Raw genomic sequence first — 144,179 nt, forward strand, 5'->3', positions numbered from 1 at the left:
ATTTATATACATATACATATATATACATATCTACATATACACATATCTACATATATATACACACATACATAAACACACACATAAGACTTATTGACTGAAACGGGCTTTCACGAAAAAACTTAGGGCTTTGCTACAGGATACACCCTCCACAAGTTAACCAAGTAAAAATAAAATATATATTTCTGTTTTATTTAAACCTTTTAAGTTCATATGCATAGCCCCATTTGGCTGTTTAATTTTTTTTTTCTTTCTTCAGTAATATTTAATCTCCTTAAAGAAAAAGAACATATCCATTTTACTTTTTTTGTATCTGTGTAGTAATATTTTAGTGTAAAAGAATAACCAGTATTTAAACCTTTTATGTTACTTTATACATTTATTTTACACAATGTTGAAAAATTAATAAGAAAGCTACATATTTTGGCAGCTGCTGCTTTCATTTTCAATGAAATGAAAAAAGCTCTCCAAGAGAAAACGTCAATGAAGAAGAAACAGTTTGCACTATCTAAAAAGGAGAAACCCTCATTTATAAAAGTTTGCTGCAGATGACTTAACTGAAAATAAATGAATAGTTCCTATGTGTATAATACATATTTATCTATTTGACTTATGCCTTTATTCCACCAACTTACCACATCTGAAGTACAATTTGTTACATTACTTTTGTTTTTTGCAGCACAGGCAGGTGAAGTGACTTCCTCAGGGTCACACAGTGGTGTCAGTACCAGGATTTGAACTGACAAGCTCCGGGTTTGCTGAAATATTACTGAAGAAAGAAAAAAAAACGAAAATGGGCAAATAGGGCTATGCATACAAATGTCCATCCATCCATTATCCAACCTGCCATATCCTAAATACAGGAGCCAATAAGTAGATATGTATATATACAGTATATATATAGATATATATATATATATATATATATATATATATATATATATATATATATATATATATATGTGAATGTATGTATGTGTATATACGTATGTATATGTAGATATGTGTATATGTAGATATGTATATATATATGTTTATGTATATATATGTTTATGTGTGTGTGTGTGCATATTATATATATAAAAGACAGCAACACTCATAACAATGACAACACAATTACATTGACAATCATGTTACGTTATTTTTAAAATGTTTCCTTTTTTTTTTCATAACCTCTTTAACACATTACTTCTCCGCTGCGAAGCGCGGGTATTTTGCTAGTCTATACTAATAAAAGGCAAAGCCCTCTCTGACTCACTCACTCACTCACTGACTGACTGACTCACTCATCACTAATTCTCCAACTTCCCGTCTAGGTGGAAGGCTGAAATTTGGCAGGCTCATTCCTTACAGCTTACTTACAAAAGTTAGGCAGGTTTCATTTCGAAATTCTATGCATAATGGTCATAACTGGAACCTCTTTTTTTTCCATATACTGTAATAGACTGCAGCTCGATGGCCGTGGGAGGCGGAGTTGCATATTGCATCATCACGCCTCCCACGTAATCACATGAACTGACTGTGAACGCAGTAGGTAGAAAACAAGGAAGAGCCCCAAAGAGCGCTGAAGAAAACATTCATTACACAATTGAGAAGGCAGCGACTCACTCACTCACTGACTGACTGACTCACTCATCACTAATTCTCCAACTTCCCGTGTAGGTGGAAGGCTGAAATTTGGCAGGCTCATTCCTTACAGCTTACTTACAAAAGTTAGGCAGGTTTCATTTTGAAATTCTACGCGTAATGGTCATAACTGGAACCTCTTTTTTGTCTATATACTGTAATAGACTGCAGCTCGATGGCCGTGGGAGGCGGAGTTGCGTATCGCGTCATCACGCCTCCCACGTAATCACATGAACTGACTGTGAACGCAGTACGTAGAAAACAAGGAAGAGCCCCAAAGAGCGCTGAAGAAAACATTCATTACACAATTGAGAAGGCAGCGAAACAATAAGAAGCGAGCGAGTGACGCACACAAGCATATTCATAAGTGCAGCTACTGCGGAAACAAAGCACGGTGTAAACCGTAAGTTTAAATTAAGTTTATAGAAACGCTCCCACTGCCGTTTGCAATATCATATTCGCGACATACAAGTTTAATGAGAAGACACGAGGTATAAACGAGACTTTGGATCACTTTGTAACAGAGTTAAAATTGCTGTGGCGAGAAACTTTTAAGTGCCGGGTCTTAGCTAACATTAAATAAAGCCGTGGACATTGCAACATCACACAAGAGAGCGGCTCACGTGAACTGACTGAACGCAGCACGAGTGATCACTCATTACACAATTGAGAAGGCAGCGAAACAATAATATGAATATGCTTGTATGCGTCACTCGCTTTCTTAAGTGCAACTACTGCGGAAACAAAGCACGGTGTAAACCGTAAGTTTAAATTAAGTTTATAGAAACGCTCCCGCTGCCGTTTGCAATACCATATTCGCGACATACAAGTTTAATGAGAAGACACGAGGTATAAACGAGACTTTGGATCACTTTGTAACAGAGTTAAAATTGCTGTAGCGAGAAACTTTTAAGTGCCGGGTCTTAGCTAACATTAAATAAAGCCGTAGACATCGCAACATCACACAAGAGAGCGGCTCACGTGAACTGACTGAACGCAGCACTTGTGATCACTTCGATGAATCAAACCTGTTCAAAAAACACATTACACAATTGATATGTAGGAAAAGAATATGAAGTGACTGACGCATACAGACATATTCATGAGTGCAGGTACTTTGGAAACAAAGCACCGTGTAAACCTAAAGTTTAAATTAAGTTCATACACCTACAAAAGGTTGCCATTGATTTGAGGCAAGATTGCTTTTCTCCTGTACAACTATACTTTGCATTCTCAACAGTAAGCTTGCACGGCTTGGTCATATTACAACCGGAGTGCTGAACTGACAACGTGGTATACAAAGAGAACTATAACAATCGTAATAAACGAACAATAAAACAGCGGAGAACCCGTGGATTAAATAAAAAGGCTGCTTCCTTGGCGAAGCAAGGAAAAAGGATGGCCTTATATGGCGTTCGTTTATAAAACAGCGGAGAAGCTGTGTAAAGACTGCTTCACAAAAAAACAGCAGAGCGCCTTATATGAGCAGGCAGTCAGCTAAAGAACGGAATCAATAAATAACTATAATCGTAATAAACGAACAAAAAATAGCGGAGAATCCGCGGATTACATAAAGGAAATGGGTACCTGAACAGAAAAGTGAGTCTCAAATACCTACACAATAACTATAACAATCGTAATATACGAACAATAAAACAATACAGAACCGCTAAGCAAGGAGAAAGGACGTATATATGTATATGTGAATGTATGTATGTATGTATATATGTATGTCTATATATGTATGTCTATATATATATATATATATATATGTAGATATGTATATACAGTAATCCCTCCTCCATCGCAGGGGTTGCGTTCCAGAGCCACCCGCGAAATAAGAAAATCCGCGAAGTAGAAACCATATGTTTATATGGTTATTTTTATATTGTCATGCTTGGGTCACAGATTTGCGCAGAAACACAGGAGGTTGTAGAGAGACAGGAACGTTATTCAAACACTGCAAACAAACATTTGTCTCTTTTTCAAAAGTTTAAACTGTGCTCCATGACAAGACAGAGATGACAGTTCTGTCTCACAATTAAAAGAATGCAAACATATCTTCCTCTTCAAAGGAGTGCGTGTCAGGAGCACAGAATGTCACATAGATAGAGAAAATGATCTCTAGCAAACAAATCAATAGGGCTGTTTGGCTTTTAAGTATGCGAAGCACCGCGGCACAAAGCTGTTGAAGGCAGCAGCTCACACCCCCTCCGTCAGGAGCAGGGAGAGAGAGAGAGAGAGACAGAGTTTGTTTTTCAGTCAAAAATTAATACGTGCCCTTCAAGCTTTTAAGTATGCGAAGCACTGTGCAGCATGTCGTTTCAGGAAGCAGCTGCACAAAAGATAGCAACGTGAAGATAATCTTTCAGCATTTTTAGACGAGCATCCGTATCGGCTAGATGTGCGAACAGCCCCCCTGCTCAATCCCCATACGTCAGGATCACAGATAGTCAGCGCAAGAGAGAGAGAAAAGTAAGCAATCTAGCTTCTCAGCCATCTGCCAATAGCGTCCCTTGTATGAAATCAACTGGGCAAACCAACTGAGGAAGCATGTACCAGAAATTAAAAGACCCATTGTCCGCAGAAATCCGCGAACCAGCAAAAAATCCGCGATATATATTTAAATATGCTTACATATAAAATCCGTGATGGAGTGAAGCCGCGAAAGGCGAAGCGCGATATAGCGAGGGATCACTGTATATGTGTATATATATGTAGATATGTATATATATATATATATATATATATATATGTGTATATATATATATGTAGATATGTATATATATATGTAGATATGTAAATTTGTATATGTGTATATATATATATATATATATATATATATATATATATATATATATATATATATATATATATAGATATGTGGATGTGTATATGTATATATATATATATATAATGTATTAGGGGTGGGCGGTATGACCAAAATTCTATATCACGGTATTTTTCTAAATTATCACGGTTTCACGGTATTCAACGGTATTTTTTTCCCCATGCATGAGTGGATGTTAACCACATTTTCCACTGCAATTACTGGCTAAGAATAACCTATTCCACTGTCAAGAGTATTGTACATTGTACAAAAAAAAACATTTTAATGTGCACACAAGTATTAATACAGTTTTGCATTGCCCCATAAAGTGATAGTTTTCAAGGGGGTGGCACTAATGGAGAAGGTATCACATTGTATGACAGATGCAGTCAAAATATAGAACCTTTTTATTGAACAAATTTTGCAAAAACAAACTATAATTTTGACAACATATTTTCAACCATACAAAGAGGCATTTAGACTTAGTAAAATATCCAGAAGTGCTTGTCAAAAATTGTATTGCACCGAATATGTCTTAGAAAAGGAATAAATAGTAAATATTTTTTGTAAACCAACTACACTTTCTGTTAATGTTAACAATCTCTGTCCACTGACACGTTAAAGTGACTTTTTAAACAACTTTATCATCATTAAACTGCATAATATTTAAACTAATAAATAATAACAATAAAATAAATAATAGCATTATTACTGATAGTTGCACTATTACTTCAAGACTTCAAGCCCAGGTGCATTACACAGTATTCACCAAGTTAAAATAAAATACAACAAGTGCAACTTGGTGATGACATCTTTACCAGCTGAACCATCATTTAGGCAAACTGCATTAATATGGACCTTGCTTCAAGCTAAGCTATACTGGGAAGAAAGAAACAAACTATATGTCGAGAACAAAGTCAACATTTCCACTTTATTCTCGCCGTTTATGTTGAGATTAAAGTCGACATTTCCACTTTATTCTCATAGTTTACTTCATAATTAAAGTAGAATGTCGTAAACTAAACTTCTTCCTAAAATCAATGTTTAATCAATTACTTAATTTACCCCGTCATAAATTAATGCAGCACATTAAATGCTTTGTGTTACGTTCCCCGACCCAGTGGTTAATCACTACGCTTCTTAAACTGACTTCCTCCGCACTAACAGAAGACAGCGATCACCATACAGAATCCATTCACTTCATGATATTCCTGCTTTCTGAAAATTTAGAATGCTAAGATAAATACTTTTGGTGCTGAAAGTAGGTCAGCTGATGTGGTAGAAATCAAACATATTAATTAAATAAAGAACCTTACCCTCTACTAGGAAATGTCTAGTAAACCTTTTTGAGTCAGTAATCAAGTAGGTGAAAAGCTGTGCATTGCATCTTTTATTACTCCTCAGCAAATGCCTTAGAGAGAGAGCATCCATCACAGCAGTTGATTACAGCATGGTCAGAATGATCAGAGAAACAAAGGATAGAGGTTCATTTTATAAACTATTGTACATACAGTTTCAATCAATGCATACATTTTACTCTGATTGGTTCATTGATTTACACCCAAATTACTTAGTACAAAATAAAAGTATATTTTATTATATTTTGGTTCTTCTTACACCCTTTGGGCTGAGCGACCACCCTTGAAATTTCTGTGTATGTAACAACTGTCCATTCTGGTTGTTTACAGGACATCTGCTGATTTCTTAAGTCATCTCTTAGTCATCTTTCAGTACATTTTATGTATTACATCTTTTGTCTTTGTTGTTCACTTGACCTTAATCTGGTTTCCTGATATGTCTGTTTATGCTTTTCATTTATGATGTATGGTATATTTTAATATGGAAAGCATGTCAAAACACTTTATCCTGAATGACCATGTGACCCCCTAAGTCTAAATTAAAGGAACACTCTTTAATCAGAGTATAGCATCATGTCAATGAAACCTCTGGGATATTGATCTGGTCAGTTAAGTAACAGAGGGGGCTGTTAATCAGTTTCAGCAGCTTTTGTGTTAATGAAATTAACAACATGTGCACTAGAGGGGCAACAATGAGACGACCCCCAAAATAGGAATGGTTTAACAGGTGAAGGCCACTGACATTTTACTCTGCTCATCTTTTCTGACTGTTTTTTCAGTAGTTTTGCATTTGGCTACGGTCAGTGTCACTACTGGTAGCATGAGGTGATACCTGGACCCTACATAGGTTGCACAGGTAGTCCAGCTTCTCCAGGATGGAACATCAAAACGTGCCATTGCCAGAAGGTTTGCTGTGTCTCCCAGCACAGTCTCAAGGGCATGGAGGAGATTCCAGGAGACAGACAATTACTCTAGGAGAGCTGGACATGGCTGTAGAAGGTCCTTAACCCATCAGCAAGATCAATATCTGCTCCTTTGGGCAAGGAGGAACAGGATGAGCACTGCCAGAGCCTTACAAAATGACCTCCAGCAGGCCACTGGTGTGAATATCTCTAACCAAACAATCAGAAACAGACTTTATGAGGGTGGCCGGAGGGCCCGACGTCCTCTAGTAGACCCTGTGCTCACTGCCCAGCACCGTGGAGCTCGATTGGCAATGAAAGTTCGGCAAAATGGACTAGCCTGCCGCATCATTTTTTTCACTTTGATTTTTGGGGTGTTTTTGAATTCAGCCCTCTTTAGATTGATAATTTTCATTTCCATCAAACGATGTGGCATCCTTTCGTTCCTAACACATTACCCAGTCCATATCAGTATAGATATCCAGCATGATTTTTTTTTACCATTGAGATCTGATATGTTTTCAAAGTGTTCCTTTAATTTTTTTGAGCAGTTTAGAATTCAAACATAATCTCAGTTAAGGAATGGTGCCATCATATTGTAATATTTCCACGTTTTGGTACTGATATTTTTAGGCACCTCAATATACTTTATGCTTAAATGTAAGAAGACAGGTCTAGAAAATGAGAGATGGTGCAATATTGAAACTGTTATGTGCTTGGTTTAAAGTAAATGGTTTACTGATATGAAGTGCCTTTTGAAATATGTAATATATTTAAGCATGTTAAAATAATTTTTAACAAATTGTTGTGGTAATATTATCACAATGGGCAGCTTTAACCGAGGCCTTTCTATGATGGACCAGGAGCATTATTAGATTAGGCCTTGTTAGTAACTCCTACACTATATCAGTGGATCTTGAAATACTAGTATTACTACTACTACTACTACTAATAATAATAATAAAGGTGTCAGAAATAATTGATGTTACTATCTTGTCTTTTTTTTTTTTTACTTGGGCTGTGAAGAATCTGCATGCAAATAACTTGAAATATTACCCTTTTAGAACATTGTTATTATCATGGGGCCAGGCAAACTATTAGGCAGCCAAATAAGTAGAGTTTCAGCCTTGTGGAGATTCGGGTTACTAGTACCTAATATGTTCTTCAGCATAATTTTGGGGGTCATTGTTGGGTGTCTATAAATAAATAAATAAATAAATTTTAAATTAAGTTTGCTTTAGTGGAACAGGTCTAGGCACTGAAAAAAGGGAGTTATATAAAAATTTTCTTTGTCAACTGGGAAAAAGAGAAAAATTGCAAAATTGCAATTGTGTATTTCTGGTTAGCACCTATCTTGGAAAATTGTAGGGATCTCCCAGCATCTCCTTTGCATATCACCAAATAAGGTTCAGAAATCTGAGGATGTAGCCATTTTTAGGAGCAATGTTTCTTCTGTATCAGTTTTTCCAACTCTACTTGCTTCTTCTTGATATGAATGTGTTTATCAGCTTCTTACATCCTACCCCTATCACACCTCTGTTCATTCAGCCATCCAACAAAAAGCCTCTACCACTTCAAAACACAAAAAACAGATTTAAGCAACACTTTAGAGACGGGCATCACTGAACCAGCAGATGTTTTGCAGTGTGTCTAATACTGAGTAGATACAACATGCATGTATTTTCCATACTCAGAGTTTTTTAAGTGTAGATTTGGAACTTAAAATCTTCCAACTACACTTTAAATATTGCTAAAGCTCATTAGTGCTAGAAGGTGGCCAAGGGGCATATTTAGCTCATTTACTGTATAACCTAAAGTATGTTTGATTGTACCACAGAAAAACAATGGATTGTGATCTTGCACATATATATTTTGTACAGCATATTTAAACAAATTATATGGAAGGCCTCCTCCTTTAACCGCCACCTTATCGTGGTGGAGGGGTTTGCGTGTCCCAATGATCCTAGGAGCTCTGTTGTCCGGGGCTTTATGCCCCTGGTAGGGCCACCCAAGGCAAACTAGTCCTAGGTGAGGGATGAGACAAAGAGCGGTTAAACAAACCTCCTATGATGGAAAACAATTTTGGACGGCGTTTTCCCTTGCCCGGACGCGGGTCACCGGGGCCCCACTCTGGAGCCAGGCCTGGAGGTGGGGCTCGATGGCGAGCGCCTGGTGGCCGGGCCTGCACCCATGGGGCTCGGCCGGGCACAGCCCGAAGAGGCAACGTGGGTCCCCCTTCCCATGGGCTCACCACCTATGGGAGGGGCCAAGGAGGTCGGGTGCAGTGTGAGTTGGGTGGTGGCCGAAGGCGGGGACCTTGGCGGTCCGATCCTCGGCTACAGAAGCTGGCTCTTGGGACGTGGAATGTCACCTCTCTGAAAGGGAAGGAGCCTGAGATAGTGCGCGAAGTTGAGAGGTTCCGGCTAGATATAGTCGGACTCACCTCGACGCACAGCTTGGACTCTGGAACCAATCTCCTTGAGAGGGGCTGAACTCTGTACCACTCTGGAGTTGCCCCCGGTGAGAGGCGCCGAGCGGGTGTGGGTATACTTATTGCCCCCCGACTTGGAGCCTGTACATTGGGGTTTACCCCGGTGGACGAGAGGGTAGCCTCCCTTCGCCTTCGGGTGGGGGGACGGGTCCTAACTGTTGTTTGTGCGTATGCACCGAACAGCAGTTCGGAGTACCCACCCTTTTTGGAGTCCCTGGAGGGGGTGCTGGAGGGCATACCTTCTGGGGACTCCCTCGTTCTGCTGGGAGACTTCAATGCTCACGTGGGCAATGACAGTGAGACCTGGAAGGGCGTGATTGGGAGGAATGGCCCCCCCGATCTGAACCCGAGCGGTGTTTTGTTATTGGACTTCTGTGCTCGTCACGGATTGTCCATAACGAACACCATGTTCAAGCATAGGGGTGTTCATATGTGCACTTGGCACCAGGACACCCTAGGCCTCAGTTCGATGATCGACTTTGTGGTCGTGTCGTCGGACTTGTGGCCACATGTCTTGGACACTCGGGTGAAGAGAGGGGCGGAGCTGTCAACTGATCACCACCTGGTGGTGAGTTGGCTTCGATGGTGGGGGAGAATGCCGGTCAGGCGTGGTAGGCCCAAACGTGTTGTGAGGGTCTGCTGGGAACGTCTGGCAGAGCCCCCTGTCACAAGTAGCTTCAACTCCCACCTCCGGCAGAACTTCGACCACATCCCAAAGGAGGTGGGGGGACATTGAGTCCGAATGGGCCATGTTCCGTGCCTCTATTGTTGAGGCAGCTGACCGGAGCTGTGGCCGTAAGGTGGTCGGTGCCTGTCGTGGCGGCAATCCCCGAACCCGTTGGTGGACACCGGCGGTGAAGGATGCCGTCAAGCTGAAGAAGGAGTCCTACAGGACCCTTTTGTCCTGTGGGACCCTGGAGGCAGCTGATAGGTACCGGCAGGCCAAGCGGAATGCGGCTTTGGTGGTTGCTGAGGCAAAAACTCGGGCGTGGGAGGAGTTTGGGGAGGCCATGGAGAACGACTTTTGGACGGCTTCGAGGAGATTCTGGTCCACCATCCGGCGTCTCAGGAGGGGGAAGCAGTGCAGTGTCAACACTGTACATGGTGGGGATGGTGCGCTGCTGACCTCGACTTGGGACGTTGTGGGTCGGTGGGGGGGAGTACTTCGAAGACCTCTTCAATCCCATTAACATGCCTTCCAATGAGGAAGCAGAGCCTGGGGACTCAGAGGTGGGCTCCCCCATCTCTGGGACTGAGGTCACCGAGGTGGTCAAAAAACTCCTTGGTGGCAGGGCCCCGGGGGTGGATGAGATACGCCCGGAGTTCCTCAAGGCTCTGGATGTTGTAGGACTGTCTTGGCTGACACGCCTCTGCAACATCGCATGGACATCAGGGACAGTGCCTCTGGATTGGCAGACCGGGGTGGTGGTCCCCCTCTTTAAGAAGGGGGATCGGAGGGTGTGTTCCAACTATAGAGGGATCACACTCCTCAGCCTCCCTGGAAAAGTCTATGCAGGGGTCCTGGAGAGGAGGGTCCGTCGGATAGTCGAGCCTTGGATTCAGGAGGAACAGTGTGGTTTTCGTCCTGGTCGCGGAACAGTGGACCAGCTCTATACCCTTAGCAGGGTCCTGGAGGGTGCATGGGAGTTTGCCCAACCAGTCTACATGTGTTTTGTGGACTTGGAAAAGGCATTCGACCGTGTCCCTCGGGGAATCCTGTGGGGGTACTCCGAGAGTATGGGGTACCGGCCCCCCTGATAAGGGCTGTTCGGTCCCTGTACGATCGGTGCCAGAGCTTGGTCCGCATTGCCAGCAGTAAGTCGAACCCGTTTCCAGTGAGAGTTGGACTCCGCCAGGGCTGCCCTTTGTCACCGATTCTGTTCATAACTTTTATGGACAGAATTTCTAGGCGCAGCCAGGGCGTTGAGGGGGTCCGGTTTGGTGGGCTCAGGATTGGGTCACTGCTTTTTGCAGATGATGCTATCCTGTTTGCTTCATCAGGCCGTGATCTTCAGCTCTCTCTGGATCGGTTCGCAGCGAGTGTGAAGCGGCTGGGATGAGAATCAGCACCTCCAAATCCGAGACCATGGTCCTCAGCCGGAAAAGGGTGGAGTGCCCTCTCAGGGTTGGTAGCGAGATCCTGCCCCAAGTGGAGGAGTTCAAGTATCTCGGGGTCTTGTTCACGAGTGAGGGAAGAATGGAGCGTGAGATTGACAGGCGGATCGGTGCGGCATCTGCAGTAATGCGGGCGCTGCATCGGTCTGTCGTGGTGAAAAAGGAGCTGAGCCGCAAGGCGAAGCTCTCAATTTACCAGTCGATCTATGTTCCTACCCTCACCTATGGTCATGAGCTATGGGTAGTGACCGAAAGAACAAGATCGTGAATACAAGAGGCTGAAATGAGTTTCCTCCGCAGGGTGTCTGGGCTCTCCCTTAAAGATAGGGTGAGAAGCTCAGTCATCCGGGAGGGGCTCAGAGTAGAGCCGCTGCTCCTCCGCATCGAGAGGAGTCAGATGAGGTGGCTCGGGCATCTGATCAGGATGCCTCCTGGACGCCTCCCTGGTGAGGTGTTCCGGGCACGTCTAACCGGGAGGAGGCCCCGGGGAAGACCCAGGACACGCTGGAGGGACTATGTCTCTCGACTGGCCTGGGAACGCCTTGGGATTCTCCCGGAAGAGCTAGAAGAAGTGGCCGGGGAGAGGGAAGTCTGGGCATCTCTGCTCAATTGTCAAAAAAAGCAGACACAACAGTTATAAAAAGATTTGGGGCAGTCACCCATATAATATTTCTTGGCTGCACATGTTTAAATTGCTGGCACTGATGTGCTCGGAACAGAGTCCAAAACAGAACTGACAATGTTAGTCAAATATGGTGGCTTTAAAGGCCAGAAAAGGAAGTGAAGTCATCAAGGGCAGAAGCAGAAGGGTCTTCTTCCATAGGTTCAAACTGGGACATGATGTCATCAAAAGGGGTGGAACAAGAAGTCTCTTCAGTCATGGGTTCTTCACTGGAAGTGACGTCACTAGGGCCAGGCGGAATTTCCCGTGAACGGTCTGCAGGAAAGTGAGAAAAAAGCTCAGTGCACTCCGCCACCCCCTGGTCTAGTGTGGAATTACTCTCATTTAGACCCTTTAGCTGCCTCCCATGTGCACATGTGTGACAATATATATAATATACAGTATAATAACCCTAACCCTATATAAGTGCTATGTGCACTTTAATCACGTCTGAATTGGTTGATTTGTAATTTTAAATTGTGGAACAAATCAAGGAAAAATGTGTCTTTGTCGCAAACATTATGATATATATTTTATAATAAACACGGAACCACCCAAATACACAAAAGAACCTCTGGCTTGGATAACGAATAGCTGTTGTCAGTAGTCTTAACATCTCCACCACACCATGTAGTAGTAGTAATATTAACAAGAATTTGGAGATTTGCCATCAGCAAAAGCTTTCAGACAACTCTGGAATCATGATGTGTATAAATTATGAGCAGTTGGAGAAATACAGAGTCCTAGTAAATATCTTTATTGAATCATGTGAGTTGAGCAACCTTCAGCTTTGCATTAGCAAAACTAAGTAAGAGAAAGTAAAGGCAGGGTTTTTTAACAATAATAATAAAAACGTGATAGGGAGCATATAATATACATGTCTAACAGGCATTGAACAATAGTTCGTCCTTAATTCCACATATAATTCCTTCTTGTCTCACACCATGGCTCATAACTCCAGACTGCCCTAGGCAAAAATGAAGCCCTCTTTTAAGGAACGGCCCACAGAATCTTTTGGTACCACTCTAATATAAATTGACCAAGCCCACAGATCATCCTGCAAGATCTCAACAAGCTGTCTTGGCACAGTTGTCTGTCTACACTAAAATCCACAGACAGTCCTGTTATCATCTACTACCCTAGAGGAGTGGCTCATTTCTAAAGCCAGTGTCCCAACCTCCATTCCCTACAATATTATCTGAGGAATAAAGACATGCATGTGTTCAACTGACAGTACCTCCTCTACATTTAAACATGCAGTGCCATACTTTATGTTATGACTGATAAAACTTCTGTAAAGATTTTTATTTTTCTTGAAATGGTGATCTGTGTTTAGCTTTGATCATGTAATGACATTTGTCATCTATTTATCTACTGATTGGGTGCAGAAGGATTAAATTTGATAGGTTAGCAAGAATATGTGAGAAATTAAAGTAGGTAGACCCTTGGTCCTTTGTCTCAGCACGTGTAGAGGCAAACCTTTAGCACAATAATAAACTGTATAGTTGCATAGGTGGAATGATTTTCATGCTGCTATGTTAAATGACAGTCTGTATAACAATAACATAAAAGTTATTGTAAAATGTTTGTCTGATGCATATTTTTATTTGACAGCAAAGAGCTTTGAACCTTCACAAATTTATTTTCTTACTTCAGAATTTAAAAAGCTACGAGTTGATCTTGAAAAGGTGTTGAACAACTGTTCATTTTCAAAAGGACGTAGTGGAGTTATGACATACCGTACATAGTATATAAAGCTATCAGTAAGGGCTACACCTCACCATATGTCACTTCCTGGAAACTAAAAAGGAATGCATGGGGAGTGCTCAGAGTCTAAAGATGCAAGAAGGCAGGTGCCTTGTGGATTTCAAGCATGTGTGACTTTCTAACTAAAGAGGCAGTGAGGTAGAGAGAGAGAGAGAGAGAGAGAGAGAGACTTGGTAGGGGTGACAAATGGTCCCTTGCTAAAAAAAACTGAGGCCAAACTGTCCATTTAAAAGCAAGGTTAGTGAGTACCAGAGGGGAGCCAATTCTAACCCAATGAGCTGGCAGAGTAGCACATGGCCCCTGATTTTAAAAGAATAAGAAGCATGAACAATGCCTTGAAGTTTTACCCCTTAAATGTTTGGAGTGCGAGGTCACCATGGGCCACTATAAGGAGGTCTAGCCTGGAATCCCTTTAGACACAGAAGGACTGCCTATAATACTGTGTGTATTTCTGAGAGGAGTGTAAAGCATTCTTAGTGGGAACTCTTCTCAGAGAGAAGATAACTTAGGCAGAGGGGCACAAATGGGAGGATGAAGCCAAGGTCAAAAGGGAGAGATGAGAAGAAAGAATTGACTGCCTTAGCACGTATACAAAGGATGGAAGATGTGAGTGAACCTCTGCACGTATTAGACAAGTATTATCTATACAGAAAAGATCATAACATAAATAGAGGCTTGCTTTTGTTTTTCCTTAACACTTAGTGTAACTCTACTTTTGTGTAGTATATGTTTTATACCCCTCCTTTAACCGTCACCTTATCGTGGTGGAGGGGTTTGCGTGTCCCAATGATCCTAGGAGCTCTGTTGTCCGGGGCTTTATGCCCCTGGTAGGGCCACCCAAGGCAAACTGGTCCTAGGTGAGGGATGAGACAAAGAGCGGTTAAACAAACCTCCTATGAAGAAAAACAATTTTGGACGGCGTTTTCCCTTGCCCGGACGCGGGTCACCGGGGCCCCACTCTGGAGCCAGGCCTGGAGGTGGGGCTCGATGGCGAGCGCCTGGTGGCCGGGCCTGCACCCATGGGGCTCGGCCGGGCACAGCCCCAAGAGGCAACGTGGGTCCCCCTTCCCATGGGCTCACCACCTATGGGAGGGGCCAAGGAGGTCGGGTGCAGTGTGAGTTGGGTGGTGGCCGAAGGCGGGGACCTTGGCGATCCGATCCTCGGCTACAGAAACTGGCTCTTGGGACGTGGAATGTCACCTCTCTGAAGGGGAAGGAGCCTGAGCTAGTGCGCGAAGTTGAGAGGTTCCGGCTAGATATAGTTGGACTCACCTCGACGCACAGCTTGGACTCTGGAACCAATCTCCTTGAGAGGGGCTGGACTCTCTACCACTCTGGAGTTGCCCCCGGTGAGAGGCGCTGAGCAGGTGTGGGTATACTTATTGCCCCCCAACTTGGAGCCTGTACATTGGGGTTTACCCCGGTGGACGAGAGGGTAGCCTCCCTTCGCCTTCGGGTGGGGGGACGGGTCCTAACTGTTGTTTGTGCGTATGCACCGAACAGCAGTTCGGAGTACCCACCCTTTTTGGAGTCCCTGGAGGGGGTGCTAGAGGGCATACCTTCTGGGGACTCCCTCGTTCTGCTGGGAGACTTCAATGCTCACGTGGGCAATGACAGTGAGACCTGGAAGGGCGTGATTGGGAGGAATGGCCCCCCTGATCTGAACCCGAGCGGTGTTTTGTTATTGGACTTCTGTGCTCGTCACGGATTGTCCATAACGAACACCATGTTCAAGCATAGGGGTGTTCATATGTGCACTTGGCACCAGGACACCCTAGGCCTCAGTTCGATGATCGACTTTGTGGTCGTGTCGTCGGACTTGCGGCCACATGTCTTGGACACTCGGGTGAAGAGAGGGGCGGAGCTGTCAACTGATCACCACCTGGTGGTGAGTTGGCTTCGATGGTGGGGGAGGATGCCGGTCAGGCGTGGTAGGCCCAAACGTGTTGTGAGGGTCTGCTGGGAACGTCTGGCAGAGCCCCCTGTCAGAAGTAGCTTCAACTCCCACCTCCGGCAGAACTTCGACCACATCCCGAGGGAGGTGGGGGACATTGAGTCCGAATGGGCCATGTTCCGTGCCTCTATTGTTGAGGCAGCTGACCGGAGCTGTGGCCGTAAGGTGGTCGGTGCCTGTCGTGGCGGCAATCCCCGAACCCGCTGGTGGACACCGGCGGTGAAGGATGCCGTCAAGCTGAAGAAGGAGTCCTACAGGACCCTTTTGTCCTGTGGGACCCCGGAGGCAGCTGATAGGTACCGGCAGGCCAAGCGGAATGCGGCTTTGGTGGTTGCTGAGGCAAAAACTCGGGCGTGGGAGGAGTTTGGGGAGGCCATGGAGAATGACTTTCGGGCGGCTTCGAGGAGATTCTGGTCCACCATCCGGCGTCTCAGGAAGGGGAAGCAGTGCAGTGTCAACACTGTATATGGTGGGGATGGTGCGCTGCTGACCTCGACTCGGGATGTTGTGGGTCGGTGGGGGGAATACTTCGAAGACCTCCTCAATCCCATTATCATGCCTTCCAATGAGGAAGCAGAGCCTGGGGACTCAGAGGTGGGCTCCCCCATCTCTGGGACTGAGGTCACCGAGGTGGTCAAAAAACTCCTTGGTGGTAGGGCCCCGGGGGTGGATGAGATACACCCGGAGTTCCTCAAGGCTCTGGATGTTGTAGGACTGTCTTGGCTGACATGCCTCTGCAACATCGCATGGACATCAGGGACAGTGCCTCTGGATTGGCAGACCGGGGTGGTGGTCCCCCTCTTTAAGAAGGGGGATCGGAGGGTGTGTTCCAACTACAGAGGGATCACACTCCTCAGCCTCCCTGGAAAAGTCTATTCAGGGGTCCTGGAGAGGAGGGTCCGTCGGATAGTCGAGCCTCGGATTCAGGAGGAACAGTGTGGTTTTCGTCCTGGTCGCGGAACAGTGGACCAGCTCTATACCCTTAGCAGGGTCCTGGAGGGTGCATGGGAGTTTGCCCAACCAGTCTACATGTGTTTTGTGGACTTAGAAAAGGCATTCGACCGTGTCCCTCGGGGAATCCTGTGGGGGGTACTCCGAGAGTATGGGGTACCGGCCCCCCTGATAAGGGCTGTTCAGTCCCTGTACGATCGGTGCCAGAGCTTGGTCCGCATTGCCGGCAGTAAGTCGAACCCGTTTCCAGTGAGAGTTGGACTCCGCCAGGGCTGCCCTTTGTCACCGATTCTGTTCATATCTTTTATGGACAGAATTTCTAGGCGCAGCCAGGGTGTTGAGAGGGTCCAGTTTGGTGGGCTCAGGATTGGGTCACTGCTTTTTGCAGATGATGTTGTCCTGTTTGCTTCATCAGGCCGTGATCTTCAGCTCTCTCTGGATCGGTTCGCAGCCGAGTGTGAAGCGGCTGGGATGAGAATCAGCACCTCCAAATCCGAGACCATGGTCCTCAGCCGGAAAAGGGTGGAGTGCCCTCTCAGGGTTGGTAGCGAGAACCTGCCCCAAGTGGAGGAGTTCAAGTATCTCGGGGTCTTGTTCACGAGTGAGGGAAGAATGGAGCGTGAGATCGACAGGCGGATCGGTGCGGCATCCGCAGTAATGCGGGCATTGCATCGGTCTGTCGTGGTGAAAAAGGAGCTGAGCCGCAAGGCGAAGCCTCAATTTACCAGTCGATCTATGTTCCTACCCTCACCTATGGTCATGAGCTATGGGTAGTGACCGAAAGAACGAGATCGCGAATACAAGCGGCTGAAATGAGTTTCCTCCGCAGGGTGTCTGGGCTTTCCCTTAAAGATAGGGTGAGAAGCTCAGTCATCCGGGAGGGGCTCAGAGTAGAGCCGCTGCTCCTCCGCATCGAGAGGAGTCAGATGAGGTGGCTCGGGCATCTGATCAGGATGCCTCCTGGACGCCTCCCTGGTGAGGTGTTCTGGGCACGTCCAACCGGGAGGAGGCCCCGGGGAAGACCCAGGACACGCTGGAGGGACTATGTCTCTCGACTGGCCTGGGAACGCCTTGGGATTCTCCCGGAAGAGCTAGAAGAAGTGGCCGGGGAGAGGGAAGTCTGGGCATCTCTGCTCGAGCTGCTGCCCCCGCGACCCGACCTCGGATAAGCGGGAGACAATGGATGGATGGATGGATATGTTTTATAATAAATGCACTATTTTGTATAGCTTTGTCTTCTTCCCAGTGCAAAGTAATACAAAAACAGGCTCCCGTTACTTAAGCAAACAAGTAACTCTACTATTCTCCACCCTACTCAAATTTCACCAATCTGATTGCTCAAAGATGAAATCAGACAGCAAATAAAAGGAGCCTTTTTGTCTTGAGCAGAGTAGGAGCCAAGAATAAAGACACAGAGTATTGCTAAATAACTGTGAGTCAGTCACAGAAAAAAAGAAACAGTAAGAATGAGAGAGAAAGAGAGCAAGAACGAGTGAGAGGAAAAAGTCAGACAAGTAAGGACAGAAAAACTTTAAAAGTAGGATGTTCTATGCTGTTGCTCTTTTTAACAGATTTCAAGGGCTTAACAGTAGGAAAGGAGGAACTATTGCAGGGTAATCGGGATTGATTTGAGGGATACCTCGGTCCTACCTGATGGATCAGGAATCACATTCTTCAATTATTCCGGTGTATATGGTAACACCTCTCTGTGTGACATTCATGCTAAAAATGAAACTGCTCAGAAATGTTTTTTTATCAAAAACAACTGGTTTATTATCTATATAAAGAGCAGTTAGTGTTTGCTTGTACGAATGTGTGTTTCAACATCATGCAAAAACGGTTGCACAGACTTTCATGACATTTGCAGGATAACTCAAAGACAATCCAATTTATAATATATTAAATATTATATATTTATAATATATGGCATCTTAATGCCCTCTCCTGAGTATCATGAAATTCTACAGTATGTTCTGCTGACAAAGAAACTGTGCTAGGCAAGATATAATGTTGGTGTAATAGAGCACTTGCCTTCAAACCAGTTGGTATGAGTTTGATTCTTGCTCATCTCACGTAACTTCTTCTTTATGCAAAAATTTCTCTCTCTTTTTTGTTATGGCTCCACATCATGGGACCTTGATGGCAGGACCTTATTGTCTCCAGTGTTATTAAAATTTTGGGGCTACATATGTAATCTCTCATCATTACAAAGCAATTGCAACTTGCAATCTGTTCTCTTCTAATCACTTTAGCAGTAATATGTTCACAGCTGAATCCAGTCTCATAACAAATTGAGCCTAAGCACAATAAATTGTTCTCACTTTAAAGTAAAGTTAAAATAATACCATAACAATGCCAGGTAACACAGTTGCTACATAATAAACACAGGGAAGGGATAAACAATGGGAGAATGCAAACAAACAAATAATAAACAAAACGTGTTTAACAAGGTCTTGCTAAGCATTTTTTCCTTTTCTTTTATGTGGGGTGGATAGTCTATAAACCCACACCAGCAAGCAACTCTGCCCAAGTAAACACAAAACACTGTCAACTTACATCTCTAAGATTCTCCTAACTATCTGGACACACTAGCAACTAGCAGGATCTATTTTTTAAACTCCATTTGGAAACTGTTTTAGGGGCAGATCCCAGAACCACTGCATCTACAGCTGCTCTTTCATATATGATATAGGATTACTCTTAAGAATGCTATGTCCTGCCCTCTGATGATATGGGAAGATTTTTTTATTCTCTGGCTTATCTCCAAAGCTTCACTTATAGACTAATGCCCTTAGAGCAGTTACTTTGGGATATTTCTGAGGTACAGTCTACTCTAGCAAATGATTCAATACTATAAATTGCATACGAGTTTCTCTAATAATATTCCTGGGAGTCAGATCAACTTTGACCAGTCTTGCTGCAAATACAGGTTCTTCTCATAAATACAGACTACCAGAATGCCTGCACACTCTGGCAACTGCTTATCTATACTGTTATTAATGTGGGAATTTCCGATATCAAAGTACAAACGTTAGGTCCTACTTTTATTAACCCCCCTACCTTATGCTCCCTTTATCCTAAGCTGCATATAAACAAAAATATAAAAGGCAAACATGACTTAAAAAATTAACTACAAAAGAAGCAAGTAACAAAGCATGTGAAAAAGAACGGAGTAAAAGATGAGAAAAGCTGCCCTTTGGGGATAATTGAAAAGTTAGTTGGTAGTTTTGTGCTGGAAAATGAGTGATCCAAACCTAAAAATGAGCTAACTTGCTTTCATCCATTTTTCTCTAAAAATAGCAACAACAGAAAATGTCTGGTGGGGAAAGTGGTTCTGTTTTGTGAAGTGAGCTGCCTACAATAAATGTGCATACATTTGGTAGATTGATAGGAGGAAATCTTAAATAAATTAGGAAAAAAGTTATTTTTGAAAGGATCCATCTGTAAAATGGAAGAAATCTGTTTAGTGTCATTAAGAATCCTTAAAACACAGGTCTTGTAACCATTTTCAGCACTGCAAATTGGTCCTACTCTTCCCAGTCAGGCAGTGGTTCTTGGCATCTAATTTCCTATATAAAAATTAAAAACCTCCTGACTGTCATATTTAAAAGCATAACAGGGTGCAGGTTTTTTTTGCAAGGGACCATATGCTGTTCTTCATGGGCCCTTGGTGGTTCTTCTATGGTCAAACATGCTATAACATGTCCATATAGAAATTACTCTGGGACACCTGCTGTGACTACCAGTCCCTTGTAGTGCCGACCATTACACAGTGGCTTGCTGAGCTGTACTTTTTTGGCCTGTCTTGAACTCCCACCCTTTCTTTCTATCCCTTGCCTTACCTTTCTGTCCTGAGTCATAACGCTTGCAACTCTCTTGACTAAACAACATATGGAGATAGTGAAAGGCCTTAAAAAGAAAAATGTTAAAGGTCATTTCCAAAAGAAAAGAAGTTTAGAGTTATAAAACATTGCCTGTGTAGTGTAAGGACACAGCATTTTAACTGTGTAACATCAGGATCTACAGCAAAACCTTTAACCATTTTACTGAATGTATATCAGAAAATCAATAACCTTTAGTATTTTCTCATATGTGTGTGTGTGTTATAGAATATCTGTCAAATAATACAAAGAATTCACAATGCATGTATTGTCCTAATTTAGGTTCCTCAGGTGTACACATATTTGCTTCCCCTTGCGGTGATCGAACCTTGGACATCATCGCCTTAGGCGATGCCTAACACATTACGCCACGGTGGCTGGTTCGCTTACGTCAGGGGTCCTCAATCACAGTCCTGGAGGGCCGCAGTAGCTGCTGGTTTTTGTTCTAACCTGGTTGCTTAATTAGAAAGCAATTCTTGCCAATAATTTAATTTCATGGCCAGTTAGTGCTTTAACTCTGCTATGTCAGGTAATTCTCATATCCTAGATTTTCTTCCCATAAGGATACCATCCAAATAATTTGAAGACTAAAATAGATGAGTAATTCTCAGTCCTTCACTTTCCTTCCAAGTATTAAAGTAAAGCCAATAATGCATGATAAATACACACAGGTGTAAATGGTAACAAGCTAAATGGAGAAATGCTGGTCTCTTTTGTCTTTTGCAAATTATTGCTTTTTAGGAGCAATTAAAAACCAAGAACACAGCTGCTTAAGACTAAAATAATCAACAAGGGTTCAAAATCTTAACGACCGAGACAACTAAAGTGAAGCAGAAGTGTTACTTGAGCAATAAGTGCTTCTTATTAAGCAATTGGGTTGGAGCAAAAACCTGAAGCCCTCCAGGACCATAGAACCCCTGGCTTACGTGATAGGGTGTATATCGGAGTATTATATCCATATGTCTGAATCGCAATCTGATTATGTTGGTGGTCCCCTACCAGGTAACACTTGTGGTTGGTCAGCCAGTCAGCAAATATCCACCACACCCTCTCAGTTTCAAGAAGCAGATCATGGGCATGTTATCGAGTACCTGTCAACCACAAGCATTACTAAACTCTCCTTTTATAAAGCAACTAAAATACAATGAGAAAATTCTTTCAGGGGAAAAAGGATGATGTGAACCCAGGAATCTAGATTGATGATGTAGTAGTACTAACCACTGTGTTATACTGAAAAAAAATAACAATCAAACAAGGCCACACACACACAGAAATAAGATAGAAGTGATCATAAACAATCCGATTTTAAACCCAGTTTTTCTACTGCAAAGTTGTAGGGAAACAGAACCCATCCCAACAACGTCTTGTACAAGACAGGAACCAATATTATAGAGAAAGTCCAAGGGAGGGCACTGTCATGTCATACACTCTCTCCCATTAGCCGAGATGAGCATTGCCAATTAACCAAGCATGCCCATTTGTTATCAATTTTGGAGAACACCACAATGAGAGAATGTGCCAATACTGTGCATATGATGTCTACGGAGCAGTGAAGCAGCAGCATTAACCAAAACTTCCCTGAAGGAATGAATAAAGTATCTTATCTATCAATCAATCAATCAATCAAAAACCACACAAATACCTACAATAAAATCAATATTTTGTGATAAGCAATAATTCAAACATAAAACATTTTAAATGGCAGTTTCTAAAATTACTCTTATTGTGAAGGGCATTTTTAACCCGTGTAATTTATAACTTCTTTTGAGTTGCTCGTTTCTTATTTATTCGCTCCTAAATCACGCCTAGGACGCCAGTCTGTGTTTACAGTATGTCCAAAAAAAAAAAAAAAAGAATTCCTGTTAAAATGATGGTTTAGCTTCATTTCGTTCTATGGCTTAAAGGCAAGAAGGGAGTGACGCGGTGGTATTGCTACAGATATTAGCATGAAAGGGTACATAACTCAACGTCTTACACAGAAAAATCATTTACAAATACAAATATGTACTGTTGGGATGATTAAATAAGTACGCCAATCATGTAGATGGCAGTAGAGTACTAAAGCAGGAACAAACTACATACAATATGCGACCTTGCTCTATGCAAGTCCGTTTGGAAATGGATGGACAGATAGAAAAAGTGCGTTAGCAGTGGCAGTTGCGGCCAGTACTGACGGAGTACTATATTGCTCAAGAATGTACTATTGTTGTATAAATGTAATTAGGTTTACTTAAGTAAACAAATATCACACATAGCATAATGCATTTTTTTAAAAAATAACAAAAAAGAAAACAAACTGAGACCTCGGTATCTTTGCATGCGGAAATGCAGGTTCCAACGACGCGGATGTAAAAAGCGATCCCGGACATAATATCTGATAACAAGCCCGCTCCGGCCTCGTCCCTCCCATCCCCTCAACCATACCACCGGTGTGCCAAGCCCACCTTCTACAACCGTCAGTGATCCCGGAAGTTCCGGCGAGCAATGAAACGGAAGTTGGTACGTGGCTGCTGCTCCGGCAGAGACACTAAACATCATGGCGATGGAGTTGCACAGCTCTGAACCAAACAGTAGTAACTCCAGTCGACTAGAGGTCTCTATAGACGGACTAACGCTTAGTCCTGATCCAGAGGGCGAGGAAGAACACAACCAGCGACCGAGAGAGTCACATGTTGATCTCGGAAAAGAAGTCCAGAACCAGCTAGAAGGAGATGGGGAGGGCGAGACATCTAAAACCATGGAAAGGAAATGGGGCTTTCCTTTGCCAGAGCTGTATAGCCTGGCTCTTAAATTCTTCAAAGGTAAATGATTTCTTTTTTCTGGACGGCGTTGTCATGTCTGGCAAGTGCACAGGTGACGGTCGTGTCACCTACGCGGTCTGTCGTCACAGTATCTTGCCTCTGGACGCTTGATAGACACGGCATTCTTTTTAATCATATATGTCACTCTAAGCGTGCATTCATGTGCTTGCTTAAATGTGCTTTAACGTTTGTTTTAGTCATGCTCAGAAGAAACGTGACTAGAGAATACTAAAGTTCTCTTCTAGAAGCAAGGTTTACACGTTTATTCTGGAGCTTCATTTTTTCCAAGTACAGTATACTAATTCACAGTTTCGCTCTTGCTCTTTCAGTTGTTTCAAGTAGTACACCCACTAGCATTTCGAATTGTTACATTCCTCTGCGTTAACTCCCGTATTAAAAATGGCAGATAGTAAGCTAAAACTTTTTTCCCCCCATGCTGACGGGGGAAAGGCGTCACAAAATAACAACACATAAGTAACAGACACACAGGAGAGTCGTGGCCTGTACTATAAAAAAAGATTCCTAATGTGTTCAAATCTTAATCTTTGAGCTTACATGCATAAACCGTATTTGTTTGTCCGATTATGCGACTGTCATGCCTGATAATTTGCCTGTATATTGTTGTCTTCAAGGTCTTCACCAGGAAACCCATATTCAGTAATGATTTGGTAGTTAACGTTGACACATGACAGGTTTAAACTACAGTACTGGTCAATGCAGAAATTCGTTTTGGACAAGTATTTCTCAGCGACACTTATTTATTTTAAATAATAGGCGACAAGTAGAAGAGCAAGTTATGATTTCAAAAAAAGTTTTGATTTCATATACTCGAGGAAAACTTGCTTACATATAGGATTCTTTTCTTGTTGCAGAAGAATCTCCTGTTTTGTATACATATACCCTTGAATTTGGAAACCTTTGTGAAATCACTACATACAGTAATTAAGCTAAGACTGTCTCGGAAAATACAAGCTGCTTTCCAGTTTTACGATGTTTATAAGTTTCACTATTGAGATGATAATTTTCGAGTATAACTACCAGACTAGCAGGAAGTTCAGGGCATTGCAAATACGTTTTCACACAAGTAGATTGAACAACATGTGCAACCGTCATTTTTATACATTTCTATAGAGAGAGATTTTTATCAGTTTGTTGTCAGATGAAGTACCTCCTTTTTACCAAAATCTGTACATAATCCCTTTTTTCCTGTAAAGTATTTATTAAGCTAAAACTCCTTCAATGTTTCAAGATATAAATGATAATTCTAAAAATAGTATAACATGTAAACACCTCTTAACTTGAATATTACCACACAGTAATTACTACAGTTTAGGCATTAAAAGCATTTTTCCTTTTATTTTTAATTACACTTAGAGTACTTCTCTCCCTAACCACTTTTGTTGTTTTCTCAATTTAAGCATTGGCAACTATTTTTGCATGACTTTGTGGGCATTTCATTTTATTGCATTATCTGTCCCCCTTACTCACACATAATCAGTTTTTATGAAAATTTCACTGTCTTTATTTTCATACGTTTAACCGAGTAACTCCTTTTATTTGGAGTTAGGAGACTATAGCTTCATGATATACATTACATATACAACCCAATTGTGGCAGAAGACTGATCTCAATTTAAACTTAAAACATTATACTTTTTTGGGTACATACACTTTTACAAGGTAATAAATGATTAAGTAATTTTGCAGTACTATTTCTCACTGTGTTGGACTTTATTTTATAGGTATATTAGGTGTTGGTTTAGTCCTTTGTCAATACTATGACAATTTTGTATTACAAAAAGTATTTTTCTACATCATTGCAGGTTTTTTATTTGGCTGTAATGCTTTGCAGTTTCTCTTCCAAAGTTTTGTTTGAATGTGCCTTTTGGAAAATATGGTACTTGACTGTTTCTGCTTGCCTGCATTTTTCTTTTAGATACACAGTTGTGATGCTGATGGTTGCAGACTTTTTTTACACAGTGTTTCGGATTGCTTCATAATACCTCAGATGGTTATATGTAAATGTTATCATTTTGGGTAATTAAGTGATCACTCATGGATAAGTGTTTATGATTAGATCAAATAAAAAATGAATGGAGTGGGCTCAAATGTAAACTTACTGTGGTTGTCTGTTTAGAAACCATTACTGATGAACTATGTAATTTTAAACAAATTTACATATGTTTGCTTTATGGGTTTATGTTAACAATTGCAATATAGAGTTCTCTGTGTAGTACATATTCCTTGTTCAACATCTCTATTTGAAACAAAGAATGTATGTGTGCTATAACATTCCATAAAGCAAAATACCAAATTGGATTGGAATAGAGTTAGACCTCCTTATTGCTAACTCACTTGTGCATATCTGATAACATATGTATGTAACAGGTGTGTAGGCTGCAGGTATTTTATGTTCTTTGCTTCTGTTTGTCCGTTATAGTGGAGTTTATTAATGACTAGCAAAATACCTGCGCTTCGCAGCGGAGAAGTAATGTGTTAAAGAGGTTATGTAAACATATATATACATATACATATATACACATATCTATACACATATCTACATATACATATATATACATATATATGTGGATGTGTATATGTGTGTGTGTGTATATATATATATATATATATATATATATATATATATATATATATATATATAATACACACATATCAACATATATATACACATACATATACACACATACATACATACACACACATATATACATATACACATACATACATAGTGCGTTGTAACACGGGCTGTGATTGTTACATGGGAGGGAGACGACAAATCACAGCTTCCCGCTTTCTAATCGGGCCTGTGATTGGTGCTTTGACAGATGCCCAGATCCCACAGTATCTCCCCTTAGGAGAGACGTTAGGCAAGTGTAATTGAATAGCGGTGCTGCAAGTTTAGCTTTACACCTGTTTTTAAGGCTTATTGACTGAAAGGGGCTTTCATGAAAAAAGTTAGGGCTTTGCTACAGGATACACCCTCCACAAGTTAAGGAAGTAAAAATAAAGGTATATATTTCTGTTTTATTTAAACCTTTTAAGTTTGTATGCGGGCGGTATGGTGGCACAGTGAAAGGTGCCAGTTAGGAGACCCGGGTTCGCTTCCCTGCGTGGAGTTTGAATGTTCTCCCCGTGTCTGTCTGGGTTTCCTCCGGGTAGTCCGGTTTCCTCCCACAGTCCAAAGACATGCAGGTTAGGTGCATTGGCGATTCTAAATTGTCCGTGGTGTGTGTGCGCCCTGCGGTGGGCTGGCACCTTGCCCGGGGTTTGTTTCCTGCCTTGTGCCCTGTGTTGGCAGGGATTGCTTCCTGTATTTAGGATATAGCGGGTTGGATAATGGATGGATAGACATTTGTATGCATAGCCCCATTTGCCCGTTTTCGTTTTTTTTCTTTCTTCAGTAATATTTCAGCAAACCCGGAGCTTGTCAGTTCAAATCCTGGTACTGACACCACTGTGTGACCCTGAGGAAGTCACTTCACCTGCCTGTGCTGCAAAAAACAAAAGTAATGTAACAAATTGTACCTCAGATGTGCAAGTTGCTGGAATAAATGCATAAGTCAAATAGATAAATATGTATTATACACATAGGAACTATTCATTTATTTTCAGTTAAGTCATCTGCAGCAAACCTTTATAAATGAGGGTTCTCCTTTTTAGATAGTGCAAACTGTTTCTTCTTCATTGAGGTTTTCTCTTGGAGAGCTTTTTTCATTTCATTGAAAATTAAAGCAGCAGTTGCCAAAATATGTAGCTTTCTTATTAATTTTTCAACATTGTGTAAAATAAATTTATAAAGTAACATAAAAGGTTTAAATACTGGTTATCCTTTTACACTAAAATATTACTAAAGAGATACAAAAAAAGTAAAATGCATATGTTGTTTTTCTTTAAGGAGATTAAATATTACTGAAGAAAGAAAAAAAAAACTAAAACAGCCAAATGGGGCTATGCATACGAACTTAAAAGGTTTAAATAAAACAGAAATATATACCTTTATTTTTTACTTCCTTAACTTGTGGAGGGTGTATCCTGTAGCAAAGCCCTAAGTTTTTTCGTGAAAGCCAGTTTCAGTCAATAAGTCTTAAAAACAGGTGTAAAGATATTGACAATAAGCTACGCAAACCCACCAAGACATGGAATCGTTTAAATCAAGGCGCGAGTCGAAAAACACCATCCCATACTATTAGTTAACAATTAACACATCTATATGTATTGTAAGCATACAATACAACTGAAGGCGAGCTTTTAAGCCTGAGAAATCACCCCGTAAATGCACACGTTTATTTGCACATGTGTTAATATGTATGCTTGCACAGTATTAAAAGACACTCAACAATTAACGTCATTTACCTTCGTTCCCGCGTTTGAGTCGTGCTGTAAATCTCTTCCTTGTTTCCAGTTCACATGATTACGTAGGAGGCGTGATGACGCGATATGTGACTCCGCCTCCTCCATTACAGTATATGAACAAAAAAGAGGTTCCAGTTATGACCATTACGCGTAGAATTTCGAAATGAAACCTGCCTAACTTTCATAAGTAAGCTGTAAGGAATGAGCCTGCCAAATTTCAGCCTTCCACCTACACGGGAAGTTGGACAATTAGTGATAAGTGAGTGAGTGAGTCAGTGAGGGCTTTGCCTTTTATTAGTATAGATATATTAAAAGGTTAGTTGTATATACTTTAAAGATCATTTGTGCCAAAATGAAGTGCCCTATTTGCATATGGATTACATTTCAATGTAGTTAATAGTTTGGATTGCATTTAATTGGCATGGCTTCATCATGTCAAAATTAACAATATATCAACCAAATGATGGGTTGTTTTTCACAACAGTTTTCATGTCATTTTTGAAATGCAATACAAAAGCGTATTTATTGCATTTGAATTCTTGTCCCTAGATTGCATGTCATAACTAAAAGCAAAGCAAAGCAGGTGTTATAAATTTCTCTTGGCGGCATCTCCATGTGTTTTTTGTTTTGATTCAAGACCACTCTTTAATCGTACCAACACTAAATATAATCAAAAGATCAGTCCGTGACGAGAGGTGTGGGGCAAGGGGCATCAACAGTTCTGGAAAATGGCATTCCACTTTACTTCTGTGTTATGGCAGCAAGCATAATTTCCGATAATGTGGAGTGATTAACCAAAATGGCAAAAAGGTATGTTTATAGCCTCGCTGAAAAAGTTTACTTTTAGTTTATCTAAAGTTGTTTTCTTTTTATACATGTTAGCATCCACCAAGCTTGATTTCTTTGTAACTTTTTATTCATACTATCTGTGAAAACAAGGTATGGTCTTTCTCTTCTGTTGATATGCAAGAGAATGAAATCGTAATTTAGAAAATGCAATATGCTTTTTTTTATGCGAAAAATCCAATTGGGTACTGAGACGCGGAGACCAGCTTCCCCAAAGAGGTGGGATTAGTGTTTGTTGTTGTGCAAGTGTTCACTCTGAGGATGTCAGATTTGCGATTAACAAACTTGGCCCAGTAAAGTGTTTTCCTAAATACAGTGATCCCTCGCTATATCGCGCTTCGCCTTTCGCGGCTTCACTCCATCGCGGATTTTATATGTAAGCATATTTAAATATATATCGCGGATTTTTTGCTGGTTCGCGGATTTCTGCGGACAATGGGTCTTTTAATTTCTGGTACATGCTTCCTCAGTTGGTTTGCCCAGTTCATTTCATACAAGGGACGCTATTGGCAGATGGCTGAGAAGCTAGATTGCTTACTTTTCTCTATCTCTCTCTTGCGCAGACTTTCTCTGATCCTGACGTATGGGGATTGAGCAGGGGGGCTGTTCGCACACCTAGACGATACGGACGCTCGTCTAAAAATGCTGAAAGATTATCTTCACGTTGGTATCTTTTGTGCAGCTGCTTCCTGAAACGACATGCTGCACAGTGCTTCGCATACTTAAAAGCTCGAAGGGCACGTATTGATTTTTGACTGAAAAACAAACTCTCTCTCTCTCTCTCTCTCTCTCTCTCTCTCTCTCTCTCTCTCTCTCTCTCTCTCTCTCTCTCCCCCTCTCCCTGCTCCTGACGGAGGGGGTTTGAGCTGCCGCCTTCAACAGCTTTGTGCCGCGGTGCTTCGCATACTTAAAAGCAAACAGCCCTATTGATTTGTTTGCTAGAGATTGTTTTCTCTATCTATGTGACATTCTGTGCTCCAGACACGCACTCCTTTGAAGAGGAAGATATGTTTGCATTCTTTTAATTGTGACACAGAACTGTCATCTCTGTCTTGTCATGGAGCACAGTTTAAACTTTTGAAAAAGAGATAAATGTTTGTTTGCAGTGTTTGAATAACGTTCCTGTCTCTCTACAACCTCCTGTGTTTCTGCACAAATCTGTGACCCAAGCATGACAATATAAAAATAACCATATAAGCATATGGTTTCTACTTCGCGGATTTTCTTATTTCGCGGGTGGCTCTGGAACGCAACCCCCGCAATGGAGGAGGGATTACTGTATACGAATTTTCATGATATTACAATAGGAAGACTTTTAAAAGTAGATTTATTTTCGCGCACATAAAATCCATTGTTGGGGAGACGCCATACATACAATAATCAGCTGCACGCCAGCACAGATTAAAATACTTGCTGGAGAGACGTATTAGTGTGAGAGAAAATTAAAGGCACACAATACAGTGACGCATATTACAGCCACATACAAGCCAGTATTACTGTAACAGAAAATGGACGGTCCTGTGCCATTTAATATAGACTGTTCCTACTAATGTTTATGCACTACTATTCTAGTGCCCGTTATTGTAACAGGCTTAATGTCTAGTATATTTATATTCTATTAATAAAGTGACTCTGAGAATGAGGAAGTGCACTCTTTCCATCTAAATCACAATTCTTGTTAAACTGGGTACTAGGCTTAGAATTATGAGGCTTTTTTAAAATTAATTTAGACAAGAGCATTACAAGATGTTTAGGAGTTAATTAATCTAAATACATATAATTGGTTTATTTGTATAATTTAGGTCCTGTTTAACCTTATAATAGAAAAACGTAAAGCATAATAATGGAAAGCAAAAAATAACCATAATACAAAGTTTAGTGCTATTGAGCTTTTATTAGCTGTTAATAGAGTTTTTGTAAAGACTACATCATAAAGGACTGCCAAAAATAAATTAGTTTTTGAGTAGTTCCTTGCAGAGTAAATTTGATACATACACACTAGCTAGCTGAGTTATGTTTGAAGTCAGTGGGCCTCTGTTATACTGCCATTGGTTAATCAGATGTATCAGAAATACTGTACAACTAAGTACTTTTCTGTATACATATTTTTTTTCTCTTGAGCTGTGAACTGTTTAAAATGCTACATATGGTGGTGTTGGTGTGAAAGAGAGTACAGCACAACTCTCTATTTGATAATGTTTAAAAGGAGATTAAAAGCTGATTTATTCAAAGCTAAAAACTGCTAAAAATGTTGACTCTCCATTAATATCAAAGCCTAACATTGCTACTGCCTCAGTATACAGGGGTTCGAGTAGATGTATATTAACAAAAAAAACAAAACGAGTTACTAATTACTTTTACTCACTCAAAAGCACCATCCTATTCAGCATTTCCATCAGCTGCAGAAAAAAAAATCATACTTCATTCTGTTCAATCATGTCTTTTAACAGTTAATTTGCAATTTTTTTTACCCTCTTTGTTGTGATGTGATACATCTCTGGTCGGCTGAAGTGATCAACAATGCGGCGCGGTATTTTTTCCCACTCCTTACTACACTTGTTTAACCAAGAGGACGCGCCCTTACCCCATGCTTCTAATCACGTTCAATTCAGGTTCTGTTTGTGGGTCGTCAATGAACTTAAAGCGAGAAAACTGGGCTCCAAAGTTGCAAAGGTTGAGAAACTGTGCTCTAAGATAAATGCTGTAATCCACTGAGAAAATAAAAATCATTAATCTCAAAGTGGTTGAAGAAAAATAATGCAGAAGTTGCTACCTTTGATTATATGGCCCATGGTCTTATTTAAACTACTGATAAAATCTTTTGGATGTCACACTAGCTGATGGGGACTACATTTGTTACTGGACATTTTGTATAAGGTTGCAGATAAGATGAAGGTGGGGTAGGAATAGATTTCTTACTGGATCAGTTGCTATATTCATCTGTTTTTGAGCTACACTGACCTTTGCTCCTTTAACATTTCTTTAGCAGGTGAACGTCATTTGAATAAACATGCACACCCCATTTCTCTGTTAGATCGCTGTCAGTGCTGTGGTGAAATGGGAGACCCTAATTATAGTGTGTGTGTTTTCTTAATTTTAAGTAATACATCACTCCCTGTTCAGATTGTACTTGGCACCAAGCGCTTACAGCACATTGTTGTTACATTTGATTATACCTGAAGAGAGCTATTAAAGGGTGAGAGATTACAATAAATCCAAAAGTTTTTAGTGCATGTTTGAAAGTTGTAATAATAGTTTCATGTGGTGCAACACTCAAGTCATGATAATTGTCATGTTACAGAATAGAAATCACAAATCAGTAGTAATTCTCCAAGTTATTTTTAGGACCATTATTGATTCTTGTTAATAGAATTGGCTAATTGATTTATTTTGTTTCCTTCTTTCTTTCCTTTCTTCTTGAAAGAAAGTATATATTTTTCAGCATTATTATATTTAAAAAAATAAAAATATTTGTCAACTCCCAACCGTGGATTTGCTGAAAAATAAAATTATTAAGATCTTGTTTGTTGCCTCTTACCTTCTGTTCATGTTGCTTCCATCTTATAAACAGTGCTGCCAGATTTAATTATAGCACTTACCTGCAAGCTGTGAGATGTAAGAAATTAAATCCTTGACATTAAGAGTCTTCTAGAGTAATTTTGATTTTTGTGTGTGTGCTTATTTTAAATTGGTTGTTTCTGAGCTGTTGGGGAATGATAATTACACTCGTTATCACGTTGTGTATATATACTACTGGTCAAAAGTTTCAAAATACCTAAATTTTTCCAATTTTTATGGAAATGCATGCAGTTTAATATCTTTAATGTTTCATGAAATTAAGGAATAGAACAAATAAATGATGGCTAATTAAAAAAATAAAGTCAAAGAATAATAAATGTCTACAAAATTTTATTCAGATTTTTGGTTTATCAAAGTAGCCACTTTTTACTGATATAAAAAACAAACTGTGGTAACCCTTTCAAATTCAGAATGGAAGTCACCAACTCTGCCTCCAGCACAAGAACCCTAGACCATCCCACTTCACAGTAGAAACTGAGACTTGCTTTTTTTTTTTTTTTACCACAGTTAAGCTGTGCTTGAAGCTATTGTTCTTGAGGTTCTATCATGTAACCTGGTGACTCTTGAAAACTTGTCTTCCAATTGGGTTGTGACTTTGGGTCTGCCAAATCTCTTCCTGTCAGAGTTTCGGCTTTTGGATTGTTTTAGGACACTGAATTTTTTTTTTTTGGCAAATTCTCTAAATGAAAGTACTACACTCCAGCCACTCCTGAAATGGTAGGCCTATTTCAAAGTAAAAGTACTAGAATTAAAAGTTTACCATGTTAATAGATCTTGATAGACTTGGTGGAAATGAAATGATATCACAAGTGATGACACATGATTATAATTCAGAAGAAATTAATTTGCATGGGATTGAAATGATGAGTGGTCATCCCTCGACAGTTTCAGTTCAGTCACATCTTGCTTTCACAGCTTTTTATTTAATTTAGCAAGCTTTTAAAATAGAAATTAATGATAACTGTGAAAACTGAAACAAAATAAATTAGATATATAGGGATGAGAGGAGTGATAAATTGACATGTAACATATATATATATATATAATATATATATATATATATTTTTTTTTTTTTTTTTTTGGGCTGGAGGTCCACATCACTATCATTTGTTTCCCTATTTATAGCTATTTGGTGATGTTATAATTTCTACAAAGCAGAAATATAAAGTCTGAGGATGATGCCTCACAGTTTCAAGAGATTGGCTTCAATATATCATTGTCTGTGTTTGGACTTTGTTTCCTTGTATACTTGCGGATCTGTCTGTGGTTTTGTGTGTAAATCTAAAATATGTTAATGTGCATAACGCTATTTGGCAATTCAGAATTAACCTGTTGTTTGTGTGCCTTGCAGCTGACAGGCACCCTTCCAGTTGGGCTCTTGCCTTACAGTGCTCTCTTTTGGCTTTATGTTGTAATAATTCAAGAATGAGCATTGCTGAAAAAGTTGCAAGATGCTGAATTACATAAAAAGGTAAATTTCAAAAGTGTAAAACATTTGTAATCCTAAATTGGAAAGAACGGATTAAACCACTATCTCTATTGCATTAAAAACAAAATAAAAAGTAGTACACGAGACTGATTAAAAACTACTTCTTCTTTTGGTTTCTCCTGTTAGGGGTTGCCACAGCAGATCATTTTTTTCCATATCTTCCTGTCCTCAGTATCTTGCTCTGTTTACACCACCACATTCATGTCCTCCCTCACCACATCCATAAACCTTCTCTTCGGCCTTCCTCTTTTCCTTTTACTTGGCAGCTCCATCCCTAACATCCTTCTCCCAATATACCTAGCATCTCTCCTCAGCACATATCCAAACCAACGCAATCTCACCTCTGTGATTTTTGTCTCTCAGCTGTCCAACCTGCACTGACCCTCAAATGTACTCATTTCTAATCCTGTCCATCCTCGTCATACCTAATGCATATCTTAACATCTTTAACTCTGCCACCTCCAGCTCGGTCTCCTGTTTTTTGGACTCAATACCATCTTGCAAACCACTTCTTTCACTCTTGTTGATACCCATCTGTCACAAATCATTCCTGACACTCTTCTCCACCCACTCTACCCTGCCTTCACTCTGTTCTTCACCTCTTTTCCACACCCCCATTACTCTGTACGTTGATCCCAAGTATTTAAACTTCTCCACTTTTGCCAACTCTGCTCCTCTGACCTACTTCTCATTCACACACATGTATTCTGTTTACAGACCTTCATTCCTCTCCTCTCTAGAGCATTTCTCCCCCATTCCATGGTCTCTTCGACCTGCTTCCCTGCTCTCACTGCAAATCAGTGTCATCCAAAAATATCATAGTACACTGTGATTACTGTGTAATCTTGTCTGTCATCCTGTCCATCACCATTGCAAATAAGAAGGTCTCTGAGCTGATCTCTGATGTAATCTCACTCTACCTTGAATGCATCCGTCACTCCTAATGCAGACCCTCACCATTGTCACACTTCCCTCGTGTATATATATCCTGTACCACTCTTACATACTTCTCTGCCACACTTGACTTCCTCATACAGTACCACAACTCCTCTCTTAGCACCCTTTGTTATGCTTTTTCTAAGTCCACAAAGACACAATGCAGCTCCTCCTGCTCTTCTTTGTAATTCTCCATAAATACCCACAGAGCAAACATCGCATCTGTAGTGTTCTTTCCCAGTATGAAACCATATTGCTGCTCATTAATCATTACTTCCCTTCTTAACCTAGCTTACACTACTCTTTCCCATAACTTAATGTTGTGGCTAAGTAATTTTAATAATAATTCATTTTATTTATAAGGCACTTTACATTTGTAGTAAATCTCAAAGTGCTACATAAAAGAAATGGAATGGGGAAGTACAGGAGAGTATACAGAGGAAGAGGTAGGCGAAGAAGTGGGCTATTCAGAGATGCAGAAAGTAGACAGGAGTAGAAGGACATAAGGCGTAAGGTGAAGAGTGAGGTGGCGAAGGCTAAAGAAAAGGTATATGAGGAGTTGTGCGAGAGGCTGGACAACAACTAGGACCTGTATCCTCTCCTGTACTTCCCCATTCCACCACCAGGTTTCCCTATCCTCCTTCTGCTGTCCAGGTGTCACACCAAGTGCCATTCTAGCTGTCACCCTTACTACTTCTGCTGTAGTTGCCCAGCTATCTGGTAACTCGTTCCTGTCTTACCTCCTCCCTAAACTTAACCTTACAGTCTTCCTTTTACAACTTCCAACATTTGATCCTTGGCACTGTCCTTGCTCTTCTCCTCTTCTTGATATCCAATGTCATCCAACAGACCATCATCTTATTCTGTCTGTCTATGCTTTCTCCTTCCACCACTTTGCAGTCTCAAATATCCAAAGTATCTCCCTATTCTTAAAATATATATTCACCACAGCCATGTCCATCCTTTTCGCAAAATCTACTACCATCTGACCTTCTGCATTCATTTCCTTTACACCTTTTTTTTATGCATCCCCTGTGTCTGGGTTATAAGTCTGATAAAAACATTAAGTATAAAGAAACAGTTTTCAGCCTCTTTTTAAACAATAGTTTGGTTTTGCTACTTCTTAATTGTCTGCAACCCCATTATGTGACTTGATGAAAATCACGTATCAATTCAAATTCTTAAACTAAATTTTTGATATTAATGCAAAGTTTCATTGGATTACATACATTTCCAGTACTTAAATGTACAGAATTTTATGGAAGTTTAGTGATACCCAGCGTAAAATGCTGGCCTCAGTGCTATTCACATTTTTTACCTCTTTTAATGTTTCTACTTTTAAAACTTGTCAAAGTTTTATATAAAATAGACTTTATATATTCTAGGTTCTGACAGCACATAGAAGCATTGCTGCAATTTGTATGTATTGTTGTTTGTGGGTCTGCCTCCCTTTTCATTTTTGGCCAGTTGTTTTCCATTATATGAACAGTTAGTATGTTTGCATGGAGTGGATTTGCACTTCAGCTTCAGTGGTATTATTATGTCTGACTGTAGCAAGTTAGGTTTGTGAACATAAATTAAAGTTTAAAGTTAAATTTAAATATTCGTAATCTGCTCCAATCACTGATTCAGTTTGTTTCACGTGAAACTGCATGCAGAATAATTGTAAACAGAATAAATGCAAAACATTTGTAAACTAAATTTAAATTGAACATTGCTACTTTTTCATCTGATCTTCATATTCCAAACATTTTACATCAACTTTGCAAGCACAGACTTTGTATTTCATCTATGTCATTGCTTTCAGTAACTTTTTTTTTCTTAAAGTGTGCATTCAATAAATACATGTCAGTCCAATATGTAGTGTCAGTTGAGCAAAATATGTTGGTTTTACATTGCCAGATGATTGTGGAGGTAGACCGAAATGTATGCGTGTGAATATGGTAGACAACTGGTACTTTGATACTAGTACTGCAGAGAAGTGTTCAAAGGATGACTGCTCAGAGTATAATTGTTGTTTTAGTACTGGATTGCATTGACTCTTTTGTGAATTTAATTCAACTGAATTTCCTGAGCTCCTTTAAAATTGTCATGAACATCTACAAGTTTAGTACAGAACATTTGGCCGTCTTAAATCTTGTGTCCTTTCTTTCGCTGGTTTGAATACCAGTCCAAAGATTTCAGTTATGGTTGGTGGAATTCTTTCCATTCTGTTTGAAAAAATAAAAGAAAATGTATTTATTATTCAATACTGGTATGCCTGGTAATCCCAGTTAGAGGTTTTGTGTTCCCAGCTATGATTACCATTTTGGTGGTCAAGTTCAATGTCTTTAAGGATGAAGGTTATTTCTTACTTATAATATATTGGCACTTGCACAGTAGAGTTTCGTGATATACTAGTGCTGAAAACGTACAGAAAAGTGCAACTTTTTAAATGGTATGGTATTAGCATTTAAATTCTGTACCAGAAATAAATGGTAGTTTACAAACATCTTGCAGTCAGTTGTTTCTTAGCACAGTCAGAACTCCAAGGGAAAGCACACTTTGATGAAATATACATATTGTGTCCATCTTGAATCGTGAAGGGATGCTGACACGAAAGGAAATAACTCTTTCCCTAAATTGGGATCATAGTGTTTTTCTTTTTCTGACTTCTGCAGTGACCCATTTATTTGTCATTTTGGGTGTAAGCTGGACACAAAAGCATGGTCTGCTGTTAGGTAAGAGAGAGTAGAACCCCATTTCCTTTTTAACCTTAAGCAAGGCTAGATGATGGCAGTTATTGCACCAGGAGCAATTGAGGAGCACATACATTTTTGTCATTCAAAGGCAGATACTTAATTCCAAGCCAAGCATAAATAAAGAACTACAGGAAACAGGCCATAAGATGTTGCCATCTTGAAACTGCACCATATTGAAAACAAAGCAGTTAAACAGATTTAATTTTATTTAAAGGTTATTGACATGGTTGGAGGGTGATATTGGTTGGCATAAAAAGAATGGGTCTCATTCAGAAGGATGCCCATGTCTATAGAGCGTAGAGCAGTGTCTCCCAAACTTGGACCTGGTGAACCCCTGTGGCTGCAGGTTTTTGTTCCAACCAGCTTCTGTTTTTAATTGAACTCCTGGGCTAATTAAGTGAACTGATATTTTCCAAGTTCTGTGTTTAGGGAACAATATAGAAATTAGAAAACTAAGTTTGCTTTAAAAAAAAAAAAAATTTAAATGTACCAAGCAGTTATATAGGAATAATGTATTTTTTTTCTTTTTAACAGTATTTTCATCTTGATTTTCATTCTACTTTTCTAGGTCTTCTAATTGTTTAATTAATCCATTATTTACTCATTAGTGGGTCGGTTGCTAAAGTACTTGCAGCCTTTGATTATTTAGTGATGTTTGCCTGCGTGTCTGCTCTCCTCGTTTTAAATTGACATTATTAAGATAAAACAAAGGGGGAAAAACTGCACAGAGAAAGGGCAAAGTATAATGAAACTAGCAAAATACCCGCGCTTCGCAGCGGAGAAGTAGTGTGTTAAAGAGGTTATGAAAAAGAAAAGCAAACATTTTAAAAATAACGTAACATGATTGTCAATGTAATTGTGTTGTCATTGTTATGAGTGTTGCTATACACACACACACACACAAACATATATATACATATATACATATCTACATATATATATATATATATATATATATATATATATATATATATATATATATATATATATATATATATATATATATATATATATATATATATATACACATCCATCCATCCATCCATCCATCCATTTTCCAACCTGCTGAATCCGAACACAGGGTCACGGGGGTCTGCTGGAGCCAATCCCAGCCAACACAGGGCACAAGGCAGGGAACCAATCCTGGGCAGGGTGCCAACCCACCGCAGGACACACACAAACACACCCACACACCAAGCACACACTAGGGCCAATTTGGAATCACCAGTCCACCTAACCTGCATGTCTTTGGACTATAGGAGGAAACCGGAGCGCCCGGAGGAAACCCACACAGACACGGGGAGAACATGCAAACTCCACGCAGGGAGGACCCGGGAAGCAAACCCGGGTCTCCTAACTGCGAGGCAGCAGCGCTACCACTGCGCCACCGTGCCGCCCCATATACACATCCACATCTATCCTATCTATCCTATCTATCTATCTATATATCTATCTATATATCTATATATATATCTATATATCTATATATCTATATATATATATATATCTATATATCTATATATCTATATATCTATATCTATATATCTATATCTATATATCTATATATATATATATATATATATATATATATATATATATATATATATATATACACACACACACATACATATATACATACAGTGGGTACGGAAAGTATTCAGACCCCCTTCAATTTTTCACTCTTTGTCATATTGCAGCCATTTGCTAAAATCATTTAAATTAATTTTTTCCCTCATTAATGTACACACAGCACCCCATATTGACAGACAAAAAAAAGAATTTTTGAAATTGTTGCAGATTTATTAAAAAAGAAAAACTGAAATATCACATGGTCCTAAGTATTCAGACCCTTTGCTGTGACACTCATATATTTAACTCGGGTGCTTTCCATTTCTTCTGATCATCCTTGAGATCACCTTCATTTGAGTCCAGCTGTGTTTGATTATACTGATTGGACTTGATTAGGAAAGCCACACACCTGTCTATATAAGACCTTACAGCTCACAATGCATGTCGGAGCAAATGAGAATCACGAGGTCAAAGGAACTGCCTGAAGAGCTCAGAGACAGAATTGTGGCAAGGCACAGATCTGGCCAAGGTTACAAAAAAATTTCTGCTGCACTTAAGGTTCCCAAGAGCACAGTGGCCTCCATAATCCTTAAATGGAAGACGTTTGGGATGACCAGAATCCTTCCTAGAGCTGGCCGCCCGGCCAAGCTGAGCTACCGGGGGAGAAGAGCCTTGGTGAGAGAGGTAAAGAAGAACCCAAAGATCACTTTGACGGAGCTCCAGAGATGCAGTCAGGAGATGGGAGAAAGTTGTAGAAAGTCAACCATCACTGCAGCCCTCCACCAGTCAGGGCTTTATGGCAGAGTGGCCTGTCGGAAGCCTCTCCTCAGTGCAAGACACATGACAGCCCGCATGGAGTTTGCTAAAAGACACCTGAAGGACTCTCTGGTCTGATGAGACCAAGATAGAACTTTTTGGCCTTAATTCTAAGCGGTATGTGTGGAGACAACCAGGCACTGCTCATCACTTGTCCAATACAGTCCCCACAGTGAAGCATGGCGGTGGCAGCATCATGCTATGGGGGTGTTTTTCAGCTGCAGGGACAGGACGACTGGTTGCAATCGAGGGAAAGATGAATGCGGCCAAGTACAGGGATATCCTGGACAAAAACCTTCTCCAGAGTGCTAAGGACCTCAGACTGGGCCGAAGGTTTACATTCCAACAAGACAATGACCCTAAGCACACAGCTAAAATAACGAAGGAGTGGCTTCACAACAACTCTGTGACTGTTCTTGAATGGCCCAGCCAGAGCCCTGACTTAAACCCAATTGAACATCTCTGGAGAGACCTAAAAATGGCTGTCCACCAACGTTTACCATCCAACCTGACAGAACTGGAGAGGATCTGCAAGGAGGAATGGCAGAGGATCCCCAAATCCAGGTGTGAAAAACTTGTTGCATCTTTCCCAAGAAGACTCATGGCTGTATTAGCTCAAAAGGGTGCTTTCTACTAAATACTGAGCAAAGGGTCTGAATACTTAGGACCATGTGATATTTCAGTTTTTCTTTTTTAATAAATCTGCAACAATTTCAAAAATTCTTTTTTTTGTCTGTCAATATGGGGTGCTGTGTTTACATTAATGAGGGAAAAAATTAATTTAAGTGATTTTAGCAAATGGCTGCAATATGACAAAGAGTGAAAAATTGAAGGGGGTCTGAATACTTTCCGTACCCACTGTATATATAAAAACTGTCTCCCCTGAGCCACCGCCAGTAAAAATAGTTGCCTGAATGAGGTTCTTTTGCAGACACGTGGCCTGAAGTCTCGTGCCGTCACAAAGTTTCAGTGGCTGTACGCAAATCCACAATCGGTTTCATACTGTTTTCGTACCTTGTAATGTAATGTGTTTTTTGAACAGGTTTGATTCATCGAAGTGATCACTACTGCTGCGTTCAGTCACTTCACGTGAGCCGTTTGTACCTCATGTCTTCTCATTAAACTTGTATCTCGCGAATATGGCATTGCAAACGGCAGTGGGTCAGTTCACGTGCTTACATGGGAGGCGTGATGACGCGATATATTTTGATATATATCAAAATACCTGCGCTTCGCAGTGGCGAAGTACTGCTTTAAAATTTTTATTAAGAAGAAAAGTAAACCTTTTTAAACTGATGGAAAATGAATCAATAATTATTTCTTAAGGATCTCTTTGTATACCATGTTGTCAGTTCTCCCCTCTGGTTGTAATATGACCAAGCTGTGTGCTGAGCTTACTCTTGAGCATGAAATCTAACGTGGTTTGTGCCCTTCAGAATGAAAACAGTTTGCATTCACCTTTTTAATAAAAGGCGAGCTTTTAAGCCTGAGAAATCACCCCGTAAATGCACACGTTTAATTGCACATGTGTTAATATGTATGCTTACACAGTATTAAAAGACACTCAAAAATTAACGTCATTTACCTTCGTTCCCGCGTTTGACTCGTGCTGTAAATCTCTTCCTTGTTTTTAGTTCACGTGATTACGTAGGAGGCGTGATGACGCGATACGTGACTCCGCCTCCTCCATTAGAGTATATGGACAAAAAACAGGTTCCAGTTATGACCATTACATGTAGAATTTCGAAATGAAACCTGCCTTACTTTTGTAAGTAAGCTGTAAGGAATGAGCCTGCCAAATTGCAGCCTTCTACCTACACGGGAAGTTGGAGAATTAGTGATGAGTCAGTCAGTGAGGGCTTTGCCTTTTATTAGTATAGATAGATCAACAAAAGAGAATTAAGTATTTAAATCTATAGCAAAAGCAGAAATATTTCTAAATGTCTTATAAATGTAAAAATCATGCTGCTATGCTTTTCTGAATGTCGAATAAAAGAAAATAAAAATACCAGCTAATTAAATGAGATCAGTGCTATCAGGTGTTGTCACTGATTAGGAATCCAGTTGGAACAAAAACCTGCAGCCACAGGGGTTCACCAGGACCGAGTTTGGGAAACACTGGCTTAGAGGAAAAATATTATTAGGGGCATTTGGTAAGATAGCATTACATTCTTCAAAGAGCCATTCAAATATGTGACATGTCCGCTTGTACTTTATTATACTAATGAACATTAGTTTACCTTTAAAAAATAAATAAATAAAAAAATAATAATAATAATGACACACACATTCGATGTCTGCAGATTCATATTTCACAATGTAGTATGCAGTTTTGCTTATCCTACTAACTGCATGTTTCAGCAATTACGTGTCTCTGTTAACATAGTACATGTCGTAAATACAAAGATGTGCCTTGTCCTTCTAAGCTTGTAGCGACTCATGTTCTGTCTGGTCTAGACGAGCCATATTGCTCATTTGTTTGAATATTGCCTGATCTTTACCTGCTGCAACTGCTGTTAGTGCTGCCAGTCCACCCAAATCTCATAATTCCGTATGCATAACTGTGGATGTGTTCAAGGTCCCCCACGTATCACTGAACTCTGTACAATGGTTAGGAAGTGGACTGATGAGCATCTGTGGAAGTGCTAATTACATTCAGAGAATGAATGCAAAGCCTCAATTCATTTATCGAGACTGTGTGGGGCACTATTTAAAAGTGATTTGTCTTATCTTCTCATTTCCTCTTATAAATGTGTGACAATTCATGTTAAATGATTTACACCTCATTTGATTGGTAACATTATTTTACACTCAAAGCATGGACAAATCTGCTTAATAACTAATTCCATAATGGGATAAATGTGTCAATAACATGTGTTTTGGGTGGGTTTTTTTTAGTAATGAGCATGATTCCCCTGTGTGAACACAAAGCATTTTCAGACGTGACCTGCGATTTTTCTTGGCAAGGCAGGCATTGCCTTGATTACATTCCTTACAGTTGAAACTGACAGTTTAAACCTCTGAGATAGCTTTTTGTAGCCTTCCCTTAAACCATGAGACTGAACAATCTTTGTTTTCACATCTTTTAAAAGTTGCTTTGAGGATCCCATGCTGTCACTGTTCAGAGGAGAGTCAAAGGGAAGCACAACTTGCAATTGACCACCTTAAATACCTTTTCTCATGATTGGACACATCTGTCTATGAAGTTCAAGGCTTAACGAGCTAATCCGACCAATTTGGTGTTGCAAGTGATCAGTATTGAGCATTTACATGGATTTAAATCGGCAAAATTACAAGGGGACCCATATTTTTGCACAGCCAGTTTTTCACATTTGATTTAATTTCATACAACTAAATACTGCGTCACTAAAAATCTTTGCTCAGATAACACCCCAGTACTCAGATGTTCCTAGGATATGAAAAACGTACCAGTGTTATCTTTTTTTGTTGAAAGTAGAGTAAATTATTATGCAGGCTGAGAGGGGTTCCCAAACTTTTTCATATGACTGTATAATAAAATATTTACAAAAATGTGAGGGATGTACTCACGTGTGTGAGATACTATATATACTGTTATCCACGAAATTATCTTCTCTTGTTCAAAACTGAAAGGGGTACTAAATTGGTCTGACCTAGACCCATCTCTTCTTTTGAAATGCTGTCAAGCTTGCAAAATGCAACTATAGACAGACCCAGGAAAAATCTGAATCATATATTTTAATAAATGTCTGTGCCTTGTTGTAAAATCTGGAAAAATTAGTCAAAGTATATAGGAAGTGCAGGTAATATCCTTATGCTGTAAATTTTAAGATTGGATTATATTTTCTATTAAACATGTTGATTTTCTAAATTATACTGCCTTATTTTAATTATTTGCAGAGAAAGATGGAAAAGCTTTTCATCCAACGTATGAAGATAAACTTAGACTAGTGGCTCTGCATAAGCAGGTTTCTCTTGGTCCGTATAATCCAGATGCCTGCCCAGAAGTTGGCTTTTTTGATGTACTTGGAAACGACAGGAGGTTAGTTTTTTTTTTTTTTTTTTTATTAAACTGTCAAGGTTTCCTTAAAATGTACACACTTTTGTGTGTTTATGTGATTAATAATGAATTAATAATAATGAAAACTTCACTTCATAGTTTTAGTAGTGTATATAGATACTTTATTTAGATGAGTAAGACTCCTCATAATAGATATGTGAGTACTAATATTGATGAGGCTGTGTTTGCTGGTGACCATGTTTGTCCAGCATAGATTTAACATTTTTTTCCCCAGCATCCTGTTACGTTTTGCAAAGGCAGTGTGACATCTGCTATGCAAAGAACTTTAATCTTGCATAGAATGCATAATCTATGCATTCTCCACCTCACATTTCAGATTGCTTCCTGACTGCTTTGAACATGTGTGACGTCACTACTCCAATTGGATATGCACCCCTCATGTGGGTTTTTTTTTTTTTAATATATATAAAGTTAACCATCCTTGCAGTATTTTCATTTAAAGGTGCATTAGCTGACCATTGGGAGAATATTATGAAAATCCTTCATTGTTCTGCATAGATTCACTGAACATTGTAACTGCAGTGCTGGATTAAGCATGTAAAACTCATCAGGTAGTGACAGGCACAGCCCACAAAGTAGTCAATCCTCATCTTGCGTGGGAAAAACATTACTAGAATATGTTGTGAAAGTCAAAAAATGTGAATGTTAATACTTTAAACCTATGGGAAATAGGGGGTTAGGTTCTCGTGATCATCAAAAACTATAATCTTTATCTAGAGTTTGCTCAAAATACACTTTTCTGTATAGAATTCTTAGAATTAAACATTATTTCTGATAATATGCACATTTCATAACAAAGTAACCAGAAATAACCTATTAAATGACATTACACAAAATAAAAATTTATAATATGCAAAACATTTTTCTCGCTAGCTTTCCCTATAGTTTTTTTTTTTTTTAATCTTTTGTGCTAATATCTCAATAACTTCAGTTGCTTCTGTCGTTAATCATAGAGACAAGTGAATTCTCGACAAAAACTCCTGACACTCTTGTCATTTACTGGCAGATGGCTTAAAGATTGTGAAGGATGCACAGGCCTGAAATAATTCATCAGCAACGTCTGCTTTGCGTGCTGCTTAGGAATCCTTGTGGGTCTCGGAGTATGGGAACATAGCAGAGGCAAACTGATGGTTAACCTTGAAGCTACAATTGATGATGGAGCCAGACACAAAGTTTATCTAGCACCTTTATTTTCTCACTAAGCAGTGTCACTGGGTTTGCAGACTTGGGCTTAGAGCCTGAAGGACTTGCACTACACATAATTGCCAATCAAAACTTGATTTTGTTTAAGCAAAACAATGAAAATATACAAAAATGTATGGGGAGCTGTTTGCTCTGCAAGGGTGGGGTGAAAAAGATTGGTGAAGTGCTTAGCATGATACTTGCCTCTCCTCAAACTTGTGCTGCTCTTAAAATTCCAGCAATTGCCTGCCTTCTTTGTCTGATGAGATACATTGCAAACGTTTTCCACTGTAGCAGCATAGCTAGCTAGCCACTTGCTTAAAGAGAAGCAAAATTTATTGGACAGCCATCGCACAAACTTGTGATTGGTGCTGTCATGTGATGGAGCAACAAAATGAAAATGCTGGAAAGGTTTCTGGAACAACAGCGAGTCATTTCCTTTTCTATTTTATTGATTTTATTGTAATCACACAACATTCCATACAAATAAATCAATTTTTACAAAAATAAGATCAAAAACAAATCAACCCCCACCTCTGAGAAAGAGAGCTAAGCCAGCAGAGTAAAACTTAAAGCAAGTAAAAATAGATGAATTAGTGATTAAAAATAAATGGAGAAGAAAAAGAAATGGGAAGAGAAGCTACTTCCTCAGTGCTTTAAGAGCTTATTCTAAAATATTATTGATTAGATCCTGCCAGGTGTTGAAAAAGTTCTACACAGATCTTCTAACTGAGAATTTGATTTTTTCCAATTTCAAATGCAGTGTAGTATAAAACATCAGTTACCCACTGACTTAAAAGAGGAGAGTTAGGATTCTTCCAGTTTAGCAAAATAAGTCTATGTGGCAATAGTGTAGTAAAGGCAATTACAGTTGGTTCATCCTTCTCCACTTTAATCCCATCTGGAAGAATACCAAACACAGCTGTTAGGAGGGATTGTGACACCAAGGCTGTCTGAAAGGCACTTAAAAATTTTAATCCAGAATGATGTTAATTTGGTGCAGGTCCAAAATATGTGACCCAGTGAGGCTGGAACTTGATTGCAGCGTTCACAGGTTGGATCTTGCCCTGGAAACATTTTGGACAATTGTAAGCGAGAGGAAGGCCTAAGAGGAGGGTAATGGGTGTGGTGAGAGAGGACATGCAGGTGATGGGTGTAACAGAACAAGATGCAGTGGACAGAAAGATATGGAAGAAGATGATCCACTGTGGCAACCTCTAATGCAGCGCTTCCCGATTGGGGGTGCGGGTGCGAGCAACTGTTGCTGGGGGTGCCAGAATCCATTGAGGAAGAAAAATGAAAAACATTATTTGTACAAAATTTTAATTTATCTATCCATTCCTAAATAATTAAATCGTTTCATACTTGTATTTTGTGTGGTTGAGGTGTGGAAGGCTGCTCTTTCCACCCTCTTGTTAGCTGTGAATAAAGTATCCATTATTCATAAAGCTTTAATTGGTGATCTGTTTTTCTGCGTTAACCTCATATTTTTTCATACTTCTTCTCAAACCAAGGGGGTGCGAAATCAGCCTCGTCCGTCACAGGGGGTGCGAGGGTAAAATGAATCGGGAAGCGCTGCTCTAACGGGAGCAGTCGAAAGAAGAAGATGTACGCGAATGAATTCCCCGCATTGCTACCTTCCACTCCTTTTCTGAGATGTTGAGCGAGAGATCCTTTTCCCACTGTCCTCTTGGATCTTTGAAAGGGAGGGACTCTGGAATGGTTTTATATATTGCAGAAATGCTGTCTGAATATTTTTTCCGGCATAGAGGTAGGTCGGAGGTGAGGAAAATCGGGCAGGTTCTGTTTAACAAAGTTTTTAATTTGAAGGTAGTGAAAGAAATGTGTTACTGGAAAGTTAAATTTGGAATGTAATCATTCATAGGATGCAAAGACGTTGTCTATGTACAGATCCCTAAGTGATATAATCCCAAACAGCGAGACATTTTTGCAGCTCTGCATATAGGCAGTGAGGTCCCCAGTTGTTTTTAATGTGTGACTGTCACATAGGAATCTGGGGCCCTGGATGTTCAGCTGTCCACACATCTGATTTAAGTGTCAAACGCTGATTTCAGTTAAAGAGGACACACCATTTTATGCATTATAGTAAAGTGCTTTTTCCAAAGAAAGCCTTAACCGGTGCATTAGCTCCATCTTTTGGATTGGATGCCAAAGATAAAGATAAGCAAAAATCTACATATAGCAGTTGAGCAGGATAAAGATTCATGAGATCGATATTGAGACTTTAAGAAGTGATATTGAACCATTTAAACAAAAAATAAAGATTAATTGGAAAGTCAATATTTTTACCCAGGCCCGCGAGAAATTTCTATCTTTTTCATGGAAGAAAAAAGTGTGAAGCGTCTGTAGAGATGGGTTTGACACAGCAAACAGTTTTTGTTTCAAATCTTTTTCTTCCATTGAAAAAAACTTGTAAATAGAAATAAGTCTTTCATTACCATTACAATTTCACAGGGTTTAGGGTTTGTTTTGACTAGGTGCCAAGGTCTGCCCCCTTATTTTATATGGACCCAGTGCATGGCTACCGGGACTCCAGAATCGGCTTGTGCTACCTGCTTCCCTGCGCCAGTCCATTACCCAGAAGATATGAGACTGCTGTCTCACAACTCGTGTCACATTTTTGGACACAGTAATTGTTCCAGCATGATTGGCAGATGCTTTTCTAACACTCCGGGCCACTTAAAAGACCCTGCACTATTTATTCTACTCCAAACAAGTTCAGCTCATCCTGCATCATTGACTTCAGTGGTGAAGTTCCCGGACATTTCCGCAATGTTGCCAAAATGAACTGCATGGGGTTCACTCATCACTAATGAGTTCTTGCAGTAGATAAAACCACGTGTTTATTTTAGTACAAATTAGAATTCTCATATTTAGCAGTTGGAAAAAGTAGTCAGGAAAATCATTATTACTAATATTGTGATTTTATATTTAATTGGTGAACTAGGAATCTAATTGACATTCAGTTAACTAATATAAGTAATGTTTTGGTTTTTAATAGAAAAGAATGGGCTCTCTTGGGAAACATGTCAAAAGAAGAGGCAATGGTGGAGTTTGTAAGGCTGCTTAATAAGTGTTGCAGTCTTTTTGCCCCTTATGTTACATCTCATAAAATAGAGAAGGAAGAACAGGAAAGAAAAAGGTAAGTACTATCTACAAATGGTAATGTTTCTTCTTTTACAGGATGTATATTGTCATTTTCCAAGGTGGTCTAATGTTTATTCATTCTAGAGTTTCAAGATGCTATAAATTTATTAAATCTTTGCAAAACTCTATAGATTACAATAAACTAATATTTACATATGCAGTAAAACATTCAGAGAATGAAAACCTTTGTATGACTTTAGTTCTTCATACATCATTGGAAAACAATACATTGCTTTTTCCATCTTGCTCTTTTATGTGTCATTTAATACTTTTCGTGTTATCTAAGCCAGGTGAATTGCTGTTGTCCTTTTTCAAATTGAGAGTTCAGCTTGATTTTATTTATTTATTTTTTTTGTTAAAATGTGCATACATCCAAAACATGATACAAGTGATTGTGTGGTACATTTTTATACATATTTTGGATTACTGGGGTGAATGTGTAATTAGATCAAAATCCAGGCAACTCCTTACTTGGTATGAAGTTTATTTTGGCTTAATAAATACTATATAAACCTGTTATTTAATTTTCAGATTTGTGTTGTAAGCTTTTGTTTTAGTTTTTATTTTTGAGGACTTGTCTTGTTTTAAGAGAATTATTTCAGCTTAGTTGTTGGTTTAGCTTAAAAAATGCTTATTTTCTGATTAAGAAAGGCAGCTATGCCCATAAAAGACTGAGGCCTTTTTTTTTTTTTTTTTGCTGTTGATGTCAATGCAGAACGTTTTCTCTAATCATTTCATAGTGCCTCACAAAGAGTACTGTCGGCACTAGGCATTTAAACTCTGGATCAAATTCATTATCAGTTCTTTATGAAGGCAGTCAATTCACATAACTTCCTAGATATTCAGTAAATTGTTACTCTATTGCTCTTTCCCTTTTTTTGTGTTTAATTGACTATGGTTACCAGAAAGCAGCTTTCTGTAGAGACAAAGCTTTTTGGATTTATAGCCTGTCCTGTTATGACCTTTTAGTAGGATTTTGTTTTTTCAGCATATCAGAATCCTCAACCTTGTTACAGACATCTTTATGAGAGCACTTTAAATGTGTTTTTAGATTCCTTGAGTCCTTTCCCTTTAAATAAAATTTGTTTTGGAACAAACCCTAATGCTGCTGTCATACTTGAAATATTCCCTTACAGATCCATCCCATTTATAACCAATTCCTTACTGTGTGTCCAAGGTCAAAGACATGTTCAGTGTAGGTGCTTTCCAACCATTTTGCTCATTAGGGCACAAGCATTTAGTGAGAAAAGAGAAATGGTCCATCGCAGTTGTTCCCTCTAAGAACATGGTTGGTGTGTGTAAAAAAAAAAAAAAAAAATTTAGTTGTATTACCTTTTAAGCTTTTACTATTATGCAATTTAATTACCTATTCATACATAAAAATCTTAATTGTATGCATTACAGGAAACACTTGGAAAAGGGTATTTATTAAAGAGATATTTATTTAAACCTCCATTTCACTTATTCTTTTATTCATCAAGCTGAACAGATGAACAGTACTGTTATTAGAAAATTTATATATCCTGGTCAGACCAATGATATGGGCCTGTAAAATAGGCCAGGCACAGGAAAAGGAGGATGTCTGGTCCCCGTACTTATTGTTACCGGTTCTTTCCGAATACATTACCAAACAGAAGTGTGAGAACATTGAACTGGTTAAAAATAAATATAATAACTTGAGGTTAACATTATATAAATATTTACTCATTCATTGGTAACCCTGGTCCCAGCAGCCTTTTATAACTCCCTCTGGACAGTTCCCAGATGTTGTCAAGCCATTTAAGAGATGTATCCCTCCAGCATGCCCAGTGTCTGGCCATATTTAATCTGACCACATGTTACAAAGTAGCTTTTTGAATACCATACAATATGCATTCTTAATTGCCTGATTGAACAGATCATTTTGTGTTTTTTCTTAATTCCAGATTTGAGGAAGAAAAACGTCGTCAGCTTGAGGAAGAAGAGCGTGAACGTGCCAGACAGGAAGCAGAGCGGCAGCGTCGAGAAGAGGAAGAAAGGAGGAGACTGGAAGAAGAGGAAAGAAGACAGATAGAGGAAGAAAGACTTCGAATGGAACAGCAAAAGTAAGGTTTTATAACTAAAAGTCATTTTAAGGAAACATTTTTAACTTAATTTTAACATAGTAATATTTTTTATTTATGGATGTAACATAAATATCTGCACAAATCAGATTAGTTATCTTGAGTAAGTTTTGCATTTATCTGTCACTTAATATTTCAAAAAAGGAGTGGAAGGCAGCCCTGCCAAGAATACACTCAAGCTCCATATGTGCAAAGCATTCAGTCATTCAACTTAAAATCTTTTATTGAGAGCATTTATCTTGTTTAAAATTGTCCAAAATGTTTCCAGGGCAAAATTCAACCTATGAACGTTGCAATCTAGCGCCAGCCTTACTGGGCCACATGTTCTGGTCATGCACCAGATTAACAACATTTTGGACAAAAATCGTTGCGTGCCTGTTGGACAGCCATAGTATCACATTCATCCCTAACCCATTAACAGCTGTGTTTGGTGTACTCCGAGATGGCTTTAAACTGGAGAAGGACAAACCAACTGTAATGCCCTTTACTACACTACTAGGACGTAGACTTATCTTGCTCAACTGGAAGAATCCCACCCCACCACTGTTAAGTCAGTGGGTAACCAACGTTCTATATTACATGAAATTGGAAAAAATCAAATTCCCACTTAGAGGATCTGTTTAAAACTTTTTAAAAATAGGGCAGGATCTAATCAATAACATTTTAGAGTAAGCTTCCATATTGGGGTAAAAAGATACCCTTGCTCGTGTTATAAAGTAGCTTCGGTTGCTGCCTTTTCTCTTTTTCTCTTGGTTGGCAGTTGAATTTTGCTTTGATTTGTTAAATTTGACTTGACTGTATGGAATGTTTGTCTGGGTCTAATTAAAATCAATAAAATATTTTCAAAAATAATTTTGCATTTATATAGGAAGATATACAGCATAGTTGAAACAATGTAAATATATATCTGAAAATTTTAGATTAAAATTCTTAACTTTTAAAGCTATAGCAGTGCAAAAGAATAATTTTGGATAGTTAGTTTTCTACTGTTAATTCAAGAGTTCAGTACATCATAAAAGAAAATGTACAGTGGAACCTCGGTTCACAACCATAATTCGTTCCAAAACTCTGGTCGTAAACCGATTTGGTCGTGAACCGAAGCAATTTCCCCCATAGGATTGTATGTAAATACAATTAATCCGTTCCAGACCATACGAACTGTATGTAAATATATATCTTTTTTAAGTTTTTAAGCACAAATATAGTTAATTCAACCATAGAATGCACATAATAGTAAACTAAATGTAAAAACATTGAATAACACTGAGAAAACCTTGAACAGAGAAAACTAACACTGCAATAGTTCGCGCTATAGCGCTACCAACCACTGGCTAAAAACACTTTTTTTAATGAGTTTTAAGCACAGGGAAAAAAACGAACATTTGAAAAAATCCGTAATTTAATAAAGCACCAAGAAAAGTAACATTGCAACAATGCACGCTACGAACAGATCGCTCTAAACAGAAGTGAAAGCAAAATCAAGCCCAGTGCATTCTTTAACTGCCTTCTCTACCTTTAGAGTCCAGGCCTCTCTTTCACTTGCGCTGCCCGTGTGTGTGCGTCTGTCTCTCTCTGGCGCTGCCTGTGTGTGTGCATCTGTCTCTCTCTGGTGCTGCCTGTGTGTGTGCGCAGGCTCTCTCTCGCGCTACCTGTGTGTGTGTGTGTCGCGTGCTGTCTTGCTCTCTATCTTGCTCGCTGCACAGGAAATGCACAGGGAGAGACTGAACATGTACAAACCGAAAGGAAAACTGGCTTGTTTGTATACAGAGTGTGTTGTCGTGAACCGAGGCAAAAGTTTGGCGAACGTTTTGGTCGTAAACCGATTTGTACGTGTACCGAGACGTTCGTGAACCGAGGTTCCACTGTATATTTTTCGATGAAATTCGCAGTCCTTTCTGTACAACCATAAAACAGTAGAATATTGTAGAATAAGCATTTACTTGTATACAGTAATCCCTCCTCCATCGCGGGTGTTGCGTTCCAGAGCCACCCGCGAAATAAGAAAATCCGCGAAGTAGAAACCATATGTTTATATGGTTATTTTTATATTGTCATGCTTGGGTCACAGATTTGCGCAGAAACACAGGAGGTTGTAGAGAGACAGGAACGTTATTCAAACACTGCAAACAAACATTTGTCTCTTTTTCAAAAGTTTAAACTGTGCTCCATGACAAGACAGAGATTACAGTTCCGTCTCACAATTAAAAGAATGCAAACATATCTTCCTCTTCAAAGGAGTGTGTCAGGAGCAGATCATGTCACAGAGATAGAGAAAAGCAAACAAATCAATGTTTGGCTTTTAAGTATGTGAAGCACCGCGGCACAAAGCTGTTGAAGGCGGCAGCTCACACCCCCTCCGTCAGGAGCAGACAAAGAGAGATAGAGAGACAGAGTTTGTTTTTCAAGCAAAAATCAACACGTGCCCTTCGAGCTTTTAAGTAAGCGAAGCACCGACATGCTGCACAAAAGATAGCAACGTGAAGATAATCTTTCAGCATTTTTAGATGAGCGTCCGTATCGTCTAGGTGTGCGAACAGCCCCCCTGCTCAATCCCCATAAGTCAGGATCACAGAAAGTCAGCGCAAGAGAGAAAGAAAAGTAAGCAATCTAGCTTCTCAGCCATCTGCCAATAGCGTCCCTTGTATGAAATCAACTGGGCAAACCAACTGAGGAAGCATGTACCAGAAATTAAAAGACCCATTGTCCGCAGAAACCCGCGAAGCAGCGAAAAATCCGCGATATATATTTAAATATGCTTACATATAAAATCCACGATGGAGTGAAGCCGCGAAAGGCGAAGCGCGATATAGCGAGGGATTACTGTACTAACAACTGCCTGAACAGTTTTCTCTGTCTTTTACATACTAGCATGTAACACTTGGTCACTTCAGTTTAGGCTCACCAGTGAATGATGAGAGGTGGAGGAGAACATAATTGCAAACAGATTTTGCATTGATTTAAATGTGTCTCTCTTGTAATAAGAATTCTGCTATACATGTCAAGGCATGACATTAATTTTGTACTGGTCTGTGCAAAGGAGTCCTCTAATCTTTCCAACATAAGAACCATTACGAGCTCTGCAGTTCACCTCGCACCTGAAAAGGAAATGGGCACTCCTTTTCATTGGACAGAATGGCTGTCAATTTAATGACAATAGTAGCTGTCTAACCAAATATTAAAATAGTTTATTTTTGGAAATGATGTGCAATCACAAGATGGCAATCTCTAAAATTCCACAGTGTTGCATATTGATGTTCAGAATTTAGGCACTGATAGGGGACTTCCAAAATTTTTGATTTTACTTTGAATATTTAGACTGTAAAAGACATCCAAATGTATCTGATGTTCAAACTTGAACACCACTGCCCTAGAGACTAGACTGTTTTCTTCTCTGCTACAACCTACTCTACTTGCTTCTTTCTGCACTCCCACATGGAACATTTGACAGTCTTTGAATTCAAGAGTGCATTGGATATCCTATGTAAAATTTTCAACTTGTTGTAAGTTATTAGACATATTTTAACTTAAGTTTACATTAGGCAAATTTTATGAGGTTTTAACATTGATTTTATATTATTTTTGACCCCTTTCTTGTAATTGAGATAAATGTGCATCATTTTTGTTTTATATTGTTTGTGATTTTTTTTTTTAAACTAATTAGAGGTGAATACTTAACCAAATAACTGGTTTAAAAAATGCTAGTCACCTGTCTTTATACAAAATAACCTGAAGTGCTTAACTTTGAACTGCTGGTGTTACCCGTTAATTCACTCCTAAAATATGGCAGAGACAAAAATGTAGTCCACAATTATCTCTGCCATGTCACTTTCTTACTCTGAAAAACCAAGAGACATTCTTTGCACTTCATCATGCAAATATAATTGAGTGTATCCTTCTGTAGGGTTTAGAATGCATCTAGCTTCAACAGACATACAATTGCCTTTACAGTACTATTTGTTAAGTATTAAACATATGGGGGGGGGTATTTTTACACACAGATTTTCTTCATTAACGTACATAAGCATAAATAACCTTGTGATGGTGTGCTATATTAAATGTGCTATGTAAAATAGAGATGTAATTAATAGATCACACCTGTGGAAGGTACAGATTCCCAGCACAAAACCATTTGTGTGCTTGAAGTATTTCAGGAAATGGCACTTTCTATTTACAAACACATTTTTTGCATTGTAATGTATGAATATAATTTATGAACATGATGCCTTAAAAGCCAAATATGAAGGATATAAACTGAATTGGTTGCTAGACACTGGAAAAAAGTGGTCTGCCTTCAAGTAAAAAACAAAAGCAAAACCTGCTGCTGCACTCTGCTGGTCTTTCGTTAGGCACATGCAGACTTTCTCCTTTTAACTCTACCCCATTTCTAAATCCATTGTTCTCTATTTTTAATGGCAACTGTAATATGGCACACTTTCTTGCTAATTGCCAAAATCCTCTTACCTTTCACTGCTGGTTAGGCAGCATGAACTGAACACACCAGCTGATAAATCCAAATGTAGCCTTGATGAAGTAAGCTCCTCTGAGCATTCACAGATGAAATACTTGTATAAGCAAATTTTAAATGACGGAATTATTTGCCTATAGTGAGTGCATTTACATGCATACACAAAACCTGTGACATGGTGAGTTACCCAGTTAAGACAGACACCTGGTTTCTTCAAAACACCCATTTACATGCACAAAAAAAACGATTAAACTTCATTAACGACCATCGTGAATTTCCATCGTGAATCTGAAAACAAGCATGGAGACTGTGCCTGCCAAGCAGTTTCGAGAATGAATCTTTCAAAAATAACTTGGTTAAATTACTCATTACCTAAGTATTGTGTAAGGTAACTTTTTAAAGTAACCTTACACAATACTTATCAGACTACTTAATGCATATTACTTTTAATGCGTTGCCCTGCTGCTCCTAGATTGTGCTGCTGCACTGTACATTCAGCTCATCGACATTGAATTTAGCGATTTTTAATATATTGGAGCAGATTATTTCAACCCGTAGAAGGAATAATGCAGTCGTCTGAGCATTTGCCACAGGAAATTTCTTTGAGGATGATTCCACTGTTTTCTACCCTTGGCTGCTGGATGCACTTGAGTAAACACGTGTACAGATTATGAAATCCTTAATTGTAACCTGGTTAAAGATTTACATGGGCAACTAACCAGGTTACTCATAGAGAAATCTGTTTATTAACCTGGTCCCTCAGAGACCAATAACCTGGTTTCTCTAACAAGAATAAGGATTTACATGGCATTTTAGAAAGTGGGTTTCTTTGAATAACCAGGTTACTAAAGCACATATAAACACACTGATTCCCTAAGCACATTCCTCTAACATGCTTAGATTGGAAGATGGAACAGAAGTTGAAAAGAGAGCTCTTGCACAGAAGTCCACACCTAATTACACAGCTTGAAAAAAATCCTATGTAGTAACAAGTAGGGATGGGAATTGATAAGATTTTCACAATTCCGATTCCATTTTCGATTCTGTTTTAACAATTCGATTCTTTATCGATTCTCCTATCGATTCTTATTTTTAAAAAAGGAGAACACCCAGGTCGATTAGCTTAGAACTTTGTTTTATATCTTATCTTTGAACAAGATAGAAATTTAGGAGTAGCATGACCTTACAAACCCAACAGTGAGATCTTAAGAGATCCACAGCCTACGGCTCCTCGATGGGGTGCCACGGGGTCCCCAGAAAAAAATTTGTAAATGTAAAATAATAATAAAATAAATACTCTTCTGTAGCAATAACAAAGTATAACATAAATTATTCTGTGGCAATTACACAAGAATGTCCAGTAACATTTACACTCTCCTTTTTAAAAGTATATATGAGCTGAGCGCTCAAAAATAAAACTACATCAGCCAGCAACAAATACAATCAACTCAAGTCAAATGGAACTGTGCACTGTGCAATTCTGCAACCATCACCTATTTTGACAGCTACATCCATGTTGGCCGCAATATCAAGAGTGGCTGCCACAACCTTGTCTTTGATACCCTACTCCTCCAAGATCTCATCAATCTCCTCTGCTACAGCTGTCCCTGTCTGTGCCTGGTACACTGGTTTGGTTTTGAGGACTTTTTCTTGAGCCTGGCCATTCCTGACATAATGCAGCGTTACTGTGAGGTAATGATCTTGACTAAAACTTGTCCATCCATCTGCAGTGACGACTGCCTTCAACACGTTTCAGCTCAGAAATCAGATTTGCCTTTTTGACCGCATACCAAACAGGGATCAAGTGGTTGGTTAAACTGTCTCTGTTTGGGGCTTTGTACTTAGGGTTCAGAGTCTTTGTAATTTCTCTAAAAGATATATAAATGGAAACAGATGAAACATCTGGTAAGAGGAGAACATGCAACTTTGACATTCCCTGACTTAGCCTACAATTAAACACATTCACTTACCGAAAATCGGGGGCATCTACTGTGGCAAATGGGTGCAAGCCTTTTACCACAAACTTAGTCACTTCTCGGTGACATTCGTCTATCCTGGCCTGTGTCATTTTACTTTTCCCCGCCTCTGTGAAAGGAGAAGCTACCGGTAGACTGCAGCGAGAACTGCCAGCATCGGAGACAGCCAGACTCTGTCTGTCTCTCTCGTCATGGTCATCTAAATGCAATGCACAGTAATAGCAGGTTTTGCAATAAGGCAAATCGCGGTAACATAATATGCAATGTTAGTTGATTAGTTACCTGCCGTATTAACGGGAGAGGACGTGCAAACGTTACCGCTGCTGCTGGGTTGAGATTCACTAATCCGGAGCGGATCAAAAATACGACATTCATTTAAGGTTATCGCGTGTTTTGTGAGCAAATGCTTTTGCATATTCGAAGTGTTTCCTCCCTTTGATGAAATATCTACTTTGCAAGTATTGCAAGTTGCCCTGTTGTCATCCTTTCTCGTAAAGTATAACCAAACTTTTGACCGTTTGTGCCGCGTAGGCGGCATGTTTCCTGCTGGGTAAATGACGCTACGCAACGTGGTGACGTCATTCGAGGCGACTGGAATCGATAGGGGAATCATTTAAAAAATGGCAAACAATTCCAAGGAATTGAAACAGTGGGAACCGGTTCTCAACAAGAACCAGTTTTCGATTCCCATCCCTAGTAACAAGCACATGAGAGGATAAAAAAATAATGTAACAGACTTTTACATCATAGCCTTTATATCTGAAACAGCTCAATAGTCCATTTCAATTAGTCACATATTTCCCATATTACTATTTTTTTCTTAATTATTCTTGGCTGGTGTGTTGTTTAAGGAAATAATTCAGTTAAAGTCTATGTACCATGTGGAGATATCAGTATAAATGGCCTTTTCCTTCAAAAAAAATTATTTTTTTTCTGGTATCTGCAGACGCTCTTCAGTATGAAACACTTCAGTTACTTTAAATTTATTGTACCCACCATCTGACAGTTAACAAACACCCCTGAGCACCAAAAGGAATTGGAGTAGATGAAAGTTTAGTTTGGTTAAGGTTATTGACACGAGCCATAATTTACTTACTTGCCTTAAACCTTTGTGTAGTATCCTTATTTAAAAGGCTTCACTCCTGCTGATCTTACTGCTTGTCCAACAGACAAATGAAGGGCACACAGGCAGTGTGAGGAAGCCTAAGCCTCCTAAATGGATAGTACCTCTTCTTTGAACTTCTCTACAGTATTTAAAAGGCAACAGCAGAGAAACAGAACAGAACGTTTATATAACAGCACTACTACACATTCCTTTCTGGATTTAACGGCTCTTGGTGTTCACAAAAGAAACTACAGGAACATGTATACAGTACCTGTCATAAAGATAACTTCTATGTAGGTTACAGGTTTCCAGTGGGGTGGAAAAATGGCAATATGATTGTTATGGTTCATAGCATTGCATTTTTTCCCCCCTAGATTGTTGTGCTTCAAGACTCTGTCTTGCTGGAAATTTCTCTCCGTATAAGACCAGATTCCAATTACAAATATGCTTATCAAAGTTTCACTTTTTTTTTTTTCCTCTCCTATAAAGACATCCTTCACTCTTACTCTCACCCCATTGGCATGGCAGCCCTTTTAAAGCATCTATGGGTGTTCATGTGGTATTGCCATGTAAATTTGCAGGGTTGCTTGACAATCATGAATCTAAATATCTGCTCAAATGTGACCTTGTATTGGAAAAGCAGATTCTGAGAAGAACTACAAAATATAGGAAACTAGTGGCTTTTTCTTAATTTGAGAAATACTTCTTTTTCCCCTCAAACACCAGTTTCAAAGTTTTTTCATTCTCTTTTTAGGAAATACAGGTAATGAAATATTCAGTGAAATTTTAATTACAAAAAATTAATCTTAAGTAATTTCTGTAATATTCAGCAATATTAAGCATATTTGCCATCTATTATTTAGTAGAAAGGCATAGAATTCATGAATCATAAAAGGATAAATGGTTAATATTCATAAATAAGGCAATGGGGTACGAATCAAAAATTTTAAAAAGCAACTAAAGCAGTGATTAATTTACGAAGAAGAGAACACAAGTGCATCTTGTTCCCCACAAAATGTGGAAGTGAAAAAAGTTTTCCATTGCGGGGAATTACAATGTCTGGCTGCATCTTAAGTCGGCCAAGAGAGAGAGAGAGAGAGAGAGGTAGGTTAGGAGCACGCACTGGTACAGCGCATTCCTGCACCCACCACATGACAAATCAACTCAGGATCCCAGATTAGAACCCAAGTGCAACCATGTGGCGGGTGACACCTCCGCACCACACTAGTTCAGAATGAATGGAACAGTGTGAGGCTTTTTATCGTGGCTGGAGTGCCAATCCTGCCACCAACCCCCAGGTTTTTCCCTGCAGGTTGGAGGGCCTACATGCATGGCTGGATGCAGATTAACGTCATACCCAGGACAGAGCAATTGCAGGTTAAGGCCCTTGCTCAGGTGCCCAACAGAGTAGAGTCACTTCGGGTGTTTACAGGATTTGAACTGGCAACCTTCCGATTACCAGTGCAGATCCCAACCTCAGAGTCACCACTCCGCCCTAAAGTCGTCCAAGTCAACAATTAAATACTACATCTTTGCCAACAGGCCACTTGGAAAGATGGCCAGAAGAGCAGTTCATAAATATAAATACAAGGACATTGAAAATGTCTGCATAGAGAAGTAGTTTGGGATATTCCACTCAATTTGTTCCCTAAATCTAATTAAATAGTATAGCAAAAGTCTTGGACTTATGGAGGGAGTTGCATCACTGTTAGATATACTAATTAATTTCAACACATACATTTCAGAAAAATGTTTTGCCAGCTAAGATACTATATTATTCTCAAACAAATACAACAAGCACAGCAAACTCTCTCCTTTTTTCATTGATTAAAAACTAACTTGAATGTGCTGCTTATTTTACACTTTTTTCCTTTCATGAATGCCAATAATAATTTGTTCCATTCCAGTTACCAATGCCAATTACCTGAGTGTATTATACAGCCTTGGATGCTAATCTTTAATAAAACTGCCACTAATATGTCTGTTTTTCTCACCTTCTCATTAACTGGCTGAGTGAGTAAACGATTTCTTGATTTGTTTCAGGCAACAGATTATGGCGGCTTTAAATGCGCAAACAGCAGTTCAGTTTCAACAGTATGCAGCCCAGCAGTACCCAGGAAACTTTGAACAGCAGCAGATCCTGATTCGGCAGCTTCAAGAGCAACACTACCAGCAGTACATGCAGCAGCTCTACCAAGTTCAGCTGGCACAACAGCAGGTATTAACATAGCCATTAATGTTCATAGTAATTGATATTCTTAAAATATTTCATGCAATACAGACTTTTTAAAGAAGATGCATAGCAGGTTACACTTTTTTTGTAGTCTTTTGTGTTGATCGGAGAATTTCGCCAAAGCATTGTTCACAGTGCATTTGCTGTGTTTGCCCTTGTTTAACTGATAGTCCTCCTAAACCAACCATTTTTTTTTTTTTTGGCCGAATAGCAGTGCCCCCATAATGCTTTGTGAGGCCAGTGCAACTTCCTCTGTCCAACATTGATGGGACCTCCCCCCTTGGGTATAAAATGCCAAACATTTGCATTACAGACTCTGTGGGACGAGTTATCTGTGCTTTCAGCCAAATGTGCCGGTGGATAAGATCCACCTTAACATAAGAGAAGGAGGAGCATGCTGTATGCAGGCATAATAATTAGCCACATGGTGCAGCAAGAGTGACATCAAAACTTGAAAGAGCCTGACTCCCCATAGAGAAAACTCTATGGAAAAAATAATAATAATAATAAAAGATTTATTACAATTTACAAGATGTTTCTATCTTTCTGATAGGGTACAAAGTGCAAAGCATCAGCATAGACCGTTTAGAGAGCCTTCAGCACAACTTCAAAAAACAGAATGTGCCAGTGGCTTCAGTCATGACACATCACTTTGAAATTTTTGCCTTTAAAAAACCTACATATTTTTTCTGACTTCTGACTATTATTTTGGCATTTCTGCTGTATTTAGACAAAATCTATGATTGCATGCCTCTGACTGTGTTCTTTCTTCTTTGATATCACAGAGGCACTGTGGTTGGCACTGCTGCCACACAGCTCAGGTCACCTTTTTGGCCATAATAATTAGTCCAGTATAGTTGGCAGATGTTTCCCTAGCCATCATGGACACTTTAAAGATGACTGCACCATTATAATCCAGTCAAATCTAGTTCAGTTAGTCCACCCCACTGACTTTAATGCCATTCTTCAAGTTCAGAGAATATCTCGTACATTTCCATGATTTCGGGGAACTCATCACTAGTTATCTATAGTCAGTTTTTTATATGAAGCCTGATAGTGAACACTACTTCTGAAAAATGATTTGCAGTGTATGTACCTCTAGTAAATCTTAATAAATCTAAATGAATTAACATTTACATTTATGTGCATTTTTATGTCTTTTTCATAACTCTGGTAAAGAGATATGGAAGATCTATCTCGGCACTATATGGTACCAGTCCATTGCAAGGCATATTCACTTGCACATCCCAAGCCAGTTCAGAGTTGTCAGTCAGCCTTACCTTGAATTCTTTGGTACACAGAAGGCGTAGATGGAGAACACCCTAACGTGATCGAACGCCACATAATATGTGACTGGGCTAAGAGAATTTAAACATGAAGTAGCAGTGCTATCAACTGTAGTAACATGCTGCCCCAGATTTAATAAATATGGGGAGCAAAACATCTTTTAAATGTTGGTGATTCTACTTTTCTAAGTCTCTATTGTATGAGTATTGTGGCAGAGATTTACATATGATGGAATTAAAGGCTAGTCGTCTGTGATCCTGTGGTATTAAAATAGTATGTTTTTTAGGTTTAGTAATGAATTCATCCATTGACGGAACTTTCTTAATCCTATTCTGTGGTTGTGATGAAAATTAGTCTGTTGTAGGCAATGTCCACACTACTGAGTTTTGATTTAAAAACTTTGTTTTCAAACGAAAACCATCTCCATCTACACTAGCATTTTAGCATCACTTACAAAAATATCTCGGCCACACTAAAATGACCAAAAATGCATATGATGTAGATGTTCACCTTCACTGGGTGTGCACGCAGCAATGTAACAGTCGTTGAAGGGATGGTTACACTGCCTGCTTTGGGATTTATCACATAACTAAAGCGACCAGTCAATAATTTGCCTTTTGTGCATGTATGCAGCATTCAAACTTTACAAAACACAATGTAGATGCATGCCTCTATGTAGGAACATGTTTTTCTTCCTTGAATAGTGACCCATCAGGGAATGAGATGTTGTAATGAGTAGAATCCAATCAGGAAGGGCTACTTAATAAGCTTGAACTAATCAGAACAAACAGTCTGTATTTTTGAAAGTCTACCATTTACCTGTACACAGTGTTCTGCAGGTGCACTATTTTAAGAAGTATATGTCTTTGGAAAGTGTTTTAAAAAATGTCAATTTTCTGGGGTTAAAAACACTGAGGTATTGTGGACCAAAGATGAAAACTAAGACAAGTATCTGTGTTTTTAAATGAAAATGTAGTAGTGTGGATGTAGCCTTGGTAGCTTCGGGTTTAAGGAAAGGAACCAAACATACACAAGGTATCAATTTTAAACCCATATAGACACTGTGGTTCTTTAGAATATAAAATGCACAAAATTAGTCTAAATTACCCTAACAGAGGAGAAAAAAATCAAGATTTAACTTGAAATGTTTTCATCAAATTTGCGTGTATCTTTTATGAATATGAATATGTATTTAATTTCTGTAACAACTAATAATGAATGTCAAGGCCCCTTCCCCATTTACATTCTTTGTGGCTTGCGTGACTTTTTTCATTCTACATTCTCAAGCTGATGCTATGCAGCTTCCTCACTTATCACAGAAAAATGGTTATGTGGTTGCTGAGGACCAACACTTAACTGTTTTTAGAGTCTAAGGATAACTTTTTCTTTCTTTTTTCCAACTGTAATCCTTCTGGTCTAATCTAGTCTAATTAATGCATGCAGTTTTTGGATGACAGTTACCTTATGGCTTTATTGAAAATTTGTGGACATTTGTATTGTCTTTTGACAATAATATATACTGTATCTTTTGAAATAAAAATATTAACATAAATTGTAATTCTTTACTAAGTCTCTTCACTGTCCTCTTATTTTGATTAGTTTTATTTGCTTAAATAAGTCTGTGTGCATGATGCAGAAGTGGGCTACTACATAGTTTTATTAACATAATTCATAATTTTTGACTCTTGATCATATTTGTTTGCATATTCCTTTTAATTTTCTTGTCAATATGCACAATATATGTTTTGTAGGCAGCCTTACAGAAGCAGCAAGAGGCAGCTATTTTAAGTTCTGGAGCAGTAAAGGTTCACGCCACTTCTCCAGGAGAGAGCCCTACTGTAAATGGACAGAGCAACTCTCACATGGAAAACATGGAAAAAGTGCCTGAATCAGATTTAACAGAAGATGTAATAGAGAATGGACCGAAAGGTATGAGGAGCCAAAAGTTAAAGTTCTTCCTTCTAACAAAATGAGCCGCATACCATTAACTGTCAGTGTCTTTTACAAATCAGCTTTACGAAGATGAATTATCAATAATTGTAGTCCATTTAATAAACACTATACTAAATATCCTTTGCCCACTTAATTAAATTATTGAGTAATCTAAGCTGAGCAGTGGTACCATGGAGCACTTAAACAACTTCATAAACATTAATTTAGCAGCGGGCAATATAACAGTTAATCCAGTGAACCAGATGAAGAAAGTTCTGCTGTTTTGCTGGTATGTTAAAAAATAATGTTAAACTGATAGACAGATTAAAATATAAAGCACAAAACTTTAATGCAAGAAGTCGGAAGTGATTTTCTGCCAGTGTATTTGTGTCTTAAAGGTATCTTTGTGTGTGGACTTGTGAATTATGTTCATCGTGAATTGAAATGTGATTTTTAAGAATATTACCCAGAGTGCTCTGAGATTCAACCAGATTGGTGAATTAATTCAATCAGGAAGGTAAGGCAGGATACATCTTGTACTGTGCTTGCTTGGGAGCGGCGAGGGGAAAAAAAATCTGTACTTTTTAGTTCACAATTCTATTTGTATAGCAGAGCATTAACATGTGTTTCGATGGATAAAAAATGTGCATTGTGCACAGTTCAACTGGGGTTGTATTCGGTTTTGATTTTTTTGATGTTTGTTTTACAATTCCAGAATGTTCAGCTGTTAAATAAAATAGTTTTGTTTCATATCTGTGATATTTGTTTTTGCAACAAAGTAAAATAGCTGAATGAACATCCTCCAAGAGTAGTGATTCCATAATTTTTACCAGAGGTGATATGGGTTTTTGGCCATATTGACCACTTGTAATAGCTATGCAAGCACATTTTTACCAGGTGATAATAAAGAGTAATGGAAAATGTTTACAGAAAAATGCAATGACATACAAGGGGGAAATGGTTATATTATTTTTCTGTACACAGGCCCTGTTTATAAAGAGCCTGTTTTCCCATTTTAATTGACTCTTCATTAAGTAACAAGAAAATATGAGCAAAAGATGCTATCTAAAGCATCCACAGAGAGAGATTGTGTGTGTGTGTGTGTGTGTGTGTGTGTGTGTGTGTCTGTCTGTGCGCATATTTGTGCTGCACACATTTCAGAGGAGGAATGGTTAGGTCAGGTTGGGGAGCATGCACTGGTACAGCACGTTGCTGCACCCACCACAGAACAAAACAGCTCTGGGTCCTGGTTGGCAACGGCAGACATGCGGTCCAGTCCCACACTCCGGAAATGACCCTCTATTTGCTGCAGCCATGTGTTATGTGGGTGTCCCCTTGGCCTGGTCCAGCCACTCAGATCCTCAACAGTGCAAGCCGGATCACCCTAAGGGAATCGTGCCACATGGCCATAGTGCTGTACCTGATGCTTCCTCACAATGCAGGTAATGTGCCTAATTCGGGACTCCATGAGCAACCGCTCGTTCAACACAAAGTCAAACCAGTGGTACCCAAGGATTCTCCGAAGAGACACAGTTCCAAAGGAATCAAGTCTTTGTCTCAGGTCACTGCATAGCCTCTATATCTAGCAACCATATAGGAAGACAGGAAGCACCAGGACTCTAAAGACTTGAACCTTCGTCCTTTTGCATAGATATTGGGAGCGCCACACACCGTTGGCACTCCATAAGAAAATTTTAGGTGGCTTTGACTGCGACACCATGAGCATATTAGGAATATCGGCAATGCTCAGATTAAGGATGGGCTTTAATTTAAAAAAAACATCCATGTGAAGCTAATTCCATAGTGACCATTGGACTACTATTAATCACCTAGCACTGGAGTACAAAATTGGTGCCAAAAGAGCCATGCCAAAATACAGTCTTGCCCAACTATGTCACAGATGTGATATGGCAATTGATCCCATAAAGCTCTACTCATTTTAGGAGAGTGTTTAAACAAAAAAAAAAAAAACAAAGTTCAGATGGGGTTACAAATGCAAACACTATAAAGGAGTGGGGGAAAAAAAATTTCCTGGTTTAATAAATCATACTTTTTGCTAGTTCACACTGAGGCAATGCACAGTTGTGGTGATGGAGGTGCAGTAACATTGGATGAGTTTTCCTTGAGATGTATTGGTTTCCGTGACACTAGTATCATTTCACTGTCTCATGATATCTCATGATGGCTGCTGAAAGCAAGTGCTTTTATTTTTGGTAGCACCCATCTTGTTTTATTCAAGTTTACCTAATGAGGATTCTAATTGACTAGTACATAAGACTGAAGAATTAGACATGTACCAATTGAGGTCTATATATTGAGGGCAGCAAAAGGTCTGTAGTGCTGTATGCTATTAGCTTGTACAAGTCTACTCTTCATCTTCTGTAAGACTGTCACAAAATTAAAATTCTTAAACTGATACTACAGCTCATTCCATAAAGTGAACTTATTCATTTTCTTCCTTACAGATGCCTCTCCTGTGATTGCAGCTCCTTCAATGTGGACAAGGCCCCAGATTAAAGACTTCAAGGAGAAAATCAGACAGGATGCAGACTCTGTAATCACAGTTGGACGAGGAGAAGTTGTAACAGTCAGAGTCCCAACACATGAGGAGGGATCTTACCTATTTTGGGAATTTGCCACTGATCATTATGACATTGGTTTTGGAGTATACTTTGAATGGACTGATTCTCCAAACACATCTGTCAGTGTTCATGTCAGCGAGTCCAGTGATGATGAGGAAGATGATGAAGGTAAAAAATCTGGTAACACTGCATTTTGTGAAACCTATTTTTATTGTTTGTGACTAATGCTATATTTACTTTATTAAGCTTTTTAGTTTTAAACTTAAGTGTTCAGCCATCTAGCTGTTTCTAACTAATTCTGTGTGGTAAAACATTTTTGATACTTCACATGACTAATTCTACTTAAAGTAAGTGCAGCAATAATATTGTATTGAATTGGAAAACCTGGAGACTAAGGCAGGACAGATTAAAATGGTGGCTGGACAAAAACAGCAAGAGAGGTGGACAGGACTGGTGCCTTTTTCATAAGAGTTCAGTTTGTTGGAAACCGCTTCATAAGTGATGTTGCAGTGTGACCTCAGATTGTCAGGGAACAAGTGCGGCTGTTTATTTGTTGAGGTTATGATGGGTGTTTATTGCTGATACAGGAGGTGTAACCTTACATATTGAGAATTACTGTAAACTTAGTTGGAGAAAGCCCTGCCACCATCCATTTCTGCCCTCACTAGGAACTCTTCGTTATTAAAGGGAGCAGTTATGCATTCTGTGTGAAGTGATGAATGGAAGTGAATAATGAGTAATTAGGGCAGAAATCTGGAAAGGACTGAGATGAGAATGTTTCTGTACAAATTTAAAATGATTGATTGCAAAGGAACAGGCTGAAGTGGTATAGCCATTGGAGGCAAAATGCAGAATCGCGGATAGATTTGTACTATGATGAAGTTTAGGGGATGAGACATCAGGAATGGGAGCAGTGGATGAAAACATGAGGACAACAAGAATTACTTTCATGGATGTCTGAAAACTGAGTAAAAGAGTTGGATTTGGTGAGGCAGCTGGCTGACTAAGGTAAATTTAAATAATGGGCACTAAAAGGGTTGGTAAGTGAAGCAGAGGCAATTAGTGTGCCATGTTTGGGCACTGAGTAACATGAGAGAACGCATAATGCAGATTGCCTGCTTCTCCAAACAGTCGATAATGTGGCTATATTTGAATTTACGGTGTGCTCACTAATGTTTGGGACAAAGATGTATTTTTCCATGACAGGTTAGGTGAATTGGTGTTGCTAAATTGGTCCTAGAGTATATTTGGTGTGTGTGTGTGTTTTGTATGTGTGTTTGCCCTGCAATGGTTTGGCGTCTTGTCCAGGGTTTGTTCCTGCCTTGCACCCTATGCCAGCTGGGATAGTCTCCAGCCCTCCAACATGACCCTGTCCTGGATTAAGCAGATTAAAAAAATGATGTTTATGAAACAGTTAGAGAAATTAGAACATCTGAGCCTATGTCTGGGGCCATTCACCATATTATTCTTGTTAGACTGAACTTTAAATGTTTTTGAGAAGTTCTATAGATTTTATACTCACAGAAGTGCTCAGTATTGGAACCAACATAAAGCACCATATCATCTCAGTAAAGAAGTTTTTGAAATCTATTTTTGTTTTAATTTCCCATATTTTTGATTGTCCTGTAAAAGCTGAAGGCTTCAGTTGCAATGGTAAACAAAATGTATGGGTCAAGTATGCTGCTTCAGGTGCCATGTTATAAAACGATGATAACAACAACATTGATTTATATAGCACATTTTCATACACAACAATATAGCTCAAAGTGCTTTACATGATGAAAAAAGACAATAAATAAGAATTAAAATTAGGGAACACTAACATAGGATAAAAGTAAGGTCCGATGTCCAAGGAGGACATAAAAAACAAACAAAAAAAAAAAAAAAAACTCCAGACGGCTGGAGATGGAAAAAAAAAAAATCTGCAGGGGTTCCAGGCCACGAGACCACCCAGCCCCCTCTAGGCATTCTGCCATTCTATAAATGACCTCACAGTCAGTCCTTGTTGTATTCAGGGCTCTCATGGAAGGACTTGATGATGACGGTCATGTGGACTTCTGGTCTTTAATCCATCAATGGAGGGACATCATGGTGCTTTGATTAGGTGGTGATGGCACAGGTCGCCATCACAGAAAACCAGAAAAAAAACCAGAAGAGAAAGTAGGGGTTAGTACGGATTTTGGAGCCACCATGAATAATAATAATTAATTGAATATACAGAGCATCAGGATTAAACTAAGGTGAAGCTATGAGAAAGCCATGTTAAAGTCATGTGTTTTCAACATTGTTTTAAAGTGCTCCACTGTATTAGCCTGGCGAATTCCTATTGGCAAGCTATTCCAGATTTTAGGTACATAACAGCAGAAGGCCGCCTCACCACTTCTTTTAAGTTTCATCCATCCATCCATCCATTTTCCAACCCGCTGAATCCAAACACAGGGTCACGGGGGTCTCCTGGAGCCAATCCCAGCCAACACAGGGCACAAGGCAGGAAATAATCCCGGGTAGGGTGCCAACCCACCGCAGGACACACACAAACACACCCACACACCAAGCACACACTAGGGCCAATTTAGAATCGCCAATCCACCTAACCAGCATGTCTTTGGACTGTGGGAGGAAACCGGAGCGCCCGGAGGAAACCCACGCAGACACGGGGAGAACATGCAAACTCCACGCAGGGTGGACCCGGGAAGCGAACCCAGGTCTCCTAACTGCGAGGCAGCAGCGCTACCACTGCGCCACCTAGCTCTTGGAATTCTAAGTAAACACTCATTTGAAGATCTAAGGTTACGAGTATAAGGTGTAAGACATTGCGAAATATAAGATGGAGCGAGATTATGTAAGGCAGTGTAAACCATAAGCAGTATTTTAAAGTCAATTCTAAATGGCACAGGTAACCAGTGTAGTGACATCAAAACTAGGGTGATGTGCTCGTATTTTCTTTTCCTAGTTAAGATTCTAGCAGCTGCATTCTGTACTAGTTGTAATCGATTGATGTCTTTTTTGGGTAGTCCTGAGAGGAGTACATTACAGTAATGTAGCCGACTGAAAACAAATGCGTGAACTAATTTCTCAGCATCTTGCAGTGTTATAAGAGGTCTAACTTTTGCTATATTTCTTAAGTGAAAAAATGCTGTCCTAGTAATCTGATTAATATGCGATTTAAAATTCAGGTCAGAGTCAATAGTTACCCTTAAATTCTTTACCTCCGTCTTGACTTTTAATCCTAATGCATCAAGTTTATTTCTAATAACCTCATTATATCCATTTTTGCCAATCACTAAAATTTCTGTTTTCTCCTTATTTAGTTTGAGAAAATTACTACTCAACCATTCGGAAACACAAGTGAGACATTGTGTCAGTGAATCAAGAGAGTCGGGGTCGTCAGGTGCTATTGATAAATACAGCTGTGTGTCATCAGCATAGCTGTAGTAGCTCACGTAATGCCCAGAGGTAATCTGACCTAATGGAAGCATGTAAATCGAAAAGAGCAGCAGACCCAGAGTAGACCCTTGTGGAACACCATATAGAATATTGTGGGTCTTTGAAGTATAATTACCACAACTAACAAAGAATGTTCTACTTGCCAGGTAGGATTCAAACCAATTTAAGACACTGCCAGAGAGGCCCAGCCATTGACTAAGGCGATTTCTAAGAATATTGTGATCAATGGTATCAAATGCAGCACTCAGATCTAAAGGGATGACAACAGATAAATGGCCTCTGTCTGCATTTACCCACAAGTCATTTACTACTTTAACGAGTGCAGTTTCTGTACTGTGATTTGTTCTGAAACCTGACTGAAACTTCTCAAGAATAGCATGTTTATTGAGGTGTCATTTAGCTGCATAATGACTACCTTCTCTAGGATTTTACTTAAGAAAGGGAGGTTAGAAATAGGTCTAAAAGTTTCAAAAGCACAGAAGCCCAGATTATTTTTCTTGAGCAGGGGTTTAACTACAGCAGTCTTAAGACAGTCTGGGAAGACCCCTGTATTCTAATGAAGAGTTTACTATGTCAAGAATACAATCGATTAGCACACCAGATACTACTTTGAAAAAACTTGTTGGTATTGGGTCAAGGACACGGGTGGAGGGTCTCAGTTGAGAAATTATTTTATATAAATCAGGTAAATCTATCCTGGTGAAAGAATTTCATTTGTTTATAATGGAGTACCAGGGTTTAAGAGAATCAGTATTGGGGAGATGTACTATATTATTTCTAATATAATTAATTTTTTGATAAAAAGTCTCATAAGTTTCACTGGAAGTATTTTGGAGGCATTCCATTGAGTGACCTGGGTTTAGCAGACGATCAATTGTAGAATATAAGACTCTGGGATTACTAGAATTGTTATTTATAATTCTAGGGAAATAACACCGCCTCTCAAGACGGACAATGTTGTTGTATTCTGTTATTTTAACCTTCAATATCTCATAGTGGATAATCAGTTTAGTTTTTCTCCATTTACGCTCAGCTCTCTGGCATGTTCTCTTTAGATCTCTTTAGATTTGGGTCTTCCATGGTATAAACAGTGCTAGAAGATTTTTTAACTATCTTTTCAGGTGCGACTGTCAGCAGCAGCTCTCACCTTAGTATTAAAATTTTCCACCTTACTATTTACATTATTCTCACTATTGTAGTAAGCACTACAAATGGACTGGTTGCTTAGAATGTTTGTAAATTTTGAAGCTGCTGATGAATCAGAGAAGCATTTTTTAACATGCTTCTCGTGAATATTTTCTATCATTATTTTTATATTAAATAGTAAGAGAAAATGGTCGGATAGACCAATATCAATGATCTGGTTCACATCAACTTTTAGTCCTTTAGTAATTACTAAGTAACATATGACCTGCTTTGTGTGTAGGCTGACTAACGTGCTGTCTCAAATGAAGAGTCCAGAAGGTTCATGAATTCTTTTACTTTCGGGTCACACTGATTATCAATATGAAAGTTAAAGTCACCGACTATACGAACATGTCATAGTTCGTAATTACGATTGACACCAAGTCTGAGAATTCCTCAAAGAAAGACGCATTGTATTTAGAAGGTCTATACATGGATACTAGAAACTGACAAACTCCATGAATAACAACGGCAGGATACTCAAAGGACTTGAATCTACCAAAGCTGACATCTTTAATAATAATAATAATAATACATTTTATTTATATAGCGCCTTTCCCATGCTCAAGGCACTTTACACTTTAACCAACTCGAGTATATGTTTGCTAAACCACCACCTTTCTTACCTTGGTGATCCGCATGAGCAAAGCTGTAATTCGAAGGCGCAGATTTGATTAAAATAGCTGCACCGTCTGAGCTAAGCCACGTTTCACTTGGTGCAATAAAATCAATTTTCCTATCACTAATAAGATTGTTGATGGAAAATGTCTTGTTGGTTAATGCTCAAACATTTAATAAAGCCATATTTAATGTTTTGGAAGAGTCAGAACTTAATTGTATGTGCGTTATGGGTATTCGCGATAGAAATTTAGTTTTTTTTTTATTAGCTCCACTCTGTGCGTGTTTTTTATTTAATCTATAATCTGTTTTTATAGTTTTAATACGTTGTTCATCTAGAGGTGTAATTGTAATTAAGTTATTCGTATTTATGCTGCACAGTTTTATTTTTTTTTTTTTTTACATGCATTGAGGTTAGTTATTAGAGTATTAATGCAGTTTACTTTGGAGGAATATTTTGTTACCAAATTCACGTCCTAGCAGAGCGTTATGGAAAGGGTTAAGAGTAAAAATAGAGTCAAGAGAGACTAATTACCTTAGCAATGTTTTCTGAGAGGACCCAGGTGCAGAATCTATTTGGATGCAGATCATCCCACGTGAAGAAATGCGGCCTCTCCCAGAAGAGGTCCCAGTTTTCTATGGACCCGATGTTTTGACTTTCGCAGAAGACCTTCAGCTAGATGTTTAACGCCAGCAGACAACTGTAATACTCGTTTGATCTTCGAACGAGAGGGGACTGAAATGAAAATTCTTGCAGCCAGGGTCCACCCCTTTGTGGCTTTAATTAGTGCTGAGAAGTCCGCCTTGAGAATCTCCAATTATCGGTATGTCATGTCGTTTACCCCAGCATGTATCACAATGAATCCCACTGCCCTATTCTTGCGCCTCTCAAAGACTGTCGGCGCTCGTCTCATAGCATCTCTGACACGAGCACTGGGAAAACAAGAGACAAAAGATTTCTGATTAGGGCAAGAGATGTTTAGGTTTCGTACAATTGAATCTCCAATCACAAATACATCACCCGGGGTTGAAGGCAAACTGGGGGTGCAGAGGGGGTCGAACTGGTTCTGGGTGGAGATGCTTGCCTGTGCCAGTGGAGGTGTTCTAGCCTTAAACCCCCGCCTGCATAGCTGAAACAGGCCGAGTTCTTCGTTGACGTCGTTGCTCCAACAACAAGGCGCGGGGGTAAAGCTCATTTGGCCTTGAAAGTGAGCGGCACAGCATGGAGTTGATGTTACAGATCTGCGATTTGCTGTGACAATTTGAGGTGTCAGGGAGGATTTTTCCAGCAGACGAGCCTTCAAATCACTCAGGTGCCTCCGTCTGGACAGGAGTTTCTGGATCTGGCTGTTGACAGCCTGGAGTTCTTCGACGACATGGTTCACCTCACTGTTAGCCATTGTCCGCTTCCACTTCGTGCCCTATGAAAGAATGAGAGAGAGATAAAGTCAGAGTTTATATTTATGCAAACTGAAAATACTGTAGTACAAAAGCGTGTAAAACAGTAAATACGTTGCTCTATTCATTGCTGTCAAACTTTTTTTTCTGCATTTGCTGACAGTTACACCTTGTATGACTTTAATATACTTGTGTGTGTTTGTTTATCACATTAAACACAATTGGAGACTCTGTAGTAATTTCTTTAGGTAAGCTTTAGTTTGATCTTCTGAAATCAGACTGGGAATCAGTATCTGTATTCTATTTGATAGAACCATTGACAGCATCTTGAAATCAGTGTTTATCAGTGATATTAATATATAGCAGGGGTTTTAATATCTTTAATCTGAGGAGTCAAACAAGAAAATTGGTACAAAACCGGGCACCCAAGAAGAAGATTATCATAATGACAGCAGATCCATATAGACAAATTATAATGGCTATATATAATTTTAAAAAAAACAACAAACTATATGCTTTTGTTTCCTTTCAAACATTTCTCTCGCATAAATACAGTGGTACCTCGTACTTCAAACATAACTCGTTTCAGGAGGCCATTTGAACTCTGAATTGATCAAAGTCCGAATCAGATTTCCCCGTTAAAAATAATGGACAGTGAATTGATCCTTTCCCAGACCATAAACAGTACCCATTTTGATAAACTTAAACAGCAAATAAAATGTGTAAGTACTGAAGTGAAAATTGCATTTACTGTACCTTAGTGAGGAGTGGTGATGTCCCGTGTGGACACCATAGTTAATAGATAACCAAACACACCAAAAATAAAGTGAAAAAAGCACTGCAAACACACAAGCATAATGCAAGAGATGTTTATCACAGTAAGAGGTAGAGGAGACTTGGGTGCACAACAGATGACGTTTACGCTCACTGTGTAAGCTGCCTCTGTTGCTGCATTTTTTCACTGCACGCGCAGTTTGAACGTAGAAGCATTATTCTAATTTAGCGTTCGAAGTTGGAATTGTTTGAAGTATGAGGCACCACTGTATTACTAATGGATAATAATGGAAAGCAGTCATTTTGTTAATAAGAGTTTTAATACTTTGTTTAGTCTTTATACACATGAAAAATTATAAAGGAAGTTTTGAAAGGCAATATTAAAGTGTAATTAGGCTCAATGAGGAACCAAAGGAATTTGGAAGGATAGCTCTTTGAATATATTTTGTCAGTCTTGTTCCTTTTTATATTGTCTAGTCTGTACAATACACATTGTCAAACAATCTGTGTCTGTTTTTGAGGTATGTGCAATATTTGTATATATAGTTGACGTGCTGATGTCGACTTTGCAAATGAGAAAGGCTGCCAAGAGTTGCTGATGGTTAATTAAAAAAAAAAAAAATACATTTTGCTCCTATAAACTTGGGTTTTTGTTGCTGCTAAGGAACCGTACGGGAATTTTTAAAACTTTTTCCCTTTAGATGGGTTTTTTTTTTTTTGCCCGCACAGAAGCAAAAGTAGCTGGGTGTTTGGAGGTGTGCTTGGAAAAGTTACTTGTACGTGTACTTGTTTTTGTTATCTGTATTTGAACTAGCATCGAGGAAGCAGAGTAGAAAGCAGCAGTGAATGATGCATCTGTAAGTAAATAACCGTGTTGTAGTCGTCTTCTTCTTTTGGCTGCTCCCGTTAGGCGTTGCCACAGCGGATAATCTTCTTCCATATCTTTCTGTCCTCTGCATCTTGTTCTGTTACACCCATCACCTGCATGTCCTCTCTCACCACATCCATAAACCTTCTCTTAGGCCTTCCACTTTAGCTGTTTCCTGGCAGCTCAATCCTTAGCATCCTTCTCCCAATATACTCAGCATCTCCCCTCTGCACATGTCCAAACCAATGCAATCTGATTTTGTCTTCCAACCGTCCAACTTGAGCTGACCCTCTAATGTACTCATTTCTAATCCTATCGATCCTCGTCACACCTAGTGCAAATCTTAGCATCTTTAACTCTGCCACCTCCAGCTCTGTCTGTTTTTCTGGTCAGTGCCACTATCTCCAACCCATATAACATATCTGGTCTCACTACCGTCCTGTAGACCTTCCCTTTCACTCTTGCTGATATCTGTCTGTCACAAATCACTCCTGACACTCTTCTCCACCCATTCCACCCTGCCTGCACTCTTTTTCACCTCTCTTCCACAATCCCCATTACTCTGTACTGTTGATCCCAAGTATTTAAACTCATCCATCTTCACCAATTCTACTCCCTGCATCCTCACCTCCTCTCTAGAGCATATCTCCACCTCTTCAGGGTCTCCTCAACCTGCTCCCTACTATCACTACAGATCACAATGTCATCAGCAAACGTCATAGTCCACGGGGACTCCTGTCTAATTTCGTCTGTCAACCTGTCCATCACCATTGCAAATAAGAAAGGGCTCAGAGCTGATCCCTGATGTAATCCCTCCTCCACCTTGAATGCATCCATCACTCCTACTGCAGACCTCACCATGGTCACACTTCCCTCGTACATATCCTGTACAACTCTTACGTACTTCTCTGCCACTACCGACTTCCTCATACAATACCACAGCTCCTCTCGAGGCACCCTGTCATATGCTTTCTCAAGGTCCACAAAGACGCAATGCAACTCCTTTTGGCCTTCTCTATATTCCATCAACACCCTCAGAGTAAACATCGCATCAGTGGTGCTCTTTCTTGGCATGAAACCATACTGCTGCTCACTAATCGTCAACTCATTTCTTAACCTAGCTTCCACTACTCTTTCCCATAACTTCATGCTGTGGCTCATCAATTTTATTCCCCTGTAGTTACTGCAGTCCTGCACATCCCCCTTATTCTTAAATTTCAGCACCAGTACACTTCTTCTCCACTTCTCAGGCATCCTCTAACTTTTCAAGATTCCATTAAACGATCTGGTTAAAAACTCCAGTGCCATCTCTCCTAAACAACTCCATGGTTCCACAGCAGTGGCGACTGCTCTAAGACTACAAGGGAAGCTCCGCTTCCTCTACTATGTCAGAAAATAAATACTCATATATGCACTGTCGTATTTATATTGGTTTTAATAAAAGTGCACTAGAACGCGTTCAACTTCATGACTAGCTCGTTCAGAATCAGGTATTTATTGTAGATTGTTTGACGCGATTTTCTAGTCCTACATTTCCGTGCGGCAGAGCGCGTTAAACCCTCCTGAAGCCCAGCTTCACTGGAGCTCTATGGGCAAGCACAGAGGAGCTTTTTTCACTGCAGAAAAGCTGGACGGTAATTGGATAAATGCACCAAAATCGTCACTTCCAGGGAAGCTCAGCTTCTCTGGGAGTGAATGGAGCAGTGGGCGGGCCAGGACGCTGGGCTGCTGCATGATGATTGGAGGAGCTGTTTAAAGGGCGGAACCCCATTTTTGATTGACAGCATGTCTTAAGTACACATTAGCACTACAGAGATTCGAGTTCAGTCCCATGCGGATTTGCAGGTGAAGTCGTACGACAAACTGCTGCACTCTGTATTGTTTGCTGGTGATATAAACCATTTTTGTTTGTACAAATCATTCTTTAAATAGTAAAAAAAAAAAAAACATATTGTAGCGTTCTTGACTTTCCTCCTTGTTTCAGCATTGTAAAGTTAGTTTGTTCATATAATTAAAGTAGCTCGTGGAAGGGGAAACTAGCCAGCTAGCAAGCTGTGCATAATGGCAGAGGCAGACGGTGCTAATATTGTTGACCTGCTTTTGGCAAAACCATTTAGTAGTCTTCCTTACGAGGAGAGACTCAGAATTAAACGGCAGGGCAGACCAACGCCCAAGATTGATCTGGTGCAAAAATCAGGAAAAATTAACAGGTCTTTTCAGCTCTCCTGGTATGACAAGGTGAACTGGCTGACTGGAAGTGCTGTGACAAAGAAAATGTACTGTTGGCCATGCCTCTTGACGAAACCTTCTCAGGGAATGGGATGTGTTTGGTCAAACGTGGGTTTTGGGGATCTGGGTAACTTTGACAGGCATGAAAAGTGCAAAGAACATGTGAGTTCATGTGCAAGGTTAAGTTGTCTGGGCAGGGTCAGGGTTGAACATGCAATCAATGGAGGTCTTCGCATTCAGATGGCAAAACATAATGAAACAGAAAAAAAAAACAGGGCCTTCCTAAATCGTCTAATTGATGTGACTTCCTTGCTTGGCCGTCAGGAGCTGGCATTCAGGGGGCATGATGAGAGTAGTGAATCAGCAAATAAGGGAAATTACAGGGAATTTACAGAAACATTAGCTAAATATGACTCTGTCTTGGCCACACAATTTCAGTCATCAGCTGTGTTTTCTGGTATGTCCCACTCAATCCAAAATGACTTGATCTCTGCTCTCGCAGCCACTGTTTCTGATCATATAAAAGGTGAAATTCAGACTGCTCCTTTTTTTGCATGGCAGGTGGATGAAGCAACTGACATATCTTGCCATGCCCAACTGTCTGTCATTGTTAGATATGTGGATAGTGCAGGTAAAATTCAAGAGTGCTTCATTGGATTTTTGGATGTGTCAGGGGGTCGAGATGCTCAGTCTGTGTTTGAAGTTTTAAACGAGAACATGCAGGGCTACAGTTTTAGAGAAAAACTTGTGGCACAAACCTACGATGGGGCTGCTGTCTTTGCTTCATCTCTCAATGGCCTACAGGCCAAAGTTAAAGTAATAGTCCCTAGTGCAGTGTTTGTGCATTGCTATGCACACAGACTGAACCTGGTGTAGTCCCAGGGTGCTAAATGCTTGCTGGAGTCAAGAATATTTTTTGCATCTCTCTCTGGGTTCACCACATTTTTTTCAAAGTCCACAAAAAGGATGTCTTTTCTTGAGTCTGCAGGGTCTTCAAGATTGCCCAGAAACGCTCCTACTCGATGGAATTTCACATCACGGATAGTGAGCACTGTGGCAAACAATTATGATGGCCTCCTGCAGACTTTTGACAAGATTACCCAGGATGAGAGCATGGATGATGACACATTAGATGCTGCCAAAGGCTTCATAATGAAACTGGAGGATTTTGAGTTTGTGTTCATGTTGTACACATATGAACAAATGTTCTCTGAGACAGATGTTGTCTTTGATATTGTCCAGCAAAGGGCTATGGATGTTCTTTACTGCAAAAAAAGAATTGGGTCTCTCCTTGCTTTTGTCAAGGAGAAGAGGTCAGAGGAGGCTTATCAAGCAGTTTTTGCAAAAGCAGCAAATCTCATATCAGACCCTTGAGATGAACCTATTAGAAAGCGCCGTCTGTCACAATTACAGGATCCCCAGGACCGCTACAGAAATTTGGACATGGCCATCCTAGACAATCTCATGGAGCAGATTTCTCAGCGTTTTTCAAATTTGGAAAGCATGAGCTTCTTAGAATTAGTCAATCCAGGGAAATTAGATGAAATGAGACAAGTGTTTCCAGAGGAGGCATTTGAAAGTGTGCTGAAAAGTTATGGCCATTTCTTTGACTCAGAATACTGAGATCTGAACTTCAAGTACTATATTCAGATCATGACTTACAGGGGAGCAGGGGTAAGCTGTGTGATTTCTTGGTGTTTTTTAAAGACATGGAGTTGGATAGTGCAATGCCTCAGCTATACAAGCTGTTGTCGTTAGTGGCAACAATTGGCGCTACATCAGCAGGTGTAGAGAGGAGCTTCTCCTGTTTAAAACAGGTCAAGTCATACGCCCGCAACACGATGGGCCAAGATCGTTTGAGCAACCTTGCTCTCCTGGTCACTGAGAGGAATCTGTTTGTTTAAGTCCCTGGAAAAGACGGCCAATTGGTACGACAGGGTCACAGACCATTTTCTGCAAAAGGAACGGAGGGCAGAATTTATGTACAAATAACATAATGAATTTTATGATGAAGGCCTAATATGAGCTTCCCCTGTTTCAAAAGCTAGCAGCCGCCACTGTTCCATAGGTATGTCATCTGGACCAACAGCTTTTCCATTCTTCATCCTCTTCATAGCTGTCTTTACTTCCTCCTTGGTAATCCGTTGCACATCCTGATTCATTATCTCCACATCATCCAACCTTCTCTCTTTCTCCTTCTCTTCATTCATAAGCCTCTCAAAGTACTCTTCCATCTGCTCAACACACTTTCCTCCCTTGGGAGTATGTTTCCATCTTTATCCTTTATTACCCTAACCTGCTACACATCTTTTCCAGCTCGGTCCCTCTGTCTAGCCAATTGGTACAGGTCCTTTTCTCCTTCCTTAGTGTCCAACCTCACATACAATTCATCATATGCCTTTTCTTTAGCCTTCGCCACCTCTCTCTTCACCTTGCACCTTATCTCCTTGTACTCTTGTCTCCTTTCTGCATCTCTCTGACTATCCCACTTCTTCTTTGCCACCCTCTTCCTCTGTATACTCTCCTGTAGTTCCCCATTCCACCACCAGGTTTCTTTTTCCTCCTTCCTCTGTCCATATGTCACGCCAAGTACCCTTCTTGCTGTCACCCTTACTACATCTGCTGTAGTTTCCCAACTGTCACGTAACTCTTCACTACCACCCAGTGCCTGCTTCACCTTCTCCCTAAACTCAACCTTGCAGTCTTCCTTTTTCAACTTCCACCATTTGATCCTTGGCTCTGCCCTCACTTTCTTCCTCTTCTTGATCTCCAATGTCATCCTACAGACCACCATCCTATGCTGCTTAACTACACTTTCCCCTGTCACCACTTTGTAGTCTTTAATCTCCTTCAGATTGATTCTTCTGCATAGGATGTAATCAGCCTGTGTGCATCTTCCTCTACTCTTGTACGTCACCCTATGTTCCTCCCTCTTCTTAAAATACGTATTCACCACAGCCATGTCCATCCTTTTGGCAAAATACACTATCCTCTGACCTTCTTCATTCCTCTCCTTGACACCCTTGACAACATACCTACCCATCACCTCCTCGTCTCCTCTGTTCCTTTCACCATTTCACCTTCAATTGAAATCCGCTCCAATCACCACTTTCTGTCCCTTGGGTACACTATTCATCACTTCATCCAACTCACTCCAGAAATGTTCTTTCTCATCCATCGCACACCCAACTTGCGGTGCATATGCAATAACAACATTCATCATCACACCTCCAATTTCCAGCTTCATAATCATTACTCTGTCTGACACTCTTTTCATCTCCAAAACACTCTTGACATACTGTTTCTTCAAAATAACTCCTACCCCATTTATCCTCCCATTCACACCATGATAGAACATTTTGAATCCACCTCTGATCCACCTGGTCTTACTCTCCTTCCATTTAGTTTCTTGTACGCACAATATATCAACCTTCCTTTTCTCCATCGTACCGGCTAACTCTCTCCCCTTACCAGTCATACTGCCAACATTGAAAGTTCCTACCCTCAGTTCCAGTCTCTTTACCTTCCTCCTGCCTCCGGACACGTCCCCCCCCCCCCCCCTTCATCTTCTTCGGCCAACAGTATCCCAATTTCCACCAGCACCCTGTGGACTAACAGTACTGCTGGTGGTCGTTGTTCACCTGGGGCTCAACCAATCCGGTATGGAAATTTGTATTGTTGTCCGCATATTGATATTGATTTGGCAAAATTTTACACCAGATGCCTTTCCTGACGTAACCCTCCCCATTTATCCGGGATTGGGACCAGCAAGAAGAGAAACACTGGTTTGTGCATATTCTGTGGCTGGGTTATATAACCTAGTTGTTGTGATAAGTACTTTAATAAGTCACTGAAACAGATTCTTTAGTTTCTGGGGGGGTTGGGGGAGGGTAGATGGAAAGGCCATGGCTGACTTCAAAGTAACATAACAAAGGGGAAGGCTCAGCAGTGCGTAGCAGCATAAGAAAGTAACTATCAGCAGATATTCACGAACCAAGTTTTATGTATTTATTTTAGATTGGAACGTTCTTAGCGGTCTGGAGGTAAAGCAGTTAAGTGAGAAACAAAGCGTATGGGTTTATTGATACAAAGGAATACAAACAGTGCAAGTGGAGAGCTTTTATGTAGGGAATAAGAGGAGCACAAAGTTAGAAAAGCAGACAAAAAAGTGCAATTGACCTCATAGAAGAACAAACAGCAGGCAGTTTAGAGGGAGGACAGTATAGGAGCTTAAAGGGACAGAAGGTGTAAAATAGTGTAATCAATAGTTTTACCATTTAAGTTCAATATTTTAATTTTAATTTAAAAAAAAAAAAAAAAGTTGAGGCAGTTTTAGTAATCCTGAATCAAATTTAACAATGAAGCACAGTGCAATGCACGTCCTATTGGATGTTGGACGCTTTAGATGAAAGCATGGAGGAGCCAGTCGCCTATGAGGGCTACATCTGCAGGAAATGCCAGCTGATTCAGCACCTCGACCTCCGGGTCACTGAACTGGAGGAGGAGTTGGCTGGCCTGCATTGTAGAGAATTGGCAGACCTGGCCCAGGTGTCCTTTAGAGAAATAGTGTGCACCCCTAAGGTACCTCGGGAGGAGATTCCAGACCAGACAGGTAGAGATAGGTGGGTCACAATCACAAGGTGTAAGGTAAAGGGTGCACAGTGTTCAGGAGCATCAATCCCAGAATTAGAAGAGTCAAACCGTTATGTCCTTGTGGAGCTGGATGGTGTGTCTGATAATTCTGAGGTGGTAGGCAGGTATGACGAGCCCCAATGGGCCACCTGAAAACTAGGGGGATTGAAGCGCAGGTTTGCTCCTGAGGCAGAGTGTCTTGCACAGTGTGTTGTCCTCTGGGTGCTTCCCTGAATGGGTGGATAAGGTCTTGGCCAGAGTGGGGATGGATCTAAAGTTGTGGTGGGGCACAACTTTGATTGTAATGGTGCATGCCTTCACCCTTTTAAGTATAGCTAAAAGTTCCATGAAAAAGTGAAGTGTTTGGGCATCCTTACTATATCGTGCTAGGATATTGGGAAATATTTTTTTTTATAATTTTGCAAGTTGTGTCTCCTTTGGGGCCCCTTTGTATGTTTTTTTTTTTTCCCCACCCCCATCCCTCTGCGAAATCTGAATATGCCTACATAGTATAAGCATTTCCTAGCCACTATTCACACAGTTGTGTGCTGTTTCAGCTGTCTGTACAGAATATCCACACAAGTAACCTATCACTACACCCTTGCAAAACTCTCCATAAAAACATTATATTACAAATTTGTACTCTCCTATCATTACTAACAATATATAACAGACCAAAAAAAACAACATAATTTTTAGGTCTGAATATGCCTTTGAGACAACCAGTATTAGGCCTGACTGGGATGGTAAAAGTCAGCAGTAAGTGCAATCAAAGTCTATTACACAACAGTATTACTAAATTAATTTAAGGCAAATGGGGTGTATAAGGGCTAAAATAAATAATTAAAATAATTTGTTATAAACAAATTGCAACCCCAGGATTTGCAAGTGTCGTGTCTCTAAAAAGGATGTACTCTTTCTTTATGTACGTTTTCCGTATGTAAAAATCCATGTTAAAGAAGGGTTTAATTATTAATGGGTCAGTGTCACAGATTGACTGTTTGTACTTGACAAATATTTTAGATACCATTCATAAAACTGAAAAATGCAATCCCTGTATGATTATATATAAGATCTGATACACTACAAACTAATATACTGTAGAATGTTAGAAAAATGGCCAATAAATCATATGGGTGAAAAAGTGTTGTCAGGTAAGCCTTGAGTTGTGGCCATTTTGTTGTTTTCTTGCAGCGTGATAGGGTAACACCAATGACAAACGTGGCAGTGCTGACCAGGTTTTGGCTCTTCATGACTGCTTGATCACAATTTTTTCAGAAATAAAGTTAAAATTTGAACAGAAGGTGTGCTGCAATGTGAAATAATCTCTCGTCCAAAATAAATTTGAAGTATAAAAAGGTCCAGTTTTGAACCTGGTTGATGCAACTACACAGTCCTAGAAGGTTTAAGAAGATAAAAAATGACAACCTTATTGAAGTATTCAGAGATGGCATCAAGATTTACCTTGGCCACTGGTGGTGTGTTGATAGTCAAAAATCCTACAAATGTAGTGACCTTCTTAGAGTAAAGCTAATTAATGTTTTGTATAATTTAAAACATAACAGTGTAGTTTAATGTAGAAGTATTGTATTGAAACGTGTTACTGTGGTCTAATTTTTTTTTTTTCCCTTTAGGAGAAAATCCAAGTGAAGAAGAAAAAGCCAAAAAGAATGTAAACAAGCCTCAGGTGGATGAGATTGTACCAGTATACAGACGAGACTGCCATGAAGAAGTTTATGCAGGCAGCCACCAGTACCCAGGAAGAGGAGTGTATCTTCTTAAATTTGACAATTCATATTCCTTATGGAGATCAAAAACAGTTTACTACAGAGTTTATTATACTAGATAAGACAGCATTAAAGACAATGGGGTGTGCAGGATGGAGCATGGATTTGTTTAAAAAAGGTAGTCGATTCAGTCAATTTAGATCCTTGTTATCCATGCCCGATGCATGTGGACATTATTGGCCATTGTTGGTTCTGTGAAACAATAATAAAAAAAGCTATTTCCAAAAGAAATATCCGCGTTATCAACCTGTTTTGGAGTATCACTGTTTCACTGGAGAAAATTGTTTTTCTGACTTGTTCAGATACAGACATCCTGTAGTTTACAGAAGTGACTAGCAGATTGCCATTGGTGTTCAGAAAGATCTTTGCTTCTTATACACACAGCATTGTGATAATTACTTTTTCTGATGATTTACATTATTTCAATACATGACTAATTGTTTCTTTTCTAATTGCACATTACCTGCATATTAAATGTAGAGGAGGGAGAAATATATCTGACATTCTGAGATCTTACATTTATCTTACATAGTTTTGAGCTGCTATAACTAAAGGAAAAAAAAAGTGTTTGCACCATAACAGAAACAACTAATTTATATAAACATATATTATCTGTCTTTTTGATGACTCTATATACATCTACATCTCATTCATACAAGTCTCCGTTTTAGAGTAAATATGGTTTAGATTAATTTTTGATAAAATATCCTTATGTGAAAATTCTGCAAACCCCAGATTTTTACTAAAATCTCATAACATGTATTTTTGTGTTACAAAATAAAATACTTGCTGGAGCAGCATGTACTACATGAAGAAATGTAATGAGGCAACGTGGCTTCCCTTAAATCAGTCGAATCCGAGGGTGATTGTGGTTCCACTCTGCTGTCCCAAATGAGGTCAATAGAGTAATTAAATAAATTAATAAGTTTCAAATATATTTAAAAAAAACAAAAGCCTACAATAAAATTTATTAAGGAGTAAATGGTATCAGTCCATGTTTCGGTTGCCTTGTCTACTTGTTTAAATATTATTAAAATCATTTGAATAAGCTCTTCATTCTGATTAAGATGCCAAACCTGTCAAACTGTTCTCATTAATGATGTATAAACAGTTATTTCAGATATTGAATCTTGAACTGGGCCCCATCTTGAAGCGTTGCATGGACATGGGTGTCATGCTCCAGTACCCAAGGTAAATGCACCAAGTATGTCTCGGACTGGAGGACCTTGTTAATCTTCCTGCTGTTTTAAATGTTTATTTTGTTTACCTGAAAAATACCATTGGGCCAATTTGTGTTGGTAGAATAGATATGGAATAAAAAAGCGTTCAAGTGTTTTTACAAATTTGTTCCCAAAAATATTTGATTTGTAGACTGATGTAGAATGTAACGACAAAGCGATTCTAACACTGCTACTACTTTTACTTTCTGAGTCCACGCTGGTTATTTTGATGCTCACTTTTTTTTTTTTTTTTGTGTTTTTTGTTTTTCTCCCCCTTCAAAATCAGTCTTCCACCCTAACGTTGAGGTATGTATGGGTTTAGCTGCTAAAAGCTAAAAACCTTGTCATGATTAATAAATTCCTGCTTACAGTACCCTGCATAATGTAGAATTTCAAATGTAATATTTTCTAAGTAAGCAACTAAGCAAAATATGGGGAACCGTTTAAAGAGAGATTGGAACATGGAGAATGGGCTCCTGTTAATCGCAGTGGACTTTCATTTATAAGGTGGTTGTGTATTTTTGTCACTTAGTTCCATGTACTGCACACTCCTAAGTGTGATGATATGTGTGTTTTGCTATGTATTAATAGGAGACTAATTATATAACAACAGATTAAGGGAGTGGGGCTCACCTTTGCTGTCCATTGCAGATCTCACTGCCAAAAAACAAAATACTCTTATCTTTGTGTGCACGAATATGTGTGTGTTTGCCCTGGAAATGAAATGTTAATTATGCTTTTAAAAATTAGAAAATAGCATTTTCTACAACTTAACAGTTTCTAGTTGAATAGCATTTGCAGTTTAATCCCATGTGAAATTTATAAAAATGCACCTAAACAAGGTCTCAAAGCACTATCTCTGCAGCTATTGTCACCTTCATTTTAGCCTGTGAGCGACGGGGGCGTCCCTTTCACAAATGTTTTTTGCTCATATGCTTTTTGCGGTTTGACTCTTTCTTTGTTTAGCATAACAGCCGCCATTCTTGACGTTAGCCTGTCATATTCATACTGTAGTGCTTTTATGTTCTTTGATTATCTGGATTGTATATTTCCTTTTTGCTGTGAATTTTTTGCTTTACAATACAGTTTTATTTTTAATGTTCTAAAAAAAAAAAAAATAGCCTGAATCATTTAACATTATCACTGTTCTGCTTCAGATGCCAGTAAGTTCACTGTTTTAAGCTGATTGTTTTTCTTTATTGGCTGATATCTACTAGGAGATATTAATTTTGATTAAAAATGTTCCAAGACTGAACACACTCAAACTGCTTAAAGGGGAAGAAGCAGCCTGACATTTCTTTGTAGCTCCTTGTTCTTCTAACCATTAAACACTAGGCTTTGCATTAAGAATACATCCTCATCACTAGCCATGTTTAGTTAAATGTCGTTTCATATGTGTATATGATAACTTTATAGCTGAAATTGATTATGGAAAATACTTAAGTACACCCAAAAACATCAGTAGACACCTTATCCTTCAGGTGTTTTTGTATCGTTTTGCTTTAAACTGCAAAAGAAGGTAAGCTGGATGGTCATTTTTATTTAATTCAAGTGATAATGTTAAATGTTATTCCTTTGGGGAAGGGGTGTGGAATATGGTGATGTATGATAAAATGTATTTGGAGATCTTTATGTAAACTGTAAATTAAAATTCTGACATATGCAGTTATTGAAGGATGTGCTTTATTCTTTTATATACATTTTGTTTTCTTTATACTTTTGACAGCTAATCCAAGGCTGATGTTATCTTTGCTAAGTGTATTATTCTTCACTCTGTGGTTGTACTCCTGACTCGCTGAGCTGTTCTATACACAAAACTGCTGTTAACATAATACAAATACCGCATAAACACCAGTTGCAGACCACTTTTTACTGGTTTGGACCTTATGTAAAGCCATATTTTTATTAAGTTCTCATGCAAAAGATTTCCGTTTATACAGTGATGGTTCCATGCGTAGAGTAGTTGAGGTCCAATTTGGCTTATTCAGACTCGTCTTGTGTGAATGTGGCTGCACGTGTGATCAGCTTACTGTGTGAGCTGCAAGACAAGTATGTGGTACACACGCAAGCAGAGAAGATGAGCTGTGCGTGAACTTACCACCTCAGATCACATTCTTCTCTGACCGTTCAAGTACATGCACCCTGGAGGTTAGCTGAGACACCGTGGACTTTAAAGGTGCTGCCATGAACCAAAATGTGCTTTTGTTTCCTTGAATATTAGAACCAGACAAGTTCACTTACGCTTCAACTGCAAGCGTGGTACGTACATCCAAAGTTTGTTATCCTGGGAAGTCCCCTCTTTCTCTGTCCTTTGCACCTTTATTTTCATTCTGCATTTCCACAGCGAACAAAAAATAGTTTTACCCCAGGAGGCTCAGTAAAGATTTGGCTCTTTTAAAGCCAGTACTTGGCTCAGTCTGAACATTTTCCAGCCTCGGCCTGCGAATGCTCAGCTGCTTGCCCTTATTTCATGTCTTAAGCATGTAACTAAATTAAGGGAGATTTCATGTATGTTGTCTGTTTTGTAGGATAGGCAGCACTTAGAGAAATGTGCTCTCCACTGATATGGCCAAATTTGACATTTTTGTTTCTGGAAAATAGCAAATGGATCAATGTCTGTAGGCAATGGTGGAGGATCTCTGCCAGTTTGAGGCCGCATTTCCAGAAACAGAGTTGGTGATTTAAACAAAATGTATACCCCATCCTCACGGTTAAGAGCATGACAGTAACCCTAAACCACAGGTGTCGTACTCCGGTCCTCGAGGGCCGCAGTGGCTGCATGTTTTCATTCTAACCATCTTCATTAGTGAGCCTTTTTTACTGCTAATTAACTTCTTTTGCTTTAGTTTTAATTAACTTGACTCAGGCCCCATAATTGTCTCTTTTTCCTTAATTAGTAGCCAAACAATAATGAGACATCAAACAAGCCACCACATAACAGAAAAAACAGAAAAATCAACAGATTTGGAAATGTCTGCTGTGGCAGACTGAGAGCAGCAACAAGCCATTGAATTAAATAACGGGTTTAATTAACAGCAAGCATCAGCTTCTCATTAAGAGACTGGGTGGAGTGAAATTGGTTGGAGTTTGAAATCCCAGTTTAGCTGGTCATCTGTTGGCTCGTTTCACGTCTCATTTCTGTTTGGCTGTCATATAATGAAGAAACAAATCAATTCAGAGAACTGAATCCTTAAAAACAGGGCTTTTGAAATGAAGGGAAAAGGAGTTAATTAGCAGTGAAAACAAATCACTGATTAGGAAACAAGTTAGAATGAAAACCTGTAGCCACTGCGGCCCTCCAGGCCCAGAGTTCGACACCCCTACCCCAGGGGTAGGCAACGTCGGTCCTGGAGAGCCGCAGTATGTGCAGGTTTTTGTTCCAACCCAGTTCCTTAATGAGAACTCAATTATTGCTGATGAAGCACATATTGCTTAAGTGACATTTTGGTGCTTCATTTTAGTGGTCTCGCTTGTTAAGGTTCTCCAACCTTGATTGCTTATTTCAATCTTAAACTGCTGCATTCAGTGTTTTAATTGCTCCTTATTAGCAATAAGATGTAAAAGACAAAGCAGCCAGCAGTTCTCCAGCTAGCTTTTTTCCAATTACATCTGTGTGTGTCCATCATGCACGGTTTGATTTAATAAAACACTTAATAGAAAAATGTGACAGACTGAAAATGATCTGTTTTAGGCTTCATATCATTTGGATGATATCTTTGGAAAGGAAAAAAATCTATGATATAAGAGCCTTACATTGCACAGACTAACAAGCCATAAAATTAAATAAGGTCTGAGATTGGCAATGATTGGTTTCTAATTAAGCAATTGGGTTGGAATGAAAACCTGTAGCAACTGCGGCTCACCAGGACCGACGTTGCCTACCCCTGCCCTACCCTAAACATACAGCCCAATCCAAAGCCAGGGACCCCTACAGCAAATCCTGTTGATGCCGAAGCAAGCAAGACGGCCAAAGTCAGCAGTGGGATTGTGGTAAGTTCTCCAACAGGCTTGGAAAAACAAACTATGCAAGTACCTTCAAAAACTGCATGACAATGGCCTTGAGAGAGCTGCTGCTGTTTTAAAGCACACAGTGGTCACGCCGACTTTAATGCTTTGAATAGTTTCATTAATCAGTATTTTTAAAAGTATTTCTACTTTTATAGTGTTTTCTTCACAACACTCCTGTATATAACCCAGCATTTCTCAACCCTTAAGTATTTGCGACCCGAGTTTTCATAAGTTTTAATCGCATCCCCCCTAACTTTTTTTTTTTTTTTTTTTTTGAAAGGAGCCCACTAATACCAATTTGTTCTTTTTAAATTAATGATATATCATAGATGGATATTTTATTGTACCTACTTAACTTTTATCGACATTTATCTGACTCTATATTTTTCTAGGATCAGAATGTAGTTTAACTTAATTTGTTTTGGTTTCAATAGATGTATTTTTCATATTTTTGATTATTTTCTTTTTCACATCTTCGCGCCCCTCTAGGGGGGCCCGCCCCACAGTTTGAGATCCACTGATATAACCCATCATATTTTTAATAAATGTTTATCCCTTAAGTGCATTTTTGCTTTCTATAGAATCCTAATCCCTAAGAGGAATTCAAATATACTAATACAATATTATTATTGACTCTGTTAAAACTTAAGCCAGTGTGCAAGTGAAAATGAATTTTCCATAAATATAAATAATGCACTGTTTCTTGGGAGAAATTGCTGTCATTTTTTTTAATTTTTTTTTTATAAAGTTTCAGTTCAGTTGTTGCCTTTATTGTTTGTGCTTGTTTAACCTTTAAGTCTGAATATTTGTTTGATCGAGTGACTATATTTTGGTTTCTTAAATGTTTTTTGTTGGCTGTTGCTCATCATTGTGTCATAGCAATAAAAAGCTTCACAACCTGTCAGTGGCACAAGGTTGCACTGAAAAAGCTCACTAAATCGGAGATAACCAAAAGTGTTTTTGTTTGTGAAAAGGGACATTTATGAATAGAAGTCTCTGGATGTGTGAAGGAGATGGCAAGACTATTTTTGAGAGTGATAGATTTACATTCCCTATAAAGTACTGTCACTCCAGTGCATACGTAGAATCAAAGTGCAGTATATAAAATGCAAAGGAGTGCGTCTGTCTGTGAACCACTGGTGACTAGAACCTTGATCTTGGTCTTAATCGAAAGTTAAGGATGTGATTGATATCTGCTGGTCAAACAAAACCTGTGGCCTGCAGCAACCTCTGGGAAGTTTTTAGAGTTTGAGAAGTAGATTCAAATTCCAGTTTGCCTGTTCTCCCTGTGTTCTTAGATCAGCAGCAGACAGTGTATTAGGCTGACCTTATTCATCTCATGGTACAGTATGTACAGCACCTGCTTTTCCAGTCCAGGGTTACGGAGTAATGCTAGGTTGATTGGTGACTAAATGGGCCCAGTGTTGGCATAGAAGTCAATATGCCATGCAAGAGGCTCTTGTCCTATTTCAGAGTTGAGTTCGGCCTCATGCCCTGGACTGGCAGGTATGGCACCAGCTCTGAGCAACCCTGAAATTCAGTCAAACAAATTCAGTAAATGGGTGGTATGTATTAAAAATCTTTTATGCACTGGTGAACTACCATTGAGACTGTAGTGTTTTATGTTTAATGTTACTACTGCTATTTTCATATTTTTATTCCCATTAAAATATGATCAGTTTTTCACTAAATGTATATGATAAAAAATGGAAGTGAATGACATGTACAGTCGTGGCCAGAAGTTTTGAGAATGACACAAGTATTGGTATTCAGAAAGTTTGCTGCTTCAGTGTTTTTAGATCATTTTGTCAGATGTTTCTATGGTATAGTGAAGTATAATTACAAGCACTTCATAAGTTTCAAAGGCGTGTATAGACAATTACATTAAGTTTATGCAAAGAGTCAATATATACAGTGTTGGCCCTTCTTTTTCCAGACCTCTGCAATTCACCCTGGCACGCTGTCAATCAACTTCTGGGCCAAATCCTGACAGACGGCAGCCCATTCTTGTATAATCAATGGTTTGGAGTTTGTCACAATTTGTGAGGTTTTGTTTGTCCATCCGCCTCTTGAGGACTGACCACAAGTTCTCAATGGGATTAAGGTCTGGGGAATTTCCTGGCCATGGACCCCAAATTTCAATGTTTTGTTCTCAGAACCACTTAGTTATCACTTTTGCCTTATAACATGGTGCTCCATCATGCTGGAAAAGACATTGTTTGTCACCAAACTGTTCTTGGATGTTTGGGAGAAGTTGTTCTCGGAGGATTATTTTGGTACCATTCTGTATTCATGGCTGTGTTCTTAGGCAAAATTGTGAGTGAGCCCACTCCTTTGGCTGAGAAGCAGCCCCACACATGAATGGTCTGTGGATGCTTTACTGTTGGCATGACACAGGACTGATGGTAGTGTTCACCTTTTCTTCTCTGGACAATCTTTTTTTCTGGATGCCCCAAACAATTAGAAAGGTGATTTTATCAGAGAAAATGACTTTACCCCAGTCCTCAGCAGTCCAATCCCTGTACCTTTTGCAGAGTTTCAGTCTGTCCCTGATGTTTTTCTTCGAGAGAAGTGGTTTCTTTGCTGCCCTTCTTGACACCAGGCCATCCTCCAAAGTGTTCGCCTCACTGTGTGTGCAGATGCACTCGCACCTGCCTGCTGCCATTCCTCAGCAAGCGCTGCACTGGTGGTGTGCTCATCTCGCACCTGAATCAACTTTAGGAGACGGGCCTGGCACTTGCTGGACTTTCTTGAAGTCTTCTTCACAGCAGCAGTGGAAATGGGTTTTTTGGGATTAAGTTCATTTTCATGGCAGAGAAGGACTTTGTAATTAGTTGCAATTCATCTGATCACTCTTCATAACATTCTGGAGTATATGCAAATTACCATCATAAAAACTGAGGCAGCAAACTTTGTGAAAATTAATATTTGTGTCATTCTCAAAACTTTTTGCCACTACTGTAGAAGGTTCAATAGCTGTGGGCCACACTAAGAGCCTGCGGCTTTTTGATGAACCTTTACATTCTTACTCAAGAGGATGTGGTACTAGAAAAAAATATAATGGAGTTCAGGGCTAATTATTTCTTCTCCATTTGCTGTTTCAGTTTTCTTGCTTTCTGAAATTTAGCTGGCAATACTGGTGTACATAAAGGCCTGCTTTCTTGCAGACTAAATTTTTCTTTTGCTTACATTATGTGTCATGTTTTAAACTTGACAGATCTGAGTTACATAAAGTTTTATCCTGTTGTGGAAACTGCTTTTTATTGAATCATAATTGTAATTGTGGATTTTTATGGGCTTAAGAAATTGAATGGATGGTTTTTTTACAGCATATTGTACTTAAATATAACATAACCCCCAAAATCAGAAAATCAAATATTCCTGGTTGCTCAATGAGATCAAATCGTGAACAAAAGAAAGCTGGTTATTAACGGTTTTCATCTTTATGAAAGACACAGACTTGTTACTCATTTACAAGTCAAATGATGTTTCACTGCACATTGCCACTCTGTTTGTTTGTTTGTTTAATTTATCAAGATTGCTTCTATAATTAAACAGTTGCTTTTCTTGCCTGAGTAGTGATTTCCAGTTCTGTTAATTGCTAAATTATTGTATTTCAGTAAATCACATTCATTTTTTTTTTTTTTCTGATTCTGCCAAATATACTTGGCCAAATGATAACATCAAATTTTCATGCAGATTTCTCCAGCAATCATCTAATAATTACAAGAGGAATTATATCTCCTTACTTTCTGCACTTTTATCTAAAGCTGTTCTACTAGCCCATGGACAGATTCCTGGGTTCAAATACCAGGCTGGTCACACCGGTGTGGAGTCCACACTTTCTACTGACATCTATATGGATTTTGCTTCCACAGACATTAACCCTAAGATGATTTCATGGGTTGTGAATGTGCCCTGGTGTGGACCTTAGTCTTCCCTAAGGTAGACCTAAATAGTCCCAAAGACTCATGGGAAGGGCTGTAGTGTAGCAGGTCCACAGCTCACGTCAAAAAGGGCACTTTTTAAATAAATAATCGCGGTCTTCGCGGCTTAGAAAGGGGGCGTGGCAGTGTGGCGGATCAGTTCCCAGGGGAGTTCGTGATGCAGGTCATCCCCGCTTAAGTGCACAGGTGAGGAGTCGTCCGCATCCGTGATTGTTCCCGGGAGCTGCTAATTGCCACATCTGATCCACAGCCCTGTGATACATAGAAGCGTGAGGCGGCTAGGAGAAATGAAAAAAGAAAAGAAAGAAAGAAATGGAGGTTATGAGTGAGGAAGAAGGCAGGAAGCGGGGAGAGAAAAGCCGATACAGGAGTGAGTGAACGAGCAAGCGCAGGCTCGAGGGTGGCTGAGCAGTGAGCCTGGGTGTTTGGCCGACACCCGAGGAGCAGTCGATTGTGGTCGCTCCCGCTGAGCATTTTATGAAGAGTGGGAGTGACCGGAAGAAGGATGGCTCACCGCAGGAGTCGGGACTTGGGATGTGAAAGCCCCAACGTGATCACCCTGGTCGCGGTTTAGTGAAGCCTACCGGAGCCAGGGATCAGTGAGGTGAAAGGACCTGCAGGAGAAGGCAGAGAGAAGGTCAGCTGCAGGTAGGGTGGCGCCCCTGGTGCATAGCCTGGACGAGAGAAGCGGGAGTCACCAGTAGAAGAAAGGCACCGGCTTTGTCTTTCTTAAAGGGACAGCTTCCAGCCATTGTTTTAACCTCATTTTTTTAAGGATTTTTTTCTAATGGATTTTAACCTCCACTTTTCAACTATTTTAATGGATTATTTATTTAATGACTTATTTTGATACACTGCACTTATTTGAACTTTGTTTTGTTGAATTTTAAATAAAAGCACTTTGCACTTTTTGCACCATCCCCTTGTTTCATTGTTGTGCCTCACTGCCTAGCTCATCGGTGACATTACCGACGGTGTCGGGTTCCAGAGCTCCCAGAAGCGAGATGGGAGCATGGAGTGAACCCGCATCGTCACAAGGGCTTTTAGAATTGAAGACAGGACTCTTGACCGAAGAATGATGGGGAGAGGTGGATCTTCAAGTGAAAATGTCACTTTGGACTTACTGTTTATATATGCCCTGATAATTCCAGAAGTAATTAAAGAAGTTTGTTTTGCACGTGTTGAGCAAGCAACAGGATAAGTTATGTGACATGAATTTTGTGAGCTTTTCTTTTTTTACTGACGCTTTTCAAATTGTTTGCCATTGTATAACACTGGCCACCATTGAGGTCTGTTATGTCATAAGCTTTCTTCTCTCCATTCTGCATGAAAACACAAGATTATTTTTGTTTCTTGGCCACCATTACTGCAAAGTACATGGTATACTGCAAGTAATATATAAAAATATATATTTTTAAATTGAGTATTTCTATAAACTGAAAGTAACAAATCCTTAGCTTTTATAAGATTCTATCTCCAACTTTAATAAGAACTCTAATCGGACAGAATAAGTCTTTCTTTCAGAGTTGCAGCAGCCAGTGACCAGCCACGTTGCAATTTCAAACTATGTAACACCACAAGCACTACATAACAGACAGAGATTTAACCATTTAACTGGCTTCTTCTTCAGCTACTCCCGTTAGGGGTTGCCACAGCAGATCATCTTCTTCCATACCTTTCTGTCCTCTGCATCTTGCTCTGTTACACCCATCACCTGCATGTCCTCTCTCACCACATCCATAAACCTTCTCTAATTCCTTCCTCTTTTCCTCTTCCCTGGCAGCTCTATCCTTGGCATCCTTCTCCCAATATACCCAGCATCTCTCCTCTGCACATGTCCAAACCAACGCAATCTCGCCTCTCTTACTTTGTCGCCCAACCGTCCAACCTGAGCTGACCCTCTAATGTACTCATTTCTAATCCTATCCATCCTCGTCACACCCAGTGCAAATCTTAGCATCTTTAACTCTGCCACCTCCAGCTCTGTCTCCTGCTTTCTGGTCAGTGCCACCGTCTCCAACCCATATAACATAGTTGGTCTCACTACTGTCCTGTAGACCTTCCCTTTCACTCTTGCTGATATCCGTCTGTCACAAATCACTCCTGACACTCTTCTCCGCCCATTCCACCCTGCCTACACTCTCTTTTCCACCTCTCTTCCACAATCCCCATTACTCTGTACTGTTGATCCCAAGTATTTAAACTCATCCACCTTTGCCAGCTCTACTCCCTGCATCCTCACCATTCCACTGACCTCCCTCTCATTTACACACATGTATTCTGTCTTGTTCCTACTGACCTTCATTCCTCTCCTCTCTAGAGCATATCTCCACCTCCCCAGGATCTCCTCAACCTGCTCCCTACTATCGCTACAGATCACAATGTCACCAGTAACCATCATAGCCCACTGGGACTCCTGTCTAATCTCGTCTGGCAACCTGTCCATCACCATTGCAAATAAGAAAGGGCTCAGAGCCGATCCCTGATGTAATCCCACCTTCAACTTTAATGCATCTGTCACTCCTACCGCAGACCTCACCACTGTCACACTTCCCTCTACTACAAAGAGGACTATTTCATTTATGTTAGGTAGAATGCCCAGAGGGGACTGGGCGGTCTCGTGGCCTGGCACCCCTACAGATATTTTTTTTTCTTTTTTTTTCTCCAGCTTTCTGGAGGTTTTTTTTTGTTTTTTCTGTCCACCCTGGCCATCTGACCTTACTCCTTTTCTATGTTAACTAATGTCTTATTTTAATTTCTTATTTCGTCTCTTATTTTTCTTTTCTTCATTATGTAAGGCACTTTGAGCTACTTTTTGTATGAAAATGTGCTATATAAATAAATGTTGTTCCCTCATACATATCCTGTACAACTCTTACGTACTTCTCTGCCATTCCCGACTTCCTCATACAATACCATAGCTCCTCTCGAGGCACCCTGTCATATGCTAACTCCAGGTCCACAAAGATGCAATGCAACTCCTTCTGGCCTTCTCTAAACTTCTCCATCAACATCCTCAGAGCAAACATAGCATTCTGTGGTGCTCTTTCTTGGCATGAAACCATACTGCTGCTCACTAATCACCTCACTTCTTAACCTAGCTTCCACTACTCTTTCCCATTACTTCATGCTGTGGCTCATCAATTTTATCCCCCTGTAGATATTATAGTTCTGCACCAGTACACTTCTTCTCCACTCCTCAGGCATCCTCTCACTTTCCAAGATTCCATTAAACAATCTGGTTAAAAACTCCACTGCCATCTCTCCTAAACACCTCCATGCTTCCACAGGTATGTCATCTCGACCAACGGCCTTTCCATTTTTCATCCTCTTCACAGCTGTCTTTACTTCCTCCTTGCTAATCCGTTGCACTTCGTGATTCACTATCTCCACATCATCCAACCTCTTTTCTCTCTCTCATTCTCTTCATTCATCAGCCTCTCAAAGTACTCTTTCCATCTGCTCAACACACTCTCCTCGCTTGTGAGTACATTTCCATCATTATCCTTTATCACCCTAACCTGCTGCACATCTTTCCCAGCTTGGTCCCTCTGTATAGCCAATCAGTACAGGTCTTTTTCTCCCTCCTTAGTGTCCAACCTCTCATACAACTCATCATACGCCTTTTCTTTAGCCTTCACCACCTCTCTCTTCACCTTGTGCCTTATCTCCTTATACTCGTCTTCTTTCTGCATCTCTCTGACTATCCCGCTTCTTCGTCACCATCCTCTTCCTCTGTATACTCTCCTGTATTTCCTTCTTCCTCTGTCCAGATGTCACACCAAGCACCCTTCTTGATGTCACCCTTACTACATCTGCTGTAGTTTTCCAGCTGTCTGGTAATTCTTCACTGCCACCCAGTGCCAGTCTCACCTCCTCCCTAAACTCAACCTTGCAGTCTTCCTTTTTCAACTTCCACCATTGTTCATATATGCATAAACGTTATGTGAAATAAACTAGCATATTCATCACAGTACACATCACAGTAGATTTGGCCATTGTTCATTTTTAAAAATGGGACAGCTTTAGTGCCTAAATTGGTTTCAGACTGTATAGTACATACAAATATAGTGTACCATGATATATGCTAAAACATTCATAATTTTAATTATACCATGATATACATTTTTGGCCACACAGCCCACAGAACACAGACTTCAACACATTATGACATGTATAAATTCAACAGTACAAAACAAGTTTTAGTTTTAGCATGGACATAAGGGGAATGAATAATATTATAATGGTACTGAAGATGCATCAGCTGAGAATGAGCTCATCTTGGAGTCACCAACACTATAAGATGGCCTTCTGTTTGCAACAGGGGGCACAAGCTCCTTAGGAATATTTTCTTTTAGAATTGCAGCTCATACTTGAACCTGCACATATCCTTTCCCAGTTACTATGGACAATACGAGGGTTGTTTCATAAGTTTTGAGACTTTTTTAAATAGATCCAACATGGTTTGGTCAATTCCAAAGAAAATTTTTACTCACATAACCTCGTCATTTGGCAACACTTCAGTGCTGTTCAACATACTCTCCCCCGATTTCAATGCATTTTTTCATGTGATAAATCCAACGATCAAAACAGTGATGAAAATCAGGTTCAGTCAGTTGGTCAAGCTGCTCTTCCACTGCAGAATGAGGCTGTCCCTGTCCTCAAAATCCATTCCTTTCAGCTCCTTCTTCACCGTCGGGAACAGCCAGAAGTCACAGGGTGCCAAATCTAGTGAATAAGGGGGCGGATGAAGGACTTCAATCCCAGATTTGGCGAGGAACTCAACAGTTTTGTTTGACTTGTGAGGCGGCGCGTTGTCATGGTGAAGGATGAAGTTTTTCAAGGTGCGATTAGGGCGACCTCTAGTGAGATTTTTGAAAACTTCTGGAAGGCACAGGGTTGTGTAGACATCAGAGTTCATCGTCATGCGTTCAGGACGTGGAACTGAAGCAATAATTTTTTTGTAGCCAAAAAAGATGGCAAACATGGTCCTCTTGGCTGACCTTTGGCGCCTGGCTTTCAGTGGAGGAAGGCAACCTTTTGGACCCCACTTCAAGCTCTTTTTCTCATCTCCATCTGTAGCTGGGTGGACCAAAAATTTATTAGAAGATGTGAAAGGATTGTAGAACAATAGAAAAAAAATTTTGTCCGCCTCCGATGACAGCAAGTGATCGAGTCTCAAAACTTATGAAACAACCCTCGTATATTAAGAAAAAGGGAATATGGTACAAAACAAAGGATAAATGTAACCTGCTTTTAAAAGCAGCTTTCACTTCTAAGAAACTGTATAGGATATAATATAATATATACATTCATACAGCCAAAGAAAAGCCATACAGAAATAATAATTGTTTTATGGTTCATTGCTGGGGTCTTTGATAATTGTATGACCATCTTTTTCTTAGGTACAGACTTGTTCCATCTGATTTCTGCCAGGCTTTATGCCAACACTTTACACTGAACAATAATATTTACAGATTAGGTTCCATTTTACGAGTTTAGCACATTCAGTGAGCTATTTGCAAGTTCTACTGACTAATGCTATATATAGATTAAGCTCACTTCAACCAATATTTCATTACACGTCTACAAAACTAACTCATAAAAATTGATTAATTTGTTAATAGTTATTTTATTTACATTCATAAACACCATAAAATACAATTAGAATGTATCCATTGTGTCACAAAATTTAAAAATTGAAAAGAAATTTAAGTAAAATTTAACAAAATATACAATTTATTCTTGTGTACAACAGCAGCGAAGGGGAAAAAAACTGCAAAGTGGTGAAGTGGGTGGGCAAGCAATAAGCCATTTCAGTTCCCCCTTCTGGTTCTCAGCACCTCAGTTTATTAATGCTCAATCTATTGTCCGGGAGAGGGGTCCCCACTGAAGTTTGGAGTGGTGCAATTCATTGATTATCAATCTGTGGTCTGGCATGAGGGAGGGTTCTCTGAAGTTTGGAGCGGCTAGGTTTGTTGAAGATAGATCTAAGGTCCAGGAGGGGATAACTCAGATATAAACGTTAAGGGAAGTCTTGCTTCTGAACAGATTTGCCACTAGTATAAAATAATGCTTTAAATTAATTTAACATGAACATGTTTAGCCAATCTAATTTTTAAATATGTATCTAAAGAAAACAACAATATATATTAATTGAATTCAACATAAATTCTCTAGTTTTTTTCACTTCTTAGTGTTTATAATCCAGAAGTTCATTTGATGGCCCATCTTCTGTACACTTTATTTGGTGTATCCCGATTAATCTTCCAGTACCTTTATTGTCACCTAAAAACTTTGAAATTACTTCTTTGAAAGATACCCAAACCTCTTGTTCCAGGTTGTTCATCAAAGTAGAATAAAGTGGGTATATTCTGCTAGGCTTTTGTAGCACACCAGTCCTATTACGAAAGCAGATTTAACAGGGAGGCAGGTATCCAGCTGCACAAAACACCCACTTGCATTTCCAACTAGCTGACTGAACTTCAGCTTGTACTAGGATAAGCTGGGACTTCATTTGATAACAAAGGTGTAAATTAGAAGTGACCTGACACCTCTTCAAGGGATGACAACTAAGATGGACAGAAAAAGTTGCCTATCAAAAGAATCTGATTTTGTAACTGGAAGTGAATTTTATCCAAACAGGAGAAGGTTCAGCCTTACAGAATACATGTGTGTAAATGAGAGGGAGCGTGAAGGAATGGTGAGGATGCAGGGAGTAGAGTTGGCAAAGGTGGATGAGTTTAAATACTTGGGATCAACAGTACAGAGTAATGGGAATTGTGGAAGAGAGGAGAAAAAGAGAGTGCAGGCAGGGTGGAATGGATGGAGAAGAGTGTCAGGAGTAATTTGTGACAGACGGATATCAGCAAGAGTGAAAGGGAAGGTCTACAGAACGGTAGTGAGACCAGCTATGTTATATGGGTTAGAGACGGTGGCACTGACCAGTAAGCAGGAGACAGAGCTGGAGGTGGCAGAGTTAAAGATGCTAAGATTTGCATTGGGTGTGACGAGGATGGATATGATTAGAAATGAGTACATTAGAGGGTCAGCTCAAGTTGGACGGTTGGGAGTCAAAGTCAAAGAGGCGAGATTGCGTTGGTTTGGACATGTGCAGAGGAGAGATGCTGGGTATATTGGGAGAAGGATGCTAAGGATAGAGCTGCCAGGCAAGAGAAAAAGCGGAAGGCCTAAGAGAAGGTTTATGGATGTGGTGAGAGCAGACATGCAGGTGATGAGTGTAACAGAACAAGATGTAGAAGACAGGAAGATATGGAAAAAGATGATCCGCTGTGGCAACCCCTAACGGGAGCAGGAAGAAGAAGAAGAAGGTTCATCCTTCCTTTAAAACCACATACACCCAACCTCTTTAAGTAAGAAGTAGGGAAAAGAAGAGAGACAGGACAATGGCACATTGAGAGAAGTTCAGAGATTCTCCTAGGCAGGGGGAACTTTCCAAAAATGACTTTCTAAAATCTGCTCTCAAATTTAAAAGTTATGATGCTCTTGCTATGAGACCTGAAGTTGAAAAACTTTTCTGTTTGTGATATAATCTTCCAAGCTAAGCACTGAGCCCTTTCTGCTTTGGAGCAGACATTACTTTAAGAAGGGAATTTCAGCATCTAAACTCTTCGGCCAGAATGAGTAATGCCTTTTCCCTGTGAAATGGCAAAAGACAGCCAAAAGCAAGCTGAGGAAACAGCAGCACAGCACTGACAAAGATCATGCAGCAAAGAGATAGAGTCCACTCCAACACTGAAAAAAAAGAACAAGGTTGTTAACTTTATTATTCAAATTAATTTAACTTAAAATAATAATGTTTCTTAATATAACATTGCTTTTTCTGTATAGTTATGTTGACATAACTCTCTTTGATGTCACATTAACACATTCAAATTATGCTGAAGCCAAAACAAATAATTTTCTTTTAACAGAAGTGTAATCAGCCTTGGTATTGTTGTGTTTACTCACTTATTTTATGTTAATCTTACTCAGAATTAACACACTTAATACTCAAAACATTGCCCATTGTTCACTATTCACAATTGAATTAGGTTAATAATTTAAAATAAAAATGTTTTATGTAGGTGACTATACTATTTTTGCATAAAGATCCACCCCTTTTCTTTTATTGTGCTCCAAGGGGTTGCCACACCTTTATAAATTTGGGAAGAAAGTAGAAGACTTTTAGTAAACAATCTTTTCTGAATGCCATGGGTTTTGTGTGGTTGTGGTAGCTGAGTTATGATATTTTTTTTTTTCATCAGAAAAGCATTTTTTTTCGGAGTTGGTCTTGTCCGCTACAGGAGATGGACATCTGAGGCAGAACTCTGTTAGCAGCTGTGTTATTTTTTCTCTTTTTTTATCATCCCGAGGTATCCTGTATTTACTCAACCTGAGGGGATCAATTACAGTATATACAAGCATATATAAACATGAGTGGCAGAAAAAAAAGGCACAGAAAGAAACGGAAAAGACAGCTAAAGCGTCATCTAAGCCTAAACAGGCATCACGTTCAAGCTCAAGGTACGGCCTGCCAGAGACTGACGTGGAACAGATAGGTCTCGGGAAATCTGTGCTTTCACCTAACACTGCTGCATCGTCTCCAACTGACAGCAAAAGTGGAAGCGAATGTGCAAGCGATTCGGGTTAGGAGAACTCAATGATTCCAGAAAATTCCATGAAGCTGAAAATAGCTTTTCCTTCTGCGTTATCAACTACCACTTGCAAGCCAGCAACATCGACTCCAACTGGGCTTGCCACTTCACCTGTAGAGCATGGAGAAGACTGAAACAATCTGTCCGAGCTGAAGGTAATGATCACTGCTCTCAGGGGTGGGGTAGGTTGGTTGAAATCATAAAGGAGCTCAAGAATAATATAAAGAAGGATATAAATGATACAAGGAAAAAGGACATAAATGATATATGGAAAGAAATAAAGTACATACACAAGACAAATAAGAAGCTGCTTCAGCATATTAAAGACCAGGATAAATGTTTCAGTAATCACTTTGAGGCAACCTTTAAAGGTATACTAGAAAAACTTGAGGAAAAAATACAGGAAAACGCATCTAAGTTTGAGAATAAACGTAAAGCACTTGGCGCTCAGTTTGAAGATGTTAAGCAAACGTTCATGACTCGTATTGAAATACCTGAACAACTGGCATCAACCGCTGACAGAAAAGCAATGGCTGCAAATTCCGAATGGAGACAAACAAGCGGCTGAAGAATCAAAAGTCTCCCTGAGAATTGTGAAAGTCCAAACCCAGTGAAATTCTTAGCTGAACTATTCACTAAAATAATTGGAGACGACTTCAAATCAGACACAGAGAAAGCAGCAGCTTACTGCATATGTGGATTGAATACCTCAAAACCTAGGATTCTCATTGTGCTTTGTGAAAAATTACAATTTAAATTACATATAATGATACTTCTCAGACAGAAAAAAGAGATTATATCTGAAAATAACCACATTCGTATTTTCCCTGATTTCTTAACCTCAACAGCTGCTAAAGGAGCTGTATTTTACAACATTAAACAGAGCTTATGGAAAGCCAAGATCAGATACAGCTTCTTGTATCCTGTCAAACTTAAAGTGGACATTCAATGCAAGCTCAACATCTTTACTTCTACGGAGGAAGCAGAAAAAGAGCTAAGAAAACTGATCCCAACATTTTTTTGAAATACGGTCGTGAGTCGCATCCAGTCCTGGCACGGCAAAGAAGATCTTACCTGCTGTTTGATCGGCTTGCAATGATACTGGTACCATAATCATACATCCTATTTCCTTCTTCAGTTCTTCAGTTATATGCATATATGTATATGTATGTCATTTTTTTTTTTTTAGGGGACTGTTGAACATCATACCCTTGGTTTATTGTGTTATGGCTTACTGGGCTTATCCAGGGCTACTGTTTACATCATTCCCTGGGTTTACTCTCTCAAGACTGTTTAAGATTATATTTTATGCTTATAGTATTTGGAGTGTATTGTCAATAGATACAGCATCTCTATTTTAATCCTTATATGCTGCTGCTGGGGGACTTGATTTATTTTAGACGTGCTCTGTTTCTAGGTATGTAAGAGGACAGGGACTTTGTGAAGTGTGGTCTAGCCTCATGTGTGGAAGCAAATTGCGGGGGTGGGGGAACTAGGATGGGAGAGAAAGAGAGCGATCTATTTCTAATCTATTCTTTTAATCCCTGTAATTATAAGCTTCATGGCAATAACTTCTGGAAAAATTGGAAATTAAGGTCAAAGCTGTCTTATGTAATAATGTACTATCTTAAAATAAGACAACAAAATGATAACAAAAGTGCAGAAGCAATATCTCCATTACCAAACAGTTAACATTGTGAGCTGGAATGTTAAAGGTTTTAATCATTAATTAAAAAGAAAGTATTTTCTCACCTAACAAGTATAAATGCTAAAATAGCATTTTTTTACAGGAGACACACTTATTAAGCAAGGATCAGCTTTGGTTGCGCAGAGACTGGACTGGCCAAATATTCCATTCCAGCTTTACAACGAAAACTAGAGGTGTGGGAATTCTTATACATAGAACAATCTCATTTGTAGTATCAGATGTAATACCTGATCCCGAAGAGAGATATGTGATCGTCATGGGCAATTTATTTAATAGTAAAGTGATTTTGATAAATATCTATGCACCCAATATGGATGATAGAGACTTCATCCAAAACGTATCTGCATCCATTCCCATTCTCAAGACTCATAAAATTATAATGGCTGGGGACTTTAATTTTGTTGACCTAGATAGGTCTCCTGCCACAGGGGCGATGACATCTAACACTGCAAAAACAATTACACAGTTTATAACGGATCATTCTAAACCCAAACTCAACAGCATATTCCTTCTACTCAGCAGTGCATCACTGTTACTCAAGAATTGATTATTTCTTTATAGTTAACATTTTTTTTCCTATGATTAAATCTTATAAGTACGACATTATTGTTATCTCCGACCATGCTCCTTTGATCATAGAGCTAAAATCAGTATGCCCCAAATACTCATCTCACAGCTGACATCTTAACCCACTTTTATTAGCAGACGAGAACCGTACAGAATTTATATCCAAGCAAATCATTTTTTTTTAGAGACAAATACACCCTCAGAGATCTCTGGAGGAATACTCTGGGAAACTCTGAAGGCTTTAAGAGGACAGATTATTTCATATTTTCTCACAAAAATAAATTGGAAACCAAGAAGGTATCAGAACTAATCAGTAAAATTCCCAGACTAGATCAAGAGCATGCCATGTGTCCAAATGAGGCACTTCATAGGAAAAGACAGGCTCTGCATACAGAACTCAACCTCTTGACAACTAAAGATACAGAACAACTCCTTTTTAATTCAAGACATCATTACTATGAACATGGAGAGAAAGCTATTAAGATCTTAGCTTAACAAATCCACAAGCAGGAAGTTTGCAATGGAATCCCAGCATTTACCAACACAGACAGAGACAAAATCATTGACCATAAAAATATAATGCCACTTTTACAGACTACTATAAGTTCTTATATTCTACTCCATTTAAAGAAGACAAGACACAACCTAACGTGTTTTTGGATGCATTACAGATACCAGAACTAAATACTCTCAGTGCAGAGAAATTGGATAAACCTCTCGCACGATCAGAATTACTACATGCTATAAATTCACTTCAGAATGGGAAAGCAGTAGGCCCTGATGGATACCCTGCCGAATTTTATAAAAAATTCTCAATTAAATTAGCTTCCCTTTTATTAGCAACATTGGCAGTAGCTAGAAACATCAAAATTCTACCTCAAACTTTTCGCCAAGTATTAATTACCATCTTTCATAAGCAAAATAAGGACTTATTACAATGTGCATCATACAGACCAATCCCACTTCTGAATAATGATGTTAAGATACTCTCCAAAGTCCTAGCTAGATGGATTAAGAAAGTGCTTCCTTCGGTAATATCACAAGGCCAAACTGGATTTATTAAAGCCAGATACCTTGCAACCAGTCTTCAATGCCTGTTTAATGTAATATATTCAACCACAAAGTCAAACACCTCAGAGATATTCTTATCATTGTATATAGAAAAAGCATTTGATATGGTTGAATGGGACTACCTTTTCACTACAATAGAGAAATTTGGGTTTGGCCCAAACAATTTGTACATGGATCAAACTACTGTATACCAGTCCAGAAGCTTCAGTTTGTATTAACAATATTATTTCAGACTACTTCAAACTAGAACGTGGTACTAGACAAGGATGTCCCTTGTCACCACTGCTTTTTGTAATCACCATTGAGCCACTGGCAGTTCACTGTTGAAATCCTTATGAGATAAAGGGGATTAACAGAGAAGGACTTGAATAGAAAATTTCTCTATATGCTGATGATATGGTACTATATATATATATATATATATATATATATATATATATATATATATATATATATCAGATCTACAGAATACTGTGCCTGCAGTTCTAACAACACTATCAGAATTTCAAAAGATTTCTGGTCTCAGAATTAATTTGAATAAAAGTGTGATCTTTTCGGTGAACTCTCAACCACACAATATTAGATTGGACACCTTCACTTTTGTCATCGCAGATCAGTTTAAATACATACGGGTAAATATCACAAGTAAACATAAAACTCTTTATCAATAAAATGTTGCTGTCTGCATGAAAAAATTTAATTAAGACTTGCATAGATGGTCTACCCATACTTCATCTCACTTTAGCTGGAAGAATTAACACTGTCAAGACGAATATCCTTCCTAAGCTTCTTTTTCTATTTCAAAACATTGCAATGCACATCAATAAATTGTTTTTTTTTTTTTAATAAGTTAGATTCAATCATAACCTCATTTATTTGGAACTAGCAAAATACCCGCGCTTCGCAGGGGAGAAGTAGTGTGTTAAAGAGATTATGTAAACATATATATACATATACATATCTACATATACACATATCTACATATACACATCCACACATATATATATATATATATACATATACACATCCACACACATATATATTATATATATTATATATATATATATATATATATATATATATATATATATACACATATATCAACATATATATATACACATACATATACACACATACATACACATACATACATAGTGCGTTGTAACACAGGCTTTTGATTGTTACATGGGAGGGAAATCACAGCTTCCCGCTTTCTAATCGGGCCTGTGATTGGTGCTTTGACAGATGCCCAGATCCCACAGTATTTCCCCTTCGGAGAGGCGTTAGGCAAGTGTAATTGAATAGCGGTGCTGCAAGTTTAGCTTTACACCTGTTTTTAAGGCTTATTGACTGAAAGGGGCTTTCATGAAAAAACTTAGGGCTTTGCTACAGGATACACCCTCCACAAGTTAAGGAAGTAAAAATAAAGGTATATATTTCTGTTTTATTTAAACCTTTTAAGTTTGTATGCGGGCGGTATGGTGGCGCAGTGAAAGGTGCCAGTTAGGAGACCCGGGTTCGCTTCCCTGCGTGGAGTTTGAATGTTCTCCCCGTGTCTGTCTGGGTTTCCTCCGGGTACTCCGGTTTCCTCCCACAGTCCAAAGACATGCAGGTTAGGTGCATTGGCGAATCTAAATTGTCCATGGTGTGTGGGTGTGTGCGCCCTGTGGTGGGCTGGCACCTTGCCCGGGGTTTGTTTCCTGCCTTGTGCCCTGTGTTGGCAGGGATTGCCTCCTGTATTTAGGATATAGCGGGTTGGATAATGGATGGATGGACATTTGTATGCATAGCCCCATTTGCCCGTTTTCGTTTTTTTTTCTTTCTTCAGTAATATTTCAGCAAACCTGGAGCTTGTCAGTTCAAATCCTGGTACTGACACCACTGTGTGACCCTGAGGAAGTCACTTCACCTGCCTGTGCTGCAAAAAACAAAAGTAATGTAACAAATTGTACCTCAGATGTTGCAAGTTGCTGGAATAAAGGCATAAGTCAAATAGATAAATATGTATTATACACATAGGAAGTATTAATTTATTTTCAGTTAAGTCATCTGCAGCAAACCTTTATAAATGAGGGTTTCTCATTTTTAGATAGTGCAAACTGTTTCTTCTTCATTGAGGTTTTCTCTTTGAGAGCTTTTTTCATTTCATTGAAAATTAAAGCAGCAGCTGCCAAAATATGTAGCTTTCTTATTAATTTTTCAACATTGTGTAAAATAACTTTATAAAGTAATATAAAAGGTTTAAATACTGGTTATCCTTTTACACTAAAATATTACTAAAGAGATACAAAAAAAGTAAATTGCATATGTTGTTTTTCTTTAAGGAGATTAAATATTACTGAAGAAAGAAAAAAAAAAACTAAAACAGCTAAATGGGGCTATGCATACGAACTTAAAAGGTTTAAATAAAACAGAAATATACACTTTTATTTTTACTTCCTTAACTTGTGGAGGGTGTATCCTGTAGCAAAGCCCTAACTTTTTTCACGAAAGCCCGTTTCTGTCAATAAGTCTTAAAAACAGGTGTAAAGATATTGACAATAAGCTACGCAAACCCACCAAGACATGGAATCGTTTAAATCAAGGCGCAAGTCGAAAAACACCATCCCATACTATTAGTTAACGATTAACACATTTCTATATGTATTGTAAGCATACAATACAACTGATAATATGTTGCGCTTATTTATCTGGTGTACCGACATTTTTGCACGTTTAACGGCTGAAATCTAACGTGGTTTGTGCCCTTCAGAATGAAAACAGTTTGCATTTACCTTTTTAATAAAAGGCGAGCTTTTAAGCCTGAGAAATCACCCCGTAAATGCACATGTTTAATTGCACATGTGTTAATATGTATGCTTACACAGTATTAAAAGACACTCAACAATTAACGTCATTTACCTTCGCTCCCACGTTTGACTCGTGCTGTAAATCTCTTCCTTGTTTTCAGTTCACGTGATTACGTAGGAGGTGTGATGACGCGATACGTGACTACGCCTCCTCCATTAGAGTATATGGACAAAAAACAGGTTCCAGTTATGACCATTACGCGTAGAATTTCAAAATGAAACCTGCCTAACTTTTGTAAGTAAGCTGTAAGGAATGAGCCTGCCAAATTTCAGCCTTCTACCTACACGGGAAGTTGGAAAATTAGTGATGAGTGAGTGAGTCAGTCAGTCAGTCAGTGAGGGCTTTGCCTTTTATTAGTATAGATTCAAAACATCCACGTATCCAAAGGCAAAGACATAAGGAAGAAGGTGGCATGGCTCTACCTACCTTTAAATTTTATTACTGGGTGGCAAAGATACAAGCTATAAAAACCTGGATATTGACACAAATAGATGAACATACACAGGCTTGGTCTACAATAGAAATAAAATTCTGCAATACTTCTTTATATTCCTTACTTTGTACCCTAATAAAGACAAGTTATTGCCAATATACTAACAACCCAATTGTGTTTCATTCACTCAGAATATAGAACGAATGTAGGAAGTACTTCAAGATAGAGAATCTTTTGTCTGTGGCACCTCTGCATGATAGCCACCTTTTTCCACTGTCTCAAAACATACACAGTTTTAATGTCTGAAAAACATTCGGGAGTAAATCACTTAGAAATTTGTACATAGACAACGTATTTGCATCCTACGAATAATTACAATCCAAATTTAATTTTTTTAATTTAACACATTTCTTTCACTACCTCCAAATTAGAATATTTTAGCAAAACCTGCCCAATTTTCCTCACCTCCCACCTACTTCTATCCTGGAAAAAATATTGATCAGTCTTGAGGTCTCAAACAGCATTTCTGTAATATATAAAACATTTTCAAGTCCCTCCCTTTCAAACATCACAGAGTACAGTGGGAAAAGGATCTCTCACTCAACATTTCAGAAAAGGAGTGGAAGGTACCAATGCACAGAATTCACTCAAGCTCCATATGTGCAAAGCATACAGTTATTCAATCCAAAATGTTTCCAGGGCAAGATCCAACCTGTGAATGTTGCAATCAAGTTTTAGCTTCATTGGGCCATATGTTTTGGGCGTTCACCGAGTTAACATAATTTTGGACCAAAATCTTTAAATGCCTTTCAGGCAGCTTTGGAGTCACTATCCCTCCTAATCCACTAACAGCTGTGTTTGGAGTACTTCCAGATGGGCTTAAAGTGGAGAAGGACAAACAAACAAGCATTTAAACTGAGGAAGCAGATTCTCTTCCCTTTTTTAAATTCTATTTATCTTTTTTTTTTTTTATTATTTACTTACTTTTCCTACTATTAAAGTTGGCTTAGTTATCTTTCTCATGGGTGGATGGGGGGGTTGATTTTATTCAAACCTAGTTTTGTAAAATTTGACTTTCTTGTATAGAATGTTATTCGATTTTAATAAATTCAATAAAATGTTAAAAAAAAAAAAAGCATATTTTTTCTTTGCCTCCTGTAAAACAGTGGCATTGGTGTAAAAAAAAAGTCTGGGTATATTTCTTATACTCTCACTTTGAACATAAACAGCTGACATGTGTGTGTATGTGTGTGTGTTGGGGAGGGAGCTTTCCAGGGGTTGGTGCTGTGTTCCGATGCCTTCATTTTCCTCCCTTTGCAGAATGGAAGACTGATGGCCGTTCCAGAGCTGACCCACCCTTAATGCCTGGAATCTGTAAGACCGGATGTTTGGCCATTTAAAAATAGTTTGCTGTTGGACTCCAGTCTGAAAAGATGCCATTTTCACCTCTGTAAAAAGGATAATTTTGTTTTCATTTATTTCTATTATACGGGGTCATGGATATGACCCAAAGGTTTTCCTGTATTTGCTTCTTTTTTTACATTGTAAAAAGACAATTTATAAAAAATTGGTAAAGAAATTTGGTATATTAATCCATCCATCCATCCATCCATCCTCTTCCGCTTATCCGAGGTCGGGTCGCAGGGGCAGCAGCTTGAGCAGAGATGCCCAGACTTCCCTCTCCCCGGCCACTTCTTCTAGCTCTTCCGGGGGAATCCCAATGCATTCCCAGGCCAGCTGGGAGACATAGTCCCTCCAGCGTGTCCTGGGTCTTCCCCGGGGCCTCCTCCCGGTTGGACGTGCCCGGAACACCTCACCAGGGAGGCGTCCAGGAGGCATCCTGATCAGATGCCCGAGCCACCTCATCTGACTCCCCTCGATGAGGAGGAGCAGCGGCTCTACTCTGAGCCCCTCCTGGATGATTGAGCTTCTCACCCTATCTTTAAAGGAGAGCCCAGACACCCTGCGGAGAAAACTCATTTCAGCCGCTTGTATTCACGATCTCGTTCTTTCGGTCAGTACCCATAGCTCATGACCATAGGTGAGGGTAGGAACATAGATCGGCTGGTAAATTGAGAGCTTTGCCTTACGGCTCAGCTCCTTTTTCACCACGACAGACCGATGCAGAGCCCCGCATCACTGCGGACGCCGCACCGATCCGCCTGTCGATCTCACGCTCCATTCTTCCCTCACTCGTGAACAAGACCCTTGAACTCCTCCACTTGGGGCAGGATCTCGCTCCCAACCCTGAGAGGGCACTCCACTCTTTTCCGGCTGAGGACCATGGTCTTGGATTTAGAGGTGTTGATTCCCATCCCAGCCGCTTCACACTCAGCTGCGAACCGATCCAGAGAGAGCTGAAGATCACGGCCTGATGAAGCAAACAGGACAACATCATCTGCAAAAAGCAGTGACCCAATCCTGAGTCCACCAAGCCGGACCCCCTCAACACCCTGGTATTTGGTATATTAAGCAACCTAAATAGATTATAGCTTATTAAGTTGAAGTTTTAAATTTTTTTTTCAAAAGGGCTGTTAAAAAATATTAAAACATTGCTTTAATGATGAGTCATGTCATTTTAACACAAGGGGGCTCCGCCCCCTGCTCGCTTCGCTCGCCTACCCCCAGCGTTTTGAACCCGTGCCCACTGGGCAGCCACGTGTGAGGATGACGCACGTTTAATACAGAGCGTTCGCCTGTGTCACTCTGGGGCCCCCACTGTTAATACGGAGCTCCGTCCGAACTATTATGCGGCGCATTGTGGACCACTGCGGACCCCGTAGTGTTTCCCGTTTCAGTTTGTATGTCGGTCAGTCGAGCTTTTGTTTTTGAAGCTTTTGAATTCCGGTGTTTATTATCTGAAACTTGCTGTCCATGTGTTTGGCCCCCTCGTTTAACCTGTTTATGACGTTTTACTGAGCTTTCTACTCTGTCTTTCATTTCTGATCTCACTTTATTCTGCTTTTGTTTCAATGACACCTGGTGCATTGTATCTGTCCATTTGGGCTCGTTTCTGTAACTGTGTTAGTCGAGCTTTTCGTTTTTGGAGCCGAGACATTTTTTCTGCTGCGGTTTCAGAAGCGCGTTGTAGGCGCCGACGTTTATTGTTTTTTTTCATGCGGGTTCGTGTTTGTGGTCCCGTTACTCGAGCCGTATCGTTTTGTATTCGTGATCGTGAATTCATGACTTGTTTGTTCTTTATCGTTAGTAATATGATAAGTAATAAGGAAGATCGCACTTACTGTTAATATGGAGCGTTTTCTGTGGTTGTACGGTTAATAGTGCATCACTGTAATGAGATTCACCTATGCTGTAAAGTTTGTACGTGTTCAGATGACGTATGTTTAATACGGACTGTTCGTTTCTTCGTCTTATTACCCATCAGGTGTTGCGCCTGTGTTATCTGTGGTTGTCCTGTTAAAATTGTATCACTGGTTGTCCTATTAAAATTGTATCACTGCAATGTGATTCCAATATGTATTGTAGTCCGGTCTGTTGTTGTTTATGTATGACGTCATTTGTCGGCGTGCGTTTTTTTAGAAGTGCGTGGAATGTGCTGTATAGTCTGTACGTTGATTTCATATGCGCGTTGTAGGCGAATGCTTCTATCGTAGTATTTGCCGTTTTCCGAACCACAATTCGCTTTCTGTAATATGTTGGGCTTGATGTGTGACCCTTTGTGGACTTCGTAGTCTGTCCTGTTTTACTGTGGTGCGGGGGTGTGAGTCCTCTTTTTCAGTACTATCTCGGGCTTGATTTGTGAACCTTTGTGGACTCCTTAGACTCCCGTTTCACTGTTAGGCGGGGATAATCTGATTCAAATATGTTGTGTTGTCCGTATGTGTGGGGTTTCTGTATGATCTCGAGTGTTCGCTTGCGGTTGCTCTTTCGTTTTTGAGCTTCAATCTTGGGCTAGATGGGTGACCGTGTGTGGAGTCCGTAGTCTGTCTCGTTTCACTTTGGGGCGTGTGTCTGACTCCTCTTTTTTGTGTGATATGGGCGCGTCGCCTCATTTCTTATTTCTGTTAGTGGAGGGGTGCTTTGTGTCTCATTTCTTATTTATGTTAGTGTGTGGACTCCGTAGTCTGTCCCGTTTCGTGTGCTATGGGCTTTGTGTGGCGCTTGCGTCTGACTCCTTTTTTTTTGTGTGCTAGGGGCGCGTTGCCTCATTTTTTATTTCTGTTAGTGGAGGGGGACTTTGTGTGTCGTGGGTCTGAATCCTCTTTTTTGTGTGCGTCCCGTTTCGTGTGCTATGGGCTTCGTGTGGCGCTTGCGTCTGACTCCTTTTTTTTGTGTGCTAGGGGCGCGCTGCCTCATTTCTTATTTCTGTTAGTGGAGGGGTGCTTTGTGTCTCATTTCATATTTATGTTAGTGTGTGGACTCTGTAGTCTGTCCCGTTTTGTGTGCTATGGGCTTTGTGTGGCGCTTGCGTCTGACTCCTTGCGTCCGACTCCTTTTGTTTTGTGTGCCAGGGGCGCATTGCCTCATTTTTTATTTCTGTTAGTGGAGGGGGGCTTTGTGTGGCGTGGGTCTGAATCCTCTTTTTTGTGTGCCATGGGTTTGTGTGGCGCCTGCGTCTGACTCCTTTTTTTGCTATGGGCGCGTTGCCTCATTTCTTATTTTCCGTTGGTTGGAGGGGGGCTTTGTGTGGCGCCTGCGCACTACGTCTTTTGCGTCCACGGGCAGGTCCCTGCGTCCATATCCGGTTTACCATTCTCGTTTAGTAATATGGATAATATAATTAATTTAACAGAGCATGACCAAAATTTATTCAACATAAAAATATATTTTTTTCAACATATATTGATTAAGTATGTTAAGTATAATTAAATAATTTTTGATAAAAACAATTTATGTGCAACCAATGTATTTTTTTAAATTTTAATATAACATACCATTTTTTTCAGTGAACACGTGAAGAATCTTTCACTTGAACCCAAAATAACTCCACACAACATTGGACATCATCCATAAAGACTTGATATCATAAAAATATTTATTTCTGCCAAGATAAAGTAGAACTCTAAATACCAGCAAACATTCAGCCTATATGTTATATGTTTGTCTGTCTAGTGTGTCTGTGTCCATATATATATATATATATATATATATATATATATATATATATACACACACACACACACATTTATCATATTTCTCTAATCCTTATTTTTTATCAATAAATTAAATTATTCTGTTTCTTAAAATGAGTGTGCCTCAGATAACTTGTAATAAGTCTAAAGGCTGGAGACCTGCCTCCTACAGCAAAGAAAGGTAAGTTAAATAAAACTGGAGCCTTGCCGAATTATTGTATTAATTACCAGTGTTAAAAACTGATAATTAACCAAGTTAAAAATTTATTTTTCAAAATCCCACATGATTATGGCATTCTGCTGGGTGGCCTTCTTATCTTCTTATATAATACGCTACAGTGGCTGTTCGTTTGTCTGTCCAGGATTTCAAATCACCTGTAGCTCGCAAACCGTTTGAACTGTTGACCTGAAATTTGGTACACATATACTACAGTGCATCCGGAAAGTATTCACAGCGCATCACTTTTTCCACATTTTGTTATGTTACAGCCTTATTCCAACATGGATTAAATTCATTTTTTTCCTCAGAATTCTACACACAACACCCCATAATGACAACGTGAAAAAGGTTTACTTGAGGTTTTTGCAAATTTATTAAAAATAAAAAAATTGAGAAAGCACATGTACATAAGTATTCACAGCCTTTGCCATGAAGCTCAAAATTGAGCTCAGGTGCATCCTGTTTCCCCTGATCATCCTTGAGATGTTTCTGCAGCTTAATTGGAGTCCACCTGTGGAAAATTCAGTTGATTGGACATGATTTGGAAAGGCACACACCTGTCTATATAAGGTCCCACAGTTGACAGTTCATGTCAGAGCACAAACCAAGCATGAAGTCAAAGGAATTGTCTGTAGACCTCCGAGACAGGATTGTCTCAAGGCACAAATCTGGGGAAGGTTACAGAAAAATTTCTGCTGCTTTGAAGGTCCCAATGAGCACAGTGGCCTCCATCATCCGTAAGTGGAAGAAGTTCAAAACCACCAGGACTCTTCCTAGAGCTGGCCGGCCATCTCAACTGAGCGATCGGGGGAGAAGGGCCTTAGTCAGGGAGGTGACCAAGAACCCGATGGTCACTCTGTCAGAGCTCCAGAGGTCCTCTGTGGAGAGAGGAGAACCTTCCAGAAGGACAACCATCTCTGCAGCGATCCACCAATCAGGCCTATATGGTAGAGTGGCCAGCCGGAAGCCACTCCTTAGTAAAAGGCACATGGCAGCCCGCCTGGAGTTTGCCAAAAGGCACCTGAAGGAATCTCACACCATGAGAAAGAAAATTCTCTGGTCTTATGAGACAAAGATTGAACTCTTTGGTGTGAATGCCAGGCGTCACGTTTGGAGGAAACCAGGCACCGCTCATCACCAGGCCAATACCATCCCTACAGTGAAGCATGGTGGTGGCAGCATCATGCTGTGGGGATGTTTTTCAGCGGCAGGAACTGGAAGACTAGTCAGGATAAAGGGAAAGATGACTGCAGCAATGTACAGAGACATCCTGGATGAAAACCTGCTCCAGAGCGCTCTTGACCTCAGACTGGGGCAACGATTCGTCTTTCAGCAGGACAACGACCCTAAGCACACAGCCAAGATATCAAAGGAGTGGCTTCAGGACAACTCTGTGAATGTCCTTGAGTGGCCCAGCCAGAACCCAGACTTGAATCCGATTGAACATCTCTGGAGAGATCTTAAAATGGCTGTGCACCGACGCTTCTCATCCAACCTGATGGAACTTGAGAGGTGCTGCAAAGAGGAATGGGCAAAACTGGCCAAGGATAGGTGTGCCCAGCTTGTGGCATCATATTCAAAAAGACTTGAGGCTGTAATTGCTGCCAAAGATGCATCGACAATGTATTGAGCAAAGGCTGTGAATACTTATGTACACGTGATTTCTCAGTTTTTTTTATTTTTAATAAATTTGCAAAAACCTCAAGTAAACTTTTTTTCACGTTGTCATTATGGGGTGTTGTGTGTAGAATTCTGAGGAAAAAAATGAATTTAATCCATTTTGGAATAAGGCTGTAACATAACAAAATGTGGAAAAAGCGATGTGCTGTGAATACTTTCCGGATGCACTGTATGTGATGTCTACTATCCGCTTTCAGGGTGATGATTGACCTCCGAGGTTATTCCTCTTTTTATTTTTATTTTATTTTATTGTAGAATAAACTCTCGGCAGAGGGCAGCAGGGTGGCCGTGAGGCGCATGCGTATGGGCGCTGTTCTCATTTCCTACCACCTTTGCCGTCACTTCCCCTACCTCTTCATATCTTAAATCATTCTTCAGGAAGATTGAAGACTTAAGTGCCAGCATAAGTGAAAAATTAAAGAAAACATACTAAGTAATTGCAACACAAACAGTGACTTAATCAGTTTTAACGTGAAAAGATGCTGACGAAAGAAGAGAAGAAGCGGGCCGCTAGGATGAAGAAAAGAAGAGCTGCTTAGGAAGCAGCAAGTTCAGCCTCTGAGCAAACAAATGCTAAATGTACAGAGAAAGAGTATGAAAACTATGAATGCTCAGGTCAAGTGTATTTGCACTGTTACTGGTTAATTAATAATCATCAAAAATTCCAACATTACACCATTAAATTCTGCATCAGAAATCAGTTTTCTAATATGCCCTCTTTCAATTTAGCCTCAGACAAACCCAGAAACTTTTGGTACAAATACATAAAACAGGCTATATCTTTTGATAGAGCTTTGAAAAACAGGTTCATTAAACCAAGCTTAATATAAAAGCAGTGATAGCAGCACATTATCTGATTCCACCATGCTAGGTCTGATACTGTAATGTTTTTGGCACCAAACATAGCTTTTTTCTAGCTTGCCATTCCTTCTGAACCTAATGTAAATTCTTGGCTCTGCTGTCCCACTCACAGAGAAAACATGGGAATTTTGTAGGACTTGACTGCATGCTTACCCTGTAAGATACACAGAACTTTTATGTGTCCACACATCAAGGGAATTTATTGTAGTTAAATTCCTTTGAGAAAATTTTCAAAGTTCTCATGTGTTTCTTTTAAATGTACAGATGAGCAAAAGGTATTGATGTATATTGACCACTGTTATGCAAAAGAACTCCTTTAGGTTTCTGCACTAGACCACTTATGTCAGATCAGTATACCAAGGATCCACCTTTCTTAAAATAGGCTAAAAACTCTTCTTCTCTATTTTGGTACCAAGAGAAAGTTATGTCTGGACATAATAACATTTAATCTTTTAATTAGGATCCCAAAACTGCTGCAGCATCTTTGGCAAGGCCTAAATCTCTTACTAAATCATTACAGTAAGTATATCCTGAGTGAATGGCTGTGGCTCATTGCTTGAATATTTTGGGACAAATTCTTTATTATTACCTGAAGTACTTTGTGTCTCTCTAAGTAAGTTTGTAATGTCTCATAAAAGTGCTCTGATTAAAGGCTTATTTGCTGAATTCTTATGTTTGCAAGGGGACTGTTTTTGTCATTTCCTGTATACAGTAAATGTAAGAGGTAATCAGTGTTTTTCAGTAATGTTCAGTAAATTTTGAACTTGGATCAACCTGGCATGTCAAGGCATAAGGCACAAAAGAATAATCTATTAAATAAGGCTACCAATATACTAATGTGTAAAGGAAAAATGTGTAGCAAGATGTGTGAAATGATTAACATCTGAAAAATCTAAACCCACTGAACAATTATTTTTCAAAAGGCATGGATCCAGTACACCATAACTGCTTATTCTTTCATTAAATGTCATATCCTGCTTAATCAAGTTTCTGGATAGAATGTACAGTTAAGGCCAGTGGAGCGCACACCAGCATCCACACTCTCTTAAATAAGGCTGAATAAGTGTTGTCCATCCACCTCATTACCCAGAAAAACAGAAGCAGATTATGGGAACAATATAAGTCCATATCAATTAGATGTTTTACAGGGTGGGTACATGCCACAGATGTTAAAAGAAGCATGAAGCGATGTATGGAAGGACTTGAAATACACTTAAAAAGGCCAGTTCAAGAAACAAATCTATATAAAATGATACACAAATAATTCATGTCTCAAAAAACTCCAAGAATGTGATTTTGCAATGTACTGAATAAAATTGTCCGGGCACAAAATATAACAAACTGGATACAACTAACAAGTCCTGTGTGTAAATAATGCAGTTTACACTCGAACTCTGTTTGCTTGAGAATTTTAGAATGCTTCTTTTTTCCTTTTTATAGCACCAGCAAAAGTGAATTTGCCCGAAGTGACAAAAGCACATAGGGCACACAAAAAGTAACTACAAAAAGTGCCTGCAAGTACATTCCTGTGAATATTGCAATAAATGGGTTAACATAATCTGTCACTAAGTCAAGATATTTGGGAACAAAGGTGGGTCTTGGGATTGAACATCCATTACACAATAGAATCAAGAGGGGCAAGATAGTAAAAGAACAAGGCTCGCTCAAGATAGTTTCTAATTCACAGTTACTCATTTGCACAATCATGTAGCAACAAAGGCACATCACATTGATTTGTGTTATCAAGCATTATAAATAATTTAAATTTCAGCATGGGAAATCTCAACTGCTGCTTCTCTCTTATCCTGACCATGCCAAAATTAAAGTGTTCCAATGCAACTAAGTCCTTTAGAGTGCCACTTCACCATCATTATGTTTGCCATTCAGTGAGGAAATCAGATTTGAAAGAGGTCCCAGTTTGAGAATGGATTACATATGAAAAAGTTTGGGAACCCCTCTCAGCCTGCATAATAATTGACTCTACTGTCAACAAAAAAGATAACAGTGGTATGTCTTTCATTTCCTAGGAACATCTGAGTACTGGGGTGTTTTCCAAACAAAGATTTTTAGTGAAGCAGTATTTAGTTGTATGAAATTAAATCAAATGTGAAAAACTGGCTATGTAAAAATTTGGGTCCCCTTGTCATTTTGCTGATTTGAATCCATGTAACTGCTCAATACTGATTACTTTCAACACCAAATTGGTTGGATTAGCTCATTAAGCCTTGAACTTCATAGACAGATGTGTCCAATCATGAGAAAAGGTATTTAAGGTGGTCAATTGCAAGTTGTGCTTCCCTTTGACTCTCCTATGAAGAGTGACAGCATGGGACCCTCAAAGCAACTCTCAAAAGATCTGAAAACAAAGATTGTGGAGTATCATGGTTTAGGGGAAGGCTACAAAAAGCTATCGGAGAGATTTAAACTGTCAGTTTCAACTGTAAGGAATGTAATCAGGAAATGGAAGACCACAGGCACAGCTGCTGTTAAACCCAGCAGGTCTGACAGGCCAAGAAAAATACAGTAGCGGCATATGCGCAGGATTGTGAGAATGGTTACAGACAACCCACAGATCACCTCCAAAGACCTGCAAGAACATCTTGCTGCAGATGGTGTATCTGTACATTATTCTACAATTTAGCACAATTTGCACAAAGAAAATCTGTATGGCAGGGTGATGAGAAAGAAGCCCTTTCTGCACTCATGCCACAAACAGAGTCGCTTGTTGTATGCAAAAGCTCATTTAGACAAGCCAGATTCACTTTTGAACAAAGTGCTTTGGACTGATGAGACAAAAATTGAGTTATTTGGTCATAACAAAAAGCGCTTTGGATGGAGGAAGAAGAACACCGCACTCCAAGAAAAACACCTGCTACCTACTGTCAAATTTGGTGGAGGTTCCATCAACTAGTGTGGCTAGTTCAGGGACTGGGGCCCTTGTTAAAGTCGAGGGTTGGATGAATTCAACCCAATATCAACAAATTCTTCAGGATAATGTTCAAGCATCAGTCACAAAGTTGAAGTTACGCAGGGGTTGGATATTCCAACAAGACAATGACCCAAAACAGTTTGAAATCTACAAAGACATAAATGCAGAGGGAGAAGCACAATGTTCTGGAATGCCCGTCACAGTCCCCTGACTTGAATATCATCGAAAATCTATGGGATGATTTGAAGCAGGCTGTCCATGCTCAGCAGCCATCAATTTTAACTGAACTGGATAGATTTTGTATGGAAGAATGGTCAAAAATACCACCATCCAGAATCCAGACACTCCTCAAAGGCTATAGGAGGCGTCTAGAGGGTGTTATATTTGCAAAAGGAGGCTCAACTAAGTATTGATGTAATATCTCTGTTGGGGTGCCCAAATTTATGCACGTGTCTTATTTTGTTATGATGCATATTGCATACTTTCTGTTAATCCAATAAACTTAATGTCACTGCTGAAATACTACTGTTTCCATAAGGCATGTCATATATTAAAAGGAAGTTGGTACTTTGGATTTTTGTTTATCATTGGCTGAGCTTTCAAAGAATTAGGAGGGGTTCCCAAACTTTTTCATATGACTGTATACGTATACATTCCAAACTGTGCAAGGCAAAATTCCCATGCAATCAGAATGTGTATATTTATTTGAATTGCAGAACACTTTTAAATGACACAAACCAATACATACCTTCCTGTAGGCTCCATTTTGTTGTGTGAATATGCAGCTGGTTGAGATGCTACAAACAAGCAGCCTAGTACTTCAACTTCATGGAGTGTGTGAAGTATGCCAGTGACTTTGACAAGAATACCGACTTTAGGTCAAGCAAAATTCAAATGCAGCTCAATAAGAGATTTCTGTTTGACACAAAAGTCTGAAAATGGAAGTAGCCCAATGTGATGTAACCTTATAGAGTGCTCAACAGACATTACAGTTTAGCTTGTGCTGTGGTACACACATAAGATTGCGACGTGTTTCCCAATAGATTTGAGTAGCATACACATGTTGGTCTAGTCAAATTTTACATGCAGTTTAAACACAGATGTCTCTCTTGTCGCAGACGTATTAAAATAAAGATGGCCCAATGAGACTGAACGCTTTAGGCAAGGCAGGCTAATATACTCATTCGTCCAATGCTGCAGGTATGAGAACGTGCCAATTTGCCAATGAATTTGACTGATGTACTGGAATGGGCAAAATTCATATGCAATCAAAATGAGGAATATTTCTCTTTGGAATTATTGATGGAATTTAATGCTACCAATTAATGAGTACCTTTTAAAACATTGTAAACGGTCTTCATGTTATAATAGATCAGCGTGAATAAGAACAGTAGCTGACTGGATCTGGAACGTTTGTGCTTTCTGATTATAAAGGGGTTCGGAGGTCATTTACAGCTTAATAAATAAAAAAAACAGTGAACACATTTCATTTAGGAGCTACACCTTTATTCAAAAGGCTGCTGCCAAGATCATTACTAGAATTGTTAAGTAAAGTGTCGAGTTGAATCAGAACAAATCAGCAGAGGCAACGAATTGAAACGGATGGATTAATTAAAATTGTTTTACATTTACATTTACATCATTTAGCAGACGCTCTTATCCAGAGCGACTTACAACAGTGCTTAGAGAGATTATCTTTTACCAAAAAAAGAGCCCGCTTCAATATGACTTGTACTCTCTTCTTTTTTGAGTAGCCAAACAGCAAAATTTTATTTTAAATTTACTATTTTTTTTTAATCCGTGTGGGTGCCGCGACTTGTTGAAACTTTCGTAATCCCCTATCTTTATAAAACGACACTAGTCAGTGCAGCTGCGGCAATCGTGTTTAACTTGTGGATTCAGCGGACTTCCCCTCTTCCGTACAAATAAAAACAAAATTTTGCACTTCAGTCCGGCAGCCGCGTGGATTGAAAGTCTCTCAACACGGGAAGCGGTGACGTCAAGCTGCACATTTCAAGCGTTGTGCTCCTTAGATTTGCTTAGAGTGAACGGAGTCTGGGCGAACGAGGTCTTCGTCAATACACTTTTGTATTTACCCTCTTGTTGTCATGTGCTCAGTTCAAACATGAAATTACTGACACAAAGGCAAGTCTCACCTAATTTGTTTATTGTGTTTCACACTTTCTTGACCTATACGTTGAGTATTAATTTCATTTCAGCGTCACTGGTACCGTACTATTGACTTTTTATAAAACATTGCATTTATAGTGATCTATGTTCAAAGTTATAAAGTGATAAACGTAAAGACAGGGGAGGGCATGGAGATTCAGTAATAGTTTTTGTCCGTCTCTCACCTTAGAACCCCCTAAGGTGAAGCAAGTATTGTTTGTGTACATAGGCAACGATTATAATCTAAGACAAGAATTCGCTAGTGAACTCACATCTTTGTAATCCTCACTCTGTTAAAAGCCGTCAACTTGAAAGTTATTTTGGAAAGACAGTTTTCTTCTCCTAAGTCACGTTTCCTTGGGGAAAAATGAAGCGCCACATTTAAGTGATGATCACGCTTTTCCTATAAAGAGCAGCTTTGCTGCAACTAGTATCAGCAGGAACCAGCCCTGGACAGAACTACAGTCTGTCGGTGACTACTTCCAAACTGTCAATTCACTGCCTATCATGACTCAAAACCGTCGCAGAATGCCAGAGTTTAATCCCCGCTCAAATGACCCATTATTAAATCTGTCCAGGGTCCTTGGGTAGGCACCAGTGAACTTTAACCGCTGCGTATGCACTGCCATTCATTTACACGCTTTTTTATTGACTAATTTTTAATCTGCACAGCACTATTATGTCTCGTTAAAACAAAGGGAATAACTCTGCAAAACATGTGACGGTGGAATGAAAAAGACCGATTACCCACCACAACATTAAATAATCGGGCAATCCAAATTATGCATCCAAGTACAAACAAACGATATACGTTAGGTGTTGATTTTGTTGACTGGAAGCTATAACCGTGAGTCTGAGTGTGGCCTCAGAACGTCACTTGATGGAGTGACGTTCAGTTTAGGGTTAGAATTTGGTGGAAATTTCTAGTTTTCAAAACAGAATAGGGTAGACAATGGGACATATTTAATTAACGGCTTGGACGTACAGACTTCAATATGTCGATGGGGTAAAACAGCTGCATGTAGTTAATAAAAGCATATTGCACATGAGGTCTCGAAAAAGACAAGTTTAAATCTCATCCCATAAAATATGTACTTAGGCATAAATACTACTTTCGTTTCAGGCATATTGTAAGGCCCACAGATGTAAGGATGTGAATAATAAAAATCGTGAATAACATCAATTATACTTATTTTACAGTCCCAACGTAAATAACGAATCCAATATGATATTGATCCATATTTTCACGCAGTTTAGCTGGTGAAGTGCCTGTCATTACCCAACCCGCTATATCCTAACTACAGGGTCACGGGGGTCTGCTGGAGCCAATCCCAGCCACCACAGGGCGCAAGGCAGGGCATACGCACACACTAGGGACAATTTAGAACCGCCAATGCACCTAACCTGCATGTCTTTGGACTGTGGAAGGAAACCGGGGTACCCGGAGGAAACCCACATAAACACGGAGAGAACATTCAAACTCGGCATTTTCGGCAATGTCAGGATGTGAATTTACCCAAAACATTTTCATACCTCTTTTACACAAATAAGGGGCGACATGGCTTATCTTTGTAGCACGGGGTGAAAGGCAAGAAACTACCCTGGACAGAGTGCCAGTCCATCACAGGAGCCAGTGTAGAAGTGCCAGTCAGGGTAGGGAAAACCTAGGCAAACACGGGAAGAACGTGCAATGAACAGGCGCAGGAAACCAGGATGCTGGATGCCTGAGGCGGCAGCGCTACCCATTGCATCACATTGAAACAAACGCTGGTATTGGCAAATATCTCTGAAAATTAAGCTAAACTCATTTCTATGTGGGCTATACTAGCTTCATCAGGTCTTCTTTCTTTTGGAATGTAACTGTTGACAGTATACTGTTTTCGTGTACTCTTCAATTTCTGATATGCAACAACCCAAAATATCAAAATTCACACAAACATAATTAAGGTAACAGCCTTTGAGTGCCATGTTTCCATACTGATTGAATGTGGATTTCTTTATTTAATTACTAAAGTCTTACATTTTGCACAAGCAGTATTACCATTACTACCAGTGTTACTATAACTAATCATTTTAATGGCAAATGAGGGACAATGCACAATGATAGGCTGAAAAACACTCCAGACAATATTATTAAAGTAGATTTTATTTCATATATCATATTTACAGAAAAAGACAAAATGCCTTGCAAAATTCAAACTTTCTTTAGAAAAGTACAAGTTTGTACAAGTCCAAGTTTTATTTCTCTATGCCTGAATGTACTTATTTTTGCCTATTTGCTTGCTAATGTTTGGGTATTTTAGCTTTAAGTTTATTTCAAACCCAGAAGACAATAGGAATGAGGTGCAGATTACCAGGTACAGGTATTTACAGAACAGCAGAATAATACATTTACAAACAAATACTAGGTATTAATTCATTCTGCTCTATCATATATTGTCTATACTTTCTCTAAAACGTTAAATATTTTCTGAGAGAAATTTATAACACAGAAAATGACAGTGGACAAAACAGTTCATTTAAATTATACATTATATTGGAGGAAAATGATCAGTAGGTAACAAAACAAATACATGAACAAATAACTGTATATAAAATACCAGTCTGGATTAAGTGCGTTAAAAATGGACAAATGGAGTTCACATACTAGTGTTCATTAATTATTGTCTGTAATCTGTCACTTGTCTCACCTGCTTTGCTAGTTTGCATCCTGCTCACTTAAGCAGTTTGTTCTGTAAATATTAAGATGTGTATCTTTAGTGTTTTTGGAATATATATATTTTTTTTACCATGAAGCCCTATGTTAGGGAAATATGACACCAGAAGCTTTAGTTTTAGACATTCACAAGCAAAAAACATGTTCTGAAATACTGAGAGCATATCTAAATTATTTCTTGATTTGTCATCACAAGGTAAAGGATACAGCGCATGTTAAAGTCATTCCATGATGCGCCGATGTTTTAAGTGGCTCTCTCTTTGTAACTTGCAGCAAGGTTAGTTGGTTAAAGAAAAGTGAGTGAATAAATTATTAAACTTTCTCTCACACAAAACTGCCAGTCAGTACAGTATCCTCATTACAAGATGTGCTTTATTACCCTGAATTAAAACAACACACTATGAAACAAATTGTTAAGTATAAGACAAAAATCATACAGCAAATATCTGTATTCCCACTTAAAAGTCCAGACTTGACCTCATATTGATTTGTATTATAAGTTTAAATACTGAAGACCTGAACAACCATCCATTAGAGCTTTAAAATCTTAATGTAGAAGAAAAATGTTTTAAAACATCCAAGTCTCTTTAATGATTATATACAACACATATATAATCGTTTTCTTAAATTATTTTTGGCCAGGACATTTTTGCAGAATTAAACAAGAGAATGAGAGAATACACTAACACAATATTTTTACAAAAAAAGTTATAAGTCCGAGAATATAAAAAGTCGCCTTCTTGGCAAGTACCACGGGCACAATGTAATTTGTGTATTAGCTGCTGACTTGTTACAAAGCAAATGTTATTCTTGAAATGTGTATTTGACGTTATCAAACGCTAATAGGTCCGATGCCGAGCTCCAGTTGATCAACGGGCGCCTTTCAAAACGAACACCAATAGACCCAGCGAAGCAACTGCCGGAACAATAGCGTCTACTAACAACCCGCTGCGTTAGTGCTGTGCCAGTCGAAAGAAATCGGTAACTGTTGACACCTCTGAGGTGACTTTGATCAGAAAGCCGACAAACTTGTATAAGACTGATTGTTGGAAAGGAACTCACCGCTACAGAGAGACGCAAGTTGAGGAGCAGCATGTCCGAGGGAATGAGTGCGCAGGTCACCAGCTCGCAACTGGAGCTGCCCAGCGTCCCAGGTAAAGGAGCCGTGCTCTCGATGGTTCACAAGTCTTTTGCCATCTTTGTACTTAAAGTGCCTCGTGACGGTGCTCGCGATAGACTATGTATGAAAGCGTGTCGTTCTTGAGCCTTGTCAGAAATGTGCATCACTCTGGGTGGACGCCGTCTCCGAGTCCGTTTGGCGCGTGTGGGAAGGGAGTGAACAACTGCAAGGCAGTCTTAATGCATTAACCCCACCGTGTCCACTCTCCTTTAGACTCCAGTGGGGTATGCAGCTCGTCGGCTACTCTTCAATTCCTGACACACCGACGGAAGCGGACTAACTTCACTCAACAGCAGCTCGGCGTTCTGGAGAAAGTGTTCGCTTCTACTATGTACCCGGATATCTACCTCCGGGAGAGCCTGGAGGAGCTCACTGGGCTACCGGAGTCTCGAATTCAGGTGAGAACCTAGACATAATGGGGGATGTCCTGGTTTGTAAACAATCAGGCTAACTGGCGTAAAGCGACACAATTACAAATGGCGCCTCAGTAAAGTGTACTTTGATTTATGACTACCAACGTTGACTAACGAGAAGATTGCATCCCATAGCAAATTATTTTGTTATTAGGCTTCTTTTCTTCAAGATACACGAGGTAAAGCTATTTGGTAATGTTAAAAACACGCAACTAACGTTAGAATGATTATTTAAGAGCGTCTCAGCGGGGGCCGGGTCAACGGACAAGTTCGCGAACAAACGAAGGAATTTAAGGGGTCAGTCGTACCCCTTTATACAGTCATTCAGGGCTAGCTTATAAATACCATTTTTAAGGATTTGGTAGGTAGTACTTCATCGGCAATAGACTGTTACATGACAATAACATCGTACAGGCATACCGTTTTATTTCATTCTTTAAATTATAAACAAGCCTTTACTGCAGATTATAAGTGCCCGGCTGCCTAACTGTCTGCAGCTAGGATGAGCCAAATGGTACTGTACTTTAACATAAAATCTTTCTTATTAATCTGTTAACTACATTTTTAATGAAAACAAACCCTCACTTCAGAATAATTGATACAAAGAGTCCCAAGTCCCTTTTTGCAATAACTTAGTTCAGAATGGTCAGTTATCTCGTCTTTTATTAGATAGTGTGTCTTATGATACGTGATACTCCCGCAGCTCTTAAAATTCTTCATTCATGCCTAATGAAATATTATAGCCATAGGGGAAAATAGTAATTGGTAAAAGGTGTTGTGTGTGTAATACATACATTACACACATAACCCTTTTATTTATTTAGAAGCAGTTAAACTGCAAGAAGTACTGTACATTTCTTGTGAGCAACCGCAAAATAAAAACCTCCAAGACTCGCCTACTAGCCTAGTCTTCTTTATATTGTACATAAGCTGCAGAAAGAGGTGCATAACTGCTTTCCTTAATAAGGTAACTGCCTGCCTTTTGAAAACCAAATATTTTGGCAGTGTGAGCTTGCAAAACAGTAAGTGACCAAGTAGATACACAAATGGCAAGACTTGAAATTCAATACCAAAGTAATTGATTTAGTAGCAGTGTTGTATATCTCTGTCACGTACACACTCCTGTTTTAATATGGGTTTGAACCCATATTGCAGATACCAGTATGTAAATCATGAGAATCTAAAATGCATTTTCTTACTTGTCAAAACTTAAAAATTTTGAGAATGTAATTTCTGGATACAGTATATCTAATTTGAATTTTGAGTAATTAAATTTTAGATATTAATAATTTACCCCGTGACCCTGTGTTCGGATTCAGAGGGTTGGAAAATGGATGGATGGATGAATGAATAATTTAAAATATTTGCATAAGTTGGTGGGAACATTTCTTCAATTGCATGTTTGCAAGTTAGAGATATTTCTAATTCAAATTCTGACAAGTCAACATTGAATTGTAGACGTCTCCAATTCTGACTTTGGCTAGTCATAAATGTAGTAGATATATCAAATTCAATTTCCAGATAGATCAAATTATAATTTAGACATTTAGAATATGACGTATCATAATATAATTATGGCTAATCAAAGTTAGGCATTAAATGGCTTGCCATAAAATATCTGCTGATCCCACTAAATGCATACATTTTTATTTATTTTATTTATGACATATTTCCTTATGTGGTTAATAACAGGTTTGGTTCCAGAACAGACGTGCAAAAGCTCGGCGGCACACAGCAGTCTCGACTCGAAGACCTGACCATCATCTTGTGAAATCATTTGATTCAACTGATCAGCCGAAGCACCTAGAGTTGAATCCCCAATCTAGACTAACCCATGGTTGTCTGTTTGGAAGCCTGATAAATGATACCAACAAAAAGCTTGACAGACAGAGAGAGCCACCTGCAAGCCTTATCCAGGGAGACAATTCCTGGAGCAATCATGTTCAGCCCAGTTGCATGCCATTGGGTCTGCAATTTAAGAACCAAAATTCAATCCATAATCAAACATGGAAAAACTCAGTAAAGGTCCAGTCAGTTTTCCTTGTGGAATATGATAATTATCCACCCAATAAAACCATCGGGCCAGAAATGAAGGAGGTAATCCCACCCATCCCCACCACTCGCTCGTCTCCAAAGCCAGGTGCATGTCCAGTGGGACAGAGGCCTTACTTTTTTACAACTTGCAAAACTGGACATTTTTCCCCAATACCTGATGATGGAGATTCAGGTGGCCGTTTCACAGATTCTGACTGTGAATGGGATGCTGGTGCAGTTTCAGGATTTCCAGATTTAATGTAAAAATGAAAAGAAAAAAAAAAGTAATTTCCAGAGTATAATAAAAAAGTAAATGTAAAAAGAGTAAATAATTGTTTGTACTTTGGAGGCATTTAGAAAGGTCAAATGAATGAGATTGACTTAGGAAACAATGTTATCTTTTTTTGACCATTTTCATTACAGCCTTTGAAGAATAGTTTTGTCAAGCCATTATATTGAACTGTAAATCGTTAAGTATTGTTTTAGATTGCAAGCAACAGGATTTTTTTTTAAAATTTACTAGTGTAATGAAATATCATTTGAAATAATGAAATACCAGAATAAATGCAATTTATTGAATATTTTAAAATTAATATAATTATATATAGTTACACCTTTTATGATTCTGGTAGGCTAATATTTTTCATGATGTTAGGCTGGTATTTTTTATATATTAAATTTGTTTTACACTTTTTTATATTGTCTTTATGTGACCTCATAATTTCCATACCTTACATTCCCAGATTGATGATGACTAAGAGAACTTCACAATGGGATTTGCATTATCAAAAACATGTTTTCAAGCCTGATTCTTGACTCCTTCTCGGTCCAGCAAGTACTTTATTGGAAGGGTTTGAGCACAGATTTGGGCAATCTTTAGCTAATTTTATGTTAAGGTAAGAAATAAACCTGAGTGGAAGGTCTAATCCATCGGAAGATGTACTCATGCACAAACCCACTCAGAATCAGTTTATAGTCACCACTTGTCAGTCGAACTTGCAAGTTTCTGGATGTGGACGGAAAGCTGAAATACTGAAAAATCAAACTGCTACAAGGAGAATGCAAACACTCCACACAGTTACTGAGAGGGGATTCCAGCTCAGCCTCCAGGAGGTATGAGGTCTGAGTTGTCTCATATTTCCATTTTTGGAGCACCAGCATATTCTGTAAATTTGTGAAGGGACTAATGAAAAAAAAAATCAAATTTAAAAACCATTGCACATATTATACCTCACTTCACTGATTTATGGTGCTTCAAATGCATTTTTAGAAGGACCCCTATATAATATATACTTTAGAGTTAGCATGTCTAGTATCGGTATATTTTGAAGTCTATAAGAAAATATCAGTACTGTCAGCCAGCTGCAAATTTTGAAATTACTCTACATAAATGAACAGCTAAACTATAAGTACCAAACTTGACCATTTCTTTTGTGCATTACTATATAAAGTAGTCATACATTTGCAGGGAGGGGTCCATAAGAAACAGATGTAACAATAGTAAAAGAAAAGTCTACACTTGCACTACAAGGCTCAAGAGTAGTACCCAGACCTTTCCATACCAACCCCTGCCCCAAACGACATTTACAAAATGATTTTTCTTGTTATTGTGTGAAATGAATAATTTATTAGGAGTGGTATGTAACTAAATAATTATACAATATAAGGAAACATCCACAATGGTTGCATTTACATCATTTACTCCCATAGCTGCTTGAGTAATCACCGGCTCCCTGTGACTGTAAACTGGACGGGCTAAATTCATTCCTCAGCATATTTTGAAAAAAATCGTAGACACTTATATGTCAATTCTATTCTTATCACTTGAATGCTTGCTGGGTATATGCTGAATCTCAATATCAATGTCAATCTCACTCACTAGCTGCCACAAAATGATTCAAGTAAATGCCTGATGACAAAACTGGCTACAAGCAGGCAAAGCCCTTGTGAAATAAAGTAATCATTATTATTATTATTTTTTTAACTGGTGGGTATAAGCATTCATATAACTCCACATAGCTTTAAAAAGTATATATAAAAAAAAGTCATAATGTCACTCCAGCTGGTTTTGCTGAATACAAATTAAATGGGGAAAAAAGTTAGCTATTTAAACAATAAGTAGCAAGAATAGCCTTTTGACCTGAGAAAATGGTTGGAATGAAAACCTGCAACCGCAGTGGTACTTCAGAACTGAAATTGAGAACCCATGATTAGAGGAAGTTTCCTCTTCCTGTGGTTTACACAACTAAGCACCGAATCTATACTGTATATTAATGGAAAGCTTCAGAGTATGAATGAAAAATCTGTACATAAACAGTACTCTTCCCAGCTGAGGGCATTTTTCAGCAATTTCCGCCTGAGGGGAGAACACCATAACAAAGCCTTATTATGCAATAAATAAAGGAAGGGCAGTAATTGTTTTGTTTGTAAAACTTGACATATAGCTTCTGAAATGTGATATAAATTGTGTATGTCAAATTTAAACATTCATTTACTTATTAAACACTGAAGCCAAAATAGCAAAAAAACATAGGCTGACACGGATTGTTTTTCTAAATTCTGTTACGTATATTTCAAGTAATGCCAGGCGAGTTTTTTCACTTCTGAGGTGTTTCTAGACATGGCAACTGTACCTGTGAAACTTTTCATGTGAAATAGTTACAACATTTGACACCATTGCCACCCCACTCACCTTCAGAACTCTTCTTGACAGGTATGCCCAAAATATAAAAAATATATTTATATAAAATATAAATAATTTCTCACATCCCCCCCCAAAAAAAAGGTCACAATATCATCTTTGGCAGTATCCTTTTTCAAATGTGGGCATTTATATATTGTTGGAAATGTCTCAGACTCAGCTATAAATTGGTACAAAGCTTGCTGTGGCACAACCCACTAAGCTGGAGCAACCTGACAAGAACTGCCAGATTACTCATAAAAAACTGACATACACCCTGCTCTTTAACTGTAAATATCTCACTACGGTCACTTACTAGGGCTATTTGGATATTTGCTGCTGCTTCGTGAAGTTATATGTGGCAATTATGCAATTAATAATGCAGTTTATTACTGTATGTGTATTAACAATTGACATTTGTTAGTAACTAGCAGTGTTACCAGGCTTTGCCTGGGCAATTTTCTTAGACAATGGGCCACAGTTGTTATGTCGTTGCTTAATCAGATATATCAGAAGTATGTCCTTTGCTGTAAACAATTTTTTTTAAACTAGATGTTATTATTAGTTCACTAGTGCTGCTCATTTTTGAACATACTACATAAAGTAAGTAGCCCATGACTAAATCATTTATGCTTTTTTTTGGAAGTGGTGAGTATCCTTAAGATTTTGTTGATGGCAATTGGAAAATACAATATTACAGGAAATTCTATTGTTCTTATTTCAAAACAGGTAATTAGTTGAATAATGGGAATTTTGGATGTAAATATAACTTCATCCCATAACATATCCTGTAAAAATGGTAGCTGTAATCAGATTTGAATAGCAATATGAATTAAAACAGGCCTATTGTATGGAAACAAGAGTTTACCTTGGAGAAAGTTGGGAACTAAAAACTGGAGCAAATAAGAACTGAAATAAACCACACATAAACTTACAAAATGGAAAATGCTGGAAAGTGAAAGAAAAATTTGAGCAAACCACAGATCCTAACTTCGCAATAAGCACTATGTATGTATCATACAACAGTAGCAAGCAAAGTGAATTAAAGTTGGCTTCATATGTGGGTTTTTATTTCAATCACTAAAGAATTTGTTTTTGAGTGTACTACCAGTCATATGTTTATGGGGAAAGGGGAACACAGTACTATAGTTCTTAAAATTATTAGTATCAGTTTAAAAGCTGGTAAAATGCAACATTGCATCAATGCCTAAAATGAGTACTGCCTCATTATACACTGGGTTTGAATAAACGTCTACCAACAAAAAAATAAAAGTTACTAATTACTTTTATTCACTCAAAAGCACCATCCTGTTCTTTCTGTCACAGTCTGAAAAACAGCATCTATACCAGCTATAGAAAAAAAAATCATGCTTCATTCTGTTCCATCATGGTTCGGCTCCATCAGTTAGTTTGAAGTTTTTTCTTCCTTTCCTCTATGTTTTTCTTACTTCTAAAAGCACTCAACACTATTTGTTGATTGGTACTGCAAACGCAATGACCATATGTAGGCTGTCAACATTGTCGTTTTCAAAAACGCAAGGCTATGCATCGATAAAAAGTGTAATCAATTAATTTCACATTTATTGTCACATGTGGTGTAAACAGTTAAATGAAGTGCATGTTTTGGCCAAGTGCACCACACCGCCACTGTACACTCCATGAATTTTACTTCGTAGGTTATGTCAAATATACCATCACAATAGATGAGCAAAACAGCTAAGGTTCCTTTTGAAGACATTATATTTTACTTGTGAAACTTACTAAACCCAGGTTTAGGGAGATTTTTAAAATTATTTTTGCTTTTAGAAAGAAAACCTTGCTCTCTAAGGACTTCGCAACACTGCATAAACTGTGGTAGTGTTTAAACTAGTGTCATAATTCCCTTCTGGTCTAGGACACAAGAAAACCAGTTCCTCCTGTATTTCTCTCCCTCCCAAACACCCCAACTTTATAGCATGCTTACTAACCCATATCTTACTTGAGCTTTGCCAAACCTTCTTGGTTTCGTTTCATAGCTCATACCAGATATCATCCGATCTCTTTCCTGTGCAGGGCATCTGGTGTTCTGTACTATTTCATCTATCCTAATGATATGTGATGCTCTTTGTGTACTCTTCCTATTGCTTCAGCAGCTTCCTTCATTTGCACACACCAGCAAGCCACATTTACTTCCACAATCACAGCTCTAAGCCAAAAAAAGGATGTGGTGCCTTAGAATAGCCTACTCACTACAGCATTATTTTCAACAAATCACGTCAGCAAATTTCAATCAAATCAAGCAAAGCATTTTTGAGATTTTGGGGTATATAGTTTTTCTTTTGTGTATTGGGGGGGGGTTACCCCTTTACCCCAAAATATGGATATATCAGAATGTCCTTTCTTAGTGGATAAATTCTATCCTAGTTGTACAATCCTGACAAATTTAAGTTTTGTGCATGCATGCATATACAGGAGAGAGACAGTCTCTTTGGCTTGGGCACACATCTAAACCCGATTATTAGAGTGCTGGGACAGCTACGCAGTGCGTAGAAGTCACACTAAAACATGGCATATGGACAAAAGTGGAAATGTGCGTATGCACAAAAAAATCCAGATGTTCAAAACTATGCGTAAACCAAATTCCACACACTTTCGCTCCATAAATTCTGGTCAATGTGAAATATAACAAGTGCACGTGTCTGCTGCCCCACCCAGACTCCTCCCAGAATTTTGCATATTTGAATATATAAATCAATAAAAACATCCCTTTCAGTGGAGTGTTTTGTTAAAAGACAATGACAAAACCACGTATGAAAAAAAATTTCACCAAATGCAAAGTAGAGGTCTTTCTCAGTGAAGTGGAGGTAGTGGTATGAGCAACTAAAGGAACTTGATGGAATGACACTCAAAAGTTCAAGTTCAGAAAGTCACACACTGCCCAACAATAATAGTGACACAGTGAAGAAAAAAGGTCAAAATGTCGACTTTAATGTCATAGTTTATTTTGTAATTAAAGTAGAATGTTGTAAACTTCATCTTAAAATTTATGTTTAATTTACTAGAGTTTCTCCAATCCCATCGTAACTAAAGTAGCACATTAAATGCTCCATGTTCTATTTGTGTGAATCACTATGTGCTTCTTAAATGGGCTTTCTTTTTCGCAGACGGAAGCATGCAGGCACTGATCGCCACACAGAATACATTATATTCATGATATCACAGCTTTCTGAACAGTTTAGAATATTAAGATGTATACTTCATATCATTTTCCTGATGAAATGCATTAAAGCATGCATTAAACACGGGGGCACCGTGACAAAGCAGTATAGAGATGAACCGGCGCCCTGTCCAGGGATTGTTCCTGCAAGATTCTTGCTGGGACACACGTGACCCACGATGAAATAATTTACTGCAGTACTGTTTATGTCAAACATACCAAAGACTCTTCTCTTCCCCCCCCCCCCCCCCAATTTTTCTTTCTCCACATAACCAATCACCACACTAGAAGCTCTATAAGAAATGTAAAACCAGCTATAAGCTTAGAACACTGATTCCTCCAAACATTTAAGGAATACTGAAAAATCTTCTTAATACATGATTAATTATCCCATCTATCCATCCAGGGTCGCACCAGTCCCAGCAAGCATACAGCGCGAGGCAGGAACAATCCCTGGACAGGCAACCAGTTCATTGCTACCACTGTGCCACCGTTCCCATACATTTAAGTATTAACAGTATACATTAAATGAAATAAATTTATAAGTAAAATGTAAACAACATTTTAATGCATAAAAATGACATCAAGTATACATCCTAGTATTGTAACAGCACACAGCACCAAGAGGATAGTTCTTGGAAATCTAAACCAACTTCTACTGAATTTAATTGAATTCCTTTATTGTCATAGTATGGAACCATGAGATTCAATATGCATAAACTTTTTATCATATAAAATAATACAGTAAAATGAAAAATATATAGCATGAAAGCAAAAGTACAATATACATGTACATATAGTACAGATGGTGCAAATGGTTCATAAAGTGGCTCAGGTTGTGCAATATTACAGTTGTAGTGCAAGTTTACAGTGAGGTAATTGTAATTATAAATACAAATAGTTCTACTGGGAGCACTTGGACTGATTCAAGTGTGTTTATAGCTTTTGGGATGAAACTGTTTCCGAGCCTCAAGTCTGTGCAGGAAAAAGTTTTGAAGTGTTTGCCAGATGAGAGAAGTTCAAACAGACTGTGTGCATGGCTAAGCGGAATCCATGCAGATGCTGGTGGCTTTCCTGGGGCACCATATGCTATAAATGCCCTCCAGGGCTTTCCAATCAGCTGCTGTATGGCTGTGATTCCACACATAGAAACAATGGGTTAAAATACTCCGAGTGGTGCACTGAGAGTAACAATGTTAAAGCAGCTATAGTCTGCTATTTAAAACTATTTGAAATAGTTTTGCCATTGTGTGCAACATTATATTATTACAGAACTAGCAACATACCCGCGCTTCGCAGCGGTGAAGTACTGCTTTAAAATTTTAAATAATAAACTGAGGGAAAATGTACCAATGATTATTTGTTAGGGATCTCTTTGTATACCACGTTGTCAGTTCGTCCCTCCGGTTGTAATATGACCAAGCTGTGCGCTGAGCTTACTCTTGAGCATGTAACGTATAGTTGGCCAAGTGAAAAGCAATCTTGCCTCAAATCAATGCCAACCTTTTGTAGGGTCTGTCCCTGAGACTTATTAATTGTCATTGCGAAGCAGAGCCTTAGTGGAAATTGGATGCGTTTGAATTGAAATGGGAGATCAGAGGGTATAACGGGGATGCGAGGAATAAAAACTCTCTCCCCTGAGCCACCGCCAGTAAAAATAGTTGCCTCAATGACGTTCTTTTGCAGACACGTGACCTGAAGTCTCGTGCCGTCAGAAGGTTTCAGTGGCTGTATGCAAATCCACAATCAGTTTCATATTGTTTTCGTACCTTATCAATTGTGTAATGTGTTTTTTGAACAGGTTTGATTCATCGAAGTGATCACTCCTGCTGCATTCAGCCACTTCACGTGAGCCGCTGTCTTGTCCGATGTTGCGATGTCCACGGGTTTATTTAATGACCCGGCAGTTAAAAGTTTCTTGCTACAGCAATTTTAACTCTGTTGCGAAGTGATCCAAACTATCGTTTATACCTCGTGTCTTCTCATTAAACTTGTATCTCGCGAATATGGCATTGCAAACGGCAGCGGGTCAGTTCACGTGCTTACATGGGAGGCGTGATGATGCGATATATTTTGATATATATCAAAATACCCGTGCTTCGCAGCGGCGAAGTACTGCTTTAAAAATTTTATTAAGAAGAAAAGTAAACCTTTTTAAACTGAGGGAAAATGAACCGGTTGTAATATGGCCAAGCTGTGTGCTGAGTTTACTCTTGAGCATGAAATCTAACGTGGTTTGTGCCCTTCAGAATGAAAACAGTTTGCATTTACCTCTTTAATGAATGGCGAGCTTTTAAGCCTGAGAAATCACCCCGTAAATGCACATGTTTAATTGCACATGTGTTAATATGTATGCTTACACAGTATTAAAAGACACTCAAAAATTAACGTCATTTACCTTCGTTCCCGCGTTTGACTCGTGCTGTAAATCTCTTCCTTGTTTTTAGTTCACGTGATTATGTAGGAAGCGTGATGACGCGATACGTGACTCCGCCTCCTCCATTAGAGTATATGGACAAAAAACAGGCTCCAGTTATGACCATTACGCGTAGAATTTCGAAATGAAACCTGCCTAATTTTTGTAAGTAAGCTGTAAGGAATGAGCCTGCCAAATTTCAGCCTTCTACCTACACGGGAAGTTGGAGAATTAGTGATGAGTGAGTCAGTCAGTGAGGGCTTTGCCTTTTATTAGTATAGATAATTACAATCTAGTGTCTCAAATTTGTAAATGATATGCAATTTATTTCGATATATTTGATAAATCCCACATCACTGATGTGAATCAGAAAAAAGGGAGAGTACACAGAAACAGTAGCACTACTTTGACACAAAACCAAGCAGAAAGTTACGTATGCAAGGGGGAAGGCTGTCGTGAAAATGGGCATAGCTTTAAGCCAAGTTTACTTTTTATACATCTCAAAGTGTGCGTGGAAACAGACATATGCAACATTTTTGTGTGTACACACAGTTTATACATGAAGCCCGGGGTATCAAGATCTTCTGCTACACTGTTCTTTTCTACAATGTGACAGAAGTAAGGTCAACACGACATTTCAATGCAAGATGCTAGCATGATCCTCCTCTAGTCTGAAAAGTTTAATTGGAAAAGAAAGCTCCTGCTGACACAGGTAATAATTTTAATTTCAAGAGAAAATAGTTCTCAAAAGTAAGCAAAAATAGACTTCTTGCTAAAATAATGTATTGCCCTATATAGGCAGAAATGCTGTGATTTTCGTCCTAGTTGTGGAACAGTGGACCAGCTGTACACCCTTGGCAGAGTCCTGGAGGGTGCATGGGAGTTTGCCCAACTAGTCTACAAGTGTTTTGTGGACTTGGAAAAGGCGTTCAACCGTGTACCTCGGGGAATCCTGTGGGGGGTGCTCCAGGAGTATGGGGTACCGGACACCTTGATAAGGGCTGTTTGGTCCCTGTACAACCGGTGTCAGAGCTTGGTTCGCATTGCCGGCAGTAAGTTGAACCAATTTCTGGTGAAAGTTGGACTCTGCCAGGGATGCCCTTTGTCACCAATTCTGTTCATAACTTTTATGGACAGAATTTCTAGGCACAGCCAGGGTGTTGAGGGGGTCCGATTTGGGGGGCTCAGGATTGGGTCACTGATTTTTGCAGATGATGTTGTCGTGTTTGCTTTGTCAGGCTGTGATATTCACCTCTCTCTGGATCGGTTCGCAACGGAGTGTGAAGAGGCTGGGATGGGAATCAGCACCTCCAAATCCGAGACCATGGTTCTCAGACGGAAAAGGGTGGAGCGCCCTCTCAGGATTGGGAGCAAGATCCTGCCACATGTGCAGTGATGCAGGATCTACATCGGTCTGTCGTGGTGAAAAAGGAGCCGAGCTGAAAGGCAAAGCTCTCAATTTACCAGTCGATCTACGTTCCTAATCTCACCTATGGTCATGAGCTATGGGTAGTGACTGAAAGAACGAGATTGCGAATACAAGCGGCTGAAATGAGTTTCCTCCGCAGGGTGTCTAGGCTTTCCCTTAAAGATAGGGTGAGAAGCTTGGTCATCTGGGAGGAGCTCAGAGTAGAGCCGCTGCTCCTCCGCATCGAGAGGAGTCAGATGAGGTGGCTCGGGCATCTGATCAGGATGCCTCCTGCACGCCTCCCTGGTGAGGTGTTCTGGGCATGTCTAACTGGGAGGAGGTCCCGGGAAGACCCAGGACACGCTTGAGGGACTATGTCTCTCGGCTGGCCTGGGAATGCTTCGGAATTCACCCGGAAGAGCTAGAAGAAGTGGCCAGGGAGAGGGAAGTCTGGGCATCTCTGCTCAAGCTGCTGCCCCCGCGACTCGATCTCAGATAAGCGGAAGAGAATGAATGGATAGTAGATAAATCTTTTTTCCAGGAGTTCAGATGTTTAAAATTTCCAATGTATGCCATCAGTCAGTGTCTTTTAGAACAATTTAGTTATAATGAGGTATTAGTTTTTTCATCAGGAGCATCTTGTTAAAGAAAGGAAATAAAACCACAGCAATATTGAGATGTTCCATTTCAAATCTGCAGCTATAATACTAACTTTCTGCGTAATTGTATATGCAAGTCTCTCGTTTACTACCTACCTTCATCTGGTATATTTTAGTCTAGGTGCAACCCTTAGTAGTTCCTGCTAATTAGTACATCAACAATACCAAACCCTTGAGTTGCAAAGTACTCCTTTAACACTTTTTTTATTGTTTTAATCTTCTTCACTTTATGTTTACCCTAGGAAAAGACAGCCAAAAGCACCGATTTTTTTCCAACAATGAAAAAATATTGTGTAACAGAAACATGTAAATACCAAAATGTCAACATAATCACAATAGGAAAGGTATATCTAGTGTGAGTAGCTGTACTGATGCAGTTTTAGTGTACTGCTTCATGTGACAGGTTTTAAAATTGTCACCAATGCACATATGCATTGTACAAGCATATGTCAAAAGATTTTATTGTAATTTTTTTTTTCCTTAGTGCTTGCACATGACAGGGTATAAGGGCAGTTTGTGACCCACACAATCTACACTGCTCACTGTATTATTGAAGTCTATAACAGCGCAAGGCAGTGACTTCATTTCCCCGACACAAACATTGAAAGTTGCTGTATTGTGAACAATACTTGAGGCAGACACCCTTTTTGTTCCTCCACTTGATTGCAATCATTTTGCCACACAGCACCACACCGCAGCTTGATGTGTTCATGCAGCCTGAGTCATCAGGCATATATTATGGTTCAGTTGTACAAGTGCCATATACACCAGTTTTCCTTTCAAGTAAAATCTCAAGCAGTTCAGGTACTGTATAAAAACGGCCCATCATTATACAGTAACCTTGGGTCAAGAAAAGGGTGATGTAGCAACGCTGTACTGACTGTACTTGCCATCCCACTTGGTCCCTCTATCGGTGTAAAGTATCAAGTTCTAGATGTACCCAGAGCTTGCTTTGCACAGCATGTAGAACTTGACACTGGAATGGGGCTGTCTGGATGCAGTATACTGTTTCCAAGACAGCCTTCCCTTGTAAGACATGAGACTTTAATCAATACTTGAGTGACGATCAGGAACAACACCATTTATATACAGTATTTCTGCTGAGCGCCAGATACATACCCACAGTTTGTACAGTATTGGTGCTGGGTGATTGGCTTCATCATAATCATCGTAATTGCTGAAAAGCAGTTATTTCACAACTAGGGGGCTCTGCCCCCTGCTCGCTTCGCTCGCCAACCCCTGGTGTTGGGAATGACAAAGAGCGTGATGTATGAATGAGATATAGAATAGTGTGAAGGTGTAGATGATGCAAATAGAAAGCAAACAATAAAGTGTGTGGCTCAGTGTAAAGGTTTATTGTAAAATTTCTTTGTACACGCCGTTTAAGTGTAAAAGGTAATTCCAGGTCAGAACTTGTAATGTCAATGAAGATGGTTATTGTTGTGATCAGAGTCAAGTTTGTCAGAGCTTAGAAAGAGTTGTGTCTCTCCAGGAAGTAATGGAATGACTTGGGTATTTATGTTTTCCACATTAATATTTTTTGGACAGAATATAGTGCGTTGTGTTAAAAGGGGCATTTGGTCTAATGAGATTGCTGTTCCAAATCTGTCTGTAACTAAGTCGTTGCAGATAAAGGCTTGAGGAATTGTAATAATATGTGGGTGACGTCCATCTGTATTGGTGAGTGTACCATCTCCCAGTTGTAATAAGCAATTGTTATGATCTGGTTCTGGACATCGTATCTTTTTTACTAACTATATCTTTTGAAAGCAATGCCAATTGTCTGCGTATTTTAAGGTGCACTGAACAATAGCTGAGCGCATGGCATGTGGAAGAATAGCTAAGCACTGTCTAAAATCTCCTCCTAATAAAAGTACCTTTCCTCCATAGCGAATATTATTATTCATAAACGTTTGTAGAAGTTTATGAATGGTGTTGAGTAAGTGACTGGATGCCATTGTACATTCATCAATAATTAACATTTTTGCAAGACGGATGTCACGTGCAGTGCCACCGTTAATGTTCATAGTGGATACTGATTTGTAGGATCTAATGCAGTTGATAAAGATTTCACTTTCAGGTACATCGTTAGTTAGAAGCTTCTGTAGATATTCAGGATATGAATGTAAAGGAGGCAGTCTAATTTGACCCTTTTGACAACAACGTGTAAATGTACTACTTGTACAGTAATCCCTCCTCCATCGCGGGGGTTGCGTTCCAGAGCCACCCGCGAAATAGAAACCATATGTTTATATGGTTATTTTTATATTGTCATGCTTGGGTCACAGATTTGCGCAGAAACACAGGACGTTGTAGAGAGACAGGAACGTTATTCAAACACTGCAAACAAACATTTGTCTCTTTTTCAAAAGTTTAAACTGTGCTCCATGACAAGACAGAGATGACAGTTCCGTCTCACAATTAAAAGAATGCAAACATATCTTCCTCTTCAAAGGAGTGCTTGTCAGGAGCAGATCATGTCACAGACATAAAAGCAAACAGATCAATAGGGCTGTTTTTCTTTTAAGTATGTGAAGCACCACGGCACAAAGCTGTTGAAGGCGGCAGCTCACACCCCCTCCATCAGGAGCAGACAAAGTAAGCTGTTGAATGCGCAGCTCACACCCCCTCCGTCAGGAGCAGACAAAGTGAGACAGAGTTTGTTTTTCAATCAAAAATCAATACGTGCCCTTCGAGCTTTTAAGTATGCGAAGCTCCGTGCAGCATGTCGTTTCAGGAAGCAGCTGCACAAAAGATCACAACGTGAAGATAATCTTTCAGCATTTTTAGACGAGCGTCCGTATCGTCTAGGTGTGCAAACAGCCCCCCTGCTCAATCCCCCTACGTCAGGATCAGAGAAAGTCAGCGCAAAAGAAAGAGAAAAGTAAGCCAGGTAGCTTCTCAGCCATATGCCAATAGCGTCCCTTGTATGAAATCAACTGGGCAAACCAACTGAGGAAGCATGTACCAGAAATTAAAAGACCCATTGTCCGCAGAAACCCGTGAAGCAGCGAAAAATCCGCAATATATATTTAAATATGCTTACATATAGAATCCGCGATGGAGTGAAGCCGTGAAAGGCGAAGCGCGATATAGCGAGGGATCACTGTATTGCCAGTTGTTTCTTCAGGGAAGTGAACTGAATGACAATGATTGCAAATGACATTCATTAATCCGAATGAATTTTCCTGGTGTATGTTTTGCTTGTGCCGTTTGAGAGGCGCGTTGTTGCATGTGTAGTATTTGGGACGTGTTGTTTTGGAGCTGTAATCGATTTGCCTGTGCTGTGTGAGAAGCCCGTTGTAGCCTTCCTTGCCGTTAACGTATGTCTGAGACGGGAGGTGTTTCGTTTTGAATTCGTGCCTGTTGCGATGCAGCACTTTGATTGATAGATTGCGTCATGTGGATCTAGGATGTAGATTTGTGCATATTTGCGTTGTTGATTTGTTCCAGGATGCACTGTTCCAATGCGATGCAGTATTTATGCACATATGCAAAAGCAGTATGGGCCATTGCCTTTTGGTGGCCTGATATTTACTCCGGTAGATGCAAAAGCAAATGAACTATTGTAGGATCTAATGCAGTTCATAAAGTTTTTACTTTTAGGTACATCGTTAGTTAGAAGCTTTAATTGAGCTTTGCGTTTTTGGAGCCGAGACATTTTTTCTTCTAGAAATATGGATAAGTAATAAGGAGTATTGCACTCACTGTTAATATGGAGCCTTTTCTGCGGTTGAACGGTTAATAGTGCCTTATTGTAATGAGATCCACCTATGCTGCATAGTGTAAATTGTGTTTGGTCCCGTTATCCGAGCGGTATCGTTTTGTACCTGTGATCGTGAATTCATGACTTGTTTGTTCTTGAGCGTGAGAAATATGGATAAGTACTAAGGAGGATCGCACTCACTGTTAATATGGAGCCTTTTCTGCGGTTGAACGGTTAATAGTGCCTCATTGTAATGAGATCTACCTATGCTACATATTGTGAACGTGTTGAGATGACGTATGTTTAATTCGGACGGTTCATTTAGAAATGGGGCTGTGTGTGTCATTTGTTATTTATGTTACTGTGGTCGTGGGTCTGAATCGTCGTTTTTGTGTACGTTTCGTGTGCTATGTCCGTAGTCTGTCCCGTTTCGTGTCCAATGGGCTTTGTGTGGTGCTCGCGGCTTCTTTTTTTTGTGTGCTTGTGGCTTGTTGAATCCTCCTCTTTGTGTGCGTCCCGTTTCGTGTGCAATGGGATTAAATCCTCCTCTTTGTGTGTGTCCCGTCCGTTGCTTGTGTGTGTGTGTGTGTGTGGGGGGGGAGTTTGCGTGCTCTTTTTTTTGTGTGCCAGGGGCTTGTTGAATTGTCCTCTTTGTGTGTGTCCCGTCCGTTGCTTGTGTGTGTGTGTGTGTGTGTGTGTGTGTGTGGGGGGGTGTTTTGCTCGTGCGGCGCTGTATGCGTTGCCTGCGTTTGACTCCTTTTTTCTGTGCTCACTTCTTTTTTCTGTGGTCTTGTCCGCCTCTCGCGGTGCTTCATTTCTTGGTGCGCCTGCGCAGTACGGCCCATAGCGTCCCTGCGTCCATCCGGTTTAGCATTCTCGGTTAGTAATATGGATAATAATATGGATTAGTTAAAAATGACACTTACTCATAAATTCACTGATATTATGAAAATGGGCACCTGCAACAGCAGTTTTACCCAATATGCCCAGCAGTATTATGAGACTGAAAAACACCCACATGTTGTCTGCAGAGACAGGTTGCCAGCCACTGCAACAAGCAAATGGTTTAATGTGACTTATTCGAAACTGCTCAGCATAGCGGTTCATTTTAATAACTATTTTCTCTACCAGACTATCACAGAAATTGTGAATAGTCCACATGATCAACAGAGATCTTTAGACTGTGGTTACCCATAAATGGGTAAAGAGGGGGTGTAGGCTTGTCGTTGGGCTAGAAACACAAATGATCAATGAAATCTGGCACACAATTATTATAATAATAATATTATTATTAATTTTAACTAAAAGCAAATAATTCACTCAAATCAAACTTACCAAAACCAATATTCAACCCCCACCCAAAAGAAATAATGACAGATGAGCCAGCTAACAAAGCAAATCTTTGAAGCAGAAAGGAAGATATCCTTTTCCATGATATAGAAGATTTTCTAAAATATTATTGATCAGATCCTGACATATTTTCAAAAAGTTTAACAGATCCACTGAGTGAGAATTTAATTTTTTCTAATTTCAGATAGTATAGGACACCAGCTTCCAATTGACTTAAAGGCAGTGAGTTGGGATTCTTCCCTTTGAGCAAGAGAAGTCTACATGCTAGTAGAGAGGTAAAGACAATTACGATTTGTTTGTCCTTCTCCCACTATAAGCCCATCAGGAAGTACACTAAATACAGCTGTTAATGGGTTAGGAGTCATTGTGGCACCAAGGCTATCTGATAGGTATACAAAGATTTTTGTCCGAAACGATGTTAATTTGGTGCATGCCCGAAACATGTGGCCCAGTGAGGCTGGAACTAGAGTGCAATGTTCACAAGTTTAATCTTGCCCTGAAAACATTTACTTCAAGATGAATGTCCTTGACTGAATATTTTAAGTTGAATAATTGAATGATTCTGCGGTGGGTTGGCACCCTGCCCGGGATTGGTTCCTGCCTTGTGCCCTGTGTTGGCTGGGATTGGCTCCAGCAGACCCCCGTGACCCTGTGTTCGGATTCAGCAGGTTGGAAAATGGATGGATGGATGGATAATTGAATGATTTCTGTATATGGAGCTACAGTGTATTCTGTGCATGGCTGCTTTTCACTTCTTTTTTGAAATTTTAAGTGAAAGATCCTTTACCCATTGTGCCCTGGGATCTTTGAAAGGAAGGGACATTAAAACGTTTTTATAAATTGTGAAGATGCTATCGGAATCTTCAAGATTGTTCAGTATTTCTTCTGGAATAGAAATAAATGGAAGGTGAGGAAAACTGGGCAGGTTTAGTTTAGCAAAATTTCTATTTTGAAAGTAGTGGAAAAATTATGTTAATGAGAAATTATATTTGAAGCTTAATTTCTCATAGGATGCAAAAACTTTACCAATGTACAAGTCTCTAAATGTTTTAATGCCAGACATTTTCCAAGCATTAAGTGTTATGCATGTTTGAGAGGGCGGAAAAGAGTGGTTGAAATGTAGAAGTGCACCAATAAGAGTGAATGAAGAGCAACTGGATTATCAGTGTACTGATGAGAATTTCTAATTACTGGGGCAAAGAGCAGGGGATATAACTGAAAGATTTTAAATTCTATTGCAGCCCAGGCTTTTGTATATTCATTGATTTGTGTCGATGCCCACGTCTTTATGGCCTGTATTTTTGCAGCCCAGTAATAAAACTGAAAGTTAGGTAGTGCCATACCCCCTTCTGCCCTAAATTCTGCAGGTGTGAAAAAATGCAGTAAACAAAGAATGCTTTCAAAAATGGAAGTGTTAATCATTTATTTTCATTAATCAACAAAATACAGTGAATGAACAAAAGAGAAATTTAAATCAAATCAATATTTGGTGTGACCACCCTTTGCCTTCAAAACAGCATCAATTTTTCTAGGTACACTTGCACACAGTTTTTGAAGGAACTTGGCTGGTAGGTTGTTCCAAACATCTTGGAGAACTAACCAGAGATGATCTGTGGATGTAGGCTTCCTCACATCCTTCTGTCTCTTCATGTAATCCCAGACACACTCGATGATGTTGAGATCAGGACTCTGTGGGGGCCATACCATCACTTCCAGGACTTCTTGTTCTTCTTTACGCTGAAGATACTTCTTAATGACTTTGGCTGTATGTTTGGGGTCGTTGTCCTGCTGCAGAATAAATTTGGGGCCAATCATACACCTCCCTGATGGTATTGCATGATGGATAAGTATCTGCCTGTATTTCTCAGCATTGAGAACACCATTAATCCTGACCAAATCTCCATTTGCAGAAATGCAGTCCCAAACATTCAAGGAACCTCCACCATGCTTCACTGTTGCCTGCAGACACTCATTGTACTGCTCTCCAGCCCTTCGACGAACAAACTGACTTCTGCTACAGCCAAATATTCAGTCCAGAGCACCTGCTGCCATTTTTCTGCACCCCAGTTCCTGTGTTTTCATGCATACTTGAGTTGCTTGGCCTTGTTTCCACGTCGGAGGTATGGCTTTTTGGCTGCAACTCTTCTATGAAGACCACTTCTGGCCAGACTTCTCCGGACAGTATATGGGTGTACCTGGGTTCCACTGGTTTCTGCCAGTTCTGAGCTGATGGCACTGCTGGACATTTTCCAATTTCGAAGGGTAATAAGCTTGATGTGTCTTTCATCTGCTGCA

General features: G+C 39.4%; 2 protein-coding genes across 2 annotated transcripts; both read left to right on the forward strand.

Annotated features, from left to right (window-relative positions):
• Positions 1 to 22,972: 22,972 nt before the first annotated feature.
• acbd3 (acyl-Coenzyme A binding domain containing 3) lies at positions 22,973 to 85,598 on the forward strand. The gene is made up of 8 exons (XM_028797292.2): positions 22,973 to 23,334; positions 43,563 to 43,704; positions 47,948 to 48,088; positions 50,019 to 50,177; positions 59,785 to 59,959; positions 63,013 to 63,190; positions 65,659 to 65,943; positions 82,561 to 85,598. The coding sequence occupies exons 1-8, from the start codon at positions 23,070 to 23,072 to the stop codon at positions 82,773 to 82,775; spliced, it is 1,560 nt and encodes a 519-aa protein (XP_028653125.1). The 5' UTR covers positions 22,973 to 23,069; the 3' UTR covers positions 82,776 to 85,598.
• Positions 85,599 to 124,213: 38,615 nt separating this feature from the next.
• On the forward strand, positions 124,214 to 126,740 carry mixl1 (Mix paired-like homeobox; the record flags this gene model as incomplete). The annotated part of the gene is made up of 2 exons (XM_028798836.2): positions 124,214 to 124,420; positions 126,128 to 126,740. Coding segments are annotated over 2 exons (813 nt in total), but the record flags the coding sequence as incomplete, so codon positions are not given.
• Between the last annotated feature and the right edge of the window lie 17,439 nt (positions 126,741 to 144,179).

Source organism: Erpetoichthys calabaricus, chromosome 3 (genome assembly GCF_900747795.2).
Source record: "Erpetoichthys calabaricus chromosome 3, fErpCal1.3, whole genome shotgun sequence".
Classification (NCBI taxonomy): domain Eukaryota; kingdom Metazoa; phylum Chordata; class Cladistia; order Polypteriformes; family Polypteridae; genus Erpetoichthys; species Erpetoichthys calabaricus.

What these genes read in the sequence shown, in the direction of transcription:
- acbd3 (XM_028797292.2), top strand. Translation starts at nt 23,070, where the DNA reads ATGGCGATGGAGTTGCACAGCTCTGAACCAAACAGTAGTAACTCCAGT. An exon ending in GTACTTGGAAACGACAGGAG is followed by an intron (nt 43,705 to 47,947) that starts GTTAGTTTTTTT and finishes GGTTTTTAATAG; the next exon opens with AAAAGAATGGGCTCTCTTGG. An exon ending in AATAGAGAATGGACCGAAAG is followed by an intron (nt 63,191 to 65,658) that starts GTATGAGGAGCC and finishes TCTTCCTTACAG; the next exon opens with ATGCCTCTCCTGTGATTGCA.